At 55.4% G+C, this 123,726-nt stretch overlaps 1 protein-coding gene and 2 long non-coding RNA genes across 9 annotated transcripts; 2 read left to right on the top strand and 1 right to left on the bottom strand.

The window, feature by feature from the left end:
• The first annotated feature begins 1,305 nt into the window (after positions 1-1,305).
• On the top strand, positions 1,306-38,489 carry LOC140900735 (uncharacterized). Of its 2 annotated transcripts, XR_012155709.1 has the most exons (4): positions 1,306-1,859; positions 6,708-6,785; positions 35,882-36,067; positions 36,141-38,489. It is a non-coding gene; the product is annotated as an uncharacterized lncRNA (long non-coding RNA). The 2 variants fall into 2 exon arrangements; XR_012155708.1 differs by having other exon boundaries at positions 35,882-38,489.
• A 21,956-nt stretch (positions 38,490-60,445) lies between these two features.
• LOC140900812 (uncharacterized) lies at positions 60,446-97,694 on the top strand. 3 transcript variants are annotated; one of them, XR_012155722.1, is made up of 4 exons: positions 60,446-60,600; positions 86,606-86,726; positions 89,577-89,845; positions 97,335-97,694. It is a non-coding gene; the product is annotated as an uncharacterized lncRNA (long non-coding RNA). The 3 variants fall into 3 exon arrangements; XR_012155720.1 differs by lacking the exon at positions 89,577-89,845; XR_012155721.1 differs by lacking the exon at positions 97,335-97,694 and having other exon boundaries at positions 89,577-89,902.
• A 1,698-nt stretch (positions 97,695-99,392) lies between these two features.
• Positions 99,393-122,847, bottom strand: ZSWIM4 (zinc finger SWIM-type containing 4). Of its 4 annotated transcripts, none has more exons than XM_073318532.1 (14): positions 122,420-122,847; positions 116,795-116,996; positions 107,869-108,225; positions 107,251-107,399; positions 106,706-106,856; positions 105,569-105,748; positions 104,920-105,234; positions 104,471-104,608; positions 103,544-103,807; positions 103,273-103,408; positions 102,671-102,828; positions 101,625-101,788; positions 101,082-101,163; positions 99,393-100,678 (listed from the first exon to the last, which is right to left on the bottom strand). In XM_073318532.1, the coding sequence occupies exons 1-14, from the start codon at positions 122,582-122,584 to the stop codon at positions 99,804-99,806; spliced, it is 3,336 nt and encodes a 1,111-aa protein (XP_073174633.1). In that variant the 5' UTR covers positions 122,585-122,847; the 3' UTR covers positions 99,393-99,803. The 4 variants fall into 4 exon arrangements, with proteins under 4 accessions (XP_073174633.1, XP_073174632.1, XP_073174631.1 ...); XM_073318531.1 differs by having other exon boundaries at positions 99,393-100,670; XM_073318530.1 differs by having other exon boundaries at positions 103,273-103,807.
• Between the last annotated feature and the right edge of the window lie 879 nt (positions 122,848-123,726).

The raw sequence follows: 123,726 nt of genomic DNA, 5'->3' as shown, positions 1-123,726 counted from the left end.
TGAGGCTCTGTAATTTTATGCTCATCCAGGGCCTTCCATGCTGCAGGATCCGGAACTGTTCGACAGACTAGGGGCCAGATTCTGATCTCACTTATACCAGTGCAAAGTCAGCGGAGTTACTCCTGTTTTATACTGGTGCCACTAAGATCAGAGGGCCCGATGCGTCCCTCGTGGCATTTTATGCTGGTGTAACTACAGACTGACTTCATTGCTGTTACTCCTGATTTACCCTGGTATAAGAAAGAGCTGAGGACCAGACCCAAAATTTGGCCATAGCTATAGATGAAATGATATAGATTACTATCTCTACGATCTATCTGTGATTGTAAACTTTTCAGGGACAGAGCTTTTTGCCTTTTTGTTCTGTGTTTGTACAGTGCCTATCATACTGGGTTTCTGGTCCCTGGCTGAGATTCCACAGTACAGATAATATTATTAGTAATGGTCATACTAGATACTGATTACACGATAGATTATGGGACTGGTTCTGATCTTACACCAGTTTTGCATTGGTTACTAGAGTTACTTCTGATTTACACTGGCATGACTGAGGTCGGAACTGGGCCCTGTCTATCTGTCTAGGTTGCATATGCAATCCCCATAAGTATAGTAGGTTCTCCTGGTGTATTACAACCTTACTCCTGTATCTACCTATGACAACAATAAATTACGCCTTGAAATCCTCCCCAGTTCACTGACCTTCCACCCTTTATATCTGATTCTCACTGTATGTGAAGCCTCTGTAACTCAGATGTGCAAAAGAACCCTCCAGGTGACTGAGGGTCTGAGCTTTCAGCTGTGGAACTGATGGGAGAGGATTTCCCCCGCTGGAGTTTATTCCCCTTTTCCTCCCCCACCCCTGGAGGTGGCTAGCACTAAACCATCTCTGCTCAGGGATGTTTTTTTTATCACTGGCTCATAAACAGACTTCTGAAGAACCATGTTTTTCCCCTTTGACTTCTTCAATGTACCAGGCTGGACCAAAGATTAGTAAATTTCCCCTTGGTCTTCCCTATAAAGACAGGCCCAGATCCTCAGTTGGTATAAATCAGCATAGGCCATGGAGCGCTGGCAATTTACAGCCTGTAAGGATTTGTCCTTTTGTATCCCCTTCCCATCTGATCAGTAAATTTAAAAAGCCAAACCTCTCTCACCCCTTTCATTCCTAAAGGGCTTCCACAAACTTTACCATCCATTAGAAACACCAGTTCCTACATGCAGGGCGTGAGAGAGAGACGTCCTGCAGTATATTAGCAGGAGATAAAAGAAAAGCCCGCTCGCTCTCCCCCCAGCAGGCGAGGGTGTGTGAGCTGTGACAGCCCGACCTCCTGCACCTTCCAGGCACCGCAGACCGGCTCCGGCCGGAGCCAGACTAGGGGAAAGACCTTCCCTTTCCCCCCCCGGCTGGCCAGACCAGTGGGGAGGGAAGCCCGAGGACGCCGGCAAAGCGGCGAGTGTCGCCCTTGACCTTCCCGAGCTGGCGGGGAGGCTGCGGAGGAGCGAAGGAGGAGCTGTCTCGCCCTCTCGGCTCTCGGGGAAGTGTCGGAGCGGATCAGGAGGCGAGGGCTGCCCCCACCAGAGGCGGGCCGCCGGGGGACCACAGCGCCTCCGCCGCCCGAGCCCCGGGCAGTAGCGAGCAAGAGGCAGGTCTCCGCCCGGGGACTGAGGGGGGCCGCGGGGGGCGGGCGGCGCTGGAGGCTTTGGGGACCTGGCCGCCCGAAGCCGCTTTCCCCCCTGCCCGGTGGGGCAGACACACAAAGATGTGTAAAGTAAAACAAACCCGCTACTTACAGCGTCTGGCTTCGGAGCCTGGCTCTCGCCGGCGGGCGGGCTGCAATTTCGGTAGCTGCAAAAAATAAGTAAGTCGAGTTAAGAAAGCCGAGCGGCCTGGGTAGCTTCCCCTGCCGGGTGTGTGGGTGTACGTGGGGATCTGGGCCGGAACGTCTCTCTCTTTTGTGCATTTCCAGCTCTCAAGGCGCTAGAGATTATGCCCGGCTCTCTCCTCTCGTTTCTCCCGTTGGCCCATCGCTTTTCACGGGTGGTGTTGTCGCGTTTCTCAGTTAATTGGAGCAAAGGGGTGGGGGGGGTCCACGTTTCTAACCGGGGGGGGGGGCGGCGGGAATCAGGAAGCTGGGGGAAGGTTTGGGGGGACAAAAAGTGTGTGTGTGTGTGGGGGGGGGGTTAAAAATAACCCCACCCTTGAATAGTCCTGGAGCCTTCCCCGAGCTCGAGCCCCGGAGAGCCCCGTTTGGTGGAGCTGAAGGAGCAAAGCGGCGCAAACCTTAGCTGCCCTTCCACCGCCGCAGGCAAGAGCCCCCCACCCCCGGCAAGATACTCACACCTGGCGTCGAGGGTGCGGCTGTTGTAACGGAGTGGGAGTGGGAGTGGGAGTGTGTGGTAGCCAGCCAGATGTGTAACACAGAAGGAAGAAGGACAAGTAAACCGAGGGCTTTCTAAGGAGGTCTCCTTCTTGCGCTCCGTCCTGTAAAGGCACTGGGCGGGGGAGGGCAGAAGATGAAGTTGTCTCTCCTCGTCTGTTACAGTTTCAGGGAGGTTATTTGGGGGCATCCCGACCCGCGCGCTCCTTCTCTCGCTCTCTCCTCCCCTCCCCTAAGCCCCAGTCAAATCCAGATATAGATCAATGCATATGTGGATGGATAGATAAATATATACACACATCCCATCGGTGGGCAGCCAGGAAGGGGGGGCGGAGGGGGGGGTCATATCAGGGCAGATGGTGTCACAGGATTGGCCGCTTGGAAAACCGAGGGCTTTTCTCATTGGCCACGGGCCCTAAAGACTGATATTTTTTTTAGAACATTCACTTCTTGGACATGGGGGGGTTGCAGACAAGCTGCCAAGTAGCAGACTTTAACCCTCAGCCTGCCGGGCTGCAAGGCGCAATAAGCAGCCATTGAGGATACTGAAGGCGGAGAGATTTGTCCCCCCTCCTCTTTCCTGCCCCTGGCCTGTGATTTCATTCCATCCTTGCCAAGGATCCTCTCCTCACCGCCCCCTGGACCCCTGCATTCGGGCCACGGCTCTTTGCAAAGGGAACAAGGCTTGTCCAAGTCAGGGTGGTGGAGTATGACAGGCCTAGCTGTGCAGTAGTCTGGCCGAGCCCCCATGCCTGCAGGAGTTTTAATTCAAAACTGGACAAAAGGCTAGAAAATGTCCCGTAGCGAATGATACCGCATGGCTCCCTTGTCAGGGTGGGACCAAACTGGTCTGTCTGGGCTAGCTCCTCTGCTGGTGTAAATGGAGCAACTTACACCAGCTCAGGATCTGGCCTTAAGAAGGAGAGGGGTTGTTTAGGGTGGAACCAGGGGGTTGAATTAAGTGAAGTGGGGTGAAATGAGCAAGGAGAAATTGTGGATGAATTGGACAGAAGAAAAAGAAGTGATTGAATGATCAGTTGGCTAGTGGAGCTAGCTCCTGAAGGAAGGGGTGGTACCACCGTCCCTTGGGATGTTTAACGCTGGCTGGGCAAAGCCCCAGGGAATAACAAGCCTGCCCTGGTCAGGAGATGGACTGTTCTGCTTGATTCTATGACAAGCAGATGACAATCAGGAAATTCCCATCTGGAGCTTGCCACCCCTCCCTTGGCTCACCCTGCTGTGCTGGAGTCTGGTGCAGTAGCAAGGGCCAGCTTCTGTTTCACTGACAATGACAGTGTGCATTTGGAATAACTCCACCAAAGTCAACGGGATCCCTCTGGATTTACACCGCAGTAACTGAGATCAGAGTCTGGCCCTGCACCGATGGAGCTACTCCAGTAAAAATCAAGCCCCCACCCCAATTCACTCCCTAGTTCATCTGGTCCCAGCAGTAGTGAAAAGGGAGGTGGGGTGTTTTCACCACTGTGCTTCCGAACCACGGAGCAGACCTTGTGCCCTGCCCTGCCATTCCTGCTCCTTCCCTTGCGACATCAGAACTAGACTGGGCAAGAATGCTAGTAAATGTACAATCGTAAATAATCTTCTACCGGCCGAATAGAGGAACTGGGGCGGAGGGTGGTTTTCCATCGCTAATGTCTATCATTATGTTTCTGTTAAATCTGGATAGAAGATGATTTATCATGTATGTTATGGTAGCACATAGACGCCCCAGTGAGGATGGGAAACTGTCTGCACTTGGTGCTGGACAGATGCCTACTGCTCCCTGCCTATAAATGGGTCAGGCTTTGCTAGAACCAGACAGGACACAGGCAAGGGGCCTGATCCTCCATTGCCCTGCCCCTTGTGCAGTCATTACCCCCAGGCAGAGTCAGAGAAAACTGCTACCATTCTAAACCCACTTTGCACGGGCGCAATGGACAGTGAGGCCCGTTGCCTTTCCCAGGTCTGGAGAAAAGCATGTGAGTGTGGTGAATGTGTCCTGGGGGAGAAAGGAGGGGTGCCAAGGCCCTTGCAGGAAGGGGTACCTAGAAGCTATAATGAAGGAGGCTGCTTTGGTGAGTATGGGATGGGCAGGGTCCCAACTGAATCCTCTCATGTTACATCCCCCCCCGCCCCCCACGAGAGCCTCCCGTGGATCTGGAAACCTGCACATTATTCCATGAGTCTTTAATTATTTGCTACCTAATGACCCACCTCCTGGGTCTCCAGTGCCAGCAAGAGAGAGTAAATAATAATTATACCCTTTCCAGGCTGTTATCCCCCGCACTCTGCCCCCACTTGAAGTTCTGTCTCGCCCTCTTATTTCCTGGTCAGGTCTCCTGGGATAAAAGGCTGGAGCAGGACTAGACAATGAAGCGGTCTTGGGATCTTACCAGCTGCCCTGGGGATTGGTGGCCCTGTGACTTCCTGACAAGCCAGACAGCCTGCCTCCATGCCACCTTAGTCTGGGGTCTCAAAAACTGAACAAACTCAAATCAGGTTAACTCTTGCATTGAAAACTGCAAGGAAAACCCAGGGCCCTGAAAGGAGCCGTGTTGAGGGCACTTTTTCTTCTGAGTCAGCATTGCCCAAAAGCCTTAGCAAGAAATGAGGGACACTGTACTGCTGGGAGCGTTGTGAGGTGACTGAGTAGGGGGTGCTCTCCCCATGGGGTCAGCACGGACAGTAATGCCTCGGAGTGGTGCTGAGTACTAGGACCCCAGCTATAACCTGGTGTATTGGTTGTCTACCTTACAAGATCCAAGCAGAGGACAATTACTTGGGAGCAAGTCACTTCTCTGCTCTATGCCTTTGTCTCTTTAAAATGGAGGTAATACTGACCTAGTTCACAGGGGCATTGGGAAGTTGAATTAGCTCAGGACTGAGCTGTGTATTGAAGATAATCATTTTCCTTTCCCTAGCACTTTCCATCCAAAGATCTCAAAGGGCTTTACAAATATTAATTAAATTAACTTCACAGTCAAGTCGTGAAGAATCATTCACTGACTCTGAGGCACTGAGAGAGGAAACAATATATCTAAAATCCCACAAAAAGTTTGTGCAAGACCTTGGAATAGACATCAGGAGTCAGGAGTCCCAGTCCCTGCTTCTCTAATTACTAGACCACAGTCCCTCCAGGAGTTCTGATTCTCAACGCCACTGCTTTAACCATTGGATCCCACACCACTCCTGGAGCTGAGAACAGACCCTACAAGTCCTGACTCAAGATGGGAGAGTCTATGGGGACAGTGGAGCTGTGTCCTTGGGTACCAGCTGGATGAAATGGACGAAAGAAATCTCATGAGATTATCATGCAAGGTTTCTGCCATCTTGAGTCCCCCCCATGCTCTAACCACTAATTCATGCAGAGTTACCAGTAGAACCCAGGAGTTCTGATTCCTGCTCTCGCTCTAACCACTAGATCCTACACTCCTCCCAGAGCTGGGAATAGAGCCCATGAGTCTGGGACTCTCCTGAACACAATGGAGGGTGAGGAATTTTGAGTGGTGGTATAACTAGATGGAATATTTAGTATGAACGGACGGACCGGAAATATTTCCCATCAGCGAGGACTGTTTCCCTCAGGGAAGGGATGAAAGCGCCACGGGGAGTGGATTGTATAGATAACCCTATTCTGGCTGCTATCTAGTCTCTAGGCTAACTTGGTCTAGTACATAAAGCACTGGACTAGGACCCAGGAGACCTAGGTCCTGTTTTTGGTGCTGTCTGTGGCCTTGGCCAAGTCACTTCCTCTCTCCATGCCTCAGTTTCCTCTCCCATTGTTTCCCTGACAATAAGCTCTTCAGGGCAGGGACTGTCTCTCTCTCTCTGTGTACAGCACCCAGTAAAAAGGAGCTCTAATCTAAGCTGGGAGGCCATGGGCACTGCTGTAATATGCATAGTAGTAGAAAGCAAGCCTTTTCCCTCTTTTCTATGGTTGTGATTGTGTTTAAACACCAAGCAAATCCCTCCAGAGTGCTCAGCTCTGATCTCTCCCTCTTAGACCTTTGTGCTGTGGATTATTCCCCCTCACCCACAGTGAAGGAGATTCCCCATGGAAAATGCCACTGGAGAGCCAGACAAAAAGTCATGGCAGGGATGGGTACATCCCCCAACTTCAGAACCATACTTGTCCTGCCCAACACTGCCCTCTGCTGGGTTTAGACTCCTGACAGCTCCCAGATGCCTTCAGGCAGACTCTGCGTCTGCCTTCTTGGGCCACTGCACCCCACAAAGCCAGCTGGGATGCAGCAGCTACTGAGAGCAGCAGAAGCACGGAAGCATTAGATAATAAAATTGTTGTTTGTAATTTTTATTTTCTGATTTTAGTGGTTGCTCTTCATGTACTGCTGGGGGAAAACTGGGACCTAAGTATCCTCATCTTCTACTCTGGCCTATCCTCCACAAGTGAGTCTAGAATCTAAGAACCTTAACATATACTGTGTTGACACCTAAACTGCTGCAAGATCTTGAATTCCCCTCCCTGAGGTAGGCCTAGAACCCAGTAGTTCTGATCACTGATCACCAGTCCCCAGCCCCAACCACCAGGCCACATTGCCTCCTTTTCACTGGTATGCAGTAAACACATTTCAGCTGAAAGCTGAATTTGATGCACCAGTGAACAACTGGGGCACGAATGCTTTGGTCCAGTAAGCCTGGCATTAAAGAACAGGAGCCCCACTGGGGATGGATGGAAAGTTTTAGCAGCTGCCAGTTTTTTCTGGAGTCATGATTTATTTCATATTACAGAAGAACAGTGCAGATGCTGTAGGTCAGCTGGACAGCACTAGCATAGATCTGCTTGGAGTGACTTGTAACTTGCAGGGGAATAATGGGCATCCTAAATTCTGTCCCTAGCTTTGGGAGGGCGTGTTCTCTAGCAGCTAGAGCAAGGGACGGGGAATCCAGACTCCCCGCTTCTATTCCTAGCTTCAGGTGAGAGTGTGATCTAGCACCGAAAGAAGGTGAGGAAAGACATCAGGACTCTTGGGTTCTAGCTTTGAGGGTAGTGATTAGAGTACAAGGCTTCTGGGTTCTTTTCTTCACATCTATAGAAGGGAAGTGTGGTCTAGGTGTGAGTGCAGTAGCAGCTGAAATCCAGCATTCTGTTCTTAGCCCTGCATAAGAGAGTGATTAGAGCAGAGAACTGGAAATCAGGACTCCTGGGTTCTAGGTCTAGTTTTGTTTGGGGGTTTTGGTTTTTTTGGTCATCTCTGTATGTGCCTTGGTGCCATTCAGTCAATTCATTGCTCTGTGCCACAACTTCCCCACATGTAAAATAGATTATAACAATATTGACTCGCTGGCCTGGAAGTAATAAGGCTTAGTTTAGCTAACGCCTGTAGAGCTGTGTGATCTTGTGTGGGAAGGGCCAAGGAAGATCAAACTATTCTTGTTATAAACTAACCTCAGGAGGCAGAGTGGAGAGGCTGAGGTAGAGCAATGCTATATATGACTGCAATACGTTTTAACCCAATAACAGGTCCTCCATCGCTAACATTCAGAGATGTGGTTAGCCTCGAGAGAACTCAAAGCCTGTGCAGGTTCTGACCAAAGCCCTGGACTGTGTCAGTTGCTATGTGCATCAGTTAAACCGACAGCACCTCTCCCTCGAGTCTCCTAACCACAGCACCAAGCTACTCCTTGGACAAGGGGAGGGAGCTTTCTCCTGTGCATGTCTCAGTTCAAGGGGGGAACCAACCACGTTCAAAAGGGCTTTGGGTTGTCTGGTTCCCTGCCAGAGAAGCTTTGGATTTAAACGTTATTAACGAATTGGAGCAAATAGCAGCTGTTTTCCCCCGAGGCCGTTGGGAATGTGAGTGGGGGATCCTCAGGCAGACAGATGGATCCAAGCTGGGCAGAACTTGTGGCGTTAGCTTCTTCAGGGCCAGGGAGTCATGCCTTTGCTTTTCCCAATTCTGTTTTCTACAGAAGATGCTCAGAGGGTTAAGGGTAGCCGTACAAGGCCAGAGATAGAGAGATAGATAGATAGATAGATATTGGATGTTCAATGTTTCCCATCCCAAAGAGTTTTTGAGATTTAGAAAATTTTCCCATCCTGAATCAAGATGAAAAGTCAAAACCTCAAAAAATTTTGTGAAGTGATGAACTAGAAGAAGAATCAACCTGGGTCAATTGAAATGTTTTTGTTTCAATATGTTGGAGTTTGACTTTTTTTTTCAAACTTCTTTCGTCTAAATGTATTATGGAAGTATATGTGTGTTGCTAATGTATGTACATGTAAGGGAGGGTGTGTGTATGTAGATTGTGTATGACTTTGTGTGTGTACAGCTAATATGTGTGTGTATAAGGAAAGGTATGGGGGGTGTAGAAAATGTGTGCATATGGGAATGTGTGCATAGATTGTGCAGGTATATGTGTGTATATATTTTGTGCATGAGTGTGTACAATTTGTGTGTATATGAATAAGGGAGTGTGTGTATGCGTCTAGATTGTGTGACTCCCCCTGTGTATATAGCTAATATACGCCTGTGTGTGTCTGCTTGTGAATGTGTGTACATGTAAGGGAGCGTATATGTGTACAGACTGAGTGTGTGTTTGGGCACACAAGGGAGTAGGTGTAAGGGAGCGTGCCTGCAGATTTTATGTTGTGTGCGTGGGACTCGCTAAAGAGCTGGGCCGGGAGAGGAAGGGGCCGCCCTGCTGCAGCAGAGAGAGCTCTGGCATCCGGATGCTGAGGCTCCAGGGCCACATGGGGCTAGCTCAGCTCCTGTGATCTCCCATAACCCCGTGCAGGTGGCAGACAGCAGCTGTTACTGCTGCAGTTTAGGTATCATCCAGCACTGCGATAACTGGGGCTGTCTCTTAAAGGGGACAGCGTTATCTTCCTGGCAGAATTGGGCACAAGAAACTGCTTCCCCCTTGAAAAGGCTGCAGATTGTGTGAAGAAGAGCCAGGTTAATAATGCAGAATTTGCACACACAAATCATAGAAACGCAGGGCTGGAAAGGACCTCCATAGGTTGTCCTGTCCAGCCCCCTGCATTAAGGCAAGACTCAGTATTCTAGACCGCTCCTGACAGGTGTTTGTCTAACCCATTCTTGAAAACCTCCAATGATGGAGATTCCACAACATCCCGTGGTCGTTTGTTCCAGTGACTAACAACTGGCATTTCTGGCCAAGTGCTTAGAAAGCAAGTGACTGTGACCCAGGGCCTCTGGGTTCCCTTCCCAGTTCTGAGAGGGAGTTTGGGCAAAATCCAGGACCAGGAGTCAAGATTCTTTGAGGATAGTATCAGTGCAGTCTAGTGGCCAGAGTAGGGGCCTTGGTAGCCAGACTCCTGGCTTTAAGCTCTAGCACTGCTGATGGGGTGTGGATCTAGTACTCTGAGATGTGGAAAATAGGATCCATGGGTTCTATTCCTGGTTCTGCTGATGTGTCTTTCTTTGCAATCTTGGACAAGTCATTTTTCCCAGTGTTACATTGGAGACACTCCCTCTCACCAGACTTCAGTGATGCAAGATGGTGGAAACCTTGTGGGACATCAGCTGATTTCACTAGATTCAAGAGGGTGGAAATCTCACAATATCAGCTCATTTTACCAGATTTCAGTGATTCAGGATGGCAGAAATCTTGCACAATACCAACTAATCTCACGAGACTTTTTCCACCCTGGAGCAGCAACAGCTCACAATTTTTGTGCACCATTGAACCTGAAGCTTCCTTCTCATTCTGCCTCATACCCCGTATCACCAATGCGAAGTGTTCAAAAATCAAGAGCCGGGCCACCAAAAATAACAAGACGGGATTAAACAGACAGATTTTTTAAAAAATCATAATTTTTAAAATTCTTTTTCTTTGCCTTCTGTTTTTTGAGTCTTTCGATTACAGTTGGATCATGATTTCAAGCATTTCTCTGCAATCCTGAGGGCTAGAAACTTATTTTTTATTTTTAAAGAAAAGGTGAAATTCTCACCTAGTCACCTGCCTCCAGGACCTGGGACTTGAAGAAAAACACCAAATATTCCATGGCGGCTTATAATAAAATGGTGAGAGTTGGCAATGCTGCATACCTGAACTTCAGCCGAATTAGATTGGAAGCTCTTTGGGGCAGGGACTGGGTTTTGTTCTGTGTCTGTGCAGAGCCTCGTGTAATCCTGGTCCTAGTCCAGAGCCGGGGCTTCTTGGCACTACCGCAATACACCGAAGAAATAATGTACAGCCCCTAGCACAATGGGGTCCTGTTCATGACTGGGGCTACAATAATATAAATAATGATAATAATAATTACACGGACCCAATCCAGAACTTACAACCCTTTGCAGAGTCAGGAGGGAGAAGCAGCAGCCCCGTGGCACAGCTGTGCTTAGGTATGTTAAAAACAAGCCTTCTCTCCAGGCTGCTGCATCCTGGTGCGGGCAGGAAACCGTTAGACTGTGGTCAGGGCAGGGGAGAGGGAGATGGAAACAGGTCGATAAAGCGGCACTGCAGCACCCATTAACGCACTGGGATGGGCCGAACAAAGCGCTACCCACCTCCACCCCAGCTGATCGGAAGGAGATTGTCAATGGAAGCCAAGTTCCTCAATCATCACGGAGTGAGTTATTTTTACACTGATGAAAGGTGCCAGGTCGACCGTTCTGGAGACTAAAGGACTCTATTAATGATCAGAACAGATACAGCCTGGCCGTGGAAGGTTACACACACACACACACACACACTCACATACACACTGCCCCCACCAAAACTAGGGACCCTCTCCTAGCCATCAGCTGCTGTGAGAGCAACTTTATTAGGAATAATATTTCACACTGGCAAAACGTGCCAGAGACTGAAGGCCTCTGTTCATCCACAGGGCCGGCCAGGGTGGCCCATCTCCCCCGCTATCTAGTGGCTGGTCCACCTAGCGCAGTGGTTTTCAAACTGCGGGTCACGACCCAGTACTGGGCCATGGAATGCCAGGCACTGGGTCGCGGTGGCTCTAGTCAGCACCACCGACCGAGCCATTAAAAGTCCCGTCAGTGGTGCTGTCCAGCTAAGGCAGGCTAATCCCTACCTGTTCTGACACCTCGTTGTGCCCCGGAAGCAGCCAGCAGCAGGTCCATCTCCCAGGCGGGGGGCCTACGGGGCTCTACGCATGGCCCCACCCCAAGCACTGGCTCTACACCCCCATTGGTCAGTTCACAGTCAATGGTAGCTGTCGGGGGGTGGTGCCTGTGGGCAAGAGCTGTGCGGAGCTGCAGGCACGCCTCCGCCTAGGAGCTGGACCTATTGCTGGCCGCTTCCAGGGCGCAGCACAGTCCGCAGTGCCAGGACAGCTAGGAAGCCTGCCTCTGCACCCTGGCGGTGCCGCTGACCAGGAGCCGCCGGAGGTAAGCCCATGCCTCAACCCAATGCCCCAATCCCCTGACCCAGCCCTGAGCGCCCCCCAACCCAGAGCCCTTTCCTGCACCCCAAACTCCCATCTCCGGCCCCAGCCCAGAGCCCTGACCCCCTCCCACAGCCCTGCCCCAGCCCAGAGCCCCCTCCAACATCCTGAACTCCTCATCCCCGGCCCCACCCCAGAGCCTGCACCCCCAGCCCAGAGCCCTGACCCCCTCCCACACCCCAACCCCCAGCCCTGAGCCCCCCACAAACTCAGAAACCCCTCCTGCACCCCAAACACCTCATCCCCGGCCCCATCCCAGAGCCTGCACCTCCAGCCCAGAGCCCTGACCCCTCCTGCACCCCAACTCCCTGCGCCAGTCCGGAACCCCCTCCTACACCCCAAGCCCCTCATCCCCAGCTTCGTTGGGTCATGGGCATCGACAAATTTTCTTCAGCTGGGTCACCAGAAAAAAAGTTTGAAAACCACTGGCCTTAAGGATAGGCGCCTAGTACTGCTACCAGTTTGTGATCCTTCTTCAACTTAAATGGAAGAGGCCTGTGCTTTTAATCTGGAGGTCCAAGCTTTGGTCCTCACGGATCACCTGTCCGGAGGGAGGCATTACACAAACTACATGGAGAGCTGCTGCCTTGTCACACAGGAAGGAATTGTCCCACTCAAAGCTGGACCTACAGGGGACAGGCAGTCGATGCTAATGTAGTGCCTATGGGTCCCAGTCGTGGGTCTGAGCCCCACTGCGCTGTACGAACATGTCATAAAAAGATGGCGTCTGCCCCAAAGAGCTTGCAACGTAAGCCTAAGACGAGGGAGCGCGCGGGAACTATGGTGCCTCTCCTGAGTACGTCTCTCGGTATAAACACGGCATAAAGTGGGAGGATCCAAAACGAATGGTCCCGCTGACTCACACAGCGCTTGTCAACTGCAGATCTCAATGCACTTTCCAAAGGAGGGTCAAGAGCATGATTTCCTTTTCCAGCCGAGGCTCTGGAAGGTGAAGTGAGTTGCTTAGGGGCTTTGTCTACACGAGCACTTTTGTAGGCAAAATGTTTGTTGGTGAGGGGTGTGAAAAAAAACACCCCCCTGCCTGATAGAAGTTTCACCGACGAAAGCACTGCTGTGACAGCACTAGGCCGGTGGGACAGCATCTTCCGCCGACAGACCTACCGCTGCTCTTCGGGGGTGGTTTGCATACGCCAGCAGGGGAGCTCTCTCCATCCGCACGGAGCGGCTACACGGGAGAGCTTACAGCTGTGCCGCTGTAAGGTCCGTAGTGTAGACAGCTTTAGGGTCACACAGGGCCAGCTTCTAATCAATCCCCTTGTGTCCAGGAAGACCTTACTCCAGGAGAAGCCCCATTGAAATGAATGGCGCTGCTGGTGAAATCAGGTCTGACTCTGTGTAAAAGCAGAAGGGTTAGGATTAGAACTCAGTCCAGCACCCTAACCATTGGACTCTGCCGTCTCTGCCTCCATGTGAAACCGTTTCCTCAGTGCAATCTGCTGCACTGGCCATGCATTTTCTGGAAGCTCATTAAGGAACCACCAGGGCTGACTCCTCCCTGCTCCCCCTCCCTCATTGCCCAGTTGGACAGGATCCTTTGGGATAAGGAATAACAGTGGGGATGTCTTCCTGAGGAGGCAGATAGCCCTTAGTGACAACACCAGGGAGTTGGAGGGGTCAGGGGAATCCGTTGACATACCTACGCTGCAAGGGGCAGCCAATCCAAGTCAGGACATTCCAAGTCTGGGACAGGGTGGGGGCTCACTTTCCTGCCTTTCAGGTGAGTTTCAGACCGAGTTAAATGCCGGGTTTATGTTTCTTGGAGCTTGAGAATGTTACTGGAGCACTAGGAGGAATCAGAAGCTGCACCTAAAGTGTCAGCTTTCTTTATTAAACTGCTCAGCTTGGCATGTTGTTACTACCAGGAGGCAAAGGGGGGAGTTGAAACTGCCACCTTCTGCAGGGTGTCTGTTTCCATTGTGCGCCCCAAAAACAGTTTTATTTGAAAATGTCAAATAGAGTTATTGAGAGTTGTGACTTTCCAGGTTGATATAAGGCAGCACTGTGATCAGGAGGGCTTCTATCGACAGCAGAAGCTTTTGTCCCAAAGGGTTTTAAGGCAATGTACTGACTTAATATGTAAGCTATATAAATGGTGCACAGGGTTCTCTTGCTTGCTGCTGAAAAGCCACTGGCTCTGGGTGGAACGTGGCACCTCTTTAACAGTCACAGAGCAACACCATGGGATCAGAAGTGAAGACCAATCCCACGTCTGCTTGAAACTGCAGGGAGGGTATTTAGTTTCAAAGTGACTTTGCAAGGAGAAAGAACAGGAGGACTTGTGGCACCTTAGAGACTAACCCATTTATTTGAGCATGAGCTTTCGTGAGCTACAGCTCACTTCATCGGCTGCTCCTCTGAAACCTTCACAAGGAGAGTCCCCCTTTACTGAAACTCCAACACTGGTCCTTGCAGCATCCTCCCCTTCCTTGCAGCATCCTCCCCTGAGCACCACACTGGGCCAGCACCGACTCAGAGGGGAGAGAGCCCCCTACAGCACACACCTCTCAGCTGGCCTGGGTTTCGCAGGACTCATCCAGTGAAACCACAGCACCATGTCCTACAACTGCTGAGTGAAGCTCGTCAGGTCCTTCCTATAACTCAGATCCCTTGATGCCGTTTGCCACCTAAAATATTCTGCTGGCTCGGTTCAGCCAGGGTGGAAGTTCCAGCTGAGGTCCTGTCCCTTGCGAGGTGACCTCCCAATATCATGGGGGGCTGACGAATTGGGAATGGGAAATCTTTGTAACTGGGATCTTCAGCGATTCTTGTTCTTTGCAATGTCTGGCTGCCCCCTTGTGGCAATCACTGGAACTGGTTATTTCGGTTTCCCTTGGAATTTGAGACATGCCTTTGCAGAGATTTTATGTGCAAACTATTTTATAAGGATATATGGCTGTCACTTGAGTTGATGAACTACTAAGGGGGAGGTGCTTCTCTGTCCTCACAGGTGCAGAGGGAAGTAAATGGGGCAGAAATGCCACTGAACCAGGTAAGGTGCGTTTCTCCCAGCCTTGAGACGCTGCAGAAGTCCCTCCATGCAAGATCCGTGGGGCTGTGGCTCCGTGGGTCTAAAGGGTGGTTGGGGGATGTGTCACACCAGTCTCTGCAGAGTGCAGTCTTTGCAGGGACCACTCCCGGTGGAGTGGACAGCTCTGTACTGCCCTGGAGAGCACAATAGGATGTCAGTAGGAGACAGGGATCGCAATGGCAGAACCAGTCCATACGGAGCCATGTTGTTAGGGACATATGAAACTGAGAACCACACACGGGGTTCAGTTGAGCCCAGCAGATTTCGGAGTGAATCCACCGGTTTCCTTAGCAGTCCCCTTTCTGCCTCTTGCCCCTAAAGAGACAATGAGACTTTAACTGGAGGGTTTGGAGCAGATCTTTTACCCTCCTTCAGACTTCTCTGACAATGGGGCCTAGGTATGTCTCTCACTCCAAGCATTGTAGTATCTTAGCACCTCGTGATCTTTAATTGAAGAGGCTCAGCCGGCGACGGATGCAGGTAATCTCACTGAAGCCAGTGAAGCTCCTGGCTGCAGGACTGGGCAACTGGACCAAAGACGAGGGAGCTAGAAATGACAAGGACTACGGTACAAAGAATGATCCCGGGGATGTCCAAAGCAGGCGTTACACTCATTCACATATTACTGGTTCCACATTTTTGAGTGCTTGTTTTCAGGTGGTGGTGAGGAAATTTGCTATAAGAGATGAAGGGGAGTCCTTTCATTAAGGTGCAGGACTCCTGGGTTCTGTTCCCTGCTCCAGCCCACCCTCGCCGTCCTGTTGTCACCATGTGGCCTTGGCCAAGTCACTTCCCCTCACTGAGCCTCAGTTTCCTTAACTGTAAAGTGAGCATAGTATTGACCTATCTCCTGGTGTGATGTTGTAAAGTTTAATTCAGGGATCTCTGTAAGATGCTTGAGATCTGAAGATGGTAAAAAAGGACCAAGAACACTGGGCCCAATTCATGGTCATCCTGCACTAGGGTCAAACTGGGGAGAAGGTGCAGTGGGGGGTCTCCTCCATGTTCTGCCCACTAAATAAACTCTGCCCATTTGAGTCACCAGATTGAGATGCTGCTCACAGTAGACTGTGCAGAGGTTCAAAATATGGTCGTGCTCCACTGGTCTGCTCGAGCTTGGCTCCCCCTTGATGTGGCTTGAATGTGCTGGGGGCGCAGCTGGGGTTGTTGGGCTTGGCTTCTTAAGCAGGGAGAGATATGAGTGGGGGGATCTCCCATAAACCAGCCACTTGTGGTAGTAAAATGAGACGTCATTCACAGTGAACTGTGCCAATCCGTAACTCGTCCCCTTCTCTCTTACAGGAGAGATGAAATAGTTAAGGTCAAAATGTAACTGATCAGCACTGGAGCACCGTGTTAACTCCTCCCTGAGGTGAAGGGGGTGGTTCACACCTCTCCAAGCTATCTTTCCAGGCTCTCTGCAGACTTAGGCAATGTTGCTTCAATTCGAGTCACATTTCAGAGCTTTTTTTTCACAGTCACGAGAGCTCGAGAGGTTGTTTTTTTAAAACAACAGCTGAGATTTTGAAGAACAAAAGATCTGCTTGAGAGAGATGCCACAACAGCATACGAACATGAATCAACTAAATCCAATCTCTGGCCCTCCCCCCATCAGTTTACATACACTTTACACTGGTGTGCAAGCCTGCGTGTCCTCTCTCTTTGTCATATGATCCATTCTTTTGAAACAGCGTGGCCTGCTCGTTACAGTCTACAGCTGAAATGCGATGCAGGTTATGTCAGAACGTTCCAGCAGAGGGCACGGCATGCCAGGGATGCCCGCTCCATCTTGTCACAAGAAACTGTTCTTAAGAATAGCGCGGCACAGTGCTACGGAACATCTTCCCTGGGGCACAGTTTGCTGTTTCATTATATAATGATAACACCAAACAATCAACGCACATAAGTGAGTGCTATTATCCCCCCTCTTACGAAGGGGGAAACCGAGGCACAGAAAAGGGCAACAACTTGCCCAAGGATGCACTGTGAGTGAGTGGCAACGCACGGAATTAGAACCCAGAAGTCCTAGCTGTCTTGTCTACTGAAGCATGGTGCCTCTCCCGCCAGCTATACGGTCCCCCTACAGACATATGGCTAAAAGGCTCTGTGGAGGGATGGTTTGAATTAAGTCTGAAGAAAGAACATCTATCAAATATTATGATGTTTCATAACAACTGTTTCTATCTGGTTGGGCCCTGAACGGAAGCCCCAGAACTGAACAAACACAAATGTCGGGAACTTCTGATCCTGTTCCAGACATCACAGCTAACCCTGATCTCTGGATTGGGCTGAACCACAAGATCCCAAACAACCCTGAACCTCGGGTGAAGCTGAGACCTGGATCCAGAACCTTCTGGCTCAGATCCAACTCTTGTTAATAGGGCTAATAAAAAGTAAGGCAGGGCAGAAATAATACGGACCCAGTGGAACAAATGAGCGATGTGGAAAATGAATGATCTCAGATGCAGCCGTGTAAATCTGGAGTCACTCTACTGAAGCTAATGGAGTGTCTCCAGCTTGACACCAGCAGAGTAGTAATCAGAATCTGGACCAGTTTTTTTTTTGTCTGTTTATTACAGGCCCCTTACTCAAAGTGGGGAATTTTACCATCTTGTGGAGGGGCCAGAAGATGACTACATGTTACTTAAGATTTCTGATTAGGATTGAAGTGGTGCATAGACCTGTTGCTGGCTCTTTTGCACAGGGATGGATTGTACTGTCTGGTGAGCAGGTACTCACGTGAGAAGCCTGATGGAAGTTAACAGCTCTTCTCATGAAAGTGATCACCTGTGGGTGTATTCAGCCAGCACTACATCAGTACCGCCTCTACTGGGCTGCAGCACTCTTTCACAGCCCCTGTTTGTACAAGCGGAGAAAAGAAAGAGGGTCGTGTGATTACTGGGACATAGACGCTCTGGCTTCAATTCCTGCCTCTGCCTTGGGCAGATCACTGGGTCAGAAATTGGCATATATGGCTTTACACCAGGCCCGGATCTGTGCCTTAGTTTCTCCTCTGTGTCCTGGGGGCAATCATTAGAACTAGTCAAACAACTTTTTATTCCCCTATGAAAAATGTTGATGAAAACAGGCGTTAATGTTTTTCCTTGAAATTTCTCAGGTTTTTGTCAAAAATCTCAAATCCCAATTTTTATTTTTATTTTTTTTTTCAGTTTTTGGCTGAAATTTTTCTGTTGTTTGGGTACCAAGAATAAAATAAAGTTGTCATCTTCTGGGGACAAAAACCTGAAAAATTCTGAGGGAAATAGACATTTTCCATGAAAATATTCATCTCTATAAAAAAAGCCATTTTTTGTCACAAAAAACTTTATGAAGGAAAAAATTTACCCACTCTAATAATAATCCTTCCTATCTTCCTCCCTGTGTCTGACTTGCCTGTTGAGATTGTAAACTCTTTAGGGCAGCAACTGTCTCTCACTACTGTCTGTGCAGCACCCGGCACAATGGGGCCATCGAGAAGTATAAGAGAAGAGGAGCATTCGGCGTAATCTGTTTTCTGTGGAGTGAGCTGTTCTAGCCTTGGTCTCGCCCCAAAGATTATTGGGGTGTTTTGTGCTTGTGGAAAGTTTCTTCAGCTGTTTTCAGCTTATGCCTCCCCATAAAAGTTTTTGAAAGCTCTTTTTCCAAGTGGAAAGAAACGATCACCATGTTTTTGTCCACGTGTATGTTATACATAGCAGCATGGAAAGCATTGCTAGCCTAGTAATACCAGTGCACTTAGCACTGCGTAAGACATGCAAAACCTCATCACCAGCTCGTTTTGTTGCCCTCCGTAGTACAGCATCGGGTCTTACCGTCAAGATGGTCCGAGCTCCTAGGGACTTCCAGTCAAGATTCTACCATACTCACTGCCAGATTCCTAAATGTGCAGGCCAGAAAGGCCCATTATGATTCTCTAGTTTGACCTCCTTCAGACCACAGGTTGCAGTAATTCACCCAATAGCCTTGTCTTCGCTAGGAAAACTGGTGTGTTGTTAGCATGTGTTCAAACCCTAGTGTAGATAAGGCAAGTTGTAGTTTTAACACGTTAGCTGGTCGAGGTAAATTGGAGGCTATCCTGACCAGCTAGCATGAGTTAAGACTGCTACTGCCTTATCTGCACTACACTGGTAACCTGTGCTGTATGCACCTTGTTTCCTAGTGTAGACATGGCCACTGGTTCCTGGTAAGCCTGGTAACTTGTGGTTGAACTACAGCCTTGCCTAAATGAGGATACAAAGTGTGTTGTCAGAATGCACATTTAAAGACCTTAGAATGGCATCCATTGTGATTTATTGTATTAGCCTGGGACTTTGGAAGACGTTGGTTCAATTCCCTGCTCTGCTAGAAGCTCTCAGGTGACTGTAGGCAAGTCACTTAGCTTCTCTCTAAGCATCAGTTCCCCGTCTGTAAAAGGAAGGTAATAGCCCTGCCCTACCTCATGTGGGGCTGTGAGATGCTCAGCATAAGGCCTATGCACCATTCAAACCCTACAGTGCTCGGATACTGCAGCAATAGGGGCCCTATAACTACATTAGAGAGAGAATGCACCATCTCACTCAGTAAGCTGGCGCAGTGGTTAATTATCCCAGCTGTTAAAAAGACTTTCCACTTTGAATTCTTCCAGTGGTTGTATCATGTTGGTCCTTTGTCTACTAAATGAAAGAGTCCTCTAAGATCAGATCTCTTCTGACGGTGCCTGATCGAGACACCCCTCAATTTTAATCCGGGGTGAAACTCAACCACCTGGAGAGGTGTGACACAAGAGATCTAGGCGTCATATCCAGTGGAACCAGATCTGAGCTCAGATGCTCCTGTGTAAAGCTCAAGTGACTCCAGATTTCTACCAGTAGAACTGTGATCAGACTCTGGCCTCTTTTTCCTTATTTATTTCTTACAGGCCCTACTGTGCTATCCTTAAACAACACAGGTGGAATTTCAAACTTTGTCAGGGGATGTGAAGTCTGTGCACCATGTAAGCCCTCAAAAGAGAGGCTGAATGGTGCATCGGCCTTTTGCTGGTGAATTTTACCCAGTGAACAGGACCTCACTCAGGAAATAGTCCCCTGGATATCAGTGCGCTCACGGGCAGCAGTAAGCACCACGCCCAGTGGTTAGCTTTTGCAGAATCGGACCTTAAAAGACAGCCATGGAGAAGGCAGGATGTGCCGGGAAGCCCAGAGGAGGAATAACATGAATTATTTTTGTTGTTTTACTAATGACTCACTTACTGTGAGCAATGCAGGAGAAATGAGTCTTTAGGAGGGATTTTCATAGGGCTTAAAATACACACGCTGATGTAAAGAGCTGAATGGTAGCACTAAGGCACAGCCCTGGGGCGAGGGGAGAGGAGGCCCGGGTCATCCAGGGAATATGAAGACTTACAGTGTGGGGTCCCACTCCTGCAATGAGGGAGGACTGCCTCCTCCTGCTTGCTTATGGAGGGGTCCCCGTACTCTGGGTCAAGTCCTTAGCGTGTGTAAATCAGTGTAGCTCCACCAGGCTTACAGCAGTTGGGAATCTGACCCCACTGACTCCTGTCAATTGGACTTCAAAGGCAGGATGGCAGTTTACACCAGCGAGGGACCTGGTGCCATGAGGAATTGTACTGTGTGGTAGGATTGGGTCTAAAGAGCCACGAAAAGGAGACCATTTAGGGAACTTTCAAATGCGTTTAGATTAGAACGCCAGGTCTACATACACGATCTAGGTTTGGGTAGCTAGCTAGACAGACAGATGTAAATCAGGGTTTGCACTCGGCATCTATCTTATATTTTTGATTCTTGACTTTTAGGCCTATTTGTAATGTGGGTGGAATGTGCCACCCACAGAGGATGTGGGGATGAGAGGAAAAAGGGAACCAGAAAGTCTAAAAGAAGAGAAGAAAACCCAGAATAAGAGGAAGGATGAGATAACTTGTTTTAAAAGGTCTGAGAGCATTTGAAGCAGAATTCAATCTGTTTTCAACAGCAGTGAAGCAAAGGAGAGAGAATGGGACTGGGGTGACATTTTCAAAAGTACCCAAGTGACTTAGGAGCCTAAGTCCTGTTTTCAAAGTGACTTATGGCCAGATTTTAAAGGTTTTCAGGTGTCTAAAGGTGCAGCTAGGTGCCTAGTGGGGTTTTCGGAAGCAGCTAAGCAGGTTAGGCAGCTAACTCCCATTGAAGTCATGCCCCTGCAAAAGCCCTATGAGAATAAACTTTGCCAAATATGGGGCCTGATCCTGATAGGGACTCAATGCCCTCGACCCTCATGGACTTTGAGGCATTTCAGGATCAGGCCCTTGTGGAGGGGGACACCACTGGCTTCCCAAGGAATCCTCTATACCAGACTGGAAAGCCCAGGGATTCGCTCTGGGTGCCGCTTAACCACGGCTTCCTTGGGAAGTCTCGGTCCGAACTCTGCCAGCTGAGAAACTAATTAGCGCTCACTCCCGTTTATTTTTTTTCTTCAAAGCACCATTTCTTTCCTACCCCTCCGAAGTGACACACAATGGACACCTTTGAGAGGCAACAGCTCTCGCTAGCCAACCGTTCTGATTTCCACTGCAGGCTGCCAGCCTCCCCAGCTACCGACAATGGAAAGTCCACATGGTTCTCAAAATGGATGCAGACGTCGGGGTTATATATAGTCCCATCTCCCCCTCCTGTAACTCCCATCTCCCTTTCCTATAACCCTCCAGATCCCTCTCCTAGAACCCCCCAACTAACCTTTCTATAGCCTCCATCTGCCCTCCTGTAACCCCCAGAGCCCTCTACTGTAACCTCCAACTCCCCCTTCCTTCTGGTAGGAAAAAGACAAGCTAATAAATTCACTTTTTAAAAAAGTGACTTTTTAAAAGCATAGGGGGAGCATATTTCTCTCTCTCTCTCTCTCACCCCCCCCATCAATGGTCCATCACACACACGCACACACACACCAATCAATGGTCCATCAATGGCTATTAGCCAAGCTGGTCAGGGACACAACCCCATGCTCTGGGTGTCCTTAAACCTCTGACTGCCATATGCTGGGACTGGACAACAGGGGATGAATCATTAGATAAATTGCCCTGGTTTATTCATTCCCTCTGAAGCATCTGGCCACTGTGGGAAGATAGGACACTGGGCTAGGTGGGCCATTGGGTCTGACCCAGTGTGGCCATTCTTATGTTCTTATGTGTGTGTGGGAGGGGGAAAGATTAAGAGAGAGAGTGCAGTTATGTGTGTGTTCTTGTGACAGCATGGTTGTCTGTATGTGTGATTGTGTGTCGGTGTCTATAACGCACTGGCTGAGTGTGCCTTTCATTGCATGGATGTACAATTGTGTCAAAACTTTCAAGCTGAGGTACCTATAATGAATCCATCCCAAGGCACCTGAGGAAGTACCCTGGATGTCACGGGCGCTGAGCACCCTGGGCTGTCACTCACTTCAAAGGGAGCTGTCACAGCTCAGCACCTTTCAGAATCAGCTCACGTGGGGCTCAGTTCTGCAGGGTGCTGAGCCCTCTGGCCCCTACTTAGCAAAGCAGCCCAGTACATGAGCTGTCTTCTCAACAGCTAAGACACCACTCATGTGCTTGAAGTTAAACAGGTGCTTAAATGCTTTGGAGAATCCTCAGCACAGTGCAAGATCAAACTCATATTGAGGTGCCTAAATATGGATTTTGGAGAAAATATTGGCCTGTGTGTTTAGGGATGGAGTATGTGCAGTGGGTATGAGGGAGTGTGTGTCAGAGAAAGAGCGAGCGTGCATGCCGGTGTTGCCAAAATCTGGGTTCAAAAAAGCGATTGGCTTAAAAATCACGAGATTTGTTTAGAATAATAAAATTCAGGTCTTTTTTCTTTGCTTTCTGATTTCTGAGCCTGTAGGGCTCATGTTCTCAAGCTTTTCTCTGCAACCATAGGGGCTAGAACCTTTATTTATCTATCTGAAAGACGAGGATCTCATGTAATCACCTGACTCCAGAAGCTTGGGCTTTAAGAAAATTATTATTCATCATGTTTATTATGGTAGTGGCTTGGGGCCAATGAAGATCGGGCTGTGATAGATGCTGTACAAACACTGAGTAGCAGACAGTCCCTGCCTCAAAGAGCGTACAGTCTAATTGCTATTGTTACAGCTGGTGCAATAGCAGGGATAACAGGGAAGACAGCACTGTGCAGGCTTCAGAGCAGACTAGCTAGCTGAGTCTGTACCAAGATCTGTGCCACGCTTTACTACCCATGCTGAAGCCTGCGGTGGACTCTCTTCACTGCTATTGTGAACCACACTAGCTGGATTCAAGCTAGCTTGGGTAAACTAGCTCACGCATAGCTTAAATTGCATAGACATGCCCTTAGGAGAAAGGGGCATAACACACAAGCAAACCAATCAATGGGATGGCTGCAAAGGTGCATGAAACTCTGAGATATCAGAAGGGCTGCACTGATAATAATTTCTCTTCCTTTCCTATAGCAATATTCCCAAATCAAACCAGCGTCCCCCATTCAGATGCCATAATAAAAGGATGGAGAATCAATGTTTTGAAAAAGAACCCTGAAAAATATAAAAAGGGGGGGGGCGATTGGGAGATTAGGAGAATGAATTTCCTGAAACAAAAATACCCATGTATGCCTTAGAAAAACATCTCCACCTCTTCTCTGCAGAATAAGGGGGTGGGAAAGTGTGTTTGCTTGAAGTGTCTGGGCACTTTCACTGGAAACATTCCTTGAGTGTTTAACACCTGCTTTCCGCTTCTATTCCTTTCCTCGGCACCATTTCGCCTAGCTTTTTCTTTCCAGTGTATTTCCTTTGAAGTTCATTTTGCAGCAGGCCTTTGTATAACAGTTCTCACCAAGGTTACTGAGTCATTTCTTCATAGCTTCTAAGGTCAGAAGGGACCATTGTGATCATCTAGTCTTGTGTAACACAGACCGTAGCTCTTCCCTGATTTAATTCCTGATTGAACTGGAGCAGTTCTTTTAGAAAAATATCCAGTCTGGATTAAAATGGCCAGAGTTGGAGAATCCACACAAATTTGTTCCAGTGGTTTATTAGCCTCACTGTTTAAAATTTGCACCTATTTATAGTCTGAATTTGTCTAGTTTCAACTTCCAGCCTTTGGATCTTGTTAAACATTTTCCTGCTAGACTGAAGAGCCCATTATCAAAGTTTAGTTCCCCATGTAGGTACTTATTGACTGATACCATGTCACCCCTTAACCTTCTCTTGTTGGGCACCTGGAGTCCTCACTTTGCACATTAGAGATAGCCGCCAGTCTTCTGGGATCTAACTCCAGTCTTCAAAAACGGGGTGTGGTTTGGGCCTGATCCTGAACTCACTTTGGCCCGCGTGACTTGAGCCCCATGGAAGTGGGAGGTCTGTGGTGCCGAAGCTCTTGCAGAATAAGTTTCCAGCTGCGTAACTGTCTTTCCTAGCAGCCCTGAGCCCTGGGAACAAACAGACAGAACAGGAGCAGGGCGTGTTCTTTTCCAACGTTTTGAATGGCTGGGGTGGGTGAGAAATCAAGTTAAGGCCTGAGCCTGCAAATCCCTGCATATCCAAAACTCCCACTGAGGTCAGACAGATCGATAGATATGATGAGCGAGGCCCCCCTCCCAAAGAGAAGTCAAGCTCAGTGGACTATTATCACATTTTGAACATAAGTCTACACAATGTCCTGGAAGTGGTATCTCATGTGGGTGGAGCTTATTTTGTAGGCGGAGCTAGGAAGAAACCCACTACTCCCCGCACTCCACCTTTTGCCTAGTCTAGATGCAGAGTGACTCCACTGGGCCCGACTCCCAGCTCATGCACCCTCTTGTAAAGCATCCACTTAGAAGTGAATGGAAGGACACTGGCGTGAGTGATGAGAATCAGGCCAACTGGAAACCAGCCTGGGCCAGAGCCTCCTCTCACTTGCAGCAGTCTTACACCAAAGTGACTCTGCTGACCGTAATAGGGATACTTCTGATTGACACCAGAGGAGATGCTGGGCCCTGAAGCCTGGCTGGAGTTCTGGTAACACCATGAGAGAGAACTGGACTGCCTTTCTGAGCGCTCCTACGGGGTGGGGAGGCATATCACATTAACCCCCCCGTTTCCTCCCTCTGCCAGGCTTTCCCCATGGCCCCCCCCAGGCAGCTAGACCTCAAGACCTCACCCCAGCTCCCTCCAAGCCTCAGCTTTATGGCCCCGTGGCATTTTTACAAGAGCTGCAGTCAGGAGGGATTCTTGTTTGATTTCTAACAAAGGGGAGGATGTCGTTTCCTTCCTCCCTCCCCGCCCCCCAGCTTCTAGCTTTATTCTCAGTAGGAAAGAGGGTTACAAAGAGGGATAGATAAAAGGCCCGGGCCTCAGGAGAGTTTTATAACTCAGGCATTTGGGGAGGGGGGAGCGTGGGCCAGAAGGGGACATAAAGACACACAGGCCATTGCGCCACCATGGTGCCGTCTCAGATGGGTGGTGACATAAAGCCATTCCTGTCCGACGGGCATTTGGGGGCCTGGGCACGAGATGAGTTTGTCAGGTCTCAGTCTGTTTCTATTGGGATGGGCATCCAGGTCACAGACGCTGCCTGCACATTGGCCGCCAACTCCCCACCCTCCTAGGCAGTCTCAGCGGAGAGGCAGGGAACTGAGCACACTGAGCCCCCCTGCTCATCCCTACAGAGGGTCCCTGCAGTGCAGGGCTGAGGCACGTGGGCGCAGGGCTGGGTGGCAGGGGAAGCTCGCTCTGCTCTTCCTCTGGCTGTGTTTGTTCTGAGACAACACACAAACCCTCAGGGCCAGAACACTGGCTGGTGTAAATGGGCGTCCCTCCACTGGAGTCAAAGGGGCCAGATCCCCAACTGGTGTAAACTGGAGCAGCTCCACTGAAGCCAGCCACTCTCCAGCCCTCGCTCTCCAGAGTTACCTTTCGCCCGATCCAAACCTGAGCTGTGTGGGGAGGAGAGGGGAGGAGCTTTGTGAATGAGCTCAGACAGCGTCCGAGCCCTCCTGGCCCTGCCAGCACTTACCACACCTGGAGCTGCCATGCTGTCATTTCTCGCTGGCTCAGCAAGGTCAGGCCAGGCCAGTGCTCAGCTGGGAACACCCAGGCACTGTGGGAAGCCATGCAGATGATTCACAAGGTGGTTCTCTGCCCCTTTGACCGGTGCCCCGACATGCTGCTGAGGGGGTCACTGACCATCTCCCCATTATCTCCTCCCCAAGCACATTGGCTCACTAGGGATCCACCCAGTCAGGGCACTCTGATAGGGCAAAGGGGGTGGAAATAGCCCTCTGAGTATCCCACCCTGCATAGGGGACTCATGTATGAAGACTTGGTCCCCAGCCTGCTCCCCATGTAAGGAGCAGATCTGGGTATGACCAGAGTGTGCTACACTCAGGCTGCTCCCTGCCACCTGGGGCCCGGGGAGACAGGGCACCGTGTGTGTTAGAGCAGCCCTGAGACAGCTTTGAGTTACACTGGGGAACAGGCGTGGGTCTAGATTATGGGGAGTGTGACAGAAGCTTAAACTGTCCCCCTCCCAGATCCCTGCTGACCCACATGTGAGAAGGGAATAAGTGAGAACAAGGCCAAGAGTCCGAGTGCTGGTGTCCAGGCCACGTCTCAGCCCAGTGCATGTTGGCCCTGGACTTAGTGAGAGCTGGGTGGCTGCCCATGCAGGGCGCACTGGGTGAGCGTGGGTCTTTGGCCTCCTTTACCGGCTGATCCATATGAGAGTTGCTCCCTCTAGCCATTACTCCTTTAGTTTCCGCTGCAGAGGCTCCAGGAGATCCGCGGTTCACACCCTGTGGCCATGGCATTTAAAGAGCTCTTGGTCTAACCTGCAGCGCCTCTGAGTCCAAGCAGACTGGGCAGTGGCTGTGCCGAAGAGACACACGGGAAATGGGCTCTGCCGTCTCCCCCACCCAGTCCTCCTCACCCAGGAGATGTCCCAGAGACCGCTGGGCTGATCCAAGTCATACAGGCCAGAGTTCGTCCCCAGAGCCAATGGCTTTTCCCAGCCTTTGCTGGGCCTCTTGGGGCGTGAAATGGACAGACCCCCCCATACACACACAGTGCTGACTGAGCCGGATAAGGGCACAATGCAGGCAGCCACGGGGTCCCTGGGGGGCTGTGCCCCTCCGCCCCCAGGCTGTCCTGTACTCACTGGCGAGGTGTTTGTGCATCAGGAAAAGCCCAGGGCAACAATAACAAGTGGCCGGACTTTTTCCACCGGAAACAGCACTGTTGTGTGCAGCAAGGAGGGGCACCTGGGGCGCTCCCTATCCCGTCACCTTCTCCAGGCAGGGAACGCCAGCCCGTGGACAGGCATGGGCTGCTCTGTCCTGTACCCCGTCCCTGGTTCCCCTTCATGCATCCTCAGCCCCCCAGTCTCCTCAGTCCCCCTCATCCTACTCTGCCCTGCTCCCTCTTAACTCCTGCCCCTTGCAATGTCCCCCGTTCTCCTTCCTACTCTCCCCACTTTACTTCCAAACCCACCCTCTACTCTGTCCCCTCGACCACTCTGCCATTCCCTGTTAGAACTCCCCATCCCAATCCTCCCCCGTTTCCCTATTCAGACCCCAACCCCTTCCTAAGCACCCCCTTCCCTTCTTCCCTACCCGTCGAGTCCCCTCTTTACCTCCAGTCACCCCTGCCCTCCAACTCCACATCCTCGATCTGGATCCAGGGCGCCATGGAAACCTGATTGAGTGCCCAGAGCTACCTGCTTGGGGTGGGGTCATCTAACACCGGTCCCACCCCTCTGACTCAGCCTTCAAAGGGAGGTGCCCGCTAGGCCTCCCTGCCCATCCCTTATAGCTAAGGCTGGGCCCATTCCCAGCCCAATGAACTTAATTAGGCAGTTAATGCCAGGCGCCAAGAAGGCAGCAGGCGGCAAAAGGCTGCCGATGCCCCCCCCCCCCGCCTTCTCCCGGGAGCAGAGGGGCGGTTGAGTCAGTGAGTGTGGAGCGAGGGATGCCGAGGGAGCCTGGTGTGGTGCAGAGCTGAATGGGAAAGCTGCTTGGCACCAGGCAGGGGCGCAAGATTGTTGTGGGTAAGATGTGCTTGGGACACGTGGTGCAGGATACTCGCCAGGAGAGTGGATTCCTCTCTCACCCCATGGAGAGACCCCTCCATGGCATCGAACATTCCCACAGGGCCTGTCGAACGATCCCAACATGAGTTCCAAGGAGGGCTGTGGATCGGTTCACCCAGCAATGAAATGCAGTCCCCTCTGGAGCGGGGCATGGCAGCTGATTAACAGTCACACAGCAACACTGCATGGGGATCACTTGCCCAGTACTGAAATGCAGCCCCCTCTGGGGTGAAACATGGCAGCTGCTTAACACAGTGACACTGCCCATCACTTTAGGATAGGAAGCAAAGAACAGTCCTGCAATCACATTGCAGCTGCAGGGGGAATTGAGAAGGGAATAAGAGTCTGCATTTGGAGGACAATGGGGCTATCACACAATTCTTGCCAAAAGTACCAATAGTCACAAATGGCCAGGCCTGGGGCATTAGGTTCAGGACTGATTCCATGGGGAGAGCGCCCCCTGCTGAGCTCCCACCCTGCTCCCTGCAGCACAGCGCCCCCTAGGGTCATCCTTGTGCATTGGGGTCTGGACTGACTACAAGGGGAGAGAACCCCCTATTGAGCCACCCACCCTGTACCCTGCAGCACTGGGGTATTGGGCTCAGCACTGACTGATAGAGAACGCCCCCTACTAAGCCCCCACCCGGCACTTACTCTGAGGGGTGTAGACCATTTCTCTAGGCAGGGGCATGGGGACACTGGCCCCTTTTCTGATGGTGGGGACCCAGGAGGCCTGGCACAGGTGTGACGGGTGGGGAGGGGAATTACAGGACTCTCTGCCAAGGGAGAGCAGGCAAGGCTGCATATGGAAGATTCTGAGTATCAAAGCGCCTTTGTGTAACTGAAGTGGGAATCCTGTCGCCGGGGACCCCACCCAGCCGGTGACTCACTGGCACATTGTTGGGGCCTGACTCACCGCCAGTCGGACCTCCCTTCCCCCCTGCCCTCCCACGCTGGGGGGGGAGGTTTGGTGCCAGCAGCATCGGGAGCAGGTGCTCTTGCCAGTACATACACTCTGAGAGGGGATTTAACCCCTTCAGGCTTCCTGGGGTCGCAGGGCAATTCCAGGACTGCAGGGGCATTGCCCTCCTGGAACCACAGCCCCCCATGGCCTAGCAGAAACAAGCCTCTGCCCCAGGCCATCCCGGATGATGAGTCACTGGTGCCGCTCACTTTCTCTCCCACGGGTTAATCAGCTGCCTCCTCCGGATGCTTCTTGCTCTCCATCTTCTCAGCCCAACTTCTGTCTTAAAGCCCAGTGCCCAGTTTGCCCCTGCCCCAAGTAATGTGCTATCCCATATCACCTGGGGGAGGAGGGAGCGTTTGGGGAAGCCTGGGTAGGTTCCAACTTCCCTAGGCTGCATCTTGAACCCTACTCCCACCCCTGGGGCCCAGAGGATATTTTATAGGAGAGAAGCAATGGGACCCCACAGTTTAGCTGAGTGACTCCTCACTCCCCACTGTTGTGGAAAATAAGGGACATTATGGGGCATGGGGGTTATGGCTCTCTTGGAGGCATTTAGCACTGGGAGCAGGGTGTCATCTGGATCAGCATGAGAGCAGATTGGCTGGACCTAGTAGTTAGATACCACACAACGGCGAAGCAGATACTAGGCTGGATGGGCCCCTTGGATGATCCAGTAGATTAGGAAGCAGAGTGTGACGCAGTAGGGCAGGGCGCGGGGTGGATTGACCGGGGAATGTCGTCTAGTTCTGCTGGACCTGTCTGCATGGGGGATGGGAGAGCAGGGGGAGACTCCACTGGAGTGAGGAGACCTGAGCCTGTAACTTGAGCTGGGGGTGGGGGGGTGTTGGACCCAGGTGACACCTTGGCCTGGGAAACTGGACAAAGGCTGGAGGAAGAGCTGGGGGGGGGAAGAGGAGGAGGGAGGGGGGGTTGGTTTCAGTTTTGGGCTGGGTGGTCGAAGGCAGGGAACCCCAAGGCTGGGGTCTAAGCTCCCTACCCGCCAGAAGGACTTGACTGAGGGGTCCTGGTTGTACCCATAAGCTCTGTTTTAGACTGTTTTCCTGTTGTCCAATAAACCTTCCATTTTACTGGCTAGCTGAGAGTCACGGTGAATCCCAGGAAGAGGGTTGTAGGGCCCGGACTCCCCCACACTCCGTGACACAGAGATACTGGATTAGACGGAGCATTGGTCTGATCTGGTGCTGCAGGGAGGTGGGAATACCGGGTGAGATAGGCCCATTAGCCTGATCTGCTACAGCAGAGAGACAACCATACTGGATTGGATCTCAGGGATCGCATGGGATCACTCCGCTCCGATGGAGCAATTTTTTACATTTCCTTCAACTGAATTGGGGCGGGAGACAGCGTCCTAGGATTAGAGGTGCATTCTCTCTGCAAAGCTGACTAGGGCGTGGCCGTCTGGGGGTGGGGCTTTGCCAAGCTGAACGTGCTTGCAAAGCAGGTGCCCCTTTGTGCTAGTTGGGTCCTCCCCACCAGGCCTAAGCATGTCGGCTTCTGTCTGCATCTCTCACGTGTCGGGAGGGCTCTGCAGTGTTATATATAGATCACGCTGCTGGTAGTAAGTTCCACACACACCCCGGGCTTCAAACACAAGGTGTGTCCTGAAACTCAGTGCAGCATTAAATAGTTTGAGTCGCAATTAGTTAAATGCCATGGTTTGAACTCCAGGTGTGTGTCGAGATGGGAAAGAACCCCCTTGGATGAATCCGAACATTTTCATATCACACAGCTTTGGGAGGGGGCTTTCTCTTGGAAACCCCTTGCTCAAATGACCCCAAATCTGGCTCCCTAGCCCTGCCCCAGACCTCCATGAGGCTCAGCCGTTTTCAAGATGATCCAAGTCAGTGTGTGGATTTTAGAGCACTTACAAAAATTAGACCGTGAATCTCTATCGTAACTAGAGCAGCTGCAGAGTGGGGCGAAAGCCCATTGAACTCGGTGAGAGTCTCTTCATTAACTTGGGTGGGCTTTGTGGATGAGAGCTAGACACACACAGTGCCTTGGAGAGATGATTCCCATATGAGCTGTATGGGACTGGCCCACAATCATTGCCTTAGGGATTGCCAATGGCCAGGCAAAGCTTGGGGCCAGGGGGCCAGAGCAAGCCGCAGCTGGGAGCCAAGTAGGTAGGCAAGTAGGTAGGCATCGTGCGAGCTCCAACATGGGTAACGCTGCTGTTTGCACAATTTGCATTGGCACAGCTTAGCCTGCTTTCAAGCAGAGCTTGGCAGCATGGGTGCAAATAGCAGCTTTGCCTGTTTGCACAGAGGGGGGTCTGGGGGGAGGCTTTCAGCAGCAGAGCTGGCTGATGCCCCTGATGCAAGCAAGGCCTTGGCATCCCAATCCTGCAAGAGCCCGGCCTCTGGGGAGTTTACTTAGCTCTGTGGACAAGGATTAGATACACAAACAGCTGCTCCCCTGGGGCAGATCATGCTCTCACTCACAGGCTGCCCAGAGAGGTCCATCCAGCTCCGTGAGCCTGGCTGAGGCCAGTATACTGGCAGCTCGTCACACCTACCAATGGCCAGGCCAGCACAGGAGACAGATGTTCAGACAATAGCAGATCAGGGCAAATCCGCAGCAGTGCTTAGACATGCTGAATGCACAAGGGATTCGATCCGTCCCTGGGGGAACCACTGGGCCTTCCATGAAGCGAGATCCGGAAGAGATTTGTCTGTGCAGAATGAATCAGATCCATGCCTGCTATTGGTACAGATAAGAACCTTGTGTGGATTCACTGGAGGTAGGAAGCAAGCCCTGACCCTTTGTGGTCGTTCAGGGTCCCCTGGGATGTATTGTAGCAGCCATGGTGTTACCAATGGACCAATTCATGTTCTTTTTTTTTTTTAGTTGGGTGACAATCAAATTCAGGATCCAGGTTGTCAGGTGTTACCAGATTTGGGACCCAGGTTGTTCCTAGATGAGCTCCCATAATGAAATGGTCCCCGCGCTACCCGGGAAAGCAGCAAGTCATGTGTGCCTTGCGCCTGGGGAAAAGGGGATGCTGCATGAGCTGGAACGGTGTCTTGCAGGGCTGCTGTCTGGCTGCCGGCCAGCCCGAGATGGTTCTGGTCCGGGTGAGTCATGCTGCCGTGACTCACCCCCCACACGCCAGCCCTTCAGAGTATTAACAAACACGGCGTCTCCTGGCAACGGTGATCCGAACGGAGTGAGGTTCCCCACACCCACGAGGAACAAAACAAACAGGCTCCCAGGCTGAGGGTATCCTGCGTCTTGGCCCAGCCCAGCCCCCTGCTCGCAAGGAGCGCACTACTTCCAGGAAGCTGGGGCCTGGGGGCAGGGAACGAGGCTGGCCTCTGCCTTCAGATGTGGTCAGGGTTAGGCTGCAATCCAGCTCTCATGCTTCTGGGCATCCCGTTACCCCAATCCTCCTCCCATTGCTCTGTCCTGTAAGGGGGGAGGGCTCTCGGTCCGTCTGTGGACATCTGACCATTGCACGGCTAGCCACATGCAGCCCTGCTCATCAGGCAGCCAGGAATCCTGCTATTTCCTTTCATAACACTCAGCCCTTCTGTGGTGCTCCTCATCCCCTGTGTCTGCCTCTTTGAGAGGGGGAAACTGAGGCATGGGTTGTGGGCAGGTGGGGTGACTTCCCCAAGCTTACTCACTCCATGGCAGAGCTAGGAATAAAACACAGGAGTCCTGACAACCAGCCTCCCCCCCACCCCCATTCTAACCACTAGACCCCTCTCCTCTCCCAGAGTTGGGGATAGAACCCAGGAGTTCTGGCTCACAACTAACCCACCTTCCATTCCAGTCTGCTCTAACTACTAGACCCACACTCCTCCCACTGGGGACAGAACCAAGGAACGCCGTCTCCTAGCCTCCCTGCTCTGACCTACTCCCTTCCCTGAACAGGGAGGACAACACCGGAGTCCTGACTCCCAGGCCTGTGCTCCGTTAGTAAGATCACCCTCTCCCTGTATAATCCGGTGATAGATATGATTAGTGGTATTTATATTACGGTCATGTCCAGAGGCCCCAGCTGAGAGCAGGGCTCCCTTGTGCTGGGCACTACCCAGACAAGAGTGAGAGACAGGCCCTGCCCCAAAGAGCTTACAGCTATCGATAAAGGATGGGGGCAGGGGAGGAAGTGAGGCACAGAGAAAGTGACTTGCCCAAGGTCACCCAGCAGGTCAGAGGCAGAGTTGGAAATAGAATCCAGGTGTCTGGAGTTCTGATCCAGTATTTTAGCCCATGGACCCCACTGCCCAGGCGACTAGATAGGTGAAAGGCAGGGTGGTGTGGCACCCCTGGAGATAGAGGGACAGCTACATGACTAGACGGTCTGGGCAGCTCCCACCTATCTAATCTTAGTTGCCCGACCTCCAAGCTGCTGGATTCCAGGGCCTCGTTGCATTTCTGCTTGGGAATGGCTTTCCTAGATACTTGGGGCTTTTCCCGCTGCCTCTGGGCTGGGTTTCTCTTGGGAGACTTTCCTTTTTTAGAATCCTCCCTCTGGCCAGCTGCAGTCCAGAAGGGCTGGAGGAAGCCAGTGTGCGCCGGGTGGGAGGGGGGCTGCATGTGGCCGTGGAAACACGATTTCTTACAGAGAACAAAACAGGCTTCCGAAGGAAGGAAGGAAGCAGGTGGAGAGTAGAACAGGGTGCGGGAGAAAACTGAAAATATGCCGGGGAGAGGAAAGGGAAATCCCACCTCTCTCTCCCTCTGCTAACTCACTCTCTCTTTCCCAGCATTCAGTCTGGCTCCAGCCTTTCTATATCTCCTTCCCTTTCTCTCAAACCTGCTCTCCTCCTCTTTCCTCTGCTCTCTGCCTTTCTCTGTCCTCCACTCACAAAACCTTATGTCTGCCTCTCACCATCTTTCTTTCTTTCTTTCTTTCTTTCTTTCTTTCTTTCTTTCTTTCTTTCTTTCTTTCTTTCTTTCTTTCTTTCTTTCCCCACCTCTGCCTTTTCCTCTCTGGCTCATATTCTTCTCTGCGTTACTCCCTGGCTGAGTGCAGGCACCAAGGTGCCCAGGGAGGGCAAAGACAGTCCTACTCCACCTCTGGGCCTCCCCTGTGCCAGCTCTTGCTGGGTTTAGTATGGGGCTCTGTGCCGTTAAGTGCTGAGCTTCCCAGACAGAGAATCTGGGCAGGACACTGAGCCCTTAAAGGCACAAACCCCCAGGATTGCGCCAGAAGCCAATTTGGCCCATAACATAGCGTAGAGCAGCTTGAGGCTGTGCCCAATAGCAGGGAAAAGGTGGGGTGAAAGAACACCCCAGCCACACACTCCTTCCTCCCTCGACCTGCCCCCTGCTCTGAGGAGGGGAGGATGCTGTGCAGAGCTGGCTACACCAACTCCGTACCTGGCAAGGACTCCCTTATTGAGTTGTTCCCTCCCATGTCATGGTGTAAGGGGTGCGGTGCGTAAGGGGATACCACAGCCACTTTAGGGCTCCTTCCCTCCACTGATATCAGGCTATCTCGATTGGTGGAAATGGGGCATTATGGGGGCTGCTCTCTCTGCTCCTGCCCAGACTGTCCCTGTCCTGTGGATAAACATAGGAGGGGCTGTTTCTTAATGACTCAGTTACTGTGGGGGAAGGCAGGAAGTGGGAGAGGCTTTTAGCCACCTCTCTGGGTTCTAGGGACCTTTCTGATGTCTGGTGTAAATTAGAGCAGCCTCAGGTCTGCTTTAACTCACTGTCTGCCCCTGTGGGCCCTGCGGTGCCGAAAATAGCCATAGCTCAGTGCAGTCCAGCTGCCCCTCCTTCCCCTGATTGCAGCTGTTCCCATGGATGCACTGGTGTCAGCTCATGAGGCACAAGTAATGGGAGCCCAACACAGACATGCCACAGGTGAACTGCTCGTGGCATTTCCTGCCGGCCCCGCCGGGCATTGACTGGTTTTTTCTGAGTTAGGAGCTGTGGTACCAGGGTGAACCCTGGTGATTTGGGTGGTTTGGGCGATTGTCTCCCCTGCGAGCTGTCATTGGGTAACTACACCGCCATCTACACCGCTATCACGGGGTAACTGCAGCTCATGTAGACATACCAGAGCTAGCTTTAACTGAGCTGGCTGGGTACCGGAACGGCTAAGCCATGGCAGGCTTGTACAATCTGCACTGAAGCCGGTGCTGCCGGAGCTTCGCTGCTCCTGGACCCGAGCTAGCTAGATTAAAGCTATCGTGGGTATGTCTACACAAGCTGCAATTGTCGCCTGGGATTGCAGTGTAGACATTCCCTCTGCCCCACTCCTCCACCCACCAGTCAGATTGTGGAGGAAAGAAAGTGATAATACCTCTCCCAAAAACCCACCCACCTGTGGCACCAAAATGCAATGTTATTCCCAGTGCCTGATGCCTATCCCTCTACACATGTTGGACAGCAGCATCTGAGTAAACGCCCCATTGGAATGCATGGGGCCATTCGCCTCCATACTTCTCAGAGCAGTTGTTTCAGGCTCTCTGCAAACTCAGGCAGGCTCAGTTTACATTTGTTTCATATTTTTTCACAACCATTTGTGCTAGAGACTTACTTTGTTTTTCCAACGGAAGCTAAGATTTGGGAGAATACAACAGCAGCATCGAAAGAGAAGTGTAGGGTCACTGACCTGACCCAATTCCAGCCCTGCCTCAGTCCTGCAGTAGGAAACAACTAACTTACACCTCTCCCCTACCCCATGCCTGCTACTTCTCAACAGATAAACCATTGTCAGTTGCACCTCCCTGCTTCTCTTCCACACACCCTCTCCCCTCCCCCCATGCTTGCCATAAATTATGTAGCATTTAAACATAACCCTCTAGCACATCACACAAAACAACAATCCCAAATGCCTCAAAGGAGATCAGCCCAGTCAGGCCACCGAGTTCTCCACTAGCTCCCAGCTGTGATCATATTAATAAACTCATCCCGAAACTCCGCAGCACCTAGTAACTCTGTGCTGGAACACAGAGTTCTTCTGCCTGCCTTTTGTTGTGGCTGCTATTGTGAAACAGCCCCCAGGCTGCGTGTGAAAAGGTGCCCCATTCCACCAGCAGGCAGAAATGCTTTTCTCTTTCTCCCTCAGATAATTGATGGGTGGAAACTGACACACAACATTAGCCTTGGACTGGATCCTACTCGCTCAGTGAATCAAAAGGTCTTCCCCAAATTCACCCTTAGGCAGCCAAGGTGCATCAGGCAATTTTCTGGTATCTGCCGCAGGATAATAAAACTCATCGCGAGTTCCAAGCCCTGGATTTGCCTCCCACGGGTGAGCCTGCTGAACATGCCCTTGATCATTAGAGATTATTATAATGACGATAATTACCTCGCATTTACTTTAGCAGCCCCTTTCCTACCAAAGGATGGCAATACACGCTGCATGCTGCCTGGGGACATGCGGCTACCACTGGGGGTGAGCTGTTGGATCGAGCAGGACCACGCTGCAGAGCAGCTCAGGAAGAAGCGCACGTGTGAAGACGAGGGAACCAGGATGGGCTTTGGCTGGGACCCCGGGATTCGCTCCCGATTGCTGTACCCTGCAAACAGATTTGTGCATGAATCTCATAAGACCCCGACTTGTAGGAGATGTATAACTGGATCTTTAGTGCTAGAATGGGCGTCTCTGTGTATCCGTCCCTCTTTCCCTGGTATTCCCAAGGTAGCTCTCATTGTAGTATTTTACCACCATTACAGAGGGTGAGCAAACGGCTGTTGGTTGAGAGACAGGGTGTGTATACAACTCTGCCTCTTCTCAGCCCTCTGGGCAGGTGAGTGTCTCCACTCTAGCCTCCGCCCTGCTGATTTATTAAAGCGTATAAACTCATGGACCCAACGCTCCCCTGCCTGGCACCCTGTGTGTGACTACTTATTCCCAGGTTAAAACACAGCCATTCTGACCTGCTGCTATCTCACATGCACTGGTGCAAATGACTCACGTGGCAATTAAGAATAAGGCCCTGCAGTCTTTTAACTGTATAAGGTCTGGATCCTCAGCTTGTGTAACTCAGTCAACCGTGCTGATTTACACCATCTGGGCCCTTTGACTCCACTGGAGTGACTGATTTCTACCAGCGAGGGATCTGACCCACATGCATATAAGGAAAACATCCAGTAGCGGGGGTGTGCATGTTTTACCCACCAGCGAGGGTTACTCACTGGCTGCCAGGTGCAATGCAGGGCTCAAGGTGAAGCACAGAAAGGGCTGAGTTCAGATTGCTTCAGTCGTGCTTTGTGCTTCTGGCTTATCATCTACGCAGGCAGGTGGTTAGCTCCTCAGAGCCCGTAGGGCCAAGGTTCGAAGGTGAAATGCAGCATCAGGTCTGCTCACCTGCTCTCTAATTCTTTCCCTCTCCTACTAGAGCACACTTCCCTGCCAGAGCTAGCAATAGAATCCAGGAGTCCTAACTTTCAGTTCCCCCTGCTCTAACCACTAGACTCCACTTCCCTCTCTGAGCTGCAAAGAGAGCCCGGGAGGTCTGACTCTTAGGCCAGTTCTTCAGCCACAAAACCATCCTTCCTCTCCGTGCAACTGGCTACCTGCACACAGGTGCCATCTCTTTACCCCGCCGTCCTGCTTCATTCACACCTTTCACCAGCGGCCATCTTGGAACTCAGGTGAGGCCATGGGCTCTGGGTGCTACCGTGCAGTGGCAAATGCAGTGAATTGGCATGAGTGGAATGACAAACTGCCTGCTACTAAACCTGGTAATTCCCTGTTTTGATTTGTTGGCTTTGCTACTGTATGGCTAGATGCAGAGACGTGGTTGGTGCTGTGGAGATGGATGGACAGAAATGGGGGGAGGGTGTTCGGAGATAAAAAGAGAAGTTTTAGAAGTGGTTGAAATTTTTCAATCAATATTTTTTAATGAAAAAATGGCCTTTTTCCAATCCCCAAAATTGTTCAGACTACTCTGATTTTTCGGTGTGTTTTTTGCTTTCTTGATGTTTTTCCCCTTTTCTCTTCCTCCCTCAACTCTGTTCCCTTTTTTCCTCCTCCCTGCGCCTTCCATTTGGTGACATACATTTCCCATCTTTTCCAGTCAGCACCAATAGTCAAACTGGACTGATTTGAGAATGAGTCCCGAAGTGGAGAAAGAGGCAAATTTGTCGGGCTAAACATTTGCACCAAATAATCTGATCCACTCTAGTGCTGGGTAAAAACCCTGGCACAGGGCCCTTTAGAACCTGCAGCCATTAGAAGGGAAGCAATTACCTAGTGGCTGACTAACAAGATTTAAAAGCGCCCCCACAACAAAGGCTTTGAAGTGAGTTACTTCAATGAACAGCAGAACTTTGCTAATTACAGCAGTGCCTCGTTAATTTCTCTTGGGATCAAAGGCTGGCTATAAATGCAATGTATTATTATTATTAGACAGCCAACTCTGGAGATCCTTGCTCAATCCTTAGTCAGTATTCCCACTATTACTCACTGGGATAAAGTCTGCCATAACACACTGGTGTAGCGAAGCAAAGTCTGGTGGTTGGATGACTTCTTTGGGATGTAGGTCTAGTGGAGAGAGCACTGGAGTGGGACTAAGGAGACTGGGTTTTATTTCCAGCTCTCCTATTTCCCTGCTGGGTGATCTTAATCAAATCCCTTCCCCACCCTGTGACTCAGTTTCCCCATCTGTAAAATGGGAATAATGATACTGACCTCCTTTGGAAAGTGCTTGGAGATCTACAGATAAAAAGTGCTCGAGGAAAGCAAGGTGTTGTTATTCTCATCTACTTGTCGGTGCACGTCATCATACTATCAGAGCGCCTCACAATCTTTAGTGTATTTAGCCCCACAACAGGGCAGGTCTGTTTCCTCCATTTTACCAATGGGGGAACTGTGGCACGAGAGACTAAATGATTTGCCCAAGGCCACACAGGAAGACAGTGGTGAAGTTGGGGCTCGCACCTGGAGCCCCCTAAGTCCCATAGACACCTGCATGGGAAGGGGAGTAAGGACGTATCTACACCCAAAAGTGATTTTGGGTTATGTTTTTCTACTTTAACTAATCAGGTGGCCCAGCGGATAGAGCCCTGGACGGGGATTTAGGAGCTCGGGGGGTCTACTCTCTTTTGAATGCCTGAGTCCACATGGCAATGTAGCTGTACACTGTCCCAGGATAAGCCCCTTCATACCAATCGAACTGCCTCCACTCCAGGAGGGCGAAAACAGTACAGCTTCGGCGTGTCAGACCAGCTGCTGACAGGTGGCTACAGCAAACAATTCTGTGGGAAGCCCAAGGCACCAGAGAATGGTGATAGGCTTACACCAGGTGGGATTGTTTTGCAGGACTCTGCGTGCTGAGTTCACCACAAGCTCTGGGCTGGGCTGGAAACCTGGCTCCTCACTATGGTACTTAAATTGGAGTTGAACCTGAACTAAAATCCTGGCCCAACCTCCAGCTCCTCCCCCTTGTTCCCAGCTGGCAAAGTGCGTTGAAAGAAGCGGAGAGGATGTTACAATCTGCTCCTAATACTGTTTTCCATGGCAGCAATAGGCTGGGTGTTGTTTGATCAGCAAAGGGAGGCAGGGAGGGAGGGAGGGGGGGACCGCGGGCGTGTTGCACACGCAATCGTGAGTGACTGAGAATGGAGGGGTTCCAAGGCAATCTCCTTACTCAAATGTGGCCCAGTGGAAGGCCTATTCCAGGAAATGTGCTGCCCAGGTAATGCTAGGAGACCCATGGTTCTGAGGAGGTGCTAGGAGGGGGTACAAAGGACTCAGGCCTCCTCACCCCCCATTGTAACTATTGGATCACACTTCCCTTCCCAGAACCCAGGAGTCCTTACTGCCAACCCCATTCGACTACACTCCCTTCCCAGAGCTGTGTGAACAGAAGCTGGCTGTCTCGAATCAATAGAATCCAGTTCCTTGCTGCTCTAACCACCAGACTACACTCTCTTCCCAGCCCTGGGAGTAGAACCCAGGAGTCCTGTCGCCCAGCTCTGACCAACAGACCCCACGCTTCTGTCAGAGCTGAGGATAGAACCCAGGAGTCCCGAAGCTCAGCCCTTCCTGCTCTAACCAGTACACACCCTGCCTTCCCTTAGCAAAGAGTGAACTATTCCTCTTGTTTGTAGCCCCGGGATTTCAATGTGGGACAGAGAGGACGGGGAGTTAGAGGCATGTGGACTCACCACCCAGGTTGGGACAAACTCAGTCGGTTACAAAACAGCAGTAAAGGTCTATTCTGCGCTACAAAATTAAGCACATCAGGGGGGATCTGGCTACAGCCCAGCAGGGCCAGGACCCAATTAAACCCCAGCTCAGGCTTGCGTGCCAGCAGGCCCTTGATAAAGCCATGTACGTTTAGGACAAAGAGGAGAAGTCAGGGGAAGTATTAATGGAGTCAAGCTGTTGTTGAGTGAGGAGCTTTGAATAAAGTCTTGGATCCAGCCCGTTATGAAAACATCCCATATTCCCACGCAGATCCGGGACAGCGGCAGTTAAATTGCTATGGAATTTTCTTGGGTGGGGATAATGTAAAGGTAACTGGACACACACACACACTCACACACACACACGACTGCAGTCTATCCCTAAAGACAGCCTATGATCATCTGTCAGTGTCTGCTGGGTTTCTAAGGTGCTTGAGCCCGCGTAGCATCTGGAATGCCTTTGTCTGGCCATGTGTGTGTGAGCCACGGATGTATGTTTGCAAGCAACTACATCTGTGCCCCTCACAGCAGCAGCCCAGTGACTCATTAACAGGTTCAAGTCAGGCAAAACTTTCCACCCACTCCTCCGAAACAGACTCCAGGGCAGGAGAGGGGTGTGTGAACAAGGCTGTGATTTGAACTTGTATTTGGGTATCTGGGATTCCGAGCGTGGCTGTTCTTTGTAGTGTTGCCAACTCTCACGATTTGATCACGATAGTTGGTGATTCACTTAAATCCCAGAGTCCTGTGGTTAGGTGAGAATCTCGGCTTCCATTTGGAAAAAAGGAAGTTCCTAGGCCTCGCAACTGCGGAGAAAATCCAGAACATGTGATCCAAGTGCCCACCCAAATAGCTCAGAAACCAGAGTGCAAAGAAACCCATGTTTTTCTAAAAGATCTCATTATTCTTTAGGTTTGACTCTTGATTTTTGCACTCTCAGGGTTGGCCATACTGTATGTGAATATTAATTGTACAAATTCAGTAGGGCTGTGTGTGTGTGTGAGAGAGAGAGAGCCATACTCTGGCTATGAATGTTGCTTGCATGTGAATATTTGAGGCTGTGGTGGGGTTTACATTTGACTACTAGTTGCACAATTGTAATAGCTCCGTGTGTGTGTGATGTGTGGTCACATACAGACATTAACACATCACCATCTCATGGTTGTGCATGTGTGGGGTTTGCTGGAGCCTTATTAGTGGTTTTGTGCAAATATCTGCAGAGTGGGGGAGTGTTTGTGTGTGTTCTTTGTGCTTCTTCTCCTTTGTTGTACTGCCTGGCTTAGTACTCTGTGGCTGAGCATGAAGCTTGAGTGTGTGTTGTAGTTGTATGTTGGGATGTTGTTTGCGGTCGTATATGAATGTGCATTGAGACAAAGAGAGTGTTCATTTGAATATGTGTTGCATATAATTGTGTATGTGGTTGTGGGCACAAGTCCGTGTGTTGTGTTGTTGTTGTGTTAATATTAAAATAATAACACCTAGCTCTTCAACAGGTTACAAAGTGTTTTATAAAGGAGAGCAGTATTGTTATCCCCATTTTACAGATTGGGAAACTGAGGCACATAGCGAGGAAATGACATAGCCAAGGTCACCCATACCCAGGAATAGAATCCAGGTCTCCTAAATCATAATCTAGTGCTCTACCCACTAGGTAACACTGTGACTGCTGTGTGTGTTTATGAGCGAGTATTACTCGTAATGGTATGATTTGTGTTTGCGTATGCTTGAGGTTGTGAGTGAGGGGTGTGTGTGTGTGTATGAATATTGTGTGTTGTGTTGATCACACTCAGTGTGTCATACAGTTTATAGATGGATGTGAACGCTTCCTCATGTGGGCGTATTATTTGTGCCTGTATCTAGGCGTACGTGTGGTTGGTGTGAATTTTACTTGCCAATATGCAGCATTTGGGGCTGGACACACTGGTGTTTATGTGTGTGTTTGGGCTGCCTGTGGTAGCATGTGAACACGCTCACAAGTGCCTGCCTGGGGGGAAGGCATGTGGTTGTGTGAATGGACAATCGGAGCAGGGTTGTGGGCCTGTCTGCTGGAAGGTGCAGGGAGGGCTGATAACATTCTTACATACACAAGTTTTACACCAGCAACATTCCACTGGCTTCCGTGCAGTTACTCCTGATTTACACCAGGGTGTGAGCAAATGGAGAACAAACAGAGCGTTGATCTCCTTTCCTTGGCTCCTTCACGGCTTAGCTGCCCACATCCCATAATAGTCAAAACAATAATTCCCGCGCGCCCACCCCACCCCCCCCCACACTGCGCGGGTGAGTCAGGCCGGTGGAATGCATCCCGTCTGGGCGTGTGGGTGTGCTGAGCACAGGGCCAGCTCGGAGGACCCTGCCGTCTGGTTACCAGTAATTACCTAGAAAGGACATTTCTGCCTTGGGATTTTGCTGAGAGTGGGGCCGCTTGCCAGCCACCTCGGGGGCCCTCTCTCTGGATGAAGGCGCAGAGGCAGGCTGAACGGGGGGGCGGGGCAAGAACTTGTTCTCAGCCAGCGCCTTGGCCGGACTCTGGTTCACAGGTTTCGTTACAGCTGGGAGCAGCTGGGCAGAGTGTGAGCTGAGGAGGGGGAGCGTCAGAGTTGGAGCGAAGAAGGCACAAGACCAAAGGCTTTGGGGGAACTACGGCTCCGTGTGCCGAGTTTGCAAGCTGCGTCTGAGCAGAAGCAGTGGCGCCTAGTGGATAGGGCAGCAGATTGGGAGTCAGGATGCCTGGGTTCCATTCCCAGATCTACTGCTGACCTTTGGGCCAGTCATAGCCTCATTCCGTGCCTCAGTTTCCCCTCCCACCCATCCTTTGTCTGTCTTGTCCATTTGGGGATTATAAACTCTTTGCGAGGGACAATCTTCGATGTGTGTGTGCAAAAGCCAGCGTACTGGGGCTTGAAACCGTTCCCTAGGATATACCTCCTCCCAAATCCATATAGCCCTGTCCTGGGACCTCCACCCGTGAGTGCCATGGGATCCCTGGCTCTCTTCCCTAGGCCCTGGGCTACATGAACACCTGAGATCTCAGCCCCATGGTCCCTCTTGGGCTGGACAAGGACTCCTGGCCAGGAGAAACGCACAAAGAACACTCCTCATTCCCCATTTGATGAGACCCCCCCCAGCAGTCTTGGTAGGCTGCAGGTCACCAGGAAGTAGTCATCCAGGGACAAAGGGCCCATAGCAAGAACTCCTGAAAGCAGCCAACCCCCTTCCCAACTCAACCTTCTTGCATACTACATGTGGCCATAGTTACCTACACCTCCTTTCTAGGGGCGTTCTGTTTTACTAGCCGAGACTGAAGAGACCAGAGGTTGTAAATGCTCCAATCCCCCCTTTCAGATTCCTCTCTTTTCCTGAGAAAGGTCTTGCTCCCTTCCCCACCTCCCTGATTAACCCTTGTCTTGCCCTCATCACAGCCCAAGCAGCGGCTCCCCCAGCACGCCGGAGGTCCCGGATGCGGCCGACTCATTAATTTTTATTGCCCCCAAAGAACAGCAGCAGCTGCATCTCTTTAAACCCGCCAGCCCCTCACTCTGTCAGTACAAATAAAAATGAAGCCAGGTAAATTATTTTCCAGGCTTCTAATTTTCCTCAAGGCCTGATCCTGGGTAGCAGTGACTCTGGAAAGGTCTCTGGCGTCCTGGTGGATAATCAGCAGGAGGGAGATTATGCTCCCTTGGCTCTGGTGTGACCACTGCCGGCACGGCATAATTCAAAGAGGATGTTGATCAACTGGAGAGGGCTCAGAGAAGAGCCACGAGAATGATTACAAGGACTAGAAATGGGCCCTTTTTTTTTTTAAATGAAAGCTGAGATTCTAAGTCATCACCTGGCTCCAGGAGCTGGGGCTTTGAGACACACCGCATACTGTGATAGTTGGCAGCGCTGCTCTGGTTTTCTAGGTGATCAACAGATTGAAAGGGCAAGTCTGCTTTCCCTCAGGCCTAGAAGTGAGAGCAGTGGACTGGAGTCAGGAGAGCTGACTCTGAGGGCAGTATTATCCCCACTTTATGGCTGCCCTCTTGGCTGCCGCCAGCGATTGAACTGGAGACCTGCAGAGCTAAAAGCTTGAGCTAAAGCAGTGATGCGTTGTAGCTAGGGCTGTAATGCACTCATCTCTTCTGTGGATTGGGGGCCCTGTAACACACATGTGGGGGTGGAGTGATACGCTATAGTCAGTGGCATGTGTCTGTGTCTACCCAGCGTGAGGGCCTGGCACACAGGCGCTGCCAGACTAGATCAGAGCCCCACGGCCCATCTCGCCTGATAGGCCGGCACGAGATGCGTCAGAGGAAAGCACAGGAAACACGGAAAGAAGCAGGTGGGAAAACTGAACCTTCATCTCATTGGTTACAGCAGGGGTTCTCCTTCATCTCATTGGTTACAGCAGAGGTTCTCCTTCATCTCATTGGTTACAGCAGGGATTCTCCTTCATCTCATTGGTTACAGCAGGGGTTCTCCTTCATCTCATTGGTTACAGCAGGGGTTCTCCTTCATCTCATTGGTTACAGCAGGGGTTCTCAACCTCTTTCTGAGCCCCCCCCCCCACACACACACACTGTAAAAACCACACGGCTCACCTGTGCCATGACAACTTTTTCTGCGTACAAAAGCCAGGGCCAGCGCTAGGGACACCAAGTATAGCCATTGCCCGGGGCCCTCCTGCAGGAGAATGTACCTGGTTATTTATTGAACCCTTATTATACCAACGCTGGATATTCTCGTTACCCACAAAAATGGCTCCGCTGTTTTGGAATTCTGGTGAGTGCCTGGCGTGTTGTGGCAATGAGTTCCGCAGCCTTGTGGTGCCGACAAAGCAGGTTGGCGGGCACGGGGCTGCAACATGGATTGGGTTGAGGATTTCAAAGTGGATTAAGGGATTTGGATTACTGGCTCCCATTCAAATGAATGGAAACCAGGTGTCCAAATAGCAGGGTGTGATCTGAGTGTAACCAATGCCTGCCCGAGGCTACAGAGAACCTGAAACCATAGCTCCAAAGGCCTAAAAACAATCAAATTCAGAGTAGCACCAGCTCAGAAAGGCCTCCTGCAACCTCTGGGGCTGTCCAGAGCTCAACCCTAGGCTTCCCCTAGGACAGCTGCCCCCCCAATTCTGGGGCCTCACAGCCCTTAGGTTGCCAGCAGGTGAAGATGAACAGGACAGTTCCCACATCGTGGAGCAAATGTCACAGGCTCACGCAGGCGTTGCGTCCCCTCAGTTCGCATTATACAGCTTTGCTTTGTACCCAGGAGGGCTAGAAATACATGGAGGTTTTGTAGTGAAAACTGAGATTCAGATCTCACCATGCAACTCCAGGTGCTGGGGCCCTGGGTATGGGACTTAGCTCTCTATCCAGTCCTGGGGCTATCTGATTCCTGTGGCTCTGCGTGAAAGACACAAGGGATTTAAAATATATACGTGTTTAATACAGAAATAGCTCCGTTGGCTCCTGGCCCTTTCCTGCCACGCCCGTGTCTGCAGTGACTATATCTCCCTTGCATTCAAAATCCATTTAGAACAGGGATGCTGACACCATTTGGGGCTTTAATAATTCAGTCACGTGACAGCCTCAAACACTGCGAAAGGCCGGGATAACTGTGGGACTGTCCCTGTCTTCCTGTTCCCTCTGTAATCACTTAGTGCCCTGAACACCCTAGTTTCCTTTTCACCCTACCCTGCACCAGTAGAGGTGAATGTATCTTCTTATTAATCAGATGGACCGGGACCCTAGTGAGCTGGGCACTGTCCATCATATAGCAGATGTATTGTGGAAGCACTTGGACCAGGACCCTGTTGTGGTGGGTGCTGTACAAACACAACATATAAGGAAGGAACGGTGGCTTGTGGTTTTGGTACAGGACTGGGTGACAGAGTGCCTGAGTTCTGTTCATGGCTCTGCCCCCAATTTGCTTTGTGACCTTGGCAAGTCACTTCCCCGCTCTCTGCCTCAGTTTCCCCATATAGCCTCCCTGCTTCCTAGCAGGCTGCTATGCTGCTGCTATTACATTACAGTAGCACCCGGAGGCCCCATGTGAGATCAGGGCCCGCACTGTACCATGTACTGCCCAGACTGGGATTAGGGCCCCATACTGCGCAGACACATAGTGAGAGACTGTCACGGCCCCAGACTAACTAGACAGGAGTCAGAAACATGAAGGATCCTCCTCCTCCTTTTGTAGATTGGGGAACTGAGACCCAGAGAGACAAAGTGACATGCCCAAGGTTACCCAGGAAATCAGTGGCAGACCCAGGACTAGAAGCTATATTGACTGGGTCCTAGTCCAGTGCCCTATAACCACAAGGCCATCCCCTCCCCACCCCTTGCTCAGCCCCATTGCTATTTCTGGAGCACTTTGAAATCCCAGAAAGGTAGCTGCCCTCTAAGCTCCTATTGAAGCTGATGGCAAAATTCCTATTGACCCCGGTAGTGCAGGGGAGAATGCTAAGGGCCAAGTATTTGGCCTTTCCACCAACTCCCCTCTGAAGATCTCCATACCCTTTGCAATCACTAATAAATTCAGCCTCACCATCTCCCTGCCGCCCAGTGGGGGATAGGTCAAGATCCTCCCCATTTTACACTGAGGGGGGAAACTGAGGCAGAGGGAAGGGAAGGGACTGGCCCAAGGTCACCCATGGAGTCAATCTCAGGACCAGGAATAGATGCTGGGCCTCGTGACTGGCTGTCTCCTGCACTTTAGCCACTAGACGAGTCTCTGGAGAGATTAGATATATAGACAGGCAGACGTCCTCCTAAGTATTCATTTGGCTGCCAGGCTGGAAGGATGCCAGCGTTTTAAGAGTTAATATAGCACAGGCAGGGTCCCCAGTGACTTCTCTGAAATACCGGCAACAGCGCCTGTGGGAGAGTATTTACATTAATTAATGTAGCCTGGATGGTCCCCCGGGGAGGCTGGAAGTATTAGCATCCATGTGTTATCAGTGGGGAAACTGAGGCACAACAAGTAATGTGTCCTTCCCAAAGATGAGACAGTGGCGGAGCTGGGAACAGAACACAGATCTCCTGAAGTCCCTTGCACTATTTTTTTGACCATGTTCCTCTCCCAGAGCTGTGGGTAGAGAGAGGACAGGAGCACTGACTCCTATTCCCTCAATCCCTGCTGTGGACCACACACTGTTTAAGAGTTCAGAACAGAGCCCAGGAGTCCTGCCCCTCATTCTTCTGTTCTACCCACTGGACCACACTTCTTCCCAAATTCTGGAATAAAATGCAGGAGTCCTGACTCCCAGTCCCTTCCTCTCTGACTTCTCGACCCCCTGGAGCTGGGCATAGAACCCAGGAGTCCTATCCCTTTGTGCCGGAATCTCTCTTTCGAAGAGTGATCAGCGCGGTTCGATGGGAAGTAAAGCCCAGTCCACCCAGGAAGATCAAATGCAAAAAATAAACCTTCCACAGAAGAGAAAACAACAGTCCATGAGACTTCAGTTTATAGCAACCCTGTATTTATAGAGAGGCAGGAGGAGGGGGCCAGACAGGGATTTTAAATTAAAGCTTAATGGAGGTCTGCACAGCACTTGAAAAGGGGATTTTAAACTCATAATCAGGCCCTGGTTGCTGAAATATCTTGGAGAGCCGCTGCTGCTGGGGCTAAATCCAGCCAGCGTCCTCAGACCGGCGATGATGCCAGAGCAATTAAAGCTCCTTTTCACCACCGGCCTGCAATGAAGTTGTTTACGGGAAGGGGAGTGCCAGGGGAGTGAGGCAGTTGCTTTGGAAAATCTGTGTCTCCAGTAGAAACTGCCAGTGTGTGCACATGCGTGTGGGATGCATGTTCAGCACATGTCTGCCTTGTGTTAAGGGCAAGTTGACTGGATCTTGGTCAGATTCCTTTGCCCTCTCTGTGGAGGGGGGAGAGCTTTGCAGTCACTGATCAACTGCAAGCCCTCGCTGCACCCTCCCCCCACTGCCACGAGATGGAGGAATGTCACCACCACCTTCCCCCAGCCCCTTCCACCATTTTACAGAAGAGGAAACTGAGGCACAGAGCGGGTCCCCCAGAACCCAGTGAGTGAGTGGCACAGCTGCCAGTGGAATGCGGGATCTAGGTCCTCAGCTGGTGCAAATGGGCCTAGTGCCATTGGCTTTAACGGAGCTATGCTGACGTACATCTGGCCCCAGCTCTCCTGTCCTGTGCTTTCAATCCTAGGCAACACTTCCTGCTAGAGACAAGAAGGAAACCCAGGAGTCCTGGCTTTTATCCCTACTCCACTAGCCATCGATCAGCATTCCTTCCTGGAACTGGGAATGCATCCTAAGTCTCCTCACTGTCTGCTTTAACCACTAGATCCCATTCCCCTCCCACAGCCAGGAATAGAACCTAGGAGTCAGGGCTCTCCGCCACCCCCCTGCCCCACTCCAATCAGTAGACCCCACTTACTTCCCAGAGTGAGGAGTAGAACCCAGGAGTCCTGACTCCCAGCTCCCACAGCCTCTAGCCACTAGACTGCAGTCCCCTTCCAGAGCTGGGAATATAACCCAGGAGTCCTGACACCCAGTTCCACCTTCTCTAACCACTAGAATACACTGCCTCTGAGGCCCTCTCAGCTGACTTGAATAATCTCTTCCAGTTGTTTAGTGTGTTTCATCTTGAAAGATGCTGATCCATAGGTAAACCCCTATAGTGAAGCCACCTATGGTCTGGATGGTCAGCAATCAAACAGCACAGAGCGGTGTCCCACCCTAGAGGTGCCTAGGTGTCCATGGCAAAGCAAAGTGATCACTAGCAGTTTTTTAAAGTGCTTTGGGAGTTCCTTTAGACTCAAAGGAGCCATAACCACGTACGAACATGGTCCAAAGCATTTTATGCTCGCCTGGCGAGACACCGTAACCTGGCCGAAGGTGGCGGTAAGAGTTGGGCGACTTGCTTGTTATCCTGATTCAACACGTGTGAACTTGGGAAAATGACCACCTCGCTTTGTGCTTCAGTTTCCCCTTCTTAATCCCCGTGCTTGTGCGATCTTTGGATAGAAACATGCAGGCAGCCACTCGGCTGTAAATTTGCCCCCAAAGTACTAGTATTCGTGCCTTCTGCTGATTTCTCACCCAGATTGTCACACTCAGGGATAATCACTGACAGATTCCCCGCTTGAGTCTTTTAAATTAAAACTCAGCTCCGCTCTACCTCTGTGTACATGTGTGTGTGTGTGTGAAAGAGAGAGGGAGAATGCAGCATCCGTGGGTGCATTTGAGTGTCTGGGTGTACATGCAGCCTATCTGTACATGTGTTTGAATAGCGTTTTGAAGGAACATTTGTGGGCGTTTGCATATAGCATGGGTGTGTAACTATTTGAACGCAGTGCGTGTGTATGAATGTTCTTTGTGTGTATCCGAGTGCGGCGTGTGTACATTTAAAATTAGTAACTGGAAAAAAAAAGTCTGTCCTAACTGATACCAAATGTCTGTGCTGAGAAGTTGGAGGCACTTGAGAGAATGTGGTTTGCCTGCTTTAGCTTTTCCAAAGGACTAATTTTATTTTTACCTCCAGCTTTCATCGTCTGGGCGCCAACAGGAAGTGAGCATTCTGGAGCAATCCAGATGTTTTGGGCCAGGCGATGGGGAATGGACACAGCTGGATGGGCTGCCACAGTCTGTGATTGTCTAGGTAGAGCCCTGAGGAGGAGAAAGGAAAGGGGGAAAAAAACAAAAAAACCCTCCCGGCCCTATATCCTGGTCATGCTGCCTGGGTTTATTTTTAAACACTAAGGTCACATTTCTCCCGAGCTTTGTGGGTTTGGACAGAAACATCATTTGCCCTCATTGTGGGTCTGCTCCAGCCCGCATTTCAGGGAGAAATTTGGAGCGTGGAACATGACAACATGGTGCAGGGATACCAAACAAAAGCAAAACTAAGGAAGAGGCCCATGCCCCATCATCCAGCGGAGGAGTGAGTCACTAGCTTGTGAAAAGCTCTTACACATGCTCGCCAGTCATCTGTGCTACAAAGCCACCTCCCAGAACCCGCGGTTATAGAGCAGGGTTTGTAGGGAGTTCTGTATGTGGGACAGGGCCTGGGTCATTGTCTCTCCGCCCCGTGAGCAGTCATTTGCACCAGCGCATATGAATTCATTGCTGTGAATCCATGCAACGAGTGAGGGCGGCTGTCCATTATCAATTAGGTGCATTATGGTAGCGCCTACGAACCAGGACCGACTTGTGCTAAACGCTGTACAAACACAGACCAAAAGGAGGATTAAAAGGAAAAAGAAAGTGAGATACAGAAAGTGAAAAGGGCATGAGAGAAAAGTGTGGGCGAGTGTGTTGCACAAGAGAGTGTGATGGAGAGGCAGTGTGGGACCGAGGGGGTAGCACGCCGAGGGTGTGTGCGTGAGAGCCAATGCTGGTCCCCACGCTGGGATGCACCAGGCACATTGTTTCTATCCTGCTATTGTTTAGCCTCATTCTGAGCATGGAGGAAATTTAAAACCTCACAATAATTGTATTTAGGAACTTCCAAGCATCTCCATGGTGACCCGCTGTGACGCCAGCCAGTACCGAGGTGGTGAGGTTGCAATATTCAGCCAGAGCACAGCACACAGCACGAGCCATTGGTTAACCCCTCCTGGGCCAGGCTGGGGCAGTTGGGAAGGGTTGGCAAATATGGGCATTTGTTTCTTGTAGGAACCATGGGGCAGACAGACACTCTGGGAATAAGTACCCTATCTCAGTGAGAGGGAGAGAAAGGTGTGCACGGGGAGGGGAGGGGAGAATGGGTAGATAGGCAGAATTTTAACAGAGAGGGTAATTAACCACTGGAACAATTTACCAAGGGTTGTGGTGGCTTTTCCCTCACTGGTCATTTTAAAAACAAAATTGGATGTTTTCTTTTAAAAGCTCTGCTTTAGGAATTTGTGGAGGGCAGTTCTCTGGCCTGTGTTACACAGGAGGTCAGCTTAGATGATCACAGAGGTCCCTTCTGGTCTTGGAATTTATGAAGAAAGAAAGAAAGAAAGAAAGAAAGAAAGAAAGAAAGAAAGAAAGAAAGAAAGAAAGAAGGTAGCTAGACTCTCTTCTACTTCACTGACTACCCAAAGTGCTACTTGAAAAGAAATTAAATAATTATTCCCCATAGGCAAAAAGATTTTTAAAATACAGTGAAACTCTTTCTGTACCTACATGGGGCTGCGCTTGTTTCAGCAGCATCGGCGTGGGTTGCTCCTTGGATGGGCGGCTACCAAAGAAATCTCAGGGTGCTGCAGACAGCAATGTGGGCAACTCAGCAGTGCTGACCTCCGTGCCCCAGCATGGTGCTGGGGGGCGCTGTGCTGCAGGGAGCAGGGTGGGGGGTCAGTAGGGGGGGCTCTCCCCTGGCAGTCAGGGGTGACCCCAATGGGATGCTGGGGGGGGGCAGTGGTGCAGGCATCGGTGTGGGTAACTCAGTCAGAGGTGCTCTTCTCCGAGTCCGTATTAAACCCAGTGCCCAGGGCTCACGATGACTCAGTGCCTGGGTGCGCTCCCCAGTTGCGGAACCAAGCCATGGCCCGACTAGCCAGTTCCCCTTGGCTCTGAGTGACAGAGACCCCCCGTGGCACGGCCAGACAGCAGTGCCCATCCCAGGCATGCTGACTCACTAGAACCGCGTGAGGCTGAAGCAGGGTGTGCCAACTCCCGACACAGCCCACGGCGAGTGGCACCGCTGAGAGGTAACGCTCTGCCTTCTGGGCCAGGGCCTCAGCTGGTGAAAATTAGCCGCACTCCATTGACTTCCAGAGTCGTGTGAAGTTACGCCAGCTGGGGATTGGGCCCCATTGGCTCCAGTGGCAAGTCGGTGGCTGATTTAGACCAGCACCTCCCAACACCAAAGTGGGGAGACTTGGAGCCTCCTAGGTGTGTGGGGGAGGGGGGGATTCAGGACTCTTGGGTTCTATTCCCAGCTCTGGGAGGAGAGTGTTGTCCAGTGGTTGGAGCAGAGGATTTGCAGTCAGGACTCAAACTCAGTCACTGGCTCACCATGCGAACTTGAGCTATTCCTTTGTCTCACTGTGCCTCAGTTTCCCCCTTTATACAAAGAGTTTAATAACTTTTCCCTCAAAGGCGATGGGAGGGGTAGCAAGGCCCAGTTACCCAATGTCTGAAGTATTTTCAGCTCTCCGGATTATACGTGAGTGTGTGTGACTTATTGTTTCTGGGCTCTTGGTTACTTTGTGTCTGGGACTCCGGGAAAGACCCTTGCATGATGGACAACGCGGGGATACCCGCAGTCAATAAAGCGGCCTGTTGCTATGGCAGAAAAAAAACAGTGTGTGTGTGTGGGGGGGGGGGGGTCGAAGGCTGCTCAAATTACAGAGATTTGCATCGAGAGAGAAAATCTCTCAGCTTCTGCCCCTATGGGCAACCTGCACTGAATTAAGTGTTATGTTATCAGCCTCACATAGCTGGACTAACCACCGTGACGTCCTGCGGCTTTGCCGACTTCCGGAGTAAAACACTGTTTAATGTCTGTGTGTAGCGTTGCTATGGAGATACTAGCCTGGTGTGTGTGTGTGCGGCCCCGCTTATCACAGGAAAGCAAATCTGGCCTCCACCAGGGTCTGACGCAAGCCAGAGACGGTCTGTTACCTATGGGCTGACAAAAGCAGAGGGGAATTCCTGGGTTTTCCCTAATCTTCTGCTGGGGGAAGGCACAGGCAGACAATGGAGTGGACGGCTGTACTGGCAACAGGGTGTTGTACCACAACGCAGCAAGCAAACACCCCTCTGGTTGGAAAGCACATGGCTGCCACAGCTAGGCATGTCTCATTCAGCATGTGCAGCTTTGGAGACAGTAGGAGAGATTCTGATCTCCTTTGGGCCACCTGGTGTCTCCAAGGCCTGAATTTCCTGGTGCAACGGACAGCGGAGCGGAGAAAAGAATCCACACGGCCCCTTCTCTCTTCATCTGTGTTGGGAGTGGGCTGGATTCTGATCCGGTGCGGGAATCCAGGGGAGCTCTAGCAATAGGAGGGAAATTGTCTAGCGCAATGGCTCTCCACCTTTCCAGATGATTTGTACCCCGCTCAGGAATCTGATTTGCCTTGAGTGCCCCCAGTTTCACCTCACTTAAAAATGATTTGCTTACAAAATCAGACATAAATATACCAAAGTGTCTCAGCCACACTGTTACTGAACAGTGGCTTGCTTGCTCATTTTTATCATATAATTATAAAACAAATCCTTTGGAATATCAGTATTATACTTACATTTCAGCGTGATACTGACCCTGTTTTTCACTTCTGAGCCTTGTCTGAAGACCAAGCCCTGACACTCAGGGCTGAAGCATGTAACTTAGCTGCATGGGGGCCCCTATGGTGATCCCCTAAACCACTCCCAGGACCATCCTTGGGGCTGCAAGCCCCTTGTCAAGAAACACCGATCTAGATGAGTTGAGTACCCCTTGGAAGACCTCTGAGTACCCCCAGGGGTACATGTAGTGGGTGGCTAGTGGGTGGCTATCTTCTAGCAAAGTCTCTTGTTGTTTTTAAGCTCCACGCAAGTTATGGTCTAAACTCCAGATGGGGATACAGGTGTGACCACAACTTGCTACATCTCTGCCTTACCTGCATCAGGATCTTACACTGAGATAGCTACCTCGATGTTAAAAATCACACGGCGGGACAGTTCCGCCAATTTCCAAGGGGAGCCCCACACCAGAACAGACTCCAGCCCACACGATTGCTACCCACGTCCTTTCCTCACCTAGCAGCAAAGGGCTGTGTGCTCAGATGTCTGCTTGATACATTCCTGAATGGGATTATCGGATAGCTGGCACTGGGCTTGGTGACCCAGGAGGTCCCTGCCAGTCCTATGGTCCTGTGCTCTGGATTAACGGTGTAGGCTTGGTCTTCCCAGTGTTTATAAAAGTGTGGGGTCATTTTGATCAGGGGGGTGATTCTTACCGATGTAGCTACACCAGTGCCCCTCGTGCGGATGCCGTAATATCAGCATAAAGGTGCCTTGTACCGGTATAGCTCGGTCCTCTTCCCTCCCCGAATCAGCACCTTCATGCTGGTACCGGCGGTGTGGCACTGCATAAAAACCGTGCCGCTTCGGTGTGGTGAATTCTAATCCAATCCCGTTTGTCATGGGGATCTGCCCCTTTCTGTGCCTCAGTTTCCTCACCTGTATTAACCTGACATGTTAACTGCCCACTCTGGTATTAAAGGGCTTGGGGGAGGGAGAACTTCCCCACCCTAAACAAGCCACGTGTTTCGTGGGCTGACAATAGGTTATTCCTGCGTCGCCCAGACCTTTCCGCTGCCCTGAAGGCCTTGGGAATAATAAAGGGCTTTTTGGATGACGAGGGAGTTAACTCCAGTCTGCACCCCCCAATCCTGACACCCCCTCTTCCCGTTACGGGGATTCTCCTTCACTTCCTGTCCTTAAATCAAGGGACATCTCATGTCACCGTTTACACTAGGGTAACACACAGCCACGCTCGTCTGGGAGCATTTGATGCCCCCAAGCCCCCCTGTAGATCCAGGACCCCCAGATTCCCACTTTTTCCTCACCCCACCCCCTCTTCCTCCTGAGCCCCCACCCCCATCTGCTCAACCAGCTGTCTGGCCCCCATCTCTCTCCTGAGCCCCCAAACCTCCTCTGTATTTCGCCCCATTTGCCCAGTTTGTATGGCCCGTTGCTGGGTTACCTGGGGCCGGGCCAGGCAGGGGCCGGGCCGGGTCTCCGAGCCCATCCCGGGGCGCCCGAGCTCCGGGAAAGGGGCCGGGAGGGGCCCGGGGGCGGGGCGGGCAGCGAGACACCCGGGGCGCTGCCGGGTGCCCGGCTGGGCCGAACTCCTCCTAATAGCCCGGCAGCTGGGGCCGGCGGCGCGGGCTCTAGAGCGGGGGTGGGCTCTAGAGCGGGGGGTGGTGTCCAGAACAGGGTGGGCTCTAGAACAATGTGGCTGCTCGCCCAGTCTTAGACCGGAGATTCTAGCACAGGGGGGAGCCTAGGACTCGGACTAGGACCTTGGCCCAGAGAGGTCTCGAACTTGGGTTCTAGAAGAGCGAGCGAGTCTAGAACAGCTCTTCTCTGCTCCCTTAGATGAGGTGCTTTAGAGTAGAAGGGCATAGTTGAGGGAGGATCTAAACCAGACTGGGAGGTTCTAGGACAGCATCCTCTACACAGCTGGCCTCAGACTTGGAGGGGGAGGAGGGCTAGAGCATCATGCCAAGAGTGCCGGGGACTGGGCTAGATGACCTCTGGAGGTCCCTTCCAGTTCTGTGATGCTATGATCTGCTTAGAACAGGCTGGGGAATTAGTACAGTATCAATGAGCCGTTCCAGATGTGGTTGTGGGGGGAGGGGTATAGGAAAAGTTGGGGGCTGCACATGGCGGGGGGGGTCTCAGACTAAAGGTAGGGCAGTTGGGGGCTGGTGGAAACTGGAATAATTTGGGTGGGGACCAGAACAGGTGTCTGAGTCAGATAAAGCTGACAGGTTTCAGAGGAGCAGCCGTGTTCTTCTGTATTCGCAAAAAGAACAGGAGGACTTGTGGCACCTTAGAGACTAACCCATTTATTTGAGCAGAAGCTTTCGTGAGCTACAGCTCACTTCATCGGACGCATTCAGTGGAAAATACAGTGGGGAGACTTATATCCATAGAGAACATGAACCAATGGGTGTCACCATACACACTGTAACCAGAGTGATCACTTAAGGTGAGCCATTACCAGCAGGAGAGCGGGGGGGTGGGGAGGGGGGAAACTTTTGTAGACACTCAGAGAGCTTGTTCTCAATCCACATCCGCTCAGGGAGTGGGGTCATATATTCTCCAGCACCAGTAACTCTGGAGGTTTGGATCAGTGTTTCTCTATTCTAGGGGTGAGAGGCTGGGATATTTTGGGGTGAGGACTGGACTGGAACAGCATCTTTGCTGGCTCAAGTCAGATATGCGAGGTGGGGAATAAAACGTCTTAGCCTTCCCAAAGTCCTGAAGGAGCCTAGTTTTAAAAAAAGAAGGTCCCATTAAATGAATGGAGATTGTTTGGGATTTTGCCTCATTCCCTGTGACATGATGACAATCCAGCTTTGCCTTAAGAGCAAACAAGTTGCAGGGGAAGTTGAATTAAATTGGAAGTTTTTGGGGGCAGAGACTGCCTTTTTGTTCTGTTTGTGCAGCCCTTAGCACAAAGGGATCCTGGGCGATGACTGCGGGTCCTGGGCGCTACACTAGTACACCTAATATATAATGTACAATCAAGTCCTGGTCCATGACGGAGATCCCTAGGTGCTACCATAAACAAATAATAATTGCTCAGGGCATAATGCCCTTAAATCTTCCCTTTGCTCACTCAAAAGGCAAACAGCTGCTGGGTTGCTCAGATAGGTTAAATTCCATTATACCTTACTAAATCACCCTGTTGCACTTTCAGCTGGATACAGGATTCTTTACTTCCTGTCCTAAACTCTTGCTTAGAGTTGGTCCTTGTTAAATAGCTGCAGGTTCCATCCCAGAGGTGGCTGCCTCTCAGCGAAGGATGATCCCAGCAATCCCTGTAGTCTAGACAGCTTGTGCAAGCCCCTAAAGCATTCTTGCCATCCCTACAGGGTCTGTATTCAAGGATTGTTATAGCATTTTGCAAACTGTGTATGTAGGCATCACTTTCCCACCACTGAAATGCAGCCACCTCTGAAGTGGAACTTGGCAGCTGTCTTAACAACTTGCACCAGTTGTTTAGGAAGACAAAGAAAATCTTGGCCGCAAATGAGGGGATTTGTGTATTTATTTATTTTTCAGGCAGGTAGTCTGTAAATTACTCCGGCTGGAATAATCCCATGGAGTCTGGGCAACAGCCGTCCCCTCGCCATACTCCTGGCCAATGTGCGAGCCCGCCAGCATTTCCCCTTGCACAATTGGAGAAGCAGAGCTTCAGTGTTGATCTTCGCTCCTGATAACAGATCCCCAAAGGTGCGTAACTGTTGAGTCAATCAGCACCTCCTACACAGGCAGCAATTAGGCTTTTGGGTTTTGAAATAAAAAATAAAATAATAATAAAAAACCCTCTCAAAGGTTAAATAACAACACCCATAACTCACTCAGCAGGAATGGGGCTGGGACCAGAAACAGGCCGGGGCCAAAGCCCTAGCAGGGCTAGGCATCCAGGAAACAAAGGGGGATTTGAAATCCAAACCCGCACCCACACTGGGACGATGGGCCCTCTCTGTACAATGATTATAATATGTAGCACCATTAATCCACGGCAGAACTAGGGACAGAGCCCAGCAATCCTGAAATTCCCCCCTCCTCCCTTTCCCAACAGCTACTAGACCTCACTCCTCTCCCAGAGCTTGGAACAGAACTCGGGCGCCCTGATTCCCAGACCCCCTGTCTAACCACCATCCCACACTCCCCTCCTGGATTTGGGAATAGACTCCAGGAGACCCTCAGTCCTACTCCCCCATTCCAAGCATTACACCCCCTACTCCCAGTCCCCCCGCTCTAACCACTAGACACCACTCCCTTCCCAGAGCTGGGCACAGAACCCAGAGTCCTGAGTCCCCCCCCGTTTTAACCACTAGATTACATTGCCATCTGGACACATCTCCCCTCATCCCATGGTGTTTGATTTACATGCCAGATCTTTCTGCAGGAAGGTAAACCCAAACCGCTCTCACGGATCCATAGATTCATAGAGTTCAAGGCCAGAGAACTGCCCCACAATAATTCCTAGAGCTGAGCTTTTGGGAACACATCCAATCCTCATTTAAAAATTGCCAGTGAGGGAGCATCCACCATGACCCTTGGTAGATGGTTGCAGTGGCTAATTACTGTCACTATTAAAAATGTCTGAATTTGTCTGGCTTCAGCTTCTTGCCACTGGACGGTGTTAGACTTTCCTCTGCTAGCCTGAAGAGCCCATTGTCAAAGACTGGTTCCCCATGTAGATACTTATAGACTGTAGTGAAGTCAGCCCTTAACCTTCTCTTTGTTAAACTCAAAGAGCTCAGTCTATTTAACTCATCATTGTGAGGCAGGGTTTCTAATCCTTCAGTCATTCTCATGGCTCTTCTCTGAACCCGCTCCAATTTAGCAACACCCTTCTTGACCCGTGGGCACCAAAACTAGACACAGTGTTCCAGGAGCGGACACGCCAGTGACAAATATAGAGGTAATATAATCTCTCTGCTCCTACTTGAGATTCCCTTGTTTATGCATCCCGGGATGGCCGTATCCCTTTTGGCCACAGTGTCACGCAGGGAGCTTGTGTTCAGCTGATTCTCCACCACAGCCCCCAAATCTTTTTCAGAGTCCCCCATCCTGTAAGTATGGCCGACAGGCTTTGTTCTGAGACGTACACATTTGCAGTTAGAATGCACATGGTTTGCTTGGACCCAGGTCACTCGGAACAAGTGACCTGTTCTTTTCATTGCCCTCCCCCAATTTTTGGGTCATCTGCAAACTTCAGCAGTGATGATTTTGTCGTCTTCCCGTCTTTCTTCCTTCGGTCCCCCCTCTTCTTACCATCCTCTCCTTCAGCCTCCTACTGACCCCTCCAGCTCTCCTGCACTCCCTCCTTGGGCTGAGATCATCTCTCTGAGCACATCACACCCCTCCCCCCAATTCAGATCTTTTCCACTCTTCTACTCTTGAGTCATGTCCTATCATGTTGCCCCATCTCCACCCTGCCAACCGTGACTGCCTGGCTGCCAGCTCTCCTTACCCCTGTGTCTCTTCCCTGGACTTGTCCCTAGCACCTCTCACCTCTCCTCCTTGGGACCCACTGGCACCTGACAGCTGTAAGAAACCAGCCAATTAATGATCGCTGGATGGAGGGGCAGGCAGGATATATTTTGAAGACGCATCTGGCTGTCTCTGTCTTTAAGGTCTGATCCTGCAAGGGCTCCACCGAAGCAGATCAGATTGCAGGCTGTTCCCCACAGACCGTAACACAATCTAGCTAAGGTATTTGTCTGGGCATCCCACAATATTTATCACATTTATCCTTACACTCCCCAGGAGGCAGGGTTGTGCTATTATTCCCATTGTACAGATAGGGAAACTGAGGCACAGAGCTGCAGTGACTTGCCCAAGGTCAGCCAGGGAGCCCGGGGCAAAGCAGGGAATTGAGCCCAGGTCTCCTGGGTCCTTGACTAGCACCCTGACCATTGAGCCTTTTTTCCTTTCAATGGTAGGATCCAATCCCAGTCTTGCCAACTCTTGTGACTGTATTGTGAGTCTGGGATATTTGGCACATTTCATAAAGGCCCAGCTCCCAGAGTCAGGTGATTGCTTAAGCATCTCAGCTTTTGTTTCAAGAAATACTTCTCGTGGTTGCAGGGAAAAGCTTGAAGGTGTGACCTGAGTGCATCTTGAAGGCTCAGAAACCAGAAGGTAGATTAAAAGAACCCCAAATATCATATGAAAAAACCTCATGGTTTTTAACCTGAGCTCATGATCCAAGGAGGAGGCTCCCTGGCTCGTGATTCCTGAATGCTTGGGGTGAGTGATACCACAGTCCGGACGAGGTGCCATGGGCATAACTGCCAAACAGTTTAGGCGCCAATCTTGCAAACACTTACTCGTGAATTTAACATTACCACTGTGCCTAATGATAACAATGCGTAGCACTTATACAGGGCGTTTCATCAGTCGATTTCAAAGCATTTTCCAAAGGAGGTCAGTATCATTATCCCCATTTTATAGATGCGGAAACTGAGGCATGGAGGGGTAAGTGACTTGTCCAGGTCACACAGCAGGCCAGTGGCGGAGGCGGGAATAGAGCCCAGGTCTGCTGAGTCATAGTCCAGTGCTCTAGATGGGAGTAAAATTACCCTTGGCTTCAGGTTTGAATTGGAAACTCTCTGGGAAAGGCCTGTCTTTTTGTTCCGTGTTTGTACAGCCCATTGACTTAGGCTGTTCCCTAGCGCCTGTCTCCATATGATCTGAATCTACTGTATCTCCATCCTCATTTGTCATCTCCTAGGCAAACTTCCCAAAAACCACAGGCTCTTTTCAGCATGGTCCCCAGGGGAAGAGCCTTTGCTTTCAACCCAGTGTGCTTCAGACCATGCAAGGCAGGGAATATCAGGAATTGCTTCCGTTCATTTTGCTCCGAGAAAGCTTCTTAGATCAGAAGATTCTCTAGGGACAAACCCCCTGGACCTGAACAGCCTGAATATTAGGGTTAGGGCCCCGTCTCTGCGCTTGCACTCACAACCACACCAGATCTGTGGGGGCGTTCGGCTCCAGCTCCAGATCTGAGCCCAGCTCCGATGGGATGGGTGGGTTAGATCCCCTTTTTCCAGAGTGTTGCTGGGGCTACTCTCCCCTGCAAAATCGTGTTTCCTGGAAGGAATCCCGATCCTGTGCCCTGGCCTGCCTCCCACTGAGTCAGCAGGTCCAGCAGACGTGAAAGGGAGTCATACTCCACACATTACTGTAAGTAGGCCCCTCCCACCTCCTGCCTCATCTGTCCGTCTGCCCTCGTAATTAGCAAGGTGGGTGGGGCTAAGGTTTTAAAAAGGATTTCCCTTCTTTGAGTAAAAGTCAGTGACTTTAGGTGGGTAAGCTCCCAGCCTGGCTTTAGGCAGCTGGAGAAAGATTCTTCTGTCTTTCTGTCTGTCTGTCTGTCTTTCCTCTGTCTTTCACAGTGGAATTATATGGGGAAACCTGCAGATCATGGCTTTTGCAGCGAAGAATTTCCAAACTGGTAAGTAACTTCTTGGGGTTTCTGTTGATTTTGTCCATCTCTTTAGATCAGCTGTATTTTTTTCTAAGTGGAGAGATTAAATAATATTTTTATGCTCTCCAAAACGTGGATCTTTGTTGGAAAAGCAGGCCCATGTTTCGGTGGGGTTTCATTCCCTGCCTACGTTGAAAACAACGTGCAGCTCCCCAGCACACGGGGGAAATTCTTGACATGGTCTCAATTTGGTGGTGGCCAGATTCTGATTTACATTTAGGCTGCTGTAACTGCGAGCAGAATCTGCCCCTTCTATATTATTCCAGTGGTGGGAAAAGTTGGGCTAAAGTGGAATATTTATATATATAATATAAATGTAAACAACAAAACCAGGCTTATTCTTGCGCGGATGGAAAGAATTTAGAGAGGGTGGAGTGTGGGTTTTTTTTCTTTTAGGAGTGTCTTGGTTCTGTTTGCGCGAGTTTAACCCCATATTGTCCATTGCAATGAACCAAAGCAGCTCTGGCAAAGTGGCCTCTTGCCCAGTTTTGGAAGGTCACTCTGACAGGAGTGGAGGGGACACTCCTCAGGCCGCAGGCACGACTGTGCAGTGCAGACGGATTTCCTCGGGGGTGGAAGGTTCAAGGCAGAAGCCATCAGTTTCAGTTGCAAGGAGGGAATCTCTATCAAAGCTCTCAGCTTGTAACATTTCGAGTCGGGTTCAGTGGTGACATTTGGCGAGGGCTCAGGGTATGATGGGACATTAGCTGTTCTCCAGGTGGTGGGGGGAGAAGGGAAGGTGGGCGGAAACGGGTGTGCTGTGAAATCGGCAACCAAATCAGAATAAATCAAAACCAGGAAGGGGCTTCTTAACATTGTGGCTGGAAGGATGGGGGAATTGGGGGGCAGGGGGGCAGAGACAGAAAATCCAACCTTCTCCTGTCGAATTTACCAAAAGGCAAACTCCAAGAGAAGTTTTGCCAGGAGGCGTTTTGGCTTTTCCCTCTCCCCAGTCCCCCTTTGTAGTTGTATAACCGCCTACCGCTGAGTTATATAAGGACAACTGGAAAGGGATGTGAGATCGCTGGGTGGGGGAGTCAAGGATGAAGTGGAGTTGGTACCCAGCGCAAACCCTCAAAGCAGCTCTAATGGCTGAACGTGGGAGGGGATTTTAGCCACCTATTTGACTTGGCCCATGTCTCTTTCTACCATGATTCATTCTTTCCTTGGATCTTTCTCCCTTCCCTTTTGTGTGCTTAAGTATTCTGATCCTCGTAAATTACGATCCCAGGCATTCACACGCGCACACACTCTCAGTTTCCCGCACCAGGCATCTTTCAGCTTCAGGACATCAGCTCAGCTGTTTCATAAATAAAGCTGGCGTGGAAGTGAGGGTGGCCGGCATGCCCAGGGACTGGGTGTTGTCCAAAGGGGCCTGGTTAAAATATGAATAAACCACGTGCGTGATTGTGAAGCAGAATAAAAATCCAAGCGTTCTGGTGGCTGGCACGATGCGCCTGGATGGTGTGGCGTCTCCTTTGCTAGCCCACCACTGTCTAGAGTTGGTTGGTGCTCAGTTTCTTAGGACTTGGGGCTGGATCTGACACCGGTGGAAATCAGCAGAATTCCTGGAAGGATCTGGCCAGGGCGGCTGGAAATGCCGTGAGCAGCGCGAAGACACTGCCGTGCTTGTTAAAAAAACAAACAAAACTGGGTGTGGGCAAGATTGATTTTGTGCTGCCCCGCCAGACGGGGAAGGGGATGGGGCTCGCAGACCCTTCGCATGGCGCCATCGGCTCCCTGCGGCTGAGCAGAATCAGGCCTTTTGCCTGGGGAGGGCGCACCCTAGGGGGCTTGGACCCCGCCATCAGTCTGTCGTCAATCTCCCCTGCCAACGCCCCAGCAGCCCTGCATCACGAGACTGTGGCAAGAGACGGAACTTTTTTTTTTTTTTTTTTTTTTGGTGTGTCATTTCCCTCCTTTTCGGCTCCTGGGCTGGTCCCAGTAAATGACTCGTGGGCCAAAATTCGGTTTCCTTTGTGACGTAAAAAACAGGGACACACAATTGCTGAGGCTTTAGTCTGCCCAGGAGTGAGGATCAGCCAGCGAGGTCTTGGCTTGGGGGGAGCCCGAGACCACTTTGCCGTGTGACCATAAGGTGCTCTCTCAAACGTATCATAGCTAAGGTGGAGAACAAAGTATTCTCTGAGCCACAGATGAGCTTTAGACACCATCTCGACGGGTCTGTCTTTCCCTCGGGTTGCTGTTTACCTGGGGAAGGCACCCCATGCCAGTTAGAATCACATTAAATTTCCACCTCTTCCCAGCCACCTGGTGGGCCCAGTCAGCCCCCAGCCCATAGCCAACCCCCCCGACCACACACACACACACACACACACACTCACACACACTCAAGGGCATACGGCCCAGGCTGCAGCACCAGACTGCCTGCCTCAGAGTCAGGCCTTGCCCAAACCCGTAGCAATAGCAGCCCTAAACTAGTCGCTCGAGCGCAGCGCAGCCCCTCCTGCGGGTAAAGGAGTCTCTCTGTGGGAAGAGAGGGGCATTAATTGGCTTTCTAATGCAGTGGGGAACTCAGGGTGGGGTCATGTCTCAGAGGTCCCCCTTTGCTGTGTGGCCGCTCGCCCCATTAATGCTCCTACCCCATGACAAGTACCAGACTTTTCCTGCATATCGACTCGCTTTCCTTTATAAACGCCGTCCGCCATCCAGAGGGCCCTAGCAACTTGACCTGAATGGGTTCTGGATCTAGCCCAAGGTGCCCCTGTCACCCGTCAATCTTTCTCTCCCCGTTTTGTGAAAGTCTCGTTGCTGGGTGGGGTTCCCGCGATAGGATCTGAAGACACAGTGCTGGATTTGTTTGCCTCGAGTTAAGCCCTGCACATTACAGCCAGATGCAGCAGCGACCCGCATGAATCTGGATGCCTCTGACCACTGCCATGAGCAGCCCGTAGAGCCGTGCGGGAAAAGCACCCGCGTGGTCTGGGGTTTCTCTAAGGGGCTCGTGGGATTTTTCTCCTCATGACCCTAAAAAGGCCAAGACATTTTTGATCCCTCTGAGCACATCTGGCTCTCACTCTGAATTTGATTGCAAACGAGGGGAATTGGGGTGACCCTCTCACTGCCCCGCCACCACCTCCCCAGTGTGAAGTTGTGGGGGCGGGCAGCCCCAGGAAGCTTGGGTTGTGTTTCAAAGCTGAGCTCAGCTTTATTTATTTATTTTTTTGGTGCTCTTTTTTCTTGCAAAATAAAATAAAGAGGCCCCTGAAAAAAGCCCCTTCCCTGGATAAGAAACAAGCTCCCTTTGTTTAAAGCAGGCAGGGATCCGTGCGCAGAGGGACTCAGCGGATAGGTCATACAGCAAAAGTGAGGCCGTGAATAGGAGTCCAGCTGGTATTTATGGGCCTTGGGAAGGAGCAGCCAGCTCAGAGTCCCGCTAGGAGTCTGCTGCCTGCAGCGGACTGGCCCCCAAGGGGGAGGTCACCATATCCTGTGCAGCACAGGGCACCCTCCACTCCTGTAGCTGTTAGCAGGAGCTGGGAGAACCTGGCAGCTCAGGGTGGGTCGAGTTAAATCCCAGCAATGGGTCCCTATTGCACAACGAGGACCTGATGCTAAGCCTATGGACATGCACAGGGGAAGGACTCTCCTCCCACCTGTAATTCCATGTGGATCCTGATTTCACACCCTGAGAACACATTTGGGACATGTTCGCTCCCTTTGGGTCTGGGGGGCTTTGCTTTGGGCTGCGGCTATTTGGGAAAGGGAGCGTTGTCTAGCAGTGAGAGCACAGGCCGGGTCATTGGGGAATCTGGTTTGTTCCCTCCCGCTCATGGGGACACCTTGGGCAAGTCGTCCCCCTCCGCCTCAGAGAACGCAGCTCGATTTCACACACCTGGCGATCTCTGAATGGGAGGCAGAGGGTAGGGCCAATCCCGATAATTGTTTCCTGCCCCAGCCAGGGCCTTTTTCCGGGGGAGCAGAGCCACCCCCGTGGACACTGGCGGGCGATCTAGCACTCTTGCAAGACCAGGAGTGGGCCCGCTCCTGTGGGAGGCTGGGAGCTCAGCTGACTTCTGGGGGATTTGATGCTCAGCTTCTCGGCAAGGTGATTTCTCCTATGCCCACGCACTCGGGCACACTCACCTGTGCTCACACTCACACACACACACGGGTGTGGGCACACACACCCCACACCTTTTGGGGCTATCAAGTTGTCAGGGCCTCACCCACTGAGGTCAATGGGAGCTTTTCCACTGTCCCCAACGGCCTTTACGGCAGGCCCCAGGCCTTAGCAAGCACTTTCTGAGTCAGTTCTTCCCCCCCCCGCCCCTCCGTGGACCGGGACTTCAGTTTCCCCTGCCGCATGCGCCACTTGGTAAAGGCTGCCTCCTCCAGCCCGGGCAGCCCCAAGCACAGATGCCACCCCCTCCTGGGACCCCTCTCTCCATGGGGCTGCAGGTTGGCAAGAGCGGAAAGGGCTGCCTGGGTTGATTTCTTTACGCCCAGTTCCTTCTCCCACTTGCTGAACCGAGGGACTTGTCTCTGGGACCCCCCTGGGCTTGGGACCTGCTTGACCCAGTGGGTCAAGGGGCTTCTTCCTCAAATATCCCCCCTAGGTGGCAGGGCCACGCCCTGTCAATCAGCTCTGGGTGCGCTGGGGTCACCCACAGGCCCATCGGCCCCTGGGATATAGCTGTGAGGTCTTTGCGCAGGCAGAATCCCCTTCAGCGGCAGAGGGTTGGCTCTTGGTTACAAGGTTTGGCAGAGGGGTGGGGAGCTGAGGGGTAGCTCTTGGGGGTGTTCCCCCCGTCCTTCGTTGACTGCATTTCACAGCCTGTTTTTCCTGGCAGAAATAAGTGGTGATCAATTCCAAAGCTGGATGGGAGCAGGTTTGACTGGGCAGATGGGGATATATGTGGGGCTGAGATTGACACATGTCCCAGCCACAAGAGAGGAAAGCAGAGATCTGAATCACAGTAGTGTTACTTTTCACATCCAAATATCCCCCATGACCTGGGGCCTGATTCTGATCTCACTGGGGTTTTCTCCTTTCTCGTTGAGCTCCTTTAGATTTACGCCAGATCAGAGTCAGGGCCCTGGGCGTTGGCTGGGGCCTATCTCCAGCTGAGAGGCATGAGACACTGGGAAGCCTCCACCACCCTAGTGCGGAGAGAAAGATCTCAGCGGTAAGCTGTGGCGGGTGCCCACTGACGGCCCTCGCTGGGCTGACGAAGGCTCAATCTCCCCCCGGTATGGTCTCAGCGAAGTTAGAAGATGGCGTGCCATGGCTGCCAGCCACCCACAGTAACGGGCCCTGACTGGAATCATACCAGAGCCCCCTTTGAAAAGCTCTCTCTGAGACACAGGGACATTGTTCTTGCACAAGGAGCTAATTTCCATCTAAACCTGTTTATATTGATTTCAATTACAACACGGAATACAGCGTGTACTGTGCTCACTTTATATTTATGTCTGATTACAAATATTTGCACTGTGACAAACAAAAGAAATAGTACATTTCATTTCACCTCATACAAGTACTGCAAGGCAATCTCTTTATCATGAAAGTTGAACTTACAAATTTAGGATGATGTACAAAAATACCTGCATTCAAAAATAAAACTATGTAAAACTTTAGAACCTACAAGTCCACTCAGTCCTACTTCAGCTGATCGCTCAGATAAACAAGTTTGGTTACAATTTGCAGGAGACAATGTTGCCCGCTTCTTATTTACAATGTCAACAGGAAGTGAGAACAGGCGTTCTCATGGCACTGTTGTAGCCAGCATCGCAAGATATTTATGTGCCAGATGCACTAAAGATTCATATGTCCCTTCATGCTTCAACCACCATTCCAGGGAACATGTGTCTGTGCTGATGACGGGTCCTGCTCAATAACAATCCAAAGCAGTGTGGACTGACGCACGTTCGTTTTCATCCTCTGAGTCAGATGCCACCAGCAGAAGTTTGATTTTCTTTTTTGGTGGTTCGGGTTCTGTAGTTTCCGCATTTGAGTGTTGCTCTTTTAAGACTTCTGAAAGCACGCTCCACACCCCGTCCCGATCAGATTCTGGAAGGCACTTCAGATTCTTAAACCTTGGGTCGAGTGCTGTAGCTATCTTTAGAAATCTCACATCTGTACCTTTTTTGCATTTTGTCAAATCTGCTGTGAAAGAGTTCTTAAAATGAACAACATGTGCTGGGTTAGCATCTGAGACGGCCATGACATGAAATACAGGGCAGAATGCGGGTGAAACAGAGCAGGAGATGTACAATTCTCCCCCAAGGAGCTCAGTCACAAATTTAATTAACGCATATTTTTTTTTAATGAGCATCATCAGCATGGAAGCATGTCCTCTGGAATGGTGGCCAAAGCATGAAGGGGCATAGGAATGTTTAGTATATCTGGCATGTAAATACCTTGCAATGCCAGCTGCAAAAGTGCCATGCGGTGACATTGTAAATAAGAAGCGGGCAGCATTATCTCCTGTAAATGTAAACAAACTTGTTTGTCTGAGCAATTGGCTGAACAAGAAGTAGGACTGAGTGGACTTGTAGGCTCTAAAGTTTTACATGGTTTTGGTTTTGAGTGCAGTTATGTAACAAAAAAAATCTACATTTGTAAGTTACACTGTCACGATAAAGAGATTGCACGATGGTACTTGTATGAGGTGAATTGAAAAATACTATTTATTTTGTTTATCATTTTTACAGTGCAAATATTTGTAATAAAAAATAATGCTATAAAGTGAGCACTGTGCACTTTGTATTCTGTGTTGCAATAGAAATCAATATATATGAAAATGTAGAAAAACATCCAAAAATATTTAATACATTTCAGTGGGTATTCTATTGTTTAACAGTGCGATTAATTGTGATTAATTTTTTTAATCACAGTTAATTTTTTTGAGTTAATCACGTGAGTTAACTGCAGTTAATCCACAGCCTTACTCTAAACACTAGATTGCGCTTCCCTCCCAGAGCCAGAAATAGAACCCAGGAGTCCTGACTCCCAGCCACCTTGGCTCTGAGCATTAGATTGGACAAATTATCACAGCTGAGAGTAAAACTCAGGAGTCCTGACTCCCTAAACCATCCTCTGCTCTAGCCACGAGACAACCTTGCATAAAATGACTAAACATAAGTATCGGTTTTTGACTTCAGCAGCACTGAGAACATGTAAACTCTGTGTCCCACACAACCATAGGAGAACAGGCTAGTTCTCATGTAGCTAATTCTCCGCACTGTTGATAATTCGCTCCAACTCACCCCACCCACCTAGCAGCCTCTCCCCACTTCTCAGCACAGTAAGCTTTGCAGCGAGATCTCGTAAGGCGCCAATGGTTAAACAAAATACCCCAATGTCCATTCAATGATCTGCCCTCAAGACTGAAAAGAAAATGGCACCTGTCACAATAAGGGAACAAAGAGCATTGTGGGAATGCTGAATCCTTGGTTTTAATTTCTTTTGTAATCTTCTTTGTTTGCTAATTGACACAACTGGACAATACACACGATAGATCTCCCAGCCATTGGTGTGTCAGTGTGTGTGTACACACACATAGTAGAAACTGTGTACAAGAAATTTGGACCCGATGAAGTTCCAGCAGCTAGAGAGTGGCCTAAGCCACAAAGTTTGTATCTGAATTTGCCCAGAGCTGGGCGGGAATATTTGGGTCAGGGGTCTGGTTCTGACCCAGTGGCTGTTTATTGTGCGGGGAAATGAAAGCCCTCACAAACTGGTTCAAAGCACTCGAGATGTGTACATTTCAGTTCTGGTGACACAGATCATGAGAGTGAAACTGTGCCAGGAAAGCCTGCTCCGTCTGTCTCTGGGCTAATGCTCTTGTGCACTGGTGTAAGCGACTGGGTGAGGGATAAGACCACACTGAGTTGGGCGCAGAATCTCTCTCTGTAACCCTCGGTCCTTACACATCTCCTGTGGTGGGCCTTTGCCGTCTCTGACTACTAGGGTCCTACTTTAGGGGCTGAGTCATACACTTGTCAGGTTGCAGAGACCCACTGCTGGCAGGTGCGGGGGGGGGGCAGGGGTTTCAGACAGGATTTTCCATGCCCCTGGTGCTTAGTTTAAGAAGAAAGCTAACACTACTCGGATAAAATTCCCACTCCGCTTCCTCCCGGTGCCTTCGGTCTCCACCCGCTGCCTCCCCAGAAGTCAGATCCCTTTTAAGAGCAGCCAGTCGAGCTGCTCTCTAGTTATTATTATTTATTTATTAGGTGTATTACGGTAGTGCATAGGCACCCCACTCACGGACCAGCACCCCACTGTGCCGGGCGCTGCACAAACACAGAACAACGCCCCTCTGGGCTATCCTAGGAAGCAGTCTCCAAATCTATTTCTCAGGGCCTGACACAAAGCCAACAGGGGTCTTTCCACTGGCTGTTGGATCAGGCCCTGGGCTCCGACACAAGAGGTTCTCTGGACGAAATGAGGCCAGCGTTGTGTGATCTGTTGGAAGAGGAAGGGACGCTGGGTGCTTGCAAAGAGATGCTGTGGTTTTAATTTGTAAAGGCTCTTTTCCCTCTTCTTCTTCTTCCTTTTTTTTTTTAGTATTAATTTTCAGACCAAAAGGAGTACTGAGGGGAAATTTAAAAGGGATCAGAATAAACACGACAACACGCAGTTTATCTGTCTCCTGAGCTGTCCATCCCAGGAACTCAGAGTTAAAGGGTTAAGCTTTACCCTGCTCTGTTGAGGTTAGTGCTATTTTACAGACAGGGAAACTGAGGCACAGAGAAGGGACGTGACCTGTCCAAAAGGCCAGGTTAGAACATAGGAGTCCTGCTCTGACCATTAGACAAGGCTCCCAGACCGGAATTAGGAATAGAACCCAAGAGTCCCGACTTCCGTTTCCCTCTTCCTCTCAGCCCTAGGCCACATGCTGGGCCAGGGCCAGGGCTAGAATACACGTCACTTGCTCTGAGCCTGCTTTCCTCTCAGAGCTGGGGATGGAACCCAAAGTTCTGACTCCTGGGTCTCACCCTCACTCTAACCACTAGACACCACTCCTCCTCACAGCGGTGGGAATAGAACCCAGGAGTCCTGACTCCCAGCCTCCACCCCTGCTTTTATCACTAGACCACCCCATTTATCGTGGCAACCTGTCTTTACAACCTTGACATCAGTCACAGCTCTGACCTCACAGTCAGCCTCCGGCCTCTCCCCGGCACACCCCTGCTGGCTGTCACGTTCACTCTGAGGCCAACCTGACGCATCCTTCATCTGTCTCCTAGCAAAATGCCGCGACCCCTTCCTTTGAAACAAAACCCCCTCTGTAGCGGCCACAGCCCGGGGCAGGCGTGGGTAGGCCGAGCTGGCTGGATCCATCGTTATCCAGATGGGAGCGAGTCAAGGTCTGAGACTGCGAACTGCGGTGTGTATGTGTGTTGTGTTTCTAATTCAGCAAGACTCAGGGTAGGACCGGCTGTGGGGGGGGACCCAAGTCTGATCCAGCTCCGTCCCTCCCCCCATGCTCAATCCCCCTTTGCACAGAGAGGGGAGGTTTCCCAGTACATTACTGCATGCATGGGGGACTTTTATTCCTTTGGGTCTCACCTTGTTCTTTGCAATTTCCCTATGCTATTCTGTATGCTCTCTCCCACCCCCCACCCTCCCAATCCATCTTTCTCTTTTAATTGAGGGGGTCCCCTTTCCTTTTATTCCCCAAACATTTTAAGGAATATTGTCCTGGCCCTGTTGTGGTTAAGGGCCGTGCTTCGAAAGGGGGCCTTAGCATCAGGTGGGGATCTGTGGGGCACTGAGCTTTGGGTGTGTGCATTTGTTTCTGGAGTGGGGCTCAGTACATCCCTCTGTGAAGCTGACGTCCACTCCCTGAGAGCATGCTTATCCTTTGTATTTGGTAGCATCTAGGGTCAGGAATCCTGTGTGTTGTATGTTTGTTTGGTGTATTACGGTAGTGCCCAGGAGTTCCACTCATGGACCAAAACCCCACTCTGCTGTGGCCGTATGGACACAGATCCAAAAGACGGTCCCTGCCCCACAGAGCCCACTTGTCCATAGACCATTAGGGGCTGAGAAGGATCTGGCCGCGAGTGTCCCAACAGGGCCTGCTGGGCCCTGAGCACTGCCGAAGTGGAAGCGGCAAATCAGACCCAGGAAGTAGAATCAAGTTAATTCCCACTGATGTGTGGGAGACACCATCTCTCTCCGCACTGCCTTTCACAATGCTGGCGGTATTCGGTGTGTTTCTGAAATCCCCAGCCCCTAATGTGATCCCATGAAAATCCCGGCTTTCATAAAAAAAGCACATTTGTGGCCAATGTGGCTGGAGAGAACAGTTTGAAAACATGGCCCGAGCGCTCCCTACAGGGGCAGAAACTAGGAGGCAAAGAGAAAGACCCACCCCTGCTGTGGTGAATGTGATCTCATGGGTTGTCAGCGAATCTCAGGATTTGGGAGAGGGCTGGCTCATGAAGTTTGCGCTCTCGGGGTTGGCAGCAGCATTGGGGCTGGAGCAAACAGGCCAGGTGATGACTCCACCACGTGTTCCACTGAGTCTGACCAAGCGCCCCTCAGGCCGATCACGCGCTGCAGGCTGCGATGGAATCTCCCGGGCTCAGCGTGGCTGTGTGAAGCCTTATTAAGAGGAGGGTCTCTGCTCTCTAATTGTTGCTGAGAACTGGGGGATCACACTTGTGGATCAGAGATCTGAGAACTAGCTGGGGGGGGGGGTGTTTACACACACACACTATATCTTGGCTGCAGGAGGTACACACACAATCTAGCATCTGTCTATCTTTGCATATGTTCCATCTAAGGTAGTAACCCCCTCTTTGGTTTACACCTCAGTCTATACAGCTGAGGGGCTGCTTCAGCGTGTCCTCTCTATGGTGGCTACCTAAAGTACACCATTGCCTCACAATGCCAGCATTAGCTCCATTTAGAGAGGGAGAAACTGAGGCCGAGAGAGCCTTGCCCCAGCTGGGTGGTGAAGCAGCTCTGCCGACACCCCAAGCGAGGGCTCGAACCTCCTTGTCTCCTGTCCGGCTGTGACAGAGCCCAGAACTCTCTGCTTTCGGAGCCAGCTGCTTGACCTGGCCTTGGGGAAGGGTTTGAGGAGACGGACAGAAGTTGTCGGGTTGCTGAGTAGCTGGGTAGAAGGGGGAGCTGAATGGCTCCTGGGTTTGGTTTTGTCTCTTTCAAGAACGGGTGGGGTATGTGGAGCTGGTGCCTGGGCTCTCGTTATTGCTCTGAATCAAAAGAAAATAATAAAATAGCAGCAGCAGCAGGTGTCTTACAGGAGCCCCCTTACTCTTGTTTAGTTTATTATGTGTAGTACTGTAGGGCCTAAAAGTTACACCCCAAATCAGGGCCCCTATTGTGCTGGGCGCTGCCCAAACCCTCACTGAGATCAGGGCCCCCTTAGTGCCAGGCGCTGCCCAGACCCTCACTGAGATCAGGGCCCCCTTAGTGCCAGGCGCTGCCCAGACCCTCACTGAGATCAAGATCTTCATTGTAGCAGCTGCTGCACAGACACAGAGTGGGAGGCAGAGCGCTCCCAACAGAGCTCACAGACTAACTAGACAAAGGGTGGGAAGAGAAACTGAGGCACTGAGCTTTGTTGATTTCCCCCTCTGGTGATCCACAAATCTTACACTTCCCAGCTGTGTCACCTGACGCCCCAGTAGAAGGTTAAACGGCAGAGACAGCTCACTAGTGATTACGCGTCACTAGAACGCCATTAATATGTAACCAGATTTACAGAGCCGGCCCGTAGGCTGCACCTGCAGAGACCTCGCAGTTCATGCAGCAGCCGGTGGATGCACATGTCACATGGGTGCTTGTGAGCCCATCTCGCTGGGTGAACCCCGCGGGTGCGGCGTACACGCCTTGGCTTGGAAGTGTGAGGCTGAGTGGGAAATGACCCACTTGTCAATTGCAGCTACTGACCCTGGACGAAGGAGACAGCGTTATAAAGCAGCTCTCCTGTGGGACTGCTACAAAGCCTAGGCCAGATCCCCAGCTGGTGTCAATCAGCCTCACCCCATGGGACTCAGTGGATCCAAGTGGTATGGATCGGCAGCTCTCCCTTGGACTCAGAAGGCTGAATTCTCCCATTGAAACTGATGGAAGCTGGGAGACAAGCCCCTGTGGCCGCCCTGTCATATCATCCCGGTCGTAAACATACCAGGCCCCATCTTCAAACTAGTTAGGTTATTTGTCCCCACAGCCCCTTCCTTGCAATCAGTTCAGGGCTTTGGTCCCCCCGCCCTGACCCTGCCGCCTTGAAGGAAGCCACCTTCCTCCCCTCCCCTCACACTCGAGGAGAATGTTCAGCTCAAGGACGACTTGCTGGCCTGGGCCGAATCAAGGGTTTTCACTCGATCAAAGCTTGCCGTGGGGAGGGGCAGGTCTGGCAGAGCACCTCACCCCACCCAGTGGCGTCCCGTGTCAGTTTCACTGTCCCAGCTACCAGCCACTTCTCCAGATGCGGGTCTGATTGCAGCCCAGGTACGCAGACCTGAGCTAGCTTGGGCCCCAATAGCCGGGAAGCCAGGGCAGACTCAGATCTTAGATCCTAGCTGTAGATCTGTCCCCTAATTTTTAAATATTTTGGGGGGAAATAACACAGCAAAGAAACAGTTCAGCCAGTGACATCATCCCTGAGAGATGTTAATGATGGCAATCAGATGCACCTACCTGTACTGTGGAATGAGTGTCACCACCACAGGATTGCACTCAGCAATCATCTAACTCCTTACAGGGCTCAGAAACCAGCGACCGGGGCTATTTAATCCTTAAAGAAAAGGTTATTTAATCCTTAAAAAAATCCCCTGAGACAGGTCAGGATTATCCCCATTTTACAGGTGGGGAAAATTGAGGCCTAAAGCTGGGCAGTGAGTTGCTGCATGAAGAGGCAGAGCTGGGAACAGAACACAGGAATCCCGATGGTCAGCCCCCTCATTCTAACTCACTAAATTTCCCTCCCCTGCTAAAGCGGGAGACAGACCCAGGAGTCCTGACTCCCAGTCCCCACTGCACTAGCCACGAGAAACCACTCTCCTCCTGAAACCCTGAAGTTCTGACTCCCAGACCTCTGTTCAAACCAGTAGACCTCACTCCCTTTGCCAAAGCTTGAGAAAGAACCCAGGAGTCCTGGTTTCCGCTCCGAGGCTTGATCTAGCCCTGTTCCATTCCCTTTGGCATTTCAAGTGAGTACACACAGGTTTTCCCAAACAAGTGGCAATAAAACTTTTATAGCCCCCCTGGGCACCATCAAACATTTTGTTTAAGCAGCTGAGTTTGTTCATTGTTTATCCATATTTTTTCGGACTCCTTCCACCCTTTTCCCTTTGAAGTACGTTAGTTACTATGGATACAGTGATGTCATTGGGGAGGTTGGGGCTTAGCTAGATCCAGAATAGCAGGATAACATCGATCTAGGCCACATTACACGTTTCTTCCAGGAGTTTCTGCAACTGATAGCAAGTCTGTGTAGATAGGATCAGGCACTGATTAGAGCAAAGAGCTGGGAATCAAGACTCTTGGATTCTGTTCCTTACTATGGGAGGGAGCTTGGCCTAGTGATTAGAGGTGCAGCAAATCAGGGCTCCTGGGTTCTGTTCATATTTTTTCCAGTGACTCACTGTATGACCTTGGGCAAGTCACTTCCCTGCTCTGTGCCTCAGTTTCCCTGTCTGCAAAACGGGGCTATTGGCACTGACCCACTCTGCAAAGTCTGCTGATAAAATATACCGCGTGAGCAAACACTAGGATGACAATGTCACCTTGTACATGTGAGACTGTGCTCCCTCTCCGTGTGTGTAAAAAGTTAACAAAATAACATTTATCAGGGCAAAAAACAACCAAAAAATCCTGTTTTCACTTTGTACTCAAAAACAGCTGACCCATTTTTGCTCGGTTTCCAAAACAATTCACCCCCCTTGCAGAGGCTCAAGATGGAAGGATTTAGCCTGAAGGTGAAAGTTATAAGCAGTTGAAAAAGATCCTTTAGAATGGAGCCACTTAGGCAACCTTAACTAATACCTTGCTCTTACCTAGTGCTTTCCAGCAGTAGATCACGAAGCCATTTACAAAGGAGGTCAGTATTGTTATCCATGTTATACAGATGGGGAAACTGAGGCTCAGAGATGTGAAGAGACTTGCCAAAGGGCACCCGGCAGGCCAATGGTAGAGCCGGGAACCAGGCTCTAAATCTCCTAAATCTCAGTCCCGTGATCGTCCTACTAGACTGCACTGTCTCACTATACATACGATGTGTGTGTGTGTACCATACATACAGGCCATGGCTGTATACACAAGCTGGTAATGATAGTATATGGACCAGGCCCGTGTATATATATACACACATATATGGGGCAGGATGTACTAGAGCTGACTAACGATTTTGGGGGGCCAATCTGAGATGCCTGAAAGGGACCCGATTTTCAGAAAGTACAAAGGGCCTCTGAAAAGCATCAGCCTCCTTAAAGATGTCCCAAGTTGGGCACACAAAATTGCGGCACGCAAAATCAGTCGTCAGCTTTGAAAACCATGGCCCTGCTAAACACCGCCCCCCCCACCCTACACGTCTGTGTACACATAACAACAAAACACCCCCGCCGCAGGAAGACACATACATGATAAATACCAGCCCAGGCAATTGTATACCTTTGCTTTGTTGATCTTGTTCGTCTCGCTGAAAAATACTGAGGCAGCATCCCTGGTTATTAAGGCCCTGATTCAGCAAGTGTTTATGTGCTTTGCTGAATCAGGGCCTAGGGGAAGAAGTCCTCTTTAGAAGCTGGAGTGTATAAATCGGTTATAGTGATTCCTACTTAGCTCCTACATCTACATATTAGATTAGCATGCCCACATAATCTGCACCACAGTGAGGGTCAGGACAGCTCTAGTAGCTGAGATATTTGCCCCTTCCGCTTGCTGATCCCTTCTCTTTGTAATGTTGGTGGACTTTACTTTTTATTGACTGGGGGGAGTGGAAACAGTCAAAGATCCTTGAAGTTCCATTTCTCCAAAGCGCCTTCACTTTTGGGGTGCTGGAGGTGAGGAGAACCTGGCCCCTGGTTTTCAGAATGCTCTCAGCACCTACAACTCCCACTGGTTTGCTGAAGTTGCATCTCGAGTTGGGCACCCAATATCAATAGACACATTAGCAAATGTTGGGCCCAAACCTCCCCGCCTGCAAGCCCAGCGTGCTTTGGGCACAGAGTTGAAAGATAAATGTTGGGTGGGTTCCCATTATGAGCTCCTTAAATTAACATTTTATACACACAGGGAACTCGCAGTCCCATATGTGTGATTGGCATCTTAATAATGCTGTTCGCTGGGGCACTGTTCAGCAGGAGACGCCAAAGCACTTTCCAAAGGAGGTCAGTATCATTATCCCCATTTTACAGATGGGGAAACCGAGGCACAGAGCAGGGAAGTGACTTGCCTACGGTCACAAGGTGGGTCAGTGGCATTGGTGACGCCTTTGTCTCTCCCAGTGATACATAGTTTAGTTTTCTGAGGCCTGAGATGGGTTAAGCCTAACTCAAGTTTTTGGGCTCAATATGGGGTATCTGGATAAAAATGAAGGCCTTGAGGAACACACAGGCTGGGCAGAATTTGATTTTTTATACATATATATTTTTGGGGGGTAACATTGGTGGGGGTTTTTTTTTCAGTTTTTGTCTATTTACAGTTTAACACTTGTGCAAAATTCTGGATTTGAAGATTTTTTATTTTATCCATTTCAGTTTTTACAGTTGTGGGAAATTATGGGGTCAGACAATAATTATTTAATGACAGGAGACACTTGAGATTCAAAAAGTGAAAGCTTTATAACTGTTACAACACAAATGGTCAACAGCACGTCAAAATATATCAAGTCAATATCCTTCAGTCAACCTCTAGTTCTCAAGCAGCCTTCTTCTTTCTTTGCCTGTCTGTAAGTTTCAGTTATTATCCATGGAAATATTTTCCTATCGGTTTGTGTGTGCATGGTGAAATTGCCATTTACCAATAAAAATCTAATCCTTCCAAGCTCAGTTCTCCAGGAGGTCAGCCTAGACGATCTAAAGGTCGTTTCCGGCTTTAAACTTAAACTAGCAACAGAGCCTAGGAGTCCTGGATCTACTGTTCAGGAACCTCAGATAAGAGAGAGTCAGAATGTCTCTCAGAAGGAAATTGATAATGGTTTCAAGGTTGTTGAGGTTGTGAATAGAACTAGTGGAAAAATCCAATGTTATTTCTTTGAATAGATTTGAGAGAAACTATTTTGATCAACATTTTTGACTGAAAAATCCATGGATTTTTTTTTTTCAAGAGAAACATTCAAAATGAAACTTTTGTGCCAGATTGTTTTGAATGGAAATTTTGCTTTTTGAAATCTGACAAATGTCAATATGGAGATCTGGGGGTATTTTTATGCCTTTAAAAAAGAAACATTTCCCCCCTTTTTTTGGACTGAAAAAGGGAGAGACAGTAGAGGTGGGGGCCAGAAAAAGGATTTTTTCCTGGTTTTTGGAAACCCAAGTGAAATGAAAATTTCAATTTGGGACTGAGATAAAAATTCCAGTTTCTTTTTCTTTTTATTTTTTTTAATCAAAAAATTGGAATTGAACGTTTTCAACTGAGACACAAAACTGCATTTTTCGATAGGGGGATAAAAGCTTCTTTGAAAAACTTCAACCAGGTCTAGTTGCAAGAAAGACCTTGAAAAGCCGAGGAACCAAGAGGTTCAAATTTTCAGGATCTAGGTAAGACGTTTGGTTGCAAATCTAAAATTCAGACTGAAGTTTGCTAACTCCTAGTGTCAGGGAATCCTGAAGATCTTGATGCCTCTGGTTTTAGGTCCCCGATGGGGGTTTCCTTAGATAAATGAGGTTAAAACCCAGCAGATTCCATTGAGTTTTGCTTTGATTGTTTGAAGATCAGGGACGGAGCGAATCAAGGGGAATTAGGCACTAACTCCCTTTGAGGACCTGGATGTAAGGTCCCCCAGGAGATCTGTGGCAGAACGGGGAAGGCCCTAGACTAGTAACCTGGCCATTGTGATGTTCCTCCACTCTCATTCATTTGGGTTTGCAGATCCCTGTGGAAATCTCAGCCTCTGTCTCCCATCCACCTGGGTCCAAGCCTTATCTGGCTAGTGGGAATAGAAAGAGTAATTCTGATCAGATTTCCAGCAGTGTAACTCCAGTGACTTCCCTGGAGTTACTCCACATTTACAGGTCAGAATCTAGCCCTTGCCCTTCAGACAGGAACATGCTTTCACGTGCCGGGCCAGATTCTGATCTTGGTATAAATGTGGAGAAGTCACCGCAGATTCATACCAGGGTGACCCAGATCGGCAGCCGTGAGTCAATATTTGCAGAAGTGATTTCCTCCAAAACAGATCGTCCACACCTACACGGCGAGGCCTGGCGTCAGGAGAACAATACTCCCCTGGCTTTGTCATGGCTACAATACATAACACTGCAGTTGCTAAGTCATCACCTTCTGTCACTCTGGTCCCCCAAAGGCCAAAATCAAAAATTGCTCCACCTGGTGGACAGAGATGTAACTGCCTCTAAAAAAAATCCTTGCAGGTGAATGAAAGTTGTAACAAACTTTGCCTTGACTCCTGACCGCGGGCGTCCAAGGCGTGTTCATCGTTGACTGCCCAGCTTCAGGTGATCTGCCTGAGCCTCCGTAAGCATCCCCCTCTGACAAGCCCTCAGTGCCCGCAGCTTTGGTCGCGCCTCTTCTTGAAGCTGGCCCATTAGCCCTTGATTCCCCCAGAGGCCGGGGGTGTCCAGAACGGGGTATTGCTCATTGGCTCAAACGGCTGCCGTCAAATCCAGATCGTCCCTGCCTTCCCTCCAGAAAGAATGATTGTTTGCTCCAGACTCGGCCATGTTTTCTTGCCTCTTTAATTTACTTGTTTGTTCATTTTCGGTAGGAGCTCTGTTTTGGGGGAAGGGTATCCCCCAGTATATCCAGGGATTGCCCTCTAGAGCTTCTCTTCCTGGCAGTCATGGCGGTCTCTTTTCAGCTGTCTCTGCAAAGGCACACTCCTCTGCAGAAGCAGAAAGAGAACCCAGGAGTCCTGAGTCACAGCCCCCCCTGCCCCTCCCCGCTCTCCTCACTTGAGCAGGCTCCCCTCCCCGAGCAAGGAGTAAAACCCTGGAATCCTAGGTCCCAAAGCCCCTGCACTAATGCACTAGACCCACAGCTCTAACCACACAACCATGCCACGCGGCAGTTCTTAGACCCCAGGCGAGGCGTTCCTTCTGGTGTCAGTGTACCACGCTATGTGCATTAGCCTTGCCGGTCTCCTCCTGTTGGCTCTTTGCTGCTTGAGGCGGGAGGGCGGGTTTCACAGTGGAGCTGACTTTGCATTCCCGCCCCATCGTGTATTTCCCAGCGGTATCATTCGCCCACTGCCTTCCCAGCTGGCCTGGCCCCAGACTGCAGCTTTTGGGGGAGCTGCATGCTTGAGCCCCCAGCCCTACGTTTTTGGGCCCAGGCAATGCAAGGCAAAGCCCGTTCACAGAGCAGGGCTGTGGGCACTGGCAGGACTGGGTCCCCTGCCATGGGCCAGATCTCAGATGCATGATGGGACGGGGGAGCAGCAGACTGAGCCTGTCCCCACAAACGGGGGGAGAGGGAACCCCCCCGTGCAGCTGCGTGAGGCCAGCTACATGCAAGGGAAGGCCAAGGGGCTGGCAGCCTTGAGGGGAGGAGGGCTGGAGACCAGCTTCGTGCATTCTCGACACCACATGGCACGAGGCCGGCCGGGGGTTATTTTTACTAGGGCTCTGTTAGTACCGTACAAGGGGCGGCCCCGATATAGACCCGCTGGAGCCCGGAGGGAGCAGTCAGGCTATGACCCGGCCTGACTCGGCTGCTGTATGAAGGCACACGCTGGCCTGGGAAAGCAGGACCAGCGCACAGAGATCCAGAAATACCAGCAATCTCAGCTGTGTGCTGCCCGCCCCCATTGCAAGCACCCGAGGAGAGGGGTCTTCTGATCAACAGCAATCACGGGGCTGTGCAGTTGGGTAAGAGCTTCCAAGCCAGGGCCAAAGCCAGGGGTAGAACCCCAGAGTCCTGAGTCCCAGCTCCCCACTCTAACCATTAAGATCCCACTCCCTCCCAGAACCAGGAATAGAGCTCAAGCCCCCAGGGCGGGCAGCTCTACCCACAAGACCACATTGCCTCACAGATCAAGCATTTCCCCTGCACAACAGCTAAGTGTGGTGCCCAGCAGCATGGAGGTGCAAGTTGCCGGCTGGCAGGGCTTTGCCAGCCTTTGGGGAGCAGCCCCTGACTCTCATGGTCCCAGCTCTGCCAGCAACTCCAGCCTCTGGAGAGGCCGTTTTCCCAACAGAAGCTGAAGCAGAGGATAAAGAGGCTGGATCCCCGCTGGGATCGGAGGGGAGGAATTGAAGGCACCAGATCCCTTAAGAGTATAAATCGCAGACCCCATGTGAACTGACTGGAGGCCGCTAGGCATGCTCGCTCCCACAGCAGGGAATAGGGGACTGAGAATCAGGGCTGCTGGGGTCTGGCCCCAGTGCTGGGGCGGTGACTGGTTCTAGTGTGAACCAGGACTCCTAGCCCTGGGGAGGTGACTGGTTCTAGTGTGAACCAGGGCTCTTGGGTTCTATCCCTAGATCTCCCACTCTGAGGCTCTATAACCCCAGGCCGAGGAATTCTCAGGCCCGTTTGCCCAGTATCCTGTTTCTGACAGTGGCCAGAACCAGTGGAAGGAACATCCTAATATATGATTCTCTAGTAGGTGTATTACGGTAGTGCCGAGGAGCACCCCGTCCCAGGGGAGGACCCCATTGTGCGAAGTGCAGTTCAGACACAGAACAATCCCTGATACTTACAGACTTGCTCTAATCCTGAAGCAGGAGGTTTAATCTCCCTTCCAAAAGGCCTGCTTGCATTAACCTTACCCTCCATTTCTATCTCCAGTCCCTTTTTGAACCTGGCTGAGTTCTTGGCTTTGGGGCCATCCTGTCGCAGGGAGTTCCACACTCCAAGAGTGCGTCGGGCGAGAAAAGGGTTTCCTTGCATTGGTTTTGAATTTTGCTCAAGGACTAGAGATCAAGGTGATGGGTGTAAATAGAGAAGTTTGGCTCTGGGGCGTGGTTGGGGAAGGCAATTTCTTTACACCTCTGGCAGGACTAGAAAGGCGCTCTCCCTCTCTGTGTCTGTCTGTGCATGTCTCACACTCTTCTCTCTGTCTCTCTCTCTCTCTGGGAAGCTTCCCCTATTTATACAGCAGGATTCACTCCCTTCCCCACCCCCGCTTGTGACTAGCACCTTCCAAAGAAATAGCAGAAGCAGAAAATAGCTGGTTTTTATTTGCAAGTGCTTTGCACGCAACCAGCAGGAGCCCAGTTTCATCTGGGAGCTGAAAGGGGATGTCATATCCAGGCCAACCCTCCTTGCACTCTGCTACTTTCCATGTGCGCACTCAGCTCAAAACCACGCTGGTCCCCTCCCCACCCACCCGATGAGCATCTCCTTCTCCACCAAGAGCCAAGTCACTCCAGGGGACTGAAATTGCAGCCAGTCGCACTGGGTGAAACCCCTCTTCATGGGAGTGAATTTCACAGCTCCTGCTGGATCACAGCTTAAAACCCTCAGTGGATTTTAATCCAGCAACCTCCCAGAACTTTAAATGCACCCCGCCCCCGCCCCGGAAGCCTGCACCTCTGGTGGGACGTGAACGCCAGGCTCCTCTGCTCTGGATCATGATGGTGAAGTCGTTCTGGGCCCGTAGAGCACCCAGATGCTCCCACTGTGCCATGGAGAGATGGGAGGGGAGAGCGAACTCCTCTAAACTCTGCCCACACAAGTTGCCGAACTGAGGTGCTGATCATGGTAGATTGTGCAGATAGTTGCGTATGATCCTATTCCGGCTGGCGCTTGACCTTGTCCGTGGGCTCAGCTCTTTCCTGCCTGGAGAAAAGAAATCAGCGGTGTCTTCTCCCAAATGACACCCACTGCTGGCATCAAAATGAGAGGTGGTTCGCAGTGAACGGGACCGATCTGCCAGCTTCCCTTACAGGAGGGATGAAATAGTGAGCGGTTGTTGACTTGTAGCACTGTGGCATCGGAGTTCCCCTCTTCCTGAGTGGAATGGGGCAGGTCACATCTCTCCAAGCTCTTGTTCCAGGCTCTCGGCAGACTCAGGCAGACATTGCTTCCGCTTGAGTCACGTTCCTGTGGTTTTCTTTGTGACCACGACCACCACTTTTTTTAAAAAATGAAAACGAAGTTGGAGAACGGGAGAAATGCCAGCGTGCTGCGTGGGTGGGTTTCTGAGCCCTGGAGCCGGCTCCCCAAATGTTTCTCCGCTCCTTCCCCATCACTGCTGAACACAAACAAGAAACATTCTTGAAATGAAAACTGAGATTAGCACATGACTCCAGGAGCTGGGACTTGAAGTAAAACACCCCATAGCATGAGAATCGGCAAGGCCACATCTCTCCCCACCCGGCTCCCCATCTTGTTGCCCATCGTCCATTGGAGCTTGGTTTTTTATCCCCCTCGGGGGTCGTTCTCGCTCCATGAGCGTTTCAGTCTGTGGCCGTTTGACGGGATTCGGGGGAGGGGTATTGTTGGACAAAATGAAGCTCTAATTGTAACCGTTGTTACTTTGGGACAGATTGTTCCAAGATGGCTCAGCAATCTCAGGGGCTGAGGAAGAGCTGGCCAGAGGAGACACAGCCCTCACTGGGCCCTGGCTGCAACTGGAAAATCCAAACCTAATGCAGACGCCAAGACAGCAGCCGGGTATTTGGGGATAAATGGTCCTTGAGACCTTGGGAAATCCAGACTTGAAGAGTAATAATCCCTAGTGCTGGGTTCTATTACCGGCCTCACCACTGGCTTGCTGGGTCCCTCGGGCACGTGACTGCCCCGCTTTGTGCCTCAGTTTCCCCATGTGTAGGATGGAGGTGATGACAGTGAGCTCCCTTGTAAAGCACTTTGAGATCTGGGGGACTGGAAAGTGCTAGGTATTGTCATATTTTGCAAATACAGAGAAGGGAAGCAAGTCCGTGGTAGAGCAGGGGGATAGAACCGAGGAGTCCCAGGGGAAATTCCAGCCAGGAGGAAGGACCCCCCTTGAAGTTCAATTTTAAAACAACTTGAGATGAATCAGCTCCATATGGAACTGCCTAAATCCCCACCCCTTGAATCCAAGCTGGCAGCGCTTGGTCACCTGCCTGCGGTCACAGCACCTGTGCTTGTGATGAGCTCACTTCTCACACGTTCAAGCAGAGGCAGGGCTGGCTGGTACTTGAATGGGTGAACTCTCCCTGGAAAAGCCAGCAGGGAGGCAGTGGTGCTTGGGAACTCAGCAAGGGGCACTCTCAGCAAGCGAATCCAGGGCCCAGCAGCGCCCCAGGGGACCCAGGGCTGCTGGAGATGCATCTTTTGGGTGACGGCAGCTTTAGTAAAATATCCTGTTGTCCAAAGTCTGACTCTGCTAATTACGTTCTTACCCCTTGTGTTTTCAATCGGATACGGATTCTTTTTCACTTCCTGTCCTATTCCTGCGATATTGCTCTGTGGCAGTTAAACAGCTGCCATTTTCCGTCCCAGAGACGGCTGCATCTTAGCGCTGAATTGGCAATCCCTGTGCAGCAGCCTTGCCGCGGGCTGGTTAAAAACCTTTTTTGCCCCACCCCAGAGGGAGCTGCGTTTCAGTGCTGGGTAAACAGGCCTTGTGTAACATTGCTGTTCAGTTTTTTAACTGCTCCACCTCAGAGGTGGCTGCATTTTAGTGCTGGGTGAAAAAAATTATATACAGCATGCTGCTTACTAAATCATACAGGCTGGAAGTTGCTATAAAAAGGCTTTTTTATATGAAATGTAATTAATTCTGGGCTTTCTTTTCCTGCTATTTTCCTTTTAAAGGCATCACCAATTTCCAAGTGGTGGAAAAGCATGCTCTGAATTGTGGAGAATTTGGTCATTTTAAAGTATTGTTATTATTTCATTGTCACTCCACTTACATTGTTTTTCTCCAGAACCCCCGCAGATGGTTGGAAAACACACAAAATGATCTGATATTTTCCAGCTCCAGGGAAGTGATGCAAAATGTTTCAGAAAGAGCTTAAATAACTTTTTGGAGGGTCTTCCTGTTCTCTGCTCTAGCCCTGAAGCCTAGTTAAAGGCCATTGTTTGAGAGGGGAGTAATGTTTTCCTGATATAACCTCTTCCAAGCAACAGTCAATCCATTCTCCCGCAGAACCGATATTTACGAATTTGTTCGCCATGCGAAGTAGGGATGATGATGTGTTGCTTCCATGTTTGAATGGCTGTTCGTTCGGTCACGTGGAGCTGTTACTGCTTCCTCGCTGGTTGACTCACTAACGCTGTGACCCCGCTGGGCGCTATACTTTGGTTATTAGGGATTCACTGCTGTGCCCGGGGGGCTGTTTTCCTGTTCACGCCCCTAGAATTGGATGGCAGTTGGGAAATCTGATCCTTGTGAGTTTGGGTTTAAAACAAGGCAAAGCCATCGGAATGCACTAGCGTGGTCTAGTGGATCGAGCAGCGTACGGGGAGTCAGGACACCCGAGTTCTAAGCCGACTCCCATCTTGGGGGAATTTAGATTGTAAACTCTGTGGGGCAGAGACTGCCTCCCACTGTCACTCACCCCACATAATGGGGGCACCAATCTTGGTCAGGGTCTACGCAGCGCCCGGTATAATGGGCCAAGTTCTCGGTTAGGGTCTCCAGCACCATTGTAATGGTTATAATATTGACTACTGGCAATGCCCATGTAATACATTGATAGCAGATGATCGATAGAAAATAACCCCAAGAGGGGATGGAAGCCAGCCGGCCGGATGTACTGGGTTCTGGCAGGAGCATGTGACTAGTCCTGTGGGGAAGGAGCTCCTTGTTAACTCAGACAGGGGTCTGTGCTGAAATGTCCCAGGGCGGCTGGCGCAAGTGTCACCTTTCTGATTAATTAGTAGGTGTCTTACGGTAGCGCCTAGGAGCCCAGACATGGCCCAGGAACCCATTATGCTGGGCGCTGTACATTATGTATTAGGTGTTTTACGGTAGCGCCTAGGAGCCCAGACATGGCCCAGGACCCCATTGTGCTGGGCGCTGTACATTATGTATTAGGTGTTTTACGGTAGCACCAAGGAGCCCAGACATGGCCCAGGAACCCATTATGCTGGGCGCTGTACATTATGTATTAGGTGTTTTACGGTAGCACCAAGGAGCCCAGACATGGCCCAGGACCCCATTGTGCTGGGCGCTGTACATTATGGATTAGGGAGCCCAGACATGGAGCCGCACTGTTCTAAATGCCATAAAGCTGAGTGCGGATCCTGCTCTGTTCCCCTCAGTAGGGACCATTAGTTACTAGCTGTCCATGTCCCTGTTAGGCTGGGGAGTCCCTGTTATTGCAGCCCTGCTCCCCGAACGGGTCACACCCACTGGCCTTTGAAATATCCCCGGTTTGACCTTAGATGTCACATGCTCTGGAGCAGCCAGGCTGAGCAAAGGCGTTCCCGCCGGCATGCTCACCTCCGGCCATGTGGTCAGGGAGAGGCACCCCACACCCGACCCTGGGCTGGGGCAGGACAGGCAGGGGGGCGTCAGAGGCAGGTGAAGGAAGGATCCCTGGTCTGTGGGCCTGGCAGCATGGCCTAGTTGGGGGCGGGGCTGGAAGCCAGGACAGCTGGGCTCTATTAGGAATGGAGTCGGTGCGCCATGCTCTTACAGGTATTTTCGGTGCACCCTTCATCATAGGATTGAGTTGCTGTTCTGGTGCTCAGCTGCTGAGTCACAGATGCCCCTCTCTCCCGACCCATAGACCCCTGCTATCCCCGCCCTGGGCTCCCAGAGCCCTCCCCTGCTAGTGGCCCTCACTCCCGACCCACAGACCCCTGCTATCCCCGCCCTGGGTTCCCACAGCCCTCCCCTGCCAGTGCCCCTCACTCCCGACCCACAGACCCCTGCTGTCCCCGCCCTGGGCTCCCACAGTCCCCCCCTGCCAGTGCCCCTCACTCCCAACCCGCAGACCCCTGCTATCCCCGCCCTGCGCTCCCACAGCCCTCCCCTGCCAGTGCCCCTCACTCCTGACCCGCAGCTCCCTGCTATCCCCGCCCTGGGCCTCCTGAACAGAGACTGCCAGTCCTGCCCTGCTCTGACCTTCCCTCTTCTCAATTTCCCATGCATCCTTCTCTGCAGCCAGGCAGCATTTGGAGCAGACCAGGACTCTAGGGCAGAGAGTCGTGGGGGAAGAGGAGGCCTCAGTGCTGGGCTTGGGTGCCGATCCTGGTTCGAGGGAGCTCGGGGCCCAGACAGGTCCATCGCAGGCCCAGTTGGGAGGGGCCCCAGGAGCTCGTATTGTTTGATACACACGAATAAAGACTAGCTCTGACAGGATGGCTGGAAACAGCCGAACGCCCAGGGCCCCACCCTGCTGAGACAGGGTTTCCGGAGCTGCCACTTAATCTCATTGCTTTCTAAAATCTATTTTTAGGGTCCTCTTTAACTGCTCCAGAATCCAGATGCCCCCATCCTGGGGGGAGGGAGGGGCCCGCGGGGGTGGCTTGGAGGGCTGAGCGTCAGGTTTGGGTCCAGAGCTCCTGGTCTCAGAGCAGGCTCAGCGCCAGGGGACTCCTCCCAAGGAGGCTGGGGTTGGGGGGGGGGGGTGGCTTGGGATGATGTGGGGGGGGTTGCTGATCAGATGGGGTCTCTGATTGGATGGAGCAGGAGAGAGGGCTCTGATCAGGTGGGGGTCTCTGATTGGATGGGTTCTCTGATCTGATGGAGCTCTCCGGTTGGAGCAGGAGGGGGTTCTCTGATTGGATGGGGGGTCTCTGATTGGATGGAGCAGGAGAGAGGTCTGTGATGGGGGGGGTTCTCTGATTGGATGGAGCAGGGGGGGGTCTCTGATCAGGTGGGGGTCTCTGATTGGATGAGGGGGCTGGGGAGAGTCACTGATCAGATGGGCAGCTGCTCACCTTGCCTTCCCTTCCTGCTAGTAGGTGCAGGTGGATCTGCCCCCTGGGAGATTTCAGAGAGGGACCTGACCTGACGCGGTGAATCCAGAAGAGACTGGACACCCCCTGCACTCCAGATGCTGCCCATGTCCCTGTTCGGCTGGTGAGTCCCTGTTACTGCATCCCTGCTCCCCCCACGTCACACCCACTGGCCTTTGAGATGCAGGCTGGGTGCCCCAGTGATTGGTAGCCAGTGCCACGGGGGGGGGGGGGTCGATGCTGAAAGGGCTGCTTCCTTCCTCTGCCTGGCCTGGGGCCTGAGCTGCCCAGGGGCTGAGTAGCTGAGACTGGGACTTGTACCCAGCTCCCCCATGTAGCAAATCGCTGCCTTCTGTTTCCGTAGGCACCAGGGACAGGGAAACAACTGCCCCAGGGTGGGATGAACAATCCCCAAGCAGCATCGCTGTGTTGTGATGAAAACAGCTGCCACGCCTGACCCCAGCCCGGGCTGAGGGATCCCTATGTAAATAGCCCCCACGCCGCACCCCAGAGCTGGCTGCGTTTCTGTGGCGGGTGCGTGTTCCCTGTGGACCGTCTGGCAAAGGCTTTGGGACAGAAAGACTTCCACCGGGTGATTCCTTCCCCCACCCCCAGCTGAGACATGACCCGTCTGTGGAATTGCATGGGTTGAAGGAGTGAGCTCGGGGGAGGCCCGGGAGTTGGGGGATGGGAACGCAGGGTGATGGGCAATGTGGCTATGCCCGGAGGAGGAAAGGGTTAAGCCCGCAGCAGTGCCAGGTGGAGGGGGATGGGCTTGTGGTTTGACGGGCGGGCGCCGGCTTCTAGGAAACAGCGTCAGCCCAGTGCAGCGGGCGTAAAGTCGCTTCCTCGCGGTGGGCACAACTGCGAACTTCCCCTTGGTGCCTGGCCCGGCCCAGCCGGGTCATGGGGCCAGCCGAGCCTTCGGTGGGGAAGGGGTGCTGTCCTGCCCAGCAGCGATGCTGACGAAGGCTGGGGCCAGTCTCCACTGCCCACTCCCTCTGCTCAGCGTCCGTACCCGCTGTGCATGCCAGCCCCTCCCCCCCGGCCGTGTCAGCCCTCGCTGGCCAAGGGGCCGGGCGTGAGAGTGCGCATGACACCGCTAAGGAGCGTGTGCGTGTGAGACGAAGCGCGGGTGTGATTTCTGCCTGTTGGAGTGTGTGAGCAAGTGTAGGTGTGATTTCTGCATATGCGGCTGTGAGCTGCCTGGGAGTCGGCGGGTTTGGCTGGAGGCGCGTGGGGCAGTGTGAGGCGCGTGGGGGCAGCTGGGATCTCTTGGGGGTGGTGGGTTTGACTGGAGATGCGTGGGGCAGTGTGAGGTGCATGGGGGCGGCTGGGATCTGTCGGGGGCGGTGGGTTTGGCTGGAGATGTGTGGGGCAGTGTGAGGCGTGTGGGGGCGGCTGGGATCTCTCGGGGTCGGCGGGTTTGGCTGGAGGCGCGTGGGGGTGGCTGGGATCTCTTGGGGGTGGTGGGTTTGGCTGGAGATGCGTGGGGCAGTGTGAGGTGCGTGGGGACGGCTGGGATCTGTCGGGGGCGGTGGGTTTGGCTGGAGATGCGTGGGGCAGTGTGAGGTGTGTGGGGGCGGCTGGGATCTCTCTCGGGGGTGGCGGGTTTGGCTGGAGGCGCGTGGGGGTGGCTGGGATCTCTTGGGGGTGGTGGGTTTGGCTGGAGATGCGTGGGGCAGTGTGAGGTGCATGGGGGCGGCTGGGATCTCTCGGGGTCGGCGGGTTCGGCGTGGGTGTGGTTTCGGTCTGAGTGTGCGTGTCAGGAAGCGCAGGTGTGACGTGGTTTTGTGCCTACGAGGACGCACGCTGCAATCACCTGCCAGCCGCCCGAGAGCCGTGGTGAGCAGCCGCGCCCCGTGCCCCAGGCCTGCAGCACTCGCTGCTCTCTGGCCTCGCAGTCCGGGGCAGCTTGGTCGGGGCTCCTCCGAGCCCCCACTTCCCGCTCTCACCGACCCCAGCCGTTTCCCGCCTCCCTGGGGCTGCCTGGTGTCCGAGATCCGTTGCTCGCCCCGCCCCAGGACGCCCAGACACAGGCCCCCCCTTCTGCAGCGGGGGCTCAGAGGCCCAGATGGCGCAGGACCCAGCCAGATTTCACAGCTGCTGGAGTGGAAACCAGAAGCATCCTCCTCTTTACGCTCCTTGATCTCTCCTCTCCCCGCCCCCCAGCCCTAAGGCCATTCGGCATGTCAGGCACTGCAGTGGGGACATTGGGTCTGTGCTCCTGTGTGGGAGGGGCAGGGAGAAGGGGGCAATTTCCCAGCCAAGAGGGATGTGAACCTGGCCTGGGGCCTGATTGCAGCGAGTCCATTCTCGAGGCAGGAGGAGATGGGGAGGGAGAAACTTGGAGCCACCTTTTTACTCCCAGTATCCTGGGGGATCTTGCCCAGCCCCTGGTGTAAGTTAGAGCAGTCTTGGAGCTGCTGGAACTTACGTTCTGCCCCCCATGACCCCTGGGAGGTAGAGAATGGCCAGGGTTCACCAGCCTTGTCCCCAGGCCCCTCTGCAGCCAGAGTGGGGAGGCCCCCTGTCCAAAGGGATTCGCAGAGGGCTGTTTCCCCTGTGTCGAAGCTGTAAGGAGCAGGCACGCTCCTCGCTGAGTCAGTGCAGGCCCCATTGGTGCACTAGGGGGCGCTGTGCTGCGTGCCAGGCGCGGGATCCCTGTATAAACAGCCCCCACCCCAGAGGCAGCTGCATCTCCGCTCTGGGTGAAGGAACCCTGTGTAAACAGCCCTCATGCCCCATCTCACCGGCAGGCCAGGCGAGGGATCCCTGTGTCAGCAGTCCCCATGCCCCACCCCAGAGGGGACCGCAGCTGAGCACAGGGCCCAGCGCTGTGGGGCAGAAGGTGCCCTGGAACCGTGTATCCGACCTGCTCTTTGCTCCGCAATCGCAGGTGCCGGTGTAACGTTGACCGGAGACTCCAGGTCTCCTCCCCGGGTGCTGACTCCTTCCTCTCCTGTCTTTTCAGCGGCTGGATGGGGTGTGGGGTCCCCCCAGACTCTCCCACCCAGCAGGGACAGCAGCCATGCTGGCTTCTCCCGCCCCTGCCAGCTGGGGTTCCTGGTGATGCGATTTTTATCCTACCACCCAAAATCACATTGCCAGGGATTTCCAACGGGCAGCGGGCCGCAGCGCCCAGGAGCCGGCTTGGCGAAGGGGGTGGGCCCGAGCCATCCCCTCCTTCTGCCGCCAGCAGCAGGCGCCCGGAGCCGAAGAGGAACAGCCCAGCCCGTCACGGTAACAGCTCAGAGCCGGGCCTGGGGCAGCTGGGGGATTCCTCTTCAGGAGGGGGAGCTGAGGGCAGGTAGGGGGCCCAGGGCAAAGGAGGGGGAGCTGAGGGCAAGTAGGGGGCCCAGGGCAAAGGAGGGGGAGCTGAGGGCGGGGGGGGGGGCCCAGGGCAAAGGAGGAGGAGCTGTGGGCGGGGGGGGGGTGCATGAGGGGCGCAGAAGCTGGGGAGGGAGCTGAGGCCGGGGGTGTAACCAATCCCTGAGCTGCCCCGTGCCCGTCCGGCACCGGGGTGCAGGGCTTAGCTCACTTGTGAACAGAGTTCGCATCCGCATCGTGTTCACAGTGGCTAAGTTCCGCCCCCTGGGGTCCGTCTCCCGGGGCTCTGCACCCCCTCCACAGCTAGACAGAGGTGGGGTCTAGTGCTTAGCGTTGCCGGGGGCGCTCAGGACTCCTGGGTTCCGTTCCCAGCGCCGCTGTTGTGTCCGGGGGCCCTGCGTGCCGCGCTCCCGGGCTCTGCCTCCCGTGCCTACTGAGCTGATACTCCGTTGCTTTGGTTAAACTGGCTCAGTTCAGCAGGAACAGGAGTCCGGCCCCAGCCTCGCGCCGGCCAGGAGCCCCCGCTGCCGCCGGGGGGGGCACAGCACAGGGGAGCCCCGAGAGCCTCGTGGGCAAGCCAGGCGCCAGGCTGGGGATCAGCATCACCAGATGATTCCTCCGCAGCCAAGGGGCTCCTCCTACCTGGGGGTGGGGGGAATCCTGGGCCCCAACCCCTTCCCCCCCTCCGCTGCGCCTTCCCCAGTCCCTCCTTCCACTCCTCTTCCCAAGCTATTCCCCATTCCCTCCTTCCACCCCTCTTCCCAAGCTATTCCCTGGTCCCTCCTTCCACTGCTCCTCTGCGCCTTCCCCAGTCCCTCCTTCCACCCCTCTTCCCAGGCTATTCCCCGTTCCCTCCTTCCACCCCTCCTCTGCACCTTCCCCGGTCCCTCCTTCCACCCCTCTTCCCAAGCTATTCCCCATTCCCTCCTTCCACCCCTCCTCTGCACCTTCCCCGGTCCCTCCTTCCACCCCTCTTCCCAAGCTATTCCCCGGTCCCTCCTTCCACCCCTCCTCTGCACCTTCCCCGGTCCCTCCTTCCACCCCTCCTCTGCGCCTTCCCCGGTCCCTCCTTCCACCCCTCTTCCCAAGCTATTCCCCGGTCCCTCCTTCCACCCCTCTTCCCAAGCTATTCCCCGGTCCCTCCTTCCACCCCTCCTCTGCGCCTTCCCCGGTCCCTCCTTCCACCCCTCTTCCCAGGCTATTCCCCATTCCCTCCTTCCACCCCTCCTCTGCGCCTTCCCCATTCCCTCCTTCCACCCCTCTTCCCAAGCTATTCCCCATTCCCTCCTTCCACCCCTCTTTCCCAAGCTATTCCCCGGTCCCTCCTTCCACCCGTCTTCCCAAGCTATTCCCCGGTCCCTCCTTCCACTCCTCTTCCCAAGCTATTCCCCGGTCCCTCCTTCCACTCCGCCTTTGCTCCCAGGGTGCCGGGGGGACCCCATGGAATTGGCGTCAGTGGGGCAAAGTGCCTGGAGCGCCCCCTGTGGCGGGGGTGGGGGGGTTGTGTTGCTGTCTGCACTGGGGGACGCTAAGAAGCTTTGAGCCCAGCCGGGTGCTCCTGGAATAAACGCTGCTGACCAGTCAGAGCCTCTGAGCCATTTCTTGAGGGATGTCCGGGGGCGGCGGGGGGGGGCAGTGGTGGAAGTGTCATGTGACCTCGTGGGAGGGGCTGGGAGCCAGGACTCCTGGGTTCTGGTCCCAGGAGGGGAGTAGGGCATAGTGGTTAGAAGAAGGGTGGGGGATGGGAATCCTGGTTTCCGGGCCCATCTCAGGAAGGGGAGTAGGGACTAGTGGTTAGAACGGAGGTGGTGGGGGATAGGAGTCCGGCCACCTGGGTTCAGCAGAGCCATGGGGGGAAGGGCTCACGGCCCGACCAGCAGAATTTAAGTGGCTGGGGGGGCGGAGTTCCCCTCCCTGCCCGGCAGCTGGGGCCGGAGGGTTGGTGTTTACACGTTATTACAAACACTGGGGGCTCTCTGCTGTCCGGGGGATGGGACCCAGCTGGCCCCTGCACGGCCGGGACGGCCCCTGCGCAGAGTTGAGCACACGGCTCACCACCCCCCCGCCCTCAGCGGAACATTCCCCAAGCCAAACCGGGGCGGGCGCTGCCCTCTCCCCTGGCAGCCAGGGCCGGGCCCCAGTGCGGCGCTCGGGGGCGCTGTGCTGCCGGAAGCAGGGCGGGGGGGTCTCCGTCGGGGGCGCTCTCCCCTTGCAATCCGTGCTGACCCCCACTGTGGTGCTGCGGGGGGGAGGGCAGGTGTCACTCAATATGGGGTGCTCTCCCCTCTGAATCACCGGCTAACCCAGGTGCCCAACCACACATTTTACAGCAGGGATGAGTTAACAACGTGGCCGTTTAAATGATCAGCTGAGGCCACCTCCCCGGGAGCTGAAGGCCGCAGGTCCCACCTCTCCGGGCGAGGCTCAGGCTCTCTGCAAACTCAGGCAGCCCTGGGGGCCTTTCTGAGGCCGTCTCGCAAGCGTGGCAGTGGGAGGCTTCTTCCTGTCATTTATTTTGCGAGGAAAGCTTGAGGGTCTGGAGAACAAGCTGGCAGCTCGAGCTGGACACCGGCGGGCGCAGGGCCTCCCTGGGCTGAGCCAGTCGGAGCAGTGGGCCCAGACCTTGTCCGTGCAGCCGAGCCGTGTGGTTTCGGAATCCGATTCCCCACCTGAGCTCCAGGCCACCCAGCCGGGCCGCTGGTGCGCCCAGGGAGCCCCAGCTCTCACGTTGGGTGTTTCTCCAGCCTTTGCCCATGGATCTGTGCAAAGGGGACCCACAGAAGGGCTGGGTTCCCTCGACCCCGGGGCAGGAGCCCAGGTGTGGCCCACATACGCCGATGAACGTCCCCGGAGGAGGGGAATGGCTGGGGATCCTGCTCTTCCTAGCTGCCCAGGATAATGAGAAGGAATTGAGGGGGTGTTTCCCATGTTCCCCACAACCTTCCCCCTGCCCCCCAAAGCCTGCAGGCCCTCAGCGCCACAGCAAAGCCCCAGCCCAGCAGTACGGCCTCAGCCCTGCATCCCAGGGGGTGGGGTGGGGTATCGGTTCCTCCTTTGCAGCTCTGTTAAGAAACCAAGCGGTGGGAGGAAATGTGCAGTGGCCATGTCCCTCTCCACCCGCCACATGGAGCCTGAGCGGAGGAGACGGTTGGGAGAACCACAGGCTTCCTGGCGTGGCCTCTTACGGGAACGCGGAGCCGCAGGGCTATTGTGACACAGGGAGCGGGGAGGGGCAGCACCCATGGGATGGGGTTGGGGGGGGGCTCAACGTGGGTAGGGACCACTCGCCCAGCACCAAGACGCAGCGGTCTCCGGGGTCAGGTACAGGGGCTCTTTATACAAGGGTTGCTCACCTGGCACTGAAATGCAGCCACCTCTGGGGCAGTGGCATGGCAAGGCACTGCTGCAGAGCTCTTTAGGACAGGAAGTGAAGGAAAAATCAGTCCCGTCATGAAAACAGGGAAATTTAGGGAGGCGGAGGAGCTATTAGGCAAGGATGCTGCGGCTAACACACTGACCATGTGACCTTGAGGGGGCCAAGTCACCCCCCCCTTGGTGCCTCAGTTTCCCCCTCTCTAAAACTGGGGGGATGATTCTGCCCCCGCGCAGCTGGCGAGCGCTAGGGGCAGGGTGGCCACCACTCAAGTGCAGGAAGGCTCGTCTCCCCGTGGACTCTGACACTGAACAACGTGAAGCCCATGATGGCAGGCGTGCGAAACAAGCCAGGACAAGGTGCGGAATTGAAAGAGAAGTTCACAGCGCTGAGCCCGGTCCCCGCCCGCCCAGCTCAGCCCCGGCCCACGCAGTCCCTCCGGGGCAGCCCCATGGGCGAATTCCTGACCCAGCGCAGCTCAAAGGAACGTTTCTCAGCAAGTCGAGGCCTCGTGGGCAATTAGCGGATTAAGGGGATCCGCTCCCACCCACTCTGAGTCACTGGCTCCCTGGCTGGTTGGCGCCTAGACCCGTCTGGCCTGCCCCCCGCGCAAGGCAGGCGGTGGGGGGGCTGGAATGTTCATACACAGGATACGTTGCGGGGGGGGGCACATGCCAGGCTAGCAGGTGACCATGTGGCCTTGCCCGGTAACACATGGCGCTGTGGCTAGCTGAGGGGAGCGGGGTATGGAACCGGTTGCCTCTGGGTTGCTGGTTCAAAGCCTGGCCAAGTCCCAGGCTCACTAGCCCTGCCTGGCTGGTCACTGCCCCCTCTGCCCTGCATGGAGTGAGTTTCAGGGGGCTCAGCACAAGCCATAGCAGGACCCGTGTCCACATTACAGAGCCGACCCTAGCCAATGCCACGGTTTAGCGCCTTAGCTCCCCTCCCCGCATCCCTGGAGGGAGTGTGGCTGGGGCGGGGGGGCAAAGGGGGCACGCAGAGCTGTGCCTGACACACCCCCTCCAATTTGCTACAGCGGGGCCTGAATTCAACTGTGCTTGGGAGGAGGTAATAACCCCACAGACAGAGGGGAAACTGAGGCATGGAGCGGGGAAGGGACTTTCCCAAGATGATACAAAGAGAACCCGGGCGTCCTGACTCCCACGCCCCTCCCAGAGCTGGACTGGGACTAGAACCCAAGTGCCCGGACACTCGTGCTCCCCTGCTCAAAGTATGAGACCCAATGCCCAAAGCTGGGGCCAGACCCCAGGAGTCCTGCCTCTTAGACACCACACCCCTGCTCCCGCTCAAGCCCCCTCCCTCCCAAAGCCGTCACCCCAGGCCTCCACCGTGCATCTGCACCCATCCACGTCCTGCCCCTGGGTTCCTTTCCCACCAGCCCTCCCCCAGCCAGCCCGCCCGCCCACCCACCCAGGGGTGGGGGGGAGGGCCACCAGTTTAAAAAGGGGTGTTTGATCTTGTGCAAAATATTAGAGACGGCTCACTGAGGAACACCACACGCGCGCCCAGGCCTGGGCAGCAGCGGGTAGGTTGGGGGCGCTGGGGGGCTGCAGGGGTCACTCGCCAGCAGCCTGTCAGGAAGTCGTCGTCTGTCTGGGCCGCTTTGATCTGAAATGTCAGCTAGAAATAGCAGCAAAGGAAATGGAGTTATCCTGAAACCGTATCCTGGTCAGCCCCCCGCGCCCGCCCGGGCTCCAATCCCAGTCAGTCACAGCTTGCGCCTGCCGAGAGCCAACAGCCTGGGGGATGAAGGAAGTGGGGGGGGAGGCTGAGTGGCTGGCGTAGGGATGAGGCCGGACGCCTGGGTTCCAGGAGGGGCAGAGGGGCTAGTGGCTGGCGCACAGGATCTGGGAGTCAGGGCTCCGGGTGAGACGCTCTGGCCTGTGTCCACAGCAGGTCCGACTGGCTGAGCAGTATAATCCCGTTCTCACTTTCCCGGCTGTGAAACCTTCACCGGCGTCTCCCGGCACAGACAAGGCTGGAATAGCCAGTTGGGGGGGGTCAGGGGTCTGGGGTGTGGCGAACTCAACAGCGCCCGCTTCCTCCCTGCATCAAAACCAGCCTCATCCCTGGTCGCACCCCCAGCCCCCTCCCTCACTTACCCCTCCTGCCCCCATGGCATTTGGGGCCAGGCTGCTTTAGAGCTGTCCTAGCAGCATCTGCCAGAGCAGGCCCCACGGCGAGCCAGGCAAAGCCGAGCTCTGGTTTCAAGCTGCCGGGGAAAACCCTGGCATGGCTATCGCTCCAGCAAGGGGCCCATTGGAGCCAGCCCCAGCCAGACATCTTCAGGCCGCTCCCCACCCCCCACATCTAATCCATCTTCCCAGCCAGGGGAAGCTCAATGCCTGTTATTAGGTATATTACGGTAGCACAGAGCAGGCCCCCCTGCCCGGGCAGTGCACAGACCCTGGTTGATGCGGCAGCGCGGGGGCCCCATTGTGTCCCTCCCGCACTCACACCAGCCACCGGCAGGCTCATTAGTGCCACTGTGCCGCTGGGGAAACTGAGGCACAGAGCGTGCGCGCGCCCGAGGACGTGAGGTGCACAGAGTCGCCCGCAGCCACACCCATGCGCCCCACACTCCCCTCCTCCCTCCCCAGCATTGACTCACCCGGACCCCAGGCGCCCAACCCCCCAGCACAGGGCCAGGCCCCCCCGGCCTGCATGTTCCTCGCTCGCTTTCCACCCCGTACGGGTCTGACCAGCCCCCCCCCCGCCAGCCCCGGCGATTGCAGGCAGGGCGGGGCACCCAGGGGCCCGCCGCGCTGGGTCACGCAGTGGAAAGGGTGAGTCTTGGTCCCATGATGCCGCCACAGGCATCGGTCACGTGACCCTCCCGCCCCCGCGTGGCTTTTCTGGCCTCTCACCGGCTCCCTGGGTTGGCAGCGGCCTCGCGTGGGCCAGAGGGGGAAACTGAGGCAGGGAGCCGGGGTGGGAAGGGCAGCGCGAGAACCCGGGCGTCCTGGCTCCCCCGGCCCGCAGGCCGGGGAGGAGGCCGGCAGGGCTGCGTGGGCCGGCGGTGCAGGCTCCGAGAACAGCCCCGGAGCGAAACCCAGCCGCCGCCGCACGTAGCGCACGGGACTGGGCGCTGCCGGGCGCCCGCGGGCTGGTCGGCGGGCGCCCCCTAGCGGGGCACGCGGGGCAGGAGCCGCTCGGCTTTGCGAGCGGGCGGGGCCCGGGCTGAGCCGAGGGCGGCGGCCAGGGCCGGGCTCACATGAGGGTACCCAGGCCGGAGCAGAACCCGGGCGTCCTGACTCCCCCACCACAGCTGGGCTTAGAACCCAGGCGTCCTGACTCCCCCCACCCCGATCTAACCCCTACTCCTCACAGCTGGGCATAGAACCCAGGCGCCCTGACTCCCAGGCCCCCCTTCCCCCCCCAGAGGTGGGCATAGAACCCAGGCGCCCTGACTCCCAGGCCCCCCTTCCCCCCCCAGAGGTGGGCATAGAACCCAGGCGCCCTGACTCCCAGGCCCCCCTTCCCCCCCCAGAGGTGGGCATAGAACCCAGGCGACCTGACTCCCAGGCCCCCCTTCTCCCCCCAGAGGTGGGCATAGAACCCAAGCATCCTGACTCTCACCCCCGCCCTAACCACTACTCCCCCCTCTTTCCACAGCTGGGCATAGAACCCAGGAGTCCTGACCACCCCCTCTCCGGAAACCACTGGGCCTTGGTACCTGACCTGGCCTCGGGCTGGAGTGAGGGCTACAGAGGGACACAGCTTGGCCCTGGGGGAAGGTCAGTGCGTCTCTGACAAGCTGGTTCTATCCCCAGCTCTGCCTGGGCACGTCCCTTCCTCTTCCAGTGTTCCCGGGGGTAGGTAATTAAGTTCTTTAGCACCGCAACTGTTAGTGACCCCCCCAGCACAATGCTCCCCCCATCTCACCCTGGGACAGGGCAGTGCCCGGCTCAAGTGGCAGCAGGCGCCCCAGGCGAATGACGCATTGGTGAGAATGTGTTTCCTTTGATCAGTTTTGAATTTGGCCCCCCTCCCTGTTTCCTTCACCAGCCCCACCTCGTAAGGAGGCCGAGACGCCCGTGCCCAATGATCCCTGCAGGGGGCCCATGCCTCCTAGCAAACCGGGGAGGATCTGCATGTCCCTGGCCTCCTGCCAAGCAGCCATGTGCGTAACCAGCCCCCCTGGGCTAAGGAGCTCAGGGCCTGGCCCCCGCTGCTCCCAGCAGAGGTTGTTCCACCTTCGTCCCCCTCTGCTAGAGAAAAACCTTCTACATTTCCATCCTCCAGCGAGCCCGGCCCGGCTTGGCGATGCCCCGAACAGACTCAGCCGCCCCCACCGCTGGCACCAAGAAGAAACCAAAAAAGTCATTTTTTTTAAATGTTAAAACTTTTACAAAAAATACAATACAATAAACAATTCAATAAATAGAAAAAAATTACAAAATTACATGTTTTTTGTTGTAATATAGGCAAGGAAACAAACAAACCAACAAACAAACCCACAATGACCGGTAAGTAACAAACCAGATCAGGAGGGCTCCTCCCCAGAGCTGTGCAATATAGAATAGGATCGGCTGCTCCTCCTCGGCTATTAAGGGACACAGAGTATTAAAGTCAAATTAAAGCCCCCCGCCCCCCAAGTCACTTCAGACCCTCTCTTCATATATATTAATTTTTTTTAATTATCTCATCTTCACAATAATCGAGTCTGTAACGTGCCCGTGCGGGTCTTTCCTGAGTAGAATTTAGCCAGAGGAAAATGGAATTTTGGAGAGGGGGGAGGGCACCCCCTAGTGGACACTGAGAAGTTACCCTCCCGCCACCCAGGGTAGAAAAAGAAACAAAAAACCCTCCTAGGAGTCTTGTTCTGGCCTGAAGCAGGGGGAGGGTTTGAGGTATGAGCTACGAACCAGGAAAGCATTCGGCCCCCTGCCCGGAGCCTTGTGCTGGGAGAGACCAGATTAGGACTCCTTCACTTGGGGGTGTCTGCAGAACCGATCGCACCCCCAGCCACATAGGGGCACAATACAGGCTGGATCAGGGCCCCCCCTTCTTTACTGGGATCGATTTAGCTTACCACCCCCTCAGAGCTGGGTCCTGGATTCATCTACATCTTCCTTCCCCCCAGGGTTGGAGCAGAAATAGTGGGGGGGGGAGGGAGAACAGGGGACAGACAGGACCAGAGATAACAGGGGGGGTGTTGGTCCCTAAATATTCAACTGGAAAGAACTGCCCCCCCAGCTGGAAAGGAACTGAAGAACTGCAGGAAATCCACCAGGCTGGCAGGCGGGCGATTGTCCCCCTCGGCCGGGTGCCCCATGCTGGGCAAGAGGCAGCCCAAGAGCTTGGAGGTTGCAGGTGCTGGGCCCAGGGCTGGAGCCACTGGTTCCTGGAGACATTTTTGGGAGGTAGGGCGGGAACGGCCAGGCTAGAACCAAGGGCAAACAGGCCCTGCAGCTTGGTCTCCCCTGGCCTCTCCCAGCTCTGGACGACGACTGGGCCGGCTCCCTTCTCGCCACGGAGCCAGATCTGACCCGCTCAGATACCACGGGGAGGGGCACTGCAGGAAAACCCAGGTCCCCTCTGGCTTCCTGGCTCCTGCTGGGCTGGTCCATCCACCCTCAGAGACAGCGAGCGTGGCCACCTCGCAAGGGGTCATTTAGCCCTTCGAAAGGCTGGGAACAGGTGGGGCTAAAGGAGCTGAGGGCCTGGCCCCTCCCCGGCGTTACAGCTTCGGCTCCTCGCACTTGCAAGACGCCAGCAGGGGAAACAAATCCGCTATTGGCGTGGCCCCTGCCCTGCTTCCCCCCACTTCGCTGCTGGGGGGAGGGGCAGGGCAGGTGTGGTCTTCTGCTGTCACAGCTTCAAATTCCGGACAAAAATGGTGCGGATGGAGGGAGAGCTGGGGTGGAGACAGGGCTGATTTCCAAGGATTACGGATCCCCCACCTGGCTCAAAAGTGGCAGGAAACCAGCAGTGCCGCCCAGGTGCTGGCTGAAATCGCACTCGTCTCGCAGCAGCCGCCGAGCCCAGCTCCAGGGCCCCAGCCACCCCCCATTCTGTGCATCACACCCAGGCCGGCCCCCACCCCCAGCCGCTTCTGCCCAGCTCCAACCCCCCGCTCGGCTCTCACAGATGATCCTTCAAGACAGACGGCTGGTAGCCACAGCCGTCCAGCGGTAATACTGAAATCTGCGACTCCTACAACCCCACCATGAGTCCGCCCCCCCCAATATAAATTGAACACTGGAGAGAAACGGGGTCCTTCAAACGGGTATAGAGTCCCCCCATTGACCAGGTCCTGGCCTAGGGACCCCCGTTCAGATGGGGCCCCTGGCCAAGGGCTCCCCTGAACTGAATGATATGTCAAACCAACTGTCACCCTCAGGGGGCAGCAATGTGGGGGTTCTCCAGCTGAATCCATAGACCCCCCCACCTGAGCCACTCCTTTCCCAAGGCAGGGGGAGGATCAGCCTGTGCCCCCCCCAAGGGGGAGGGATCAGCCTGTGGCCCCGCCCCCTAGCCAAATCGCTCCCGCACCAGGAGCATGAGTTTCTTCTTGCCCTTGTAGGTCTGTTTGAGGTTGTCGAGGAACTGGCCGAACTGCAGGTGCCCGTCGGGGGCAAGCAGGAAGGTCTCGCGGGCCTTGCACAGGAACTCGATGAACTCGCTGTAGTGGCGGGGGCTGATGTGGGTGAGGCGGGAGTGGGTGGTGCTGACGTAGGCGGCAATGGCCGCCTCCAGCAGCTGGCACAGGGGGGCTTTGTCCAGGCCGGGGGTGGCGGGGGGCTTGGCGGCGTGGCGGCGGCCCGAGAGGGCGGCCAGGCCGGGCGGGGGCAGGCTCCAGCGACGCAGGATGTCGGAGAGCATGGGGGCGCACTGCACGCTCTGGATGATGAGGGGCACGATGGCCGAGAGCTGGCTCTTGCCCAGCGAGTGGCTGAGCGAGCAGGCCCAGAGCACGTCGTTGACGGCCGGGTGCGTGTCCTGGTTGAAGGCAATGCTGAGGTGGGAGAAGGCCAGGGTGGCCAGTTTGTAGGCACGGAGGGGGAGCCCCCGGTGCTCCATGTACCGGGCCACGGTGAAGAGGTGGGAGTGGCCCATGCCGGCCGTGGCAGCCGAGTCCAGCACGATCTGGTAGGCGGCCTCGAAGGCAGCGTGGTCCTTCTCGCACAGGGTCAGGGCAGGCAGCGAGCAGTTCTGAGGGTCCTTCATGGCACACTGCAGGGCCACGGCCCGGGCCCGGGCCCACAGCTCGTCCCGCTGCCCGAAGGCCAGGTTGAGGCGCAGCAGGGTGGCCGGGGTGGTGCCTGTCACGGCCACGATGGTGGTGGCTTCGATGGGGGTGAAGAGGCTGTACCAATTCTGCATGATGTTCATCAGAGCCTGCACACCTGGGGGGGCAGGGGCGGGCTCAGTGCAGCTCACGGGTCTCCACCCGCCCGCCCAGCCTGCGAGACCCCAGGGGAGGGGTCAGCTCAGGTCACAGGCCTCAATTCCCCCACCCAGCCTGCGAACGCTGCAGCGGGCAGGGATCATCCCCATCAAAAGAGACTGCAACTTGCCCAACTCCAGCTGGGATGAGAACCCAGGAGTCCAGGGACCCTACCCCTCACCTGGTCTCACCCCTAGACCCCACTCCGCTGCCAGGGCTGGGATGAGAACCCAGGAGTTCTGGCTTCCATCCATGCTGGGTTGCCGGGAACATCAGGTGCCATGTCAGAGGGGTGGGGGTCAGCTGGGCAGAGGGCCATTCGTGGGGTATCCATGCCCCCCCCCCCCGGCTCGCCCACTCACCGATCTCGGTGGCACAGCTCACCAGCCAGCGCACCATCTCTCTCCGGCGCCAGGTCATGGTGTTCAGAGTCATCCGCATCACCTGTGGGGTGGGGGACGACACAGCTCGTGAGAGTGGCCGGGGCACGGCCCCAACAAGACAGAGCCTCCACGGCGGGGAACCCATCTACAGTTGCCGTGCACTCGGATTATAGCTCTTACAGAGCCTTTCACCAGAGGGGCTGAGGGCACATGGGGTGGGGTCATGGCACAATGGGAAACTGAGGCACAACAGGGGAAGGGACTGGCCCAAGGTCTCACAGTAAAACTGTGGTAGAGCTGGGAGTAGAACCCAGGTGTCCTGACTCCTAGCCCACCCCTACTCTAACCACTAGATGCCACCCCCTTCCCACTGTGTGCTGTTAAGCAGCTGCTGCGCCCCACCCCAGAGGTGGCTGCATGTCAGTGCTGGGCAAGCGACCATAGCAACAGGGTCTGTCAAGATCTTCGCACTCCTCCAGTCAGGAAGCAGCCGTCCCCCCAACCCCCCTCCGCCCCACATACCTGCAGGCCAAGCTCCAGGGAGATGTTGAGCAGCGTGGAGTCCGGCGGGGCGCTGGCCGGTGTTGCAGTCTTACAGGCATCCTGGGCCAGTTTGAACAGGAGGGCGGGGGAGTGGATGTTCTGCTGGATGGACCCCAGGACCGTGTGTAGCCACTTGGGGTCTCCTAGACCAGGGATGGGGGGCAGGGATTAGCCCCAGGGGTGGCTGGGACACCCAGGGGGAAAAGATCTACAAGCTGTAGGGCTAGGAACTGGGGGGGGGGGGGCGGAGAACGACTCGAGCGCCCTTGGGCCTGGCTCCCAGTGGGGCTGATGCCCACAGCTCCCAGCGATCACAGGGGCCCAGCTTCTGAGCCTCAGGAAGGGGCTACAAAGACTTCCCCCTCTAGGGGGCGCCGGCTCTGATCTGGCCCCAGGGTGGGGACTGGCTGGCTCAGGGGGGTGGGGAATGGGACACGGGGCCTGTCCCCTCTAGGGGGCACAGGCTCTGATCCGGCCCCAGGCTGAGGTCTTGCATCCTTTCCCATGTGAAGGGGATCCGGGGGCCCTGCCTGGCCCAGAGGAACAAGTGTCTTATCACAGAAGCTTAGGGCTCTGTGGTCCCCTTGTCCTCCCATGGGATCAGCATGGGGCCGTGTGAGGGACTTGACTTGGGCACTCAGTCAGTGGCAGAGGAGGGAGTAGATCCCAGGAGACCTAGTATCATAGAATATCAGGGTTGGAAGGGACCCCAGAAGGTCGTCTAGTCCAACCCCCTGCTCAAAGCAGGACCAATTCCCAGTTAAATCATCCCAGCCAGGGCTTTGTCAAGCCTGACCTTAAAACCCTCTAAGGAAGGAGATTCCACCACCTCCCTAGGTAGTGCCCAACTCTACCCCTCTGCACTGTAACGATTAGAGCCCACTCCCTTCCCAGCGCTTGGACAGAAGCCAGGGGTCCTGGCTCCCAGCCCCCCTCTAACCACAGGGCCCCACTCCCCTCCCAGAGCTGGGGACGGAACCCAGGAGTCCTAGCTCCCAGGCCCGTGCTTCAGTGTCTGGCTTCACCTTTGGCTGCGGTGAGCATGGCCGATGCCAGCTCGCACTGGCGCGTCTCCAGGTGGCCCAGGATGAACCAGCGGGGGAAGCGATTGGCCATCATGGAGTCCAGCGGGTTCTGGTGCAGGATGTCCCCGGCCGGCATCACCGTCTCCAGCACGGGGAGCCTGCGGATGGGAAAAGGGGGCTGGTCAGGGGAGGTCCCAGCATCCCCAACCCCGGGCTCAGCAGGACAGCCAGCAAAAGAACCAGGAGTCCTGGCTCCCAGCCGCGCCCCCCAGCTCTAACCACTAGACCCCACCCCCCTCCCAGAGCCAGGGAGAGAACCCAGGAGTCCCAGCCCCTCCCTGGTCCCAAAGGCGACAGGAGGGGAGATGCACTGGATATCGCCCCCCCACATCCCCCATGGGAGCAGCTCGTTCCATGGCAGTTGGCGGGGGGGGGGGGGTATGGGTGTGGATCGGCCCCTCCCCATGCAGCCTCACCAGGTATCCCGGTGCCCCCCCGGCACAGCCGGGTGACATGGGGGGGGGAGGAAGCGGCTAGGGGTACCCAGGCTGCGCGGCAGGGTGGGGGGGTGAGGTAGCCGGGGCCGGTGGGTGGGCACATACCTCATGGCTCTCAGGGCCAGGCGATAGGCCAGGTCGGCGTCGTGGGGCAGCAGGGCGGCGAAGAGGTAGCGAGCGAAGGTGTGCATGGGCACGCTCTCCCGGAACACCACCTCCCCGAAGCCGCTGAACGGGCCGCCTGGCAGGGAACAGACGCCAGGGTGAGGGGCTGGCCGGGCCGGGCGCCCTCCCCCCGCCCCACCGGAACCCCAGAGCCCAGCTGGGCCCCCCGGAGCAGGGAGGGAAGCCCGCCCGGCGGGACGCAGCCCGGTACCTGCCAGGAGCAGCGCGGCCTGCTTGCGCAGAACCTGCACCAGCCTCTCGTCCAGCTCCATCTCGTCCAGCAGGGCGACGAGCTGCTCCTCGCTCCGCACCACCTTGTCCTGGGCGTGGAGCCCCTCGGGCAGGGCCCGCTGCTGCCCCAGCCCCGCCACCGCCACCTCCAGTGCCAGCGTCAGGTACGACGTGCCCGAGCCGGGGCTGCAGGGGATGGGCACATGCTGGTACAGCACCTTCTTCTTCCCCTCCGCCGCCACGTCTGCCAAGGGGGGGGGGCGTCAGCCACGGCCGGCGTGCCCCCCCCTCCCCCGTGCGGGAGGAGACCGGGGGGTGGGGCGTCAGCCACGGCCGGCGTGCCCCCCCCTCCCCCGTGCGGGAGGAGACCGGGGGGTGGGGCGTCAGCCACGGCCGGCGTGCCCCCCCCTCCCCCGTGCGGGAGGAGACCGGGGGGTGGGGCGTCAGCCACGGCCGGCGTGCCCCCCCCTCCCCCGTGCGGGAGGAGACCGGGGGGTGGGGCGTCAGCCACGGCCGGCGTGCCCCCCCCTCCCCCGTGCGGGAGGAGACCGGGGGGTGGGGCGTCAGCCACGGCCGGCGTGCCCCCCCCTCCCCCGTGAGGGAGGAGACCGGGGGGTGGGGCGTCAGCCACGGCCGGCGTGCCCCCCCCTCCCCCGTGCGGGAGGAGACCGGGGGGGGGGGCGTCAGCCACGGCCGGCGTGCCCCCCCCTCCCCCGTGCGGGAGGAGATGGGGGAGCCCTGGACTGAGCCGGAAGTACAGACACCGATGCCGACCCCCCCCCCAGTCTGTTCCAGCACTGCCCCCTCCCCACCGGTCCCCATTGCCGAAGGGGGAGGGGGGGTCGACGGGATCTCTGCTTGCGACCCACCCCCCGGCCACAGAGCGTGGTACCCCCCCCCCCCGTACCTGGACAGAGCGACAGCCCCTCGTGGTCCGTGCGGCAGGGCTCCAGGAGGGTCCGACACAGGCAGCCGATGGGGTCCAGGGGGTGGCCCACCCAGCCCTCCAGGTTGGTGATGGACGTGCTGCCCTTCTGCAATATCTCTGCGGGGGGGTCGGGAGGGCCCGTGAGACACTGGCTCTCCCCGCCCCCCCACCCCGCCAGCTGAGACTGGCCACGCTCGCTGCAGGGGGGCCCCTCCCGGCCCAGAGCCCCCTGCTCCTCCACACCTGAGTCAGGGAGCCCCCCGGCTGGCGCTGGCAGGTCCACCTCCCACTTCCGTGAGCAGAGCCAGCAACCCAGGCGTCCTGGCTTCCAGCTGGCTCCACCCACTAGACCGTCCCCTCCCCCGCCGCCCCCACCCCCAGGGCTGGGAATAGAACCCAGGCATCCTGCCCCCCAGGACCCCCCCCACCTTTCTTCTGCTGCTCGTAGCTCTCCAGCTGCTGGCGCCGTTGGAGGCGCATGGTGGTGCCGAGGGCGGTGGCCAGGCGCAGGGCCTCTCGGGGGTAGCCGTGGGAGCGCAGGGCGTCCACGCGGGCGCAGGCTGTGGGGAAGGGGTCGCCCAGCCAGAGCGGGCGGCCCTGGGGGTCGAAGCAGAGCTTGTCGCCTCCCGTCTTCATGCCCAGGCCGTAGCCCTCGCTGCTGAGGATCTTCTGCAGGTGGCAGTCGCCCCAGCGCAGCTCCCCGGCCTTGATGGCGCGGCCGAAGACGGTCTGGCGGGCGGCCGCTGCCGGGGAAAAGCCAGACTCAGGGCAGGGCAGCAAGACCCAGGGCCTGGCCCCTCTGGGGGGCACCAGCTCCCATCCAGCCCTGGGGCAGGGGCCTGGCTGGCTGGCGAGGCGGGGGGAATGGGGCTCAGGGCCTTTCCCCTGTAGGGAGCGCCAAGATCTGAGCCATGGGGAGCAAACACTCCCCACGCTGCCTTGGGGTCCAGGGAATGGGGAACTGCTCCCAGCTCCATCCATCCCTGCCCAAGGGTCCCTCCAGCCTATCCCCTGTCTCTGCTCCGAGTTCCCACTCCTGTCCCCTCCCTGGGGCCCCCATTCTGTCCCCCCCCATACCTGCACTGGGGACCGAGGGGGGCTGCAGGGCCATGGTGGCTCCAGGCACATCGAAGGAATAGTTGCCCTCCTCCAAGGGGCAGACATCCAGCTTGTTCCACTTCTTCAGCAGTGCCAGCCACAGGGCACGCTCCTCCGGCTTGCAATGGGGGTTCAGGACCACACATACCCACAGGGCCCCTGCAGCAGGGAGAACAGGGTGATGCAGGCGCCAGCAAACCAAAAGTTCACCCAGGCTGCAGGGGCTGCGGGTCGGGAGCGAGGGGCACCGGCAGAGGTGGGGGGCCCAGGCCTGGGACAGCAGGGGGGCTGCGGGTCGGGAGCGAGGGGCACCGGCAGAGGTGGGGGGCCCAGGGCTGGGACAGCAGGGGGCTGCGGGTCGGGAGCGAGGGGCACCGGCAGAGGTGGGGGGCCCAGGGCTGGGACAGCAGGGGGCTGCGGGTCGGGAGCGAGGGGCACCGGCAGAGGTGGGGGGCCCAGGGCTGGGACAGCGGGGGGCTGCGGGTCGGGAGCGAGGGGCACCGGCAGAGGTGGGGGGCCCAGGGCTGGGACAGCGGGGGGCTGCGGGTCGGGAGCGAGGAGCACCGGCAGAGGTGGGGGGCCCAGGGCTGGGACAGCGGGGGCTGCGGGTCGGGAGCGAGGAGCACCGGCAGAGGTGGGGGGCCCAGGGCTGGGACAGCGGGGGGCTGCGGGTCGGGAGCGAGGGGCACCGGCAGAGGTGGGGGGCCCAGGGCTGGGACAGCGGGGGGCTGCGGGTCGGGAGCGAGGGGCACCGGCAGAGGTGGGGGGCCCAGGGCTGGGACAGCGGGGGGCTGCGGGTCGGGAGCGAGGAGCACCGGCAGAGGTGGGGGGCCCAGGGCTGGGACACCGGGGGGCTGCGGGTCGGGAGCGAGGAGCACCGGCAGAGGTGGGGGGCCCAGGGCTGGGACAGCGGGGGCTGCGGGTCGGGAGCGAGGGGCACCGGCAGAGGTGGGGGGCCCAGGCCTGGGACAGCACGTGGGCTGCGGGTCGGGAGCGAGGGGCACCGGCAGAGGTGGGGGGCCCAGGGCTGGGACAGCACGTGGGCTGCGGGTCGGGAGCGAGGGGCACCGGCAGATTAGTCTGGGAGGTGCTAGTCTAAGAGGCTCCCTCCATTACCCAGCTCGTCCCACAGCTGCCGGCACTTGTCCGTCATGCCGGCTCCCTGCTGCCTCCACAGGGCCAGGCGCGGGTCCTCCAGGAACTGCTCCGTCATCAGGATCAGCATGCGGGCGCCGTTGGAGTCCCGCATCCGCAGCATCTCGCGCACCTGGGGAGGGGGGGGTACGACTCAGGGGGGGCTGGCGACCGCTGCAGCCCAAGGCAGATGGTGGGGGGAGCCCAGGAGGCCTCCAGCCCAGGGTTGCTCCCCCCAGCTCCAGCAGAGACCCCCGCACTGCAGGGCAAAAGGGGGCAGGCAGCAACACGCCCCCCCTCCCGCCCCCCAGGAAGAGGGGTCTGAGCCAGCTCCAGCAAGGGGCTGAGGTGGGACAGGGCACGGGGGCAGGAGTGATCAGCAGGGACCCCTGTTCTGGGGGACGCCATGGGGGGGGACAGGACCCCAACGTGGAGGAGGGAGGGAGGGGACACAGGCCAGGGGTCAGGGGGCAGGGCGGTTGTGGCCCTGCTGAGGCTGGGGAGCCCTTGGCGGGGGCAGGAGTTACCTTGTTGAACATGGACTGCAGCTGCTTGCTGGCCCCGTAGTAGCCGCCGTTGGACAGGAGCTGCCTGACCTGCTCCTGGATCTGCTCCTCGTCCAGGTGCCAGCAATTGGCGTCCTCGATGCCGGCGCCAGCCGTGGGGTCTGGGGCGCCTGGGGGGGGGGGGGTCGGGGGGGGGGAGACAGAGTCAGCAGGGCAGAACCCCACCCCCGCCCCCGGGACTCCACCTCCCTTCTTGGGCAACGGGGTGGGGGAGGGAGTGACAGAGGCCCCTGCTCTGCTCCCAATCAGGAGGCAGATCCCAGATTCCACAGCCACCCACGGGTCCCCCCACTCCGTAGCCAATGGGTGGCGGATCCCAGGGCCGAGAGCGACCCCCCCACAGGTCCCCCCACTCCGTAGCCAATGGGCGGCGGATCCCAGGGCCAAGAGCGACACACCCCCCCCCACGGGTCCCCCCACTCCATAGCCAATGGGCGGCGGATCCCAGGGCCGATAGCGACCCCCCCCCATGGGTCCCCCCACTCCGTAGCCAATGGGCGGCGGATCCCAGGGCCGAGAGCGACCCCCCCCCCCCACGGGTCCCCCCACTCCGTAGCCAATGGGCGGCGCCCCCCGTACCATGCACGCGGTTGATCTCGGAGCCCAGCAGGAGGATCTCGTCGGCCAGCCGCTGGGCGGTGGGCAGCACCTCGGTGTGGTGGGCGCTGATCAGGTACTGCACGAACTTCTGCAGCTGGTCGCGGTTCATCTGGGAGAGGGTCTCGGAGATGGGCAGACGCAGTTCCACCTGCCGGGCGTTGCGGATGCGGCAGAGAGAAAGCGCCACCACGTGGGCGCAGTAGAAGATGTCCCGGCTGCCGCAGGCGCAGCTCACCGACGTGATCTTGCACCGGTCAAAGCTGATGGAGACGTGGAAGCTCCGCTCCGGCTCGCTGGGGCCGGCCGGCTCCGTGACATTCCCACTCAGGTGGAAGCCTGGGGATGGGAGGGGACAGGGTTGCTGCGGGGAGGGGGAGGCGGCCCCCCCGCCCCAGCCACTAGTCCCCGCTCCCCTCTGAGAGCTGGGGTAGAGCCCAGGAGTCCTGGCTCCCAGCCCCCTGCTCTAACCACTAGACCCCTCCTGCCCATTGCCTATGGAGCCTGGGAGCTCTCTGGGGGAGGGACCATCTCTCCCCGTGGGTCTGGGCAGCACCCGGCGCAATGGGGCCCCTGATCTCGGTCAGAGCCTGCGCAGGACCTGGCCCAACAGGGGGCCCTGATCCTGGGCGGTGGAGCAGGCGTGGGGAATCTGTGCAGCGCTTGGCCCAACAGAGACCTCAGTGGAGACTGGGGCCTTCAGGTGCTGTCAGAGTCCAGATCCCGCTGCCAGGGAGTTGGCCCCAGGCTTCCCCCTCAGCTTCTCGGTCACAGAATCACCAGGTCAGTCGGGAAGGTGCCTCGCGAGGTCACCACCTCCAGCCCCCTGCGCCGAGGCAGGGCCAAGAAAACCTCGACCACCTCTTAAACACTCCAGTGTCCGGGATCCTACAGCCCACCGCGGACACCCAGACCGGAGCTGCTCTGCCCCGAGAGTTAGACGGTTCCCCTAATATCCAGCCGAAATCTGCCCTGCTGCAGAGGAAGCCCAGGGCTTCTTGTCCTGCCTCCAGCAGCCACGAAGAACAATCCATCCCTGTCCTCTGGCTGACCAAGTTTCCAGCCTGCAGGAGGCCAGGAGCGCCAGGGCACATGACAAATCCACACCGGCAATTCCCCCGTGCCCGACGTTATCCCCTATCCTCGCAGACCAACACTCGCCTCCGGACTCTCCCCGACTTCCCCGCGTCTTCCCTCCACTGCGGCCCCCGGAGCCGGCCGAGGCCTCCCCAGCACCGAGCGGAGCCCAGCACCGACCTCCCAGGCCTGACACCCCCCGCCTGCCTCTGCACCTCACTTCTGTGCGACCACATCCCATTGTCAGCCCATGTTTAATTTGTGACCCATGGTCACCACAGGCCCCTTTCGGCAGCATTGCGGCCAAGCCACTTATTCCCCCTTCAGAGCCATCCCTTGAGTTCGGCGAAGTGGGACGACTGCCCTGGGCCCCATGCTCTGGGGGGCCCTGGGCTTCTATAAAACCGTCAGGAGGCGGGTGGGAAGGTGAGGCGAGCGGCAGATGGGCGGGGGGGGGCGCGAAGAGGAGCCCCCCTACCAGATCCTCCCCCACCAGCAGGCCCTGCCCAGCGCCTCCCACAGATCAGCTGTTTCCTGCCGCAGGGAGGGGACAGGAGTGAGGGCTCAGAGCACTTGGGGGAAGAGCCGGGGCAGGGGCAGGGCCTTGGGGGGAAGAGGTTGATTGGGGGCGGGGCCCAGGCAGAGCCTGGGGGAGGGGCAGGGAGCAACCCCTGGCAGATTAGAAACAGTGCGCCTATGACCCAGGCCCCGCACACCCCTAGTGATGGCCCGGTCCCCAGCCTGTAGCTGGGCCTTTGCGTTTCCCTTCCTCAGTGCGGGAGTTTGCGCTTCTCTTGCAGATTTCAGACCAATTCTCTGATCTGTCGCGGTTGTCCTGAATTCTAATCCTGCCTCCAAAGCGGGGCCAGCCCCTTGCAGCTCGGAGCCATCTGCATCCCCTCCATCATCCGAGTCATTAACGAACGGTGCCAGACCCAGGGCTCATCCCTGCAGGACCCCACCGGATCTGTCCTCCGCGTTGGAGGGCAAACCCGGGTAACTATTCAGAGTACAGTCATTCAAGCACCCACCTTATCGTAATTCCATCTAGACCACGCACCCCTAGTCCGCTCATGAGAGCGCCATGTGGGACTGCATCAAAAGCCTGCCTAAAATCAAGCTACATCACGTCTACTGCCCACGCCCCCCAGGCCAGGAACGCGGTCAAACGAGGACATTGGGTTGGCTTGGTACGGTCTGTCCAGTACCAGGGTCAGGCTGACTGGTCTATAGCTCCCAGGCCTCTTCCTTCCCCTTCTTAAGAACACGGTTGCCCAGCTCTGGTCCTCTGGGCCCTCCCCCGTCCCCCAGGAGTTCTCCAAGAGGATTGCGGACGGGTCTGAGCTTGCTGTGGCCAGCTCCATCAGTACCTAGGGCGAGTTCGCCGGGCCTGCCGCCATGCATGCAGCTAACTCATCTCCGTCTCCTAGCACCGGTTCTTCCCCCTTCCTGTTAGTATCACCACTGCCGAGGACCCGGTCGCCATTAACCGCTGAGGTGACGACTGAAGCAAATCAGGCATTAAACACCTCAGCCCTCGTGAGGTCGTCAGTTATGAGCTCTGCGGCCCCGCTGAGTAGTGGCCCGGCTCTTCCCTTCCCCTTTCTCTTGCTCCTGTCACATTTAAGGAATTGCTTGGTATTGCGGCTTGTGTCCCCCGCCAGGGGCAACTCGTTTTGTGCCTTAGCCATTCTCCGTTTGTCCCCACCGGCCTGGGCTGTTCTTTTGTGCTCCTCCATCGTACTGGTTTCCACTTTTGGCAGGAGCCCTTTCGGAGTTTCAAGGCATTAAAAGCCCTCTTCCCCCCCGCCCCCGGGTCACCTGCAGCCCCTCCCCCCGGCCGGAAGGAGCAGGCGTTTGCGGGTGAATCCCCGGGAGGCTGGGCTGATGAGAGCCGGCTTGCCCGGAGGAAGGGGCAGGGGAGGTCAGCCTGCCTGGCACACACCCAGCACCGGGGGTGAATCACACGGGTGAGACGGGTATTGGGGAGGTGGGGACACAGACACCCTGATGGAACCAGTCCGCCAGCAGCGCCCCGCCCCCGGCTGCATCACAGCCCAGCATGGGTGGCAGGTGCTGACGTCTGACCGAGACTGGCCCGGGGCCAGGCGGTGACTCACGGTGGCACAGCTCGGGGTGGAACCCGTGGCTGCCGGCTCACGTCACTGCACGCCGCAGGCTGGACCGGAGCCAGCGGCACACGCGGGAGGGGCTAGAAATAGAAAGAGGAAGAGACTGTGGGTGCCGGGAATGGGGCCGCGCTGCAGCTGGGGCCTGCCCGGACGGGGTCAGAGACACAACAGGCCCCAGGCCACCCCCCCCCCCCCCCGACTGAGACTGCAGGCAGTAAAACAGACAGTTACCGCCTGGGCACAGTGCTTCAGCCCAGCTGGAGTCCCCACGACCCAGAGGGGCCCCGTCACCCCCAAGGCCAGAGAGAAATCCAGGCACTTCACCCCGCCTCCCGACTTCCCACGGAGAAAGGGAGACACCACCCAGAGACCTGGGCTGGGGTCCCGCGTGGCCGGCTTGGAAGGACGGGCATGGGTTCGGGGAGATCCATACTCAGTTCCCAGCTCTGCCAGACTCTGGGTGTTGTCCAGCAAGTCACTGGCAATCTGTGCCTCAGTTTCCGCCCCACCCCACAATCTACAATATGGGGATAATAATCCTCTACCCAGAGCGTGAGCTCTGTGGGGCAGGGACCGTCTCTCACTAAGAGAGCTCTAAGGCGTTGGGGCGGGGGGAGAGTTGCAGCACCCAGAACCCAAGGGATCCCTAGCACTGGGACAGAGAACCAAAATCCACAGTGGGGAACAAGCTTATAACCTTCACTGGAATGCAGGATTCTTCACTTCCTGTCTTAAACAGGGGTGTGGCTTGTACACAGCTGCTGCCCCCCCCCCCCAAGTGATGGCTGCATTTCAGTGCTGGGTGAGGACTCCCTGTACAAACAGCCCTGCAGCTGCTGCACCCTGCCCCAGCGGTGGCTGCATTTCAGTGCTGGGTGAGGACTCCCTGTACAAACAGCCCCTGCATTCCACCCCAGAGGCAGCTGCAGCTTGGCCAAGGTCCTCTAACCATTGCCATTATATAAATAAATGCTAAACTTTCTAGAGCTGTTCAACAATCCCTCACTGGTCCTCAGCTCCACCAGCAAGCACCCGTTAATAAAGTTCCTTCCTCGACGAGGGCAGCGTGAACCCCAGCTCCATTTGGGACGGATTCGGACAGGCAGCTGCACTGTGGTGTCCACTCTAGTGCTGTTTGAGTATGACCCTCCTCCCCCTCCATCCTGACCTGTTGAGCAGCGCTGCTGCGTGCCGCCCCAGAAGTGGCTGCATCTCAGGGGCAGGTGAGATTTAGATTGTGGGGTCCTTAGAGGCGAAATACACAAACAGACCCGACAAGCTTCCAGCCTGAATACGGAAACTCCATTAAATGTCTCACTCCCCCAGAGCCTGTGACCCGGGACACTGGATTTGTGTTACAAACCCTGTAAAAGCCACGGCCCTTGCTCAGAGATCTCGGGGAGGAGGAGAGCACAAAGGGGGTTATAAATACACAGCCCTGGCCGTAGGGGCCAGCCAAACTGAGCTACAACCAGGCTGATTTCAGCAAGCACTATTAGGGAAACTGAGGCACGGGGCAGGGATGTGCCCAAGCTCATATGGCAGAGCCAGGAAAAGAACCCCGGCGTCCTGCCTCCCAGCTTGGTGCCTGGGCCAAGCTGCCTCTGGTTCTACTCCAGACACTGCATCAAATCAGCAGTGGGAGTCGCATCTCGGCTCCAGTCGCACTCGAAGCTGCCCTGCCTCCGGCTTGGAGCAGGGGAGTGGGACAAGCCGAGTCCTGGTTTTCACCCCGTGGGTCCCGCCCACTCCACTCACACGAGGTGAGCACCCGGGGGCTGCTCCCCCCCACCCCGGGACAGCACGCCCAGAAATCCGGGAGCTCTGGGGCAGAGGGGCTGGGAACAAGCAGCCGACTGAGGCTATCCTCCATCCCCACCCCTGCACACACAACCCGGCGCTCCTGCCCACAGCCCCCCTCGGAAATCGGCCACCTTTCCCCTCCCAGCCCCGGGGGGAGCCGCTCACCCCTTTGCTCCATAGCCACCTTCGCACTTCCACGAGCACCCGGCGCCACCCCAAACCAGGCCTGCGTTTATCGCCCCGGGGACAAGCGCCCGAGGGGCCTGGCAGCTGTGCCAGCCCTGGCCCTTTCTGGCCCGAGCGCGGGCGGGTTTCTAACCGAGCGGCACGAGGAGCCACGCAGGAGGGCAGGCACCAGGATGTCTGGCCTGGGACCCTGCGCTCCCCGGGGTGTCGCCAGCCTGCTCAGGCGGCAAAGGGCCAGGATCTCGAGGCAGCTGATTTCAAACTCGTCAACGTTGCTGCTCAGCCCTTCGGTGCTGGAACGAGAGGGGCACGGGGACTGCCTGCCCGGAGCGGAGACCCAGCTCCGCGCCTCCCTGTGCTTCCAGGGACAGTGCACCAACCCCGCAGCAGCCCCCGAGGGATACCCCACCCCCTGCATGAGGTCTCCCCAAGGGCGTGTCTCCACCGCCCACTAAGCTGGAGGACCCAGGCTCAGGGACGCCGATTCCACACTGCAGCGCAAGCCTGGGTTTACAACGGCTGGACCCGGGCGTCACAGCCATGCTGACGCTCCACTCTGCGCCGATCTTCTGCCTCGGATCTGCACCTCGCCCTGCGTCCACACTGCGAAACGACAGGGCTTGGACCGGAGTCACAGCAGGACTTGGGCTGAGACCCCCCCGCAGCAGGGTCCCAGGACCCAGGTCTGGTGCCTGACCAGAGTCATACTGAGGTGTGCTAGGCCCAATGCCGAGAGTCAGACCCCAGGCTTAGGCTGTAGTGTAGACAACAGTCAGAGCTTGGCTTCAGCTCTGAAGAAAGAAGTCATCCATCCCTTCCTAGATGGCTGCTAGCACTAACTGCGGCTGTCGTTGTTAACCACGTAAAACATCCAATCCCTCGGACCCTTGCTAAATTCTCAGCCCCGAGGCCATCCAGTGGACATGGGTTCCGCAGGCTAACGCAATGGTCAGACAAAGCCTTTCCTTTGAGCAGTTTGAAGAAAATGCCTTTTCATTTCACCAACGTCCCCTTGATCTGGTGCTGCAAGACAGAGTCCCCACAGCCAAACGCTTTTCAGCTCAGACATCCGCTAACAGACCTGGGTGACGCTTTCTGGCCCTGATCTTTTACACCAAGAACACATGAGCTTAAGCCACCCCACTGGCCCCAGCAGTAACTGCATTACGAGGACACAGCAGCGTCTTAGACAGGCAGGATGGAGCCGGCCCCAGCTCTGCCAATTCCGCTAGCGGGAAAGGTGCTGGGTCCGGCACCCACCTGGCTATTTCACATCAGCAATCCTGTCTTGAATGCAGGCACGGGCAGGTCAGAAGAGCTGGGAATCAAGGCCATGCGGCCCTGCAGGTCCAGCTGCATGCAACTAACTGGCTCCATATGGCTTTCCGGACACAGCTCTGTAATAGCACACAGGCAGGCCCCATCTCTAAGTGTCCCTGGGCAGAAGCACAGCCCGGAGACATGGCTAGGACCGGTCTACACTCAAAATCACAACCGGGGGACTGGAAATGGGTCCTCTGCCAAGGTGGCTGCATTGGCCTGTGTTTCTACAGCGTGTGAACAACAAACCCCCAGCTTAGCAACTCTCAGTGGCATGTCGCAAAGCACTTCACGAACAAGGTCGGAATTATTAGCCCCATTTTACATATGGGGAAACTGAGGCACAGAGACAGGACCTGACTTGCCCATTGTTATGCAGCAGGCCAATGGCAGAGCTGGGAACAGAACCCAGAACTCCTGCATCCTGGTCCAGTGCTCTAGCCACGAGGTCACACTGCCACCCCATTCAGCACCTTCCACACTGCATTCCCACGTGTACAACACTGACCAAATAAATTGGCCTTTCCATTAGTAGCTCAGGGATGCTGGACACACAATTGGGCCCTAATACAAAGCAGTATTAGGAGCTGATTCCTTCCACGCAGCTGCACGTACAGGCTCACAAGGCCTTAATTCCCAGGTCTGCCTGGGCCTTTCCCCAACAGAGGATTGCTGGCGTGAAATAGCCACGCAGGTGCCAGACCCAACACCTTCCTGGGAGCGGAATTTGCAAAGCTGGGTGCTGGAGATGCTGCTGTGTCCTCGCTCCCTGGAGTTACTACTGGGGACAACAAGCGTGGGGGTGAAAGCTTGCAGCCTCGTGGCACGCAATCCCCCAGAGAGACGCAGCCGGAGCTGCTAGCAGACGTCAGCGCAAGACAGAGAGTCTTATGTCCGTGGGGTCTCTCACTGCAGGAGCCCCAGAGGGCATCCACTTCTACAACAATGGGACTCTGTTGAGCACTTTCAGACCCTCTGAGATTCAATGAGGAGCAAATTTCAAACCCACCCCCAGAAAAATCCCACAGGAGCGTCTGATTCTCAATACACACAAAGCAAAGCCATGCTGCGGGTGCCCTCACCCAGTTCTGAGAGTTTATTCCCAGACAATTTCCCCCGGGGCAAGGGGAAACATTTGGAGTGATTTTCCCCACTGGGGTGAAGGGGATCAGACTTTCCACCAAGGTGGGGGAGAAGAACCAGATTTCACACCACACCAGCCCCAAATGGAACCACATTTGAAAAAGACAAACAGACTTTTGTTGCCGAAATGAGAAGGGGACGGGAAGCCCTGGAAGTTGGTTGAGGAGTTGCTAGTGCAGACACACAGGCACCCCCCCCCCGCCCCCAGCTGCCTACAGTTTCTCCTGAAGGGCCTGGAACAGCCCTTGGGGGGCGGGACAGAGTCGGATGGGGAGAGAACTCAGACAAAGGCAAAGCATGTGTTTTGGGCTAAGCAGCCTGCCGTTCACAGGCCCAGGAAGACAACCTGATGCCACACTAGAGACAGGGAGTGGCCGGTCCACAGCAGGGCAGATGAGGCCAGGACATGGGGCTTCTCCCAGGGACCTGGCCGGTGCCGATCCGAAGATGCTAGTGTTGGGACGGCAAAGGGCTTGGGATGTTTCAAGCCGGACGGGACCGAGCCCCCTGGGGACCGGGACCGGGACCGAGCCAGCAATACTGGCCGGGTTAAAGGACTGGATCCCAGGGTGTGGGCCCGTCCCATCTCAGCAGCTGAGACTTCGCCTGGTTCTTAGGGCAGCAATCGTCCATGTCACAAGCCCCAGCAGCGACCAGCCCCTGGAGTCCCCGTTCCCCCCCCGCCCCCGCCCGATTGGGGTCTCTGTCGGACCAGGCGCTGCACACAGGCACACAATTAGGGGCCTGGGATGGGTGCTGCACAGACACCCCCGACATGGGGGTCCCTGTGGTTCTGGGTGCCACATGGGGCCCCCTGTCATGCCAGATGCCGCACAGGTGTGCCCCCAACCATGATCCAGACCCCCTCATGCCTGGCACCACACAGATCCTCCCCCTCCGGCTAGCAGGGGCTGCACGGACACAGAGCGACAGCTAAACAGAGAAGACAGAGGAAGGATCAGACCCTGTTTTAGATCTGGGGAAACTGAGGCCCAGAGAGACGCAGTGACTTGCCCAAGAAGTCCATGGCAGGGCCGGCAGTGGAACTTGGGTCCCAATCCTGTGCCAATCCCTCTCTCTGGGGCAGGCTCAGCAGAGGGACCGAGTGGCAGGGCGAGCGTAGGGGCTCCCTGCAGATGCCCTCCCAGTGAGGATCTACCTATGCAGCAGCTTTCGCCAGCCCCAACTGCCCTCTGCCCCGGCCCCCACCCTGCCCTGCTCCCAAGCCCCCAGCGGGCGGCACTCACCCACTTGCAGCACCCGGTCGACAGCCCCAGATTGCAGCAGGTGCAGGCCGCGGTTGAAGGGCACCCGGGAGTCGCGCTCGCCGTCAGGGGGGTGGCAGCCGAGGGACGAGTACATGCAGATCTCGCGCTCGCTGCGTGGGAAGGACCAGAACACGATGCGCTTCTGCACAGGCTCCGGGACGCGGGAGAACCGTTCCTCTACCTGCAGGACACGGGGGCAGGGGCGGAAGGGGCACGGCATCAGTCACCCACCCGGGCTCAGCCAGCGACTCTCGCCCTCCCTCACCCGGGCGGCCAAAGGCCGGTGGAAACTTATGGGCCAACATCTTCCAAGTGCCACCGGAGTAGCAGGGATGCTCCAGTCACTGGGCCATCCCTGGCCGCTGGCTAGGATGAGCCTGCACCTGGGAGCCAAGGCTGAAGAGACGCCCCCCGCCCCCGGAAGCCGGTTTGGTGGAGCAGGGAGGCAGATCAGCCGCTGTTTCTAGACACACACACCCACCCCCGAGCACAGACCCCTCCAGAGCGAGGGGCATGTGGGGGGATCTCTGAAGCGTTCTCCCCGAAGCATGGCAGGAGGGAAGCGGGATCTAGTGGCTAGAGCAGGGGAAGACTCATAGATCCTGTGTAATGCTCCCCATCACGACAAGTCCAACCCAGCGGCCGCTGGCTAAAACAGCCACTGGGGCTCTGCTGGCTTGGAAGACTCAAAGGGGAACGGAGCCAAGGCGTGTGGGGAGCAAGGACCATGACAAGAACCCAGGCCCCAGAGAGACACCAGGCGAGGGAATAAAACAGCAATGAACCATCAGTTTCCCCTCGGTGAGATTTTCAAACCTGACCATTGTTCTCATAGCCGGGCTGACGCCAGTGCCCCACTGCACCCGGCGCTGCACAGCCCCAGGCCGAAGGCCTGCCCCACACCATGGAACAGAGACACAAGGGAAGGATCATGCCTGCCCCCCCACACTTCACAGAGGAGGAAAACAGAACCGCAGAGAGGGGCAGCAACTTGCCTGAGGTCACACGGGGGAGGCTGGGTCCAGCACGTTCGCAAGCCCCTAGACTCAACACCCTGCCCCCGTGATGAGCTCATTTCTCATGGTGGGCCTGTTGCCTTCATCAGGCAAAGCTCCTGGGAGATCCCCCCAGAGAGGGGTGCAGGATCAGGGCTCCTTGCAACCAGCCCTCCGTCCATTAACTGGAAGGCAGGGCTACTGCATTACACTAAAGCCCCATAGGGTGTTATTTTCAAGGACACCCACGGTCTATTCTCCCCCTACCAAGGAAATGTCAGGGGGTCAGAAACTAATGACAGACAATGTTCTAAAAGGGCAGATTTAGGTCTCCATGACGCAGGGGCTCAGAGCAAAGAGAAAAAGAAAAAAGCCACTGTCAGTTTCACCACAGAAAAAAACAGGCCGCCCTGGTTTGCATGTTTTCCTCTGTCAACCCCCTCAAAGCGGAGGATCAGTGACTGGGCGGGGGGGGGGGGGGCGGCGGGGGGGCTGGATTCAGCTGAGCAGCCCTGCAAACAAGGAGCCAGCCAGTGTTAAGAAGCAGAGACTTAAACAAGAAAGTGCTTGCAACTTAAAAATAAACCACTTTACAGAACTGGGGAGCTGCCTGGCCAACAGACAAGAGCCCCGACAGATTCATTAGACACCAGCACGGATACGCGAGGTGTGAAATATACCCTGGAGAAGGGGCAGGGAGAAGAGAGTCTATTGTACATGAGGGCCTAGCAATCTTTACTGTATTTATCCTCACACCTCCCCTGTGAGACAGGGCAGAGCTATCACCCCCAAGGGACAGAGGGGAAACTGAGGCATGGAGCAACAATGGGACTTGCTCCCGGCAATGGGCGTCTGTGGCAGAACAAGGAATTGACCCCAGCTCTCAGCTCGTGCACGAACCACCTTCCTCTCCCTCAGCATGCAGACCCCAAGCTGGGTGGGCCCCCATGGTCCGGGGCTAGGAGGAACGGGGCAAGAGGAGCATTTAGGATCTCGCAGTCAGGTGTGGACTCTTCATTTGCAGCTGGACCCTTGGAGTCAAAAAAATGACTAGGGCACCGTCTGCCACTAGAGGATTGCTCCTGTCCAGGGATGTCCCAGTGCTGATATTCTCTGACACCAGGATCTCTCTCTACCTCCGCAACCAGCCAGGGGCCACCCCCAGCCCCGCATCCAGCAATGGGGAAGGGCACGACATGACAGCTAGGTCAAGAACGGATGACCTAAGGGTCAGAGGGACCAATTCTCAGCAGGGCAAAATCTCACACCCTTGTGGGTCTTTACACCCAGCCCTCAGCTCAGCCCATCTCGCGCAGAAGAGTAAAACCAAGAACACAGCTGAGGGCTGAGCAGCCTGCATTTTTAACTGGTCCTATCAGCCCCCTGCCAAATGCGTCTCTGGGGCTGATCCTTGGATGGAAGGAAGCTGCCCTTTCTAAAGCCACCTCTCTCACCTGTTCCAGAGCACAAAGGCTCAGCATGCCCTGGTGGTGGGGGCTGGCGGGGAAGGGTTCATTCCTCTCGGGGAGGGGTGTCATGACAGGAGACTCCCGTCTGACAAGTTTCCCAGCCTGACTTGAAACCAAATCCCTTCCCTGGGAGAGGATCGTCCCAGCAGCCTGGATTCTCAGGGGACAGGGGGGTTTAAATACTGGTTTGGAGGGTGGGGGGAGTCAGGCCCACGTACAGATAAGCAGGGAGATGGGGAGACAAGTCTGCTCCCCACCCTGCTGCACAGCTGTTTGTCAAGGCTCCCTCCGGGGGTCACGTCTCAGGGGTTTTGCCCAGACTAGTTTTTGAAGTCCCAAGCAATGAGGAGGGTGCCCGCCAGCTCTCAGCTCTGGCTCTCAGCACAGATTTCCCTGGTACCCAGCTTGAAGGCAGGAATCTAGGGCGGGCAGGGGCCTCCTGGCTCATTGCCTCCAGTCCCGCAGACAACCCCTGAAATTCCCCTTTGCTCAGCTTCCATCCTCCCCAATAACTGAACACCCCCTCCCCACCAGTGCTCCCCGCTGGGGCAGCCAAGCTGGGGAACCCAGAGGAGGGGGCTGAGCCGGGATTGCCAGTCACCCCAAAAGGAGGTCAAAGAGCCACCCAGCAATTTACAGAGGGCTGGTCTGGCCCGGGCATGAGTAACCACTTCCTCTGACCCCAGCCAGTGTCACCCTGCCCGCAGGCAGGCACCTGCCACGGGGCAGGGAAGGAGGAGTGGGCGGCAAGAGGCCGCTCAGCCGGTGGGGTGCAGGGCCTGATCCCGGCTCAGAGGCCGTGGGGGGCGAGAAGGTCAGAAGGTGGGTTGCCGACACCTGCTGTAGGAGCATCCCACAGGGGCGGTGGGGGGGTTCTCAAAAGGGACCGGGGGCTGGGGAAGAGGATGAGGTGGGGCCACCCCAAGGGAAGAGATTGGGGGAAATGCCCCAGTGGGGTTATAGGGGCAGCCCTCAGAACCCGGGGGGGGGGGGGGAGCTGAAGGCAGAAGTGTGGGTGGGTGATGGGGGGATAAGGGATAGAAAAATGGACACCCCCGGGGCTCCCCCCCAGGAGAGCCGACACGGGGGGGGGGGGGACACACCCCCGGGGCTCCCCCCCAGGAGAGCCGACACGGGGGGGGGGGGGACACACCCCCGGGGCTCCCCCCCAGGAGAGCCGACACGGGGGGGGGGGGGGACACACCCCCGGGGCTCCCCCCCAGGAGAGCCGACACGGGGGGGGGGGGACACACCCCCGGGGCTCCCCCCCAGGAGAGCCGACACGGGGGGGGGGGGGGACACACCCCCGGGGCTCCCCCCCAGGAGAGCCGACACGGGGGGGGGGGGGGACACACCCCCGGGGCTCCCCCCCAGGAGAGCCGACACGGGGGGGGGGGGGGACACACCCCCGGGGCTCCCCCCCAGGAGAGCCGACACGGGGGGGGGGGGGGACACACCCCCGGGGCTCCCCCCCAGGAGAGCCGACACGGGGGGGGGGGGGACACACCCCCGGGGCTCCCCCCCAGGAGAGCCGACACGGGGGGGGGGGGACACACCCCCGGGGCTCCCCCCCAGGAGAGCCGACACGGGGGGGGGGGGGACACACCCCCGGGGCTCCCCCCCAGGAGAGCCGACACGGGGGGGGGGGGGACACACCCCCGGGGCTCCCCCCCAGGAGAGCCGACACGGGGGGGGGGGGGACACACCCCCGGGGCTCCCCCCCAGGAGAGCCGACACGGGGGGGGGGGGGACACACCCCCGGGGCTCCCCCCCAGGAGAGCCGACACGGGGGGGGGGGGGACACACCCCCGGGGCTCCCCCCCAGGAGAGCCGACACGGGGGGGGGGGGACACACCCCCGGGGCTCCCCCCCAGGAGAGCCGACACGGGGGGGGGGGGGACACACCCCCGGGGCTCCCCCCCAGGAGAGCCGACACGGGGGGGGGGGGACACACCCCCGGGGCTCCCCCCCAGGAGAGCCGACACGGGGGGGGGGGGACACACCCCCGGGGGCTCCCCCCCAGGAGAGCCGACACGGGGGGGGGGGGGACACACCCCCGGGGCTCCCCCCCAGGAGAGCCGACACGGGGGGGGGGGGACACACCCCCGGGGCTCCCCCCCAGGAGAGCCGACACGGGGGGGGGGGGACACACCCCCGGGGCTCCCCCCCAGGAGAGCCGACACGGGGGGGGGGGGGACACACCCCCGGGGCTCCCCCCCAGGAGAGCCGACACGGGGGGGGGGGGACACACCCCCGGGGCTCCCCCCCAGGAGAGCCGACACGGGGGGGGGGGGGACACACCCCCGGGGCTCCCCCCCAGGAGAGCCGACACGGGGGGGGGGGGACACACCCCCGGGGCTCCCCCCCAGGAGAGCCGACACGGGGGGGGGGGGGACACACCCCCGGGGCTCCCCCCCAGGAGAGCCGACACGGGGGGGGGGGGGACACACCCCCGGGGCTCCCCCCCAGGAGAGCCGACACGGGGGGGGGGGGGACACACCCCCGGGGCTCCCCCCCAGGAGAGCCGACACGGGGGGGGGGGGGACACACCCCCGGGGCTCCCCCCCAGGAGAGCCGACACGGGGGGGGGGGGGACACACCCCCGGGGCTCCCCCCCAGGAGAGCCGACACGGGGGGGGGGGGACACACCCCCGGGGCTCCCCCCCAGGAGAGCCGACACGGGGGGGGGGGACACACCCCCGGGGCTCCCCCCCAGGAGAGCCGACACGGGGGGGGGGGGGACACACCCCCGGGGCTCCCCCCCAGGAGAGCCGACACGGGGGGGGGGGGACACACCCCCGGGGCTCCCCCCCAGGAGAGCCGACACGGGGGGGGGGGACACACCCCCGGGGCTCCCCCCCAGGAGAGCCGACACGGGGGGGGGGGACACTCCCCCGGGGCTCCCCCCCAGGAGAGCCGACACGGGGGGGGGGGACACTCCCCCGGGGCTCCCCCCCAGGAGAGCCGACACGGGGGGGGGGGGGGACACACCCCCGGGGCTCCCCCCCAGGAGAGCCGACACGGGGGGGGGGGACACCCCCGGGGCTCCCCCCCAGGAGAGCCGACACGGGGGGGGGGGACACCCCCGGGGCTCCCCCCCAGGAAGGCCGGGGATCCCCGCCGGGGCCGGCCCCCCTCACCTGCTCGAAGGCCCACGTCTCCGCCACCCGCTTGGCGCTGAGATCCAGCAGCGTCTCGGGCCGGCCGCCGCCGCCGCCCTCCGCGGCGGCCCCGAGTCCGGGCCCCTCGGGCCGCCCCCCGCCCCCGGGGGGGCCGCAGCGCCGCTTGGCGGCCGGGTGCTCCATGGGCTCGGGCGGGCTCGGGCTCCCCGCGGCCCAGCGCTCGGGCTCGATCCCCGGGCTCGCCCGGGCGGCTCGCCGGGGCCCCGCCCGCCGGGTCCGGAGCTCGGCGGGTCCCGCCCTGGGGGGCCGGGGGGGGGGTCTCCTCGGGCCCGGGCCGCTCTCGCTGCGCAGATCCCCCGCCGCTGCCTCCGGGCCGGCCCCGCGATGCGGCCCCTTTAAGACGCTCCACAACAATGAGCTCGACGGCTGCTTGATCCCCGGCTTCCCCGCCCCCTACCCGACCCCCATTGGCCGCCGGGAGGCAGCCCCCTCTTGCCAATGGCTGACCTCTCTGTCAATCAGTGGCTGGGCCCCCTCCCCCACGTGGGAAGTCTGGGGAGAGCCGTCAATCAGGGCGAGTGATGCACCAATCAGGGAGCGCGGGACCGGGAGGCTGTGCCCATATATGGGGAAGGCGGGTGTGGCCGCTGAGCTTTCATTCACAACATTCGAAAGAGGCTGGAAATGGCAACAATATAGCAACCGGGAGGTTGCGGTGGGTTCCGGCCTAGGACGCAGGCTCCTCCTCCTCCTCCCCCTCCCCGCCCAGGTACCCCCCGCGGCTCCTCCCCCTTCATCTCTCAGTCCTTTCGAGGGACCCCCCCAGCTCTCCTCCCCCCCCGCGTCTCCCAGCCCAGGGACCCCCCATCCCCAGCTCTCCTCCCCCCCCCGCGTCTCCCAGTCCAGGGACCCCCATCCCCAGCTCTCCTCCCCCCCCCGCGTCTCCCAGCCCAGGGACCCCCATCCCCAGCTCTCCTCCCCCCCCCCGCGTCTCCCAGCCCAGGGACCCCCACCCCCAGCTCTCCTCCCCCCCCCGCGTCTCCCAGCCCAGGGACCCCCACCCCCAGCTCTCCTCCCCCCCCCCGCGTCTCCCAGCCCAGGGACCCCCACCCCCAGCTCTCCTCCCCCCCCCCGCGTCTCCCAGCCCAGGGACCCCCACCCCCAGCTCTCCTCCCCCCCCCCGCGTCTCCCAGCCCAGGGACCCCCACCCCCAGCTCTCCTCCCCCCCCCGCGTCTCCCAGCCCAGGGACCCCCACCCCCAGCTCTCCTCCCCCCCCCCGCGTCTCCCAGCCCAGGGACCCCCACCCCCAGCTCTTCTCCCTTCG

The sequence above is a fragment of the Lepidochelys kempii genome, chromosome 20 (assembly GCF_965140265.1).
Source record: "Lepidochelys kempii isolate rLepKem1 chromosome 20, rLepKem1.hap2, whole genome shotgun sequence".
Classification (NCBI taxonomy): domain Eukaryota; kingdom Metazoa; phylum Chordata; order Testudines; family Cheloniidae; genus Lepidochelys; species Lepidochelys kempii.
Note: the sequence above shows the minus strand (reverse complement) of the source record. Positions and strands in the feature narration are given on the sequence as shown.

Bases quoted from the DNA above. Each gene is read 5' to 3' on its own strand.
- ZSWIM4 (XM_073318529.1), bottom strand. From the start codon at position 122,584: ATGGAGCACCCGGCCGCCAAGCGGCGCTGCGGCCCCCCCGGGGGCGGG. The intron at 116,997-122,419 runs GTGAGGGGGGCC...CGTGTCCTGCAG, and splicing joins AGACGTGGGCCTTCGAGCAG to GTAGAGGAACGGTTCTCCCG. The intron at 108,226-116,794 runs GTGAGTGCCGCC...TCCCATCCCCAG, and splicing joins CGACCGGGTGCTGCAAGTGG to GCTTCCACCTGAGTGGGAAT.